This window comes from Esox lucius, chromosome 22 (assembly GCF_011004845.1).
Source record: "Esox lucius isolate fEsoLuc1 chromosome 22, fEsoLuc1.pri, whole genome shotgun sequence".
NCBI lineage: Eukaryota > Metazoa > Chordata > Actinopteri > Esociformes > Esocidae > Esox > Esox lucius.
The window spans coordinates 4,770,160-4,914,338 of NC_047590.1; the positions used below are offsets into that span (position 1 = coordinate 4,770,160).

Genomic DNA, 144,179 nt, shown 5'->3' on the forward strand with positions numbered 1-144,179 from the left:
ACTGGCTTCTTATCTTACCATCTAAGACTCCTCAACACTCTTCAATGCCACTGATGAGCAGGAATAGATTATCTTCCGTGTTGCCGACACTCGCCGAGCTACGGGAACTTTTTTCGTGTACCACGCGAGTGGGTTCGTGTGTGCGGGCGTCAAGCACATACAGCGTGTATTGGCATGCACTTGTATGTGTGTGTGTGTGAAGGTTGTCTTTAGGTGGGAAATGTCTCTCCATGTGAGAGTGGGGGAGGTTCCCTGATTAAGCTGCTTATGAAACTGCACTGCATGACAGTGATAACGGCTCAGTCAGATTTGAGCCGCCTAAAAAAGAGAACTGAGTGAAGTAAAGGAAAAGGATGACCTTTCTATGCCCCTAAGCTTTTCGGAAGATACCCAATACATGTCCATTCTAAACACGTTCAGTGTCAGATTCGATGGGAGGTGTCTCAGTAGCTTATTTCACGTCACACGTATGTCTATAGATAAATATAAATCAATGTTGTCTTTGACACACTTTTGAGAGACATGTGCTGCAAAAATGCAGATTGCAAGAGAGTCAGGGCATTTATTCCATTTATCGTGAATGAAGAAACCAAATATGGGCAATGCAACAATTCAGTTAAGCAAGTGGATTAGAAAGAAAGGCAAAACTAGGAGTAACATTTACGTATGTCATAATTACCTATAGCCTTTCCACGAAAGATGAACGTAAAGACCCGAAAGATGCCTTTACGCACTGATTTTGCGCGTGATGCCTCATGAGCGCATAGTCAAAACAGCAGGAGCGGTTTGGAAGGATATCAACGGAGCGCGAAGAGGAGAGTTATCAGTTGGTAAACTTCTCTCATCCGCCCGTCCGCTTAAATTCTGGAATAAGCTGGAGCTGCGTGCAGAAGAGCATGGCTCAGACAATCCGAAACTGTAGCTTCTGCGCTCACTCGCTTCATTTGAACCAAGGCATTTAGACGACAACCAAGAGTGGGACCAAGGGTTCAAAGGAGCATATTAATGGGAATTCTGTCATGGTATATTTTTCCAGTCACTCAAACTAAACTGAAAAGCACCGCTCAGTTTGTGAAAAATAGAAATGGCTGGTCATGGGATACTCAGTAACGTTTTCTCCTGCTCCTCGCCAACATCCAAAACCATCTCAAAAAGGAAATTGCGACAAACTCGGAGCCTCGACCCTGCCATTATAAGGAACTGTGGCACCGAAACGGGTGGAACCTTTGGGGGTCGCTTGAGGTCTCAATCACCGGGATTGCGCGTAGAGGACCCGGGTGCGTTTTTATCCTCGCCAACTTCTCCTGAGCAGCTGGTTGCGTTCCAACCGGATTCCCCGTCCAGAAACCTGAGAGTAAAACCACCGCTTCCGTCTTGCTCTGGTCCCTCCACACCTTTGGACCTCTCCCCAACATCGGACGTATGCTTTGATTATGATGTGACCGTGAGGGGCGCAAAGCGTTATACCGCCTGGGATTTACCGTTTCTGGTGAGGAGCACTAGCGTTACTACAGCTGGTAGTGCGAACACACTATTCTCGCCTCGGAGGTGGCTTCAGAAGAAGTTGCAGCAGACCAGTTCTCGCGCCTACATCGTTTGGAAGTCTGAGGTATCTGACCGTGTGACGAAAACAAGCATTCACTCTGTAACAGTCTGGTGTTCATGTTTACATGCATCTTTTAATTGTTTGAATTGTGACAGCGAGGCTAGGCTATTTGTGGTGTATTCAACCAATAGACTAATAAGGGGAGAAAGCGCCTGTAAATTTAGGCCTTCCAAATTTAGCACACAAGCAACATTGCCTGGGGTGTGAAATCCCTACGAAAACACTTGAGTTATTTTTAGCTGGGGCTTTGTTGGCCGCTGCTAACCAGTTCAAATATGTGGGCCTATGATTAGGTTTTACTCCCTTTCATTTGCGTACTGTAGGCCTATTAAGATAATTTATTTAGCGATGCTTTGGCTGCAAGGGAGGACGCGATTTGATCGTTTGCTGATTTCGATTCTAACTAGTGGGAACGGAACTGTAAAGAGGTAAAAAAATAAGTTCTCACTCACGATACCAGTCCATCTCCAAGATCATGTTGTTGTTCTCCAAACAGGGCAAAGTGATTAGGTCTATCCCAGAAAGCATATTTTGTCTTTAGGACGTCCCAATGACGAATTATGTTTTATCATGATCCTCTGTACCTTCTGTGAACTCTAGTGCAGGTTTTCGGTATGTTTTTATGGTTCCGCAGAGGTTCTGTCTAGTTAGATTTTATTTTATAATTATTTGTTCCGTTATTTTACCTTGTAAGGATGCTAAAACAGATATATATTTTTTATAGTATTGACCTGTGAGCAATTAGAGTTAGGGTAAGATAGGGTACGATGGGGTAACTTGTCCAAAAAGTTGTGACCAAATTTATGCCCAATACTTTCCCTGGCTGCCACTGATCCTGCTTAAATAAAAATGTTCTCTGTGTCATCACAACTTTTGGACAAATTTCCACAAAACGATTCTGACATAAGTTGATAAAAAAAATTGGAATGTTTAAAGATTTCCAGATATGTTTCAGTTAAGTTATATACATATACAGGTGCTGGTCATGAAATTAGAATATCATCAAAAAGTTGAATTATTTCAGTAATTCCATTCAAAAAGTGAAACTTGTATATTATATTCATTCATTACACACAGACTGATATATTTATTTATTTATGTTTATTTTTAATTGTGATGATTATAACTGTCAACTAATGAAAATCCCAAATTCAGTATCTCAGAAAATTAGAATATTACTTAAGACCAATACAAAAAAAGGATTTTTAGAAATGTTGGCCAACTGAAAAGTATGAACATGAAAAGTATGAGCATGTACAGCACTCAATACTTAGTTGTGGCTCCTTTTGCCTGAATTACTGCAGCAATGCGGCATGGCATTGGACATGGCATGGAGTCGATCAGTCTGTGGCACTGCTCAGGTGTCATGAGAGCCCAGGTTCCTCTGATAGTGGCCTTCAGCTCTTCTGCATTGTTGGGTCTGGCGTATCGCATCTTCCTCTTCACAATACTCCATATATTTTCTATAGGGTTAAGGTCAGGCGTTTGCTGGCCAATTAAGGACAGGGATACCATGGTCCTTAAACCAGGTACTGGTAGCTTTGGCACTGAGTGCAGGTGCCAAGTCCTGTTGGAAAATGAAATCTGCATCTCCATAAAGTTGGTCAGCAGCAGGAAGCATGAAGTGCTCTAAAACCTCCTGGTAGACGGCTGTGTTGACCTTGGACCTCAGACAACACAGAGGACCAACACCAGCAGATGACATGGCACCCCAAACCATCACTGACTGTGGAAACTTTACACTGAACTTCAAGCAACGTTGATTCTGGGCCTCTCCTCTCTTCCTCCAGACTCTGGGACCTTGATTTCCAAAGGAAATGCAAAATGTACTTTCATCAGAGAACATAACTCAGCAGCAGTCCAGTCCTTTTTGTCTTTAGCCCAGGTGAGACGCTTCTGACGCTGTGTCTTGTTCAAGAGTTCACTTTTGAAAGGAATTACTGAAATAAATCAACCTTTTGATGATATTCTAATTGTATGACCAGTACCTGCATATATATATATATATATATATATATATATATATATATATATATATAATATGTAGGCTACAACCTGTGAAACCTTCAGGTAAATTATCCACTTCTTTAGATAGAAAATGCTGAATGCTTTTTAAATGAAGTAGTAATATGTTGTATGAGTGTGTTGGGGGTAACTGGCCCCCGTTCTACAAGGGGTAACTGACCCCCAGAGGCTAATTACCCCATGGTTATGCATGTCCTTTGTACCATTACAAGCCCAGTTTGTGCTTGCTAACAATAAGTATTTTTATAAGTAATTAGTATTACTAAAAAAAATGTATATGCATACAACAGTTTTTAATGGGTAAAACCCTATTGAGGTAACTAGCCCTCCTGGGTTACCCCAATGTTGTTTTCTAATGAAGTATAAATTGCATCCATTTGGTTCCCTTATAGTTCATTCTCCTAAGCCTAATCATCAAGAAAACTGTTCAGGGAGGCTTCCAAGAGGCCTACAGGAACATTAAAGGAACTGCAGGAACTTCTGGCAAGTACTGGCTGTGTGCTACATTTGACAACAATATCCCGTATTCTTCATATGAATGGGCTATGGGGTAGGGTGGCAAGAAGGAAGCCTTTTCTTACAAAGAAAAACATCCAAGCCTGGCTGAAGTTTGCAAAAACAAACAAAGTCCCCCAAAGCACATGGGGAAATGTGTTATGGTCTGATGAAACCAAGGTGGAACTTTTTGGCCTTATTCCAAAAAGTATTTTTGGTGCAAAAACAACACTGCACATCACCCAAAGAACACCATACCGACAGTGAAGCATGGCAGAGGCTGCATCATGCTTTGGGGCTATTTTTCAGGGTGGAGGGAATTCTGAACAGTTCCAAATACCAGGCCATTTTGGCACAAAACCTTCAGGCGTCCGTTAGAAAGCTGAAGATGAAGAGGAAGTTCACCTTTCAGCACAACAACGACCCAAAGCACACATCCAAATCCACAAAAGCATGGCTTCACCAGAAGAAGATGAACATTTTGGAATGACCCAGCCAGAGGCCAGACCTGAATCCAATTGAACATCTGTGGGGTGATCTGACGAGGGCTGTGCGCAGGAGATGTCCTCGTAATCTGACAGATTTGGAGCACTTTTGCAAAGAAGAGTGGGCAAATATTGCCACGTCAAGATGTGCCATGCTAATAGACTCCTACCCAAAAAGACTGAGTGCTGTAATAAAATCAAAAGGTGCTTCAACAAAGTATTAGTTTAAGGGTGTGCACACTTATGCAAACAGTTTATTGTGGTGTTTTTTATTTTCCCATTCAAAGATTTCAGTTTTTCAATTGAATTGTTCACGTTTTATATATTGTTTACATTTAGTTTGTTTGAGGAAAAGTGTTTTTGGTCTCCTATCTAATATGTCCAAACTTTTTTCAATCTTCCTTCATGATCCTAAATCAATTATCTACCTGTAACGGGATGTTCTGTTCAGTTGCTTGCCTGGCTGTGCAGTTTCCATCCCAAATTCCTATGGGAGTGCAGGGAACATTGATTGCAACCTGAAACTGGCAAAGAAAGTTCATGATTTATGGTTGTCGGATGGCTTCCAAGTTCCATCACGTTATCATATTCTACGCAGACAACAAGGTTTTTACCACTTCTGACTACACTAGGTGCCATTGAGAGAAAGCAGCTCAGTGTCTTCATCTTCCCAGGATTCAGATTCATTAGTCTCTGGAAACAGCAGGCCTCTGTCAAATGAGACCAGTGGATTTATTCTGCAGTAGTCTATGCAGTGTAACTCTATTCTGTCCGGTCATCCTGTGTTCCGTAGCCTGCCAATTCAGACATAAAAGGCACTTTCACATTACTCACAGCGGATTAGCTTTTTGGGTGTCAGGTAGGCCAAATGAAAGATGTCAGGTAGGCCTAATGAAACATGTCAGGTAGGCCTAATCAAAGATGTCAGGTAGGCCTAATCAAAGATGTCAGGTAGGCCTAATCAAAGATGTCAGGTAGGCCTAATTAAATTCACATTTTCGGTGGACTACTCTCCCTGCTAAGAGATTCACAGGGCAGAGCATTTATTTTGTCATTCCATGAACAGGAAGTGATGATGTCTAATCAAACCCATTTGTTGACGTTTGTGAGGAACTAGAACGTTTACATTTGGAACTATTTTTGGACACACTTACATATATGGAGTGGATGGGGGTGAAGAAGACAAGCAGGGAGACAAACTGAAGAGCAATAGCTTGGGTGTGCTAGTTTATGTTATTGAGCACTGCTCCTTCCACTGAAGAGGCCATGTTGAAGCTTCAGTCAAGCTCCGACGAGGAGTGGCCATTAACGGGCATGCATAGCGTATGCTAATGTCTACTGTTTATGCTTCAATGCTGTAGCCAAGCAACGTAAATACCACTGCAACGTTGTTGCAAGGGTTCACAGAGACTCATCCATGTTCACTTTGCTGATTTATTACTCATACAGTGTTGCCTAGCTCTGCATCTCATGAAATGTAACCGCTTTCCTTCGATCATGTGGGAACGCGTTAATTCAATGTGCTGGATTCATTGACTTGATCTCATAGAGGCAGTGGCTGCATTTAAAAGCTGGTTCCATTAGTCAGTCCTTTCCTCTTTTGATTTATACTGGCATGCAGGGACCAAGGCCTCTCCTATACTGGGAGGCCTTGGTCCATTTAGCTTCAGTTAACAAATGTTCCCATTCCTATGATATTTCTTGCATGAGATCAGTGGATTACTGAGCTAGATAGAGGCTGGCACATTGCACTTTTCCCTATTCTGTGGTTCTTATTGTCATCGTTACATTTAGGAGGGAATAGGGATGGAATGTGTTATGTACCGTACCCCTAAATGTTTAAGGTCAGGTTTAGAGGTGAGGTTAAATTCTTATTGTACGCTGAATAAGGAAATTCCACTGAGCCCCACATCGATGGATTGCTCAGTGGTTCTCTAGACACGTCCTGCTGTACTAGTATGTTTATGCCCGGACAGAGATTCTCAGGTCCAGTGACCTAGAGAAGACTTCTGCAAGAGCACCAGTCAAAACAGTCAGGGGCATGTGTTCAAAGACCGTTGATAAACCCCTGCACCTGTTCAGAGACTGCAGAGTCCATACGCGCCAAGCTGGACACGTCCAAGGAAAGTTACGTAGCTCGACATACGTTACTGCACGCGTCGCTGTGTCACCCGAGCATAATGGGTGTGTGGTACGGCTGTATATGGGAGTCCAGCTTAATTGACAACGTACAACGTGACACTCCGCAGAATGCATGGATCTTGTAGACAGGTACATTTCGGTTGTACATTTAGCAGACGCTCTCATCCGGAGCGACAGTCCTCCCACCTCAGTCTGGGCCAAAACAGAGTGCGTGCGCCCGCATGCATAAACACTTTTTCAGGATGCGTCGGAGGGTGACAACCTTGACAGATGACATCTCCGGAATGTTCTGGAGTGTGTGTAGCATTGTCTGGATTGGTTCAAGCTGCCAGTCTTTTTCTTTCCCACTTCACTTCTCAGGCAGTGCTAACCTGCAGCTCGGGCTCAGCTTAGCATATATAAGTCTTTTGATGAATGTGGTCTGAAAATAATTTTCTTCTGGCGGGACTTTTAGCCAAAGCTGTCTATTAGTCAAGGGTGTTTTTAGATGTCAAAAATGGGTGGGGCACAAACCATTTCAACATATAGGATACATACCAGTAAAGCTACAAAACTCCCTCTTGCTACTGATTTGTTTATTTAAAACACCAACAAACAGCGTGGCTCCACAAAACACTTTTAAACAACAGAGCGGCTTGCTTCTACCAGGTGTTGTAGTACACATACTGGGGAGAGAGAGACCTTCTTGTGCCTTCTTGCTCAATGTGGCAGTACAGGGTGGTCAGCTCTGACTTCAACTTTTTCTCATTTCCTAGAGGCCATAGTTTTACCGCACAGTCAAGCTCAGAGTGTGAGCTGTCAACCAGCTTGGTAGCGATCAGGTGGTCACTTTGTGAAAACCTCTGCTCCACCTGGGAGGTGACTGTGTCACATGACTCCTTCATCACCGGCGCTGTGTTGGTTACTCATCGGCCTGGCTCATCTGTTCCATTGTGAACAGTGGCAGCCCATTCCTCAGTTTGCTTTCGCATATTCTGGACATTCTCCTTGAAACGGGTGAGCGCACTGCTAATACCAGATGCATCAATGCTCTGTTTTTGCAGAGCATAAAACATCAACCTCTGGCATAAGGAAGAAAAAAAAATCACAGGAGCAGTTCAGCTCGGTTTTCCCAAACTGCATTGACAGATCTACTTTTAAAGTTCCATCGTACAGCGGGTGGCCTTGGAATGCGTCTCTGTGTTGCCTTAGCAAGTGCCACAACACGTTTTGGAGCGCCAAAGAAAAAGGTGGCAAAAGCAGTTAAATCAGCAAAAAACACCTTCAGGATACTCATCCTTGCTGAACAAAGTTGCTGCAAGGTCAGGTTCAGTTGGTGAGCATAGGAGTGAACAAACTGGGCATGTGGGTTTGTCTCTTTCATTAGCGTCTGTACACCTCTGACGTTTCCACTCATTACAGCCGCACCATCATAAGTCTGAGTGATCAGCTTTTCTCCCAGCTTCAGTGGATCCAGCACACCCTTGATGCTATTAGAGAGGCCGAGCCCAGTTTTAACTTTGACTTCCACAAACTCCAAAAACCTCTCTGTCACTGTATTGTCAGGCAACATGTATCGCAACACAACCACCATTTGTGATTTTCAGGAGACATCAGTTGTCTCATCTGCCTGTATGACAACAAATGATGTCTCGTCCACTAGCTTGGCTATCTCCTCCCTGTACACTTCATACATACAGTCTAACAGTTCCTTTTGTACAGTGCTGGATTTCCCTTTGAAGATGGGCTGAGCGTCATAGTGCCTCTGAAGTCTCGAATCATCCTCACACATAGTCTCGAAAATGCATCTGAATATTCCAGGATTCAGGGAGTCCACCGACTCGTCGTGCCCCTGCAGTGCGGTTTCACATTTTCCACACAGTTTAATACAAGTTATGATCCGACTGAGAACGTACCTGTTTTCCTTTGCCTGTTTGTTATGCTGCTCAATGGAGCGCCTGTATGCACTGTCAACTTGAACTGCGACATTTACCCTTCCAAGTAAGCCCAATTTCACAGCATTGTCCAGATGACCGCTGCTCTCATGTTTTGCAATCCTCTCAGAAAGATGTTTCAAATCTTTGTAAACCATCCTCGACCAAGTACAATCTCCACCAAATAGCAGACATGGAAAACAGAGGAGTGCCTTCTTTTGTATGCTAACCGTTAGCCACTTTTTCCTCAAAAACCACTCCATGTTAAACCCGCGGTTACTTTTGCCAGCAGTTTGAGTGCTGACAATATGTCATGGCTGATGGTCACCAAGTCGCTTTACTTCATGTTTCTCCTCCAAATTAAGAGTTTCAAACTTTTAATTTCCTCGAGTATGAAATCCACTTTATTCATTTTTTCAAGTTGTCTGACGTTTGAAGCTAACAAGCTTGCTAAGACAATCTACCCTCCTCGCTCTTCTTGCCGACTAATGTTGGCGACAGACAACAGTTCTTTCTGTTGATAACCCCTAATGACCAGTCGCCCCTGCTGTTAGTCAATATGCCACAATATTGTTACCATATGATAGCTTATCACCTTAGCTAAATATCATACCATTTAGCTAAGGTGCTAAGCTATCATGTTTTTTTTTGCACCTGTGAGCAGCGTTTGGCTTATGTAGCGGTGAATGCGGCTGAATCTAGTTGCCTCCTCCGGTTCAACGCAAGACAGCACAAACAGATCTGATGCAAGGCGCAGCATGTAAAAATCTGACCTGACTTAATTTTTTGGTTTCTACATGTTCTCAAGCTGACCCCATCAGGATGTACACAGAAAGAACCACTTCTGCTGTCTGAGATTGAACTGTGGAATATATTATAATATAATACTACACATGTCAAATTAAGCATTTGAGCTGAGAGAAATTTAAAATAACCACAATCTGGCTGGCATTTCGTCAAACATATTGAATCGTTTCTTTGCACTGGATTGTATTTTTTCTGTATAGGAGTGTTCTCTTCTATGAAAAAAGGGACATCTACTGAAATAGAACTGCCTGTAAAGTAAACATTAATTTCCGCTGCCAAATCTCTGTCTGTTGCCTATTAAGTCTCTCTTGCAATCTAGAAGTGGCCTGGTATAGATCTGTGTTTAGAAACACTCTTTAGGACTCACACATAATGTGATCAAGCATGGGGATAGTATGGATATGATTTAAGCAATTTCTCGGGTGTGAGTGTTAATACATTATTATTATTTATTATATTATAATATATTATTATTTTGTATCTAACATGAACTTTGTGAAATCCAAAAACCAAAGGCAAAATGTCCATGTGAGATAAAACTCTACCCCCCCCCCCATGTCAAACATCAGGGATTGTTTGTTTTTGGTTCTGCAGAACACTTGCATAGCGTCCCTACACACTCGCTGAAGATCTCCTATCTGAGATGTCAACTGCAACCTTCATTCTCTACATACAGCGCCCACTCTGCCACTGAGCACTATGAAGCCATTTTTACACTAGCAGATGTCTCTGTTTGCATTGAAACCCAAACGGTCATCTGTAGTAGAGCTCCGTAGACCCTGACGTTCTGCCAGCAGGACCTGTGGACTTCATCAGGGGCCAAGGAAGTAATTTTCATTTCCTCTCAGTGCCAGAGAATGAGCCTCAAGGAAAGGAGCGCTTCGTAGGTCACCACATCTCATTGGTCAGGAAGAGTTCAACTGGGGACGCTATGTCTGAAATCCCACAGGGTTAGAGTCACACATCGAGTCAAGTTATTCTGAGGCAGAAAATAATTATGTAATATTTCACATTACGTGTTTATGGTACGTTTGAGGATGAGACACTCGTCCGCAGAGTCGTCCTAGTTCCCGCCTCACAGGAGGGGCCGTTTAAAGAGTTGTTTGGAATTCCAGCTCACTGATGCCTGTGGCTCAGTCCGAAAATGCTGACGGCCCCCCAGTTCCCACTCCCCTCCACTGGCTTCACAGTCAGCTGAATTCCTGCTATTTCTGCTCTATTTTCTCACCCTGTTTTCCCAGGGCTGTTTTCACGTAGAATAACAGAGGCAGCGGTGTCGCACACACAAGGTGGTCGTGTCCTTGGGTGGAAATGCAAGCAACGCACAGCCCTCAGTGGCTGCGTGGCTCCGCGTGAGGACGGCCACGTTGCGGATTCCAGTTTCCAGCATCTCTTGTTTTGGGGCAGCTAATGACCGGAGCGACCACACAGACGATCTGGGACGTGGCTGTGTGAACATAACATCCCGTTCTGTCAGAACGGTTCTGTCCGCCTTGGCTCGCTCAAAACGGGGCCAAGTCAGTACGTGCAAGTGTGAGGACCCCCCCCCCCCCCCCCCCCCGGGAACCCTCACTCTCTTCTCGTCTTTTCTCTAGTTCTCCGTTCTCCCTGTGGAGTGCTGTGACCTGACCTCTGCTGGCAGCCTGCACAGCCCTCCTCCTCCACACTGCGGCATTCTTCGCTGCACTCGTTCACACCAGCAAAGCTCACAGACACTCCTCCATCGTGGGCTGAGATATATCGGCGTCCGCCTCACCGTCAACCATAATAACTCTGGTGCCAGTCAAGGAATGAGTGATAAGCCTGTAATGCCTCTCTGGCGCAATCCCGACCAACCAACGTCAGTCCTGTCTAACAAGCTATAACCCCAGCCATCGCTGGCCTACGTTGCCAGTCACGGCCTGAATGACTTGTCGTTCCGGTTGGCCCATCATTTCTGTAGCGCCGAAACGATTGTGATAGCAGGGAAACACTGAGAACCTCTGATGTTGGGGCAGACAGCCGCGAAGCTTCACAAATGAACACAAGGGCATTGCCTGGCTGGTGGACTAACGAAACGTCACCCCGCTCGTCTGGCTAGAACTATGGGAGAGCGAACCTTATCTGTGTCCCCCTCCCCTTGGCTTAGCTGACCAGGAGGAGACCGGCCTATCTGCTGCGGGGCAGCCTCTGTGTTTTGGCAGTGCGGGGAACCGGTTTAAAAATAACTCATTCGGATTGTGATTGTTGGATGGACGTGTGGCAGACCACGGCGGAGTCTATGAACGAAGCCAGAGCGCTCTGCGATTGTTACTCCAAGTGAGGCGCGTGCAGCGTGGAGCTCTGAAAGTGCTTCAAAGTGTTTGCCGTTAAAAATAACAAGGCTCGTTTTTTGCTCAAGTTTTCTATCTTGAGTACGTGCCAGAATGGAATGCCTGCCGTCTATATTCTTAGTAGCCCCGGTTGTGTTAATATGGGGCCCTAGATTTAGGCCAAACCGACCCCCCCCCCCCCCGATGACCTCTCACCCGAACTCTGTCAGACAACAAGTGAGGATGATGGAAAAACCCCAGAACGATCAGCAGACCGGGCTGCTACAACTAATAATAGAAGGTAGATTTAGACTCTATGTTGCTCTCTAGACGGCCGACGCTTGAACATTGAGGGCAATGGGTTTATTGTGTGTGTGTCTGTGTGTGGTGTGCGTTAAAATTGTGAATGTGAATTCACATAATGAAGTGGTGCCATTGGTGTTGATGTGGTGTATTTCTCTGTCGTCGTGTGTGTCACGCTGGCCAGTCCATACTGGAGGCTTACATCCAACTTGTGCAACGTAACGTATTATACGCTGGCTAATTTGGCTCCTGGTTGCTGTTTGGATGCCGGCTTTTCTGTGTCAGACCGTATGCCACGGTCACGACAAAAACCGCTTTTCACTCCCCGGGCGTGTGCTCAGGGCATGTGCTGGGCACTGGCCCAGGCGGTTGTCCCAACGTGCTCCAAGACCGCAACCATTGTGCCAGTCCCAAAGCAGTCCACTGCGTCTAGCCTGAATGACTTCCGACCAGTCGCAATCACCCCGACAATCATGAAGTGCTTCGAAAGACAAGTCCTGCCTCCCCCCAACACTGGATCCCTACCAGTTTGCCTACCGGTCGAACAGGTCTACAGAGGACGCCATCTCCACGGCTTTACACTCTGCCCCACCTGGACAAAACCAACACCTATGTGAGAATGATGTTCATAGACTTCAGTTCAGCATTCAACACGGTCATCCCTCTAGGCTGGCCAACAAACTCCACGACCTGGGGATCAGCCCCTCTCTCTGCAACTGGACTCTGGACTTCCTAACCAACATACCCCAGTCTGTCAGGTAAGACAACTTCACCTCCTCCACCCGGATCCTGAACGCTGGTGTTCCACAAGGATGTGTGCTGAGCCCCCTCTGTAATCCCTCTTCACCCACGACTGCGTTCCTGTACACAGTTCCAATACCATTGTCAAGTGCACAGATGACACCTACGGTGGTAGGCCTGATCAGTGATGATGACGTGTCAGCCTAAGGGGAGGAGGTCAAGCGCCTGGCAGCATGGTGCGCTGATAACAACCTGGCCCTCAATGCAAAGAAAACCAAGGAGCTCATTGTGGGTTACAGGAAGTCTAAAGGCTAAAGTCAAACCCCAGTTCTCCTTGAGGCACTGAGGTGGAGTGTGTGTCCAGCTTCAAATTCCTGGGTTTCCACGTCTTTGAGGACCTCTCCTGGTCCCTCAACACCTCAGCCCTGGTCAAAAAGTCACAGCAGCGTCTGTACTTTTTGAGGAGGCTGAAGAAAACCAGCCTGTCCTCCAAGATCCTAGTGATCTTTCACCGCTGCACAATCAAGAGCATTCTGACAAACTGCGCCATCGTGTGGTTCAGCGGCAGGCTCAGGAACAGTTTCTTCTCATCTACTGTAACCCTGCTGAACTCTGTGACCCAAAGAACTCTGTGAACTCTGTGACCCATCACTTACCATACCATTTGGCTTAATTGCACATTTAGTATTGCCATTTGTACTGCATTGGCCTTCATTGCACGTTTATATATTCCACTTGTAACATACTTGTAAATACTTGTAATTAAAAATGTTCTGCCCTCTTCTATTTACACTTCTTGTTAGATGCTAAGTGCATTTCGTTGTACTGTACTTTTACTGTTCAGTGACAATAAAGTTGAATCTAATCTAATCTAATCTAATATTGTCAATATACCACGCCCCCTCAAGCTCCACTGTGTACCATGTTAGCATGCTCGTGAGTTAGCATGTTACTCAGCAGGAATGTCCGTTTCACGGGGAGCAGGGGGTTAATAATCCAGCCTGTATCAGTTGGTGGATTGAACTGACACACGCCCCGCTGCAGGTCAGATCACCTTCAGGAAGTGTTTGTGGGTCCGTGATTATGGGTCCCAAATATAAAGCAGTGCTAGAGTCTTGATATTCTTGGTTGTCCAAGGTAAAGCAAAAAAGTCATATTAGCTTTGTTAAAGGGTAAATTGTGATGTCGCTTTGGTGTGCAACATCCAATTCTAGATTTATATATAGTCACTACCACTACCTCTATATAGGCACTGGGGATGCATTGAATTAGCCTCTTCTCTAGTTTGCCAATTTAACTTTTTATCTCCACCTAGTGGTATTAATGTGTATGTGATTCCGGAGTGCAGTAGAAACAGAATGGAATGTTGAGATAAGGCTTCTGTGGTAACCAGTAGGGGGTGCTGTTGACTTACCCAGTCGCATTTCACCGCCACGCGCCCAAGCTCGCTGATCTGAATACAGAGTCCTTGCAGCAGCAGCAATGGTATTTTGGTAAGACTGCCGAAACAATTCAGTGTGTGAAAGAGCCGAGCTCCCCGGAGGTCTGTGGTTAGAGTTGACCAGCTGTCCAGGCCCGGACCCCCACTCTGCCGGCTGGTGAGTCAACACGGTCATAAGCCCCGCGGACGATCAGACTGTTCAACCTGAACAGATTGTTTATGAAAGCCATCGCGCCATACTACGGCCGAGGAAGAATGTTCTGATGAGTTGCCAGGAGCGTCATGGCTATTTGTCTGTGTATTAGAGATCTGTGAGGTGGTGAGCAGTTTGTCTCAGTCTGAGTAGACAACAGAAACATAGTACTGACTCCCATCCCGTGTGTGTGTGTGTGTGTGTGTGTGTGTGTGTGTGCGTGCCTGCGCGTGTCCGTGTGAGAGCGATAGAGGACGAGACGGAAAGCTTGCGCGCACGTGCGTAAAGCCTGCGTGAAACGTCCCGGGGCCTGCAGATGTGTGAGCGGCGACGGGGGGGTTTTCACTCGGGGTGGATGGGAGTTAACGGCCAGGGGGGAACCGGTAAGAGCGGGGACGGTTATCGTTACGCCGACACGGTGGTCCGGGGACGTCGGCGTAGACAGAACGAGTGACCAACTGGCAAACCTCAGTTCATTCCACTTAGCGACACAGAGAAATGACCGGGTGCTTACATCGACATGGGGATGAAGCCATGAGGGCGAACTCAGCGCAGTCTGGCCTGTATGTGCTTTAAGTATGGGCTTGACGGATTAGGTTTTGGGTCCTGGAGTGACAGGGCGGTTTACACTGCCGCCTCACATCTCAGCTGCATCCTTTCCGTTAGGTCTTTTTAATCGCGATCGCGGCGTACAGGTAAGGCCCAGGGGTCCGGCGGAGGTGTAGATTGGCTCTGCGCTGCCCAGGGGTGGAGGGGTGGATATTGGGCGTGGACACCCTCCCGTGGTCCCCCCCTTTCACCTGTCGTCCTCTCCTTTTCAGACCTCCCGATCTTCGCTCAGACGCTGTGTTCTCTGGTTTCACAGCCTGAAATTCCCAATAGTTTGTTCACTGCTTTTGACTAGAAGCCTAAGGGCACACCCTGTGGGGCGTGGTCTCAATGAATCTGCTGTAAAGGGAATAGGCTCCCATTTGGAACCCAAACACCCGCAGTGTGTTAGTAGCTAATTAAATAGATGGAAAATAAGCTGTCCTTTTGTTATCTTGGTTACGGAGGAAAACACCCTCGCTCTTTTCCTCCCTCCCTCTCTTTTCCTCCCTCCCTCCCTCCTTTCGTCTCTCTCCATCCAACTGATTCTGAAGGGTTTCGAGACACTTGTTATATCAATGCCGAGTCTGAAGAGCACTGATGCACTTCGTTGCTCAGCGTGTGTGTGTGTGTTTGTGTGTTTGTTTGTGTGTGCATGCGTATGCAGGTGTGTGTGGGTTTTGGGAGGCAGGGAGCAGGAATAAATGAATAAAGGGAACAGAGGAGTGACTAGCAACTTGTGATTTCTGTTTAAGCAGTCAGATATGCTTGATGATGTCGTCGCCAAGTGTTTGACAAACATGGTTGTCCTTGTTATGGTTAAGAGCAGAACCATAGATTGGTCGGGAGTGTAAAATGTTACTGTAACCAGAGGCCGGTGCATTGTGGGAATGAGTGCAGAGTAAACACACTGAAAAGGTCCCCTAAATGGCCACTTTACCATACCAGCCTGTCTAATTTTGTCCACACTGCACACTGGGTCTCTGTTTTCACATCCTTTTGTAATGTATTACAACACACAATTTCTGTCTCTCACTCACACACACACAGACACATGCTCCCCCAGACAGAGAAAGAGAGAGAAACAGACATATGTTCCCCCCAGACACAGAGAGACAGACAGACACATGCTCCCCCTAGACACAGAGAGACAGACAGACCCATGCTCCCCCCCAGACACAGAGAGACAGACAGACAGACACAGAGAGACAGACAGACCCATGCTCCCCCCCAGACACAGAGAGACAGACAGACAGACCCATGCCCCCCCAGACACCGAGAGACAGACAGACCCATGCTCCCCCCAGACACAGAGAGACAGACAGATCCATGCTCCCCCCAGACACAGAGAGACAGACAGACCCATGCTCCTCCCAGACACAGAGAGACAGACAGACACATGCTCCCCCCAGACACATACAGGGTACCACTGGAACTGGCAGACATTAGGAGTTTGCTTCTTTTTTGGGATCCATTGTGGACTTTGGAGGGTGATGGGCAGACGACTGGGGGGTAGCGAGCAGGGAGGGGGGACCACTGGAGGCTCAGTTCTCAGCGTTTGAAATCAGAGTGATTTGAATGAAAAGCTACGTTTTTCTCTCCGTCGTTTTTGTTCCTGGAGGAAGCAATGTTTGCGAGCCTCGCTTCAGAGAGGGCGGGTTCTTGTGCCAAATCAAGTCCATATTATTGTATGAGCCTGGGCTTTAATACGATTGTTATAAAAAGGAACACCTACCTAATTTGCAGCAGGAGGCAGACTTTTGTCATAATTTGACTCAAATTCAGACCGAGACTGCTAATAAGCTTCAGAGCCCAGGGGCATGTTGGGAAACGGAGTCCCGGGTAGAGACCACTGAGAGCCGCCACACCTGTGTGGGATTAGCTGAGCCAGCTGGGAGGTCTCTCCTCTAATGGAGACTTAACAGGCTCTGAAATGGCTTGGTGTTGCCGCCGCCCCCCCCCCCCCCCCCGCTGCATTCACAGAGAGGCAGGCAGGAAGACGGATGGGCAGATAGACAAATACAGACGTACATGCACGCACACACACGCTCTCCCTCGACTCTTTCCTCCCGCTGTCCTTTGCTTATGTTTCCTGACAGACACGACGTATTTGGGTCCAGCTCTGAAGATTGGCTCCATTTGTCAGTGTCAGTGATGCCCGTTGCTGCTCCTTCGCCGTGCGTCAGCAGCGCGGCAAAATGCCCTCGTGACCCAGCTACCGGCCGGCAGACTGGCATTCTTACCTCAGGTGGCCGTCCATCCACGTCTCAGTAACTTAATAAACTCGGCAGCCTTCCGCTGCTCAAATCTGGCCCCCTCTGCCCTGTTGAAATGGCTGATATTAGCTGGCTGACGCTTTCGCGCAAAGACGACTGGCAGTGGGTTCTGTTGCCGCTCCTTTGTGATTGGATCGTCACGTGTCCGTACCGTATCCACCCACGGCCTCTTACCCCACTTGCCTGTTACCCCCCCGTATCTTTTACCTCCCCTTGCCTCTAAACCCGGAGGCTCTGCCTTACACACACACACACACACACACACTCAAACACACACTGGTAACCTCTCACCAGTAGCCAGGGCTTGCGGTGGCGTTAGTGTCAGGGTGTGGTTGACCACACTCTCTGATCCCGTAAGGAAGTGCCCTTTTGACACCGTGCCGTCTCAGACCCACACCTTTTGCTTTTCTCCGTTGTGCAACTTCAGTACATATACGATGTGACACTGCCCACACTTCCCTTAGCTTCCCCTGCGTGTTTCAGGTCTGCTGCCATGGCAACCATGGAGCGTTGTAAACTCTCTGCTCTTGGGCTTAAGGCTCTGAGACGTCACTAATGTGCGTAGCCTCACAGAGGCCGCGGTATGTTTATGTGTTCTGTAAACCGAGTCTTGGGTCTACTGGACCCGTGGAATATTACCGACTCAAACACACGGATTGGGAGTGCGGTTTTGTAGAGGGCACTGAACAGGGTTTGAGAGTGGGAAGGTTCTCAAAAACTCGAAATGAGAAAACATTTTGGGCGGGGGGGGGGGGGGGGTTGTTCCTGTATGTGCATTCATGCTTGTGCTAGGTAAAGTGTTTTGCGTGCCACAGGGATACATGCTATTTATGTGTCTCAAATAGTTAATATTTAATTGGTGGTATATTTGAAAGCGGTCTACGAGTGTTTTTGCAGCCTTAATGCACAGAAGAGAATATTCACTAACACTTCCTTGATGTCTCTACAAGCTGCCTTTGTGTCATGAAATTCATTGGCAGAGCTGGAACGATACATTTATAATGAAATTCGACTTGTCAGACAAACTCTGTTCTGGTTGTGCAGTGTGCAAACCCTAAGGATACCCAGAAGAATCGAATAGTTTTGAATCTCCTTGTGAAATCTAACAATAAGAAAGACATGTGTTTCCACAAATACTGCCTTAGGAAATGTCTGTGTGTCTGCTGTTGGAGTTAAAACAAAGTTAAGGCAAAATAAGCAAGCAGTGTTATTAAGGTCTTAGTGAAACATTCTTTGTAAGTTTTAAAGAAGTTAGGAAAAAAAAGTCCAAATAACCTATAATTTCCGTTCTTACAGTCTTACTAAAACCTCTCAGGAAAACTTTTAAAGAACCCAAGTAAAATGTTCCCTTAATCTCCCTGTAACCTAAAAATAAACTTTCCCAGAGCCGGAAAAAATTTCATTTCTGTTCTCAGAATGTGAAAAGAAAATGGCCAGGATGCTAATAACGTCGTTGGCACAAACAAGGTGACACCAAAAGCATATGCCCTCACAACCTCCGAAGAACCAGCTGTGCTAGCTGCGCCCATACCACTCTGGGTAATCTTCACAACCATTTCAACCGACGTCTTGTGCTGTAGTACGCTGAGGATCCCATCTCTGAGATGAAGGGAGGCTAGGAGCTGAAGGAGGGGCCACGCGGGGGAGTCTAGAATTCCAGACGCATTCCGGAGCTCCCCGGGAGGGTGGATCTTTCAACCCCCATTCTCCTCCCCTGATCCTTCACTCCCTCATCCCTTCCTCCCTCTTTCTCCCACAGGCGTGGAAGCGTGTACCTGAGCAGACTGAAGCTCACATGGCCCAGGGCCCGTCGCTGAATTGCAAAGCCAGGAGGAAACGACGTTGGGTCACCCCCGCCCGTTCAAGTGAATGGGTTAGCGTGTCCAAACGTTTGACTGGTGCTGTATGGTGTGTGAGCACCGGGAGCTTTTGCGGAGTTGTGGAAGATGCCGTGGCCCTGACGTGGGAGAGGTGATACCGATTGTCGCGGTCCAGCCTACATTCGGTGTGACATTGCGGGGACTCGGTCACAAAGAAGACAGTGTGAAACACCTCAGCGCTGTGCTGCTCGCATCGACTCCTTCAACACATATAAACCGGCATGTTTTTACAGCTTGCAGACTGCATTCTCTGTACCCTTTGTTTATAGTCTAATATAAATATTTAGGACGACAGCGCGAAAGAATCAGAGCTTCTTGGATGTGCAGCTGATAAGGGTTTAGTGTGTCCCACATAACGTCGTTGATTTGGACGTTCGGATATTAGGTCAACTCTGATTACATATGAAAGTATATGTCCTGTGTGTTGTTGTGGAGAGTGGATGCTCTAGGAATGATCTACTGAGTTGAGTTGGGCTTCCTGTAGATGGAACAGTCGCGCAGGAATAGCCTTCCCAAAGCCGTCCCTCTGCCAGTTCTGTTATGTCTACTGTGGTTTGGCTTGGTCAGACATCAGAGGCACTATGGCCTTATCGAGGCCAGCCGAAAGAGGGGTGAGACGGGGAGAGGGGTGAGACGGGGAGAGGGGTGAGATGGGGAGAGGTCTGCCGGATTAGAGCCAAGATTGAGGACATGAGGAGTATGTCGAAGTGTCTGTGTTTGCTTGTGTGTGTGTCTAGATGGGGTTGACCTTATCTGGCTTGGCCTCCGAGTGGAATTAATAAGACCACACACTGTGTTCAAGCTGCAGTTGTTCCTTAATTGACCAGAATAACCATAATCGCATAATGCAGTGATACTTCAGGAAAAACAGTGATCTAATTTCCCAACAGGCAGGCCAATATAATCAGCTAATTTCAAGTAGCCATTTCTCTTCTCACTGTGTGCCCATTCAGCCAACTCGTTTTTTCAGTTTCAGGAAAGGCAATGAAGGTATATTTAGCTGTGCAGAATTGGAGTCACTTGAAAGACATCAGCAGTGTTTTCGCGGGCTTCTCTTGTTGTAGTTACCCCCGGAAACATACTGATACCGTCTGTCCGACATCAGAGCTAGCGCAACGCGCCATGTGACCGAAAGGACACGCGGTGTGCGACTGCCATTGTGTGGATCCGTGCCGTTGGCAAGGCCCGGCTCCATGGTAACTGTTGTCAACGGTCGCCAGTGGAACTGCGTAGGTGTGCGGGCGGTCTTGGTCGCCACGTAACCAGTCAGCTCCGCTACACGCGTTGCTCTGCCGTCATCGGCATCGGGCATTGTACCGACAAGGAGAGGAGCACAGGGGACGAGCGTCTTTTTAATATTCCTTCCCTACTGTAGTGTTTGCGTCTCATATTCATGGTAGGATTTATGAACGGGCACAAAGGCAGGAATTGATATTATGTTAAGCTCTTAAGGAGGCCAGGCTTGTGTGATGAGTTAAAAGTTGTAGTCCCACATGGGGTACAGAAGTTTGCTTTTCTAAATACAGTATGTTGTTGTTTTCCCAAGTGTGTGTTTTTCTGTGTTACCACATGTAAACAGCAGAAATTTGCATGACGAGATCTAATCAGGATATATGACTCAAAAGACAAGCAGACATCAGCACTAACATAATCTGGTTATCGAACAGTTCAGAAACGACTACCTGAGTGTGACAAACAAATGTGTTTTGATGTATCCAAGCTGTAAACCCCAGATGTGAAAAAGGATTGCAGCATCATCCTAAAAAAACATATTAGATATCCTCAGCACCAAACTGAGTAACTAATGAATGCTTCAGCGAAAATATGGAAAGAACAGAGGAGAAAGTGCCTGGTGTCAACAGTACAGTGCAGGATGTCTATCCCACTCTATCTGGAGGACATTTTAAGAAATGTCTGCTAAATGGCAACTATTCATGACTGAAGGAAAAGATTACAAAAATAATACTTAGCAAAGGGTAAAGAGGTCAGTTGTAGAGACACAAAAGAGAACATTGCTTTCCACTGAAGCATATATGGCAGTTAAACTCTGAAGGCTGTATGCCTTTTTTTTTTTTTTTTACCCTTAAATGCTTAATATACACCAATCTAATGCAGCTCCGGAAAAGATTCAGAGACCACTGCACCTTTTTTTCCTTTCCAAAAAAGTTGAGTAGGAAAGTTTTGAGTGAGGAACAGAAGCGTTCAATTTGCAGTGGTCTCTTAATTTTAATCCTTCTGTTCCTCACTCAAAACCTTCCTTTTCGACTTTTTGCAAAGGAAAGAAAAAGGCGCAGTGGTCTCTTAATTTTTTCCGGAGCTGTATATGGCATTGTTTTTAGATGGACATACTACGGATCGTTTAGCTTTTCCATTTTTAGTTTCAGGACATTTGTAGGTATAATGAGTGTGAAATGCGTGTTAATTTAAGACCTGAACAACTGAGGGATCAATTACATAAAGAAAACAGTGCGGTTGTGACAAAACTACCACTAACAGGGCCCAGTCATCAAACATTACAAATACCGGAACAATGCTGTAAAGCTATTTGGAGAAAAAAAAGATCGGTTTTCAGCAGCTACTTAATCAACTGCAGTTGTAACCCGTCAGCTTAAGCAGACCATTGGAGGTGGAATGGCATGGTGTGTGTCTGAGAGATGATGGGAGCTGGAAACCGTGGAGAGAATGGCAATCGAGATGACTCACACATTCCAGTTCAAGTAAAATATTGCTTGCTAATTGTCATGTTTTCTGATTACTTGAGAGCCGTCCTGACTGCATCAAACCAGGAGAATCTAATTAAGCTCGCTAGATAAAGTTGGCTACGCTTTTTGAGAAAACACCTTCTAACCGTATGCTTTTCCTCATCAAACCTTATTCAGATTTCTGCCAACCTGTTTGGTACTGTGGGTTGCTCTTCTTAGTTTTTCTTTTATTTCTGTCATGTTTAATGGAGGCATGGTGCCTTGAGATTGGAAAATACATTCCAACAAGGTATAAGCCCCACTGTCATGAAAAGCAGAAGCTGTATCAACAGTACAGTGTTACTAATTTGTACCATAAATGCAGGTATTTCAAATTACATTAAAATCGAAGACATGGCGTGTCCTCCAAGACAATCGTTTTCCCTAGACACTTTCCTTTGAGAATATATATCTTACTTGATTTAACTTAATTGGTTGGGATACCACAGACATTTTGTGTTTTCCAAGACCTTCTAGGCTACAGGGGAATAATAAGAGGCATGTCTACAAAATCACAAACAAACTCCCAAGAGACACTAAGGCTAGCCAAGATGTTACACTGAAAGATGGCAAGCCGATTATAGAGGAAAAATGAAAAATATTATGGTGCGATAACTATTTTCTAAAGTATTCTAAAAATACTCCCGACAACCACAGCTGATATCTTTTCATCTGAAATAGATAAGACACCATCTCCCTCAGTTGCAGAAGAACTGTTCTATCCGGCATAAGGTTGGTTTAGTTTTGTAATATACATGTACACTACACATTTATAATAATATACCTGTTCGCTCTTCCATTGTATGCATATCCAGTGCCCTTCGCAAGTATTGAGACTGTAAAGCATTTTTGCAAAAGTTAGGATTTTAAATAAAATGACTGTGTAGTATTTGTTCAATTTCCGGTCTGGTCTCCCACCTCATTAAACATTATAAAGGATGACTTAGAGCAGTTACACTATCTCACGAAAGTGAGTACACCCCTCACATTTTGGAAATATTTGATTATATCTTTTCATGTGACAACACTGAGAAAATGACACTTTGCTACAATGTAAAGTAGTGAGTGTACAGCTTATATAACAGTGTACATTTGCTGTCCCCTCAAAATAACTCAACACAAGTGAAAATGTCCAAATTGGGCCCAATTAGCCATTTTCCCTCCCCAGTGTCATGTGACTTGTGTTACAAGGTCTCAGGTGTGAATGGGGAGCAGTTTTGTTAAATTTGGTGTTATCGCTCTCACACTCCCTCATACTGGTCACTGGAAGTTCAACATGGCACCTCATTGCAAAGAACGCTCTGAGGATCTGAAAAAAAGAATTGTTGCCCTACATAAAGATATAATCAAATATTTACAAAAATGTGAGGGGTGTACTCACTTTTGTGAGATACTGTATCTTGGCAAAGGGTGCAAAAAAAGTATGAATGTAGGGTCGTACGCATGTAAAATCCCATTGTCATCCATCACCATGGATAAAAACCAAAGAGCTGTTAGCTGAAAGGAGACAGATGGTTGTGGACCTACACAGGTCCGATAAAGTACATAAAAGTACATTAACCACTGTACATACCATCCAGCAGACTCAGGGCAATAATCAAGAAGTTTCAGAAGTCTGGAACAGTCACACGTTTGCCAAGACGAGTACATATGGGCATATTGCTCTCAAGATCAGCTGAGACCCCACCTACAGGTCAACAAGCTCTTGGGTTGCAAGAAAGAAGCCCTTACTGAAACCAACCCAGAAATTGCAATATGTCAACTTTGCCAAGTGTATTGGAACTGCAATAGGTATTGTGTGTTGTGGTCAGATGAGACAAAAAAAGTACTTTCTGATCCTGCACACCATTGGCATGTTTGGCAACAAAGTGGACTCCTGTTTGCCTCTGCCTGGAGATTGAGACTCGAGCGTAGACCTTTCAAGAAAACAGTGTCCCCAAAAATACATAAAAATCAACAGGGTTGCAAGACCACAAAATCAATCTTTTACACTGGCCATCTCAGTCTCCGGACTTGAACTCAATTGAAAACCTGTGGTCTAAATTGAAGAAGCCAGTCTAGAAACGCAAACATACAAATATCAAAGACCATGAAATGTGTTGCATGGAGGAGCGGTCCAAAATCCTCCCACAAGTATGTGCCTACCTAGTCAGACTTTACAGGAAGAGGCTCAGAGCTGTTATCCACTGCAGGGGAAGTTTCACAAAATACTGATTGTAGGAGTGCCAATACTTTAGAAACCTACATTTTGCTGAAGAAATCGTGCTAATCAATAATATGTTTGGTGTTTGAGAAACTGTTATGTTGTAAACATTTTCTTTAAAAAATAAAGATGTTCTTCTCCCCTTTAAGTTGGAGACCAAAATAAGACTCATTGTTTGTGTTTGTTTGTTGCAGAGAATTTGAGCTGTTATATTCTAACGTGAGAGCTCATGGCTGTTTGGTCTCTCTGCGTGTGTGAACACCTACTGAATGGGGTTCATGGCTTTTTCCAGCTATCCTCCCACTAGTTGTCATTTTCCAGGAGTGGGTGACGAAAAACGAATTTGCCAGATGGTCAGAGAAACCAATTGAAGATTTATGTTGTAGCATCTAACTACCCTCCCACTAGTTGGTATTATTCAGGTTATTTGATTTTCATGTGTTCCCCAAAGCACAAAGCCGCCCTAAAATGTGAGATGGATTCCATAAAGAACTTTGTGAAATGCTTGGAGGATTGATTGGTGTATGCCTGGCTTCCTCAATTTCCATAGAAATAACAGGCGACAAAATTGTGATTGTGTTCAGTGTTTCTTTGGAATGAGATCCTGTATGTAGGCTTGTATGTCAAAATATTATGGGCCTATCTGTTTTTCTTTCAGTTTATGACTATGACTATGATTGCACTAGTCCGGACGTCATTGATTTCAAAGGAAGCATTCTTCCAATGGCTAATTTCTAATGGTCATGAAAGCCAAGTAAACAGGAAATCTCATTCCTCTATGCCTGCGTTGGTTTGATCGTAGGACAGAATGACAGGCAAGCAGTGAAGGCATGTGGACTCTAAGGGGTTGAAAGCATCTCAAACATCTTTAAGGTTCTAACAATTAATAGTTCATATGAATGCCATTCGAAATACATAATTCGCCATGGTTTTAAAAGGCCTCACAAAGCAAAGCCACAACAAAGCTGTTACGTCAGGCACATGTCTTGTGCATCAAACAGGAAATAGATTACTCAATGATTTAAGTGAGCTAAACAGGGAATAGATGGCATGAGTGCTGGCTGTCGACATGTAAAACATAAAGGAGAAAATGGAACGCAGTGGTATGCCTGTACCCTAATAAACTTCGCTACCAATCTGTCACGGCCCAACTTAATCCAAATTTGTGTCATACCAGCGCGCGGGAGAGTACAAGCTGCGCAGCTCCGCTGTTGAAGTTAAACTTCAGGATGACATCCCCGTGAGGCATGCGATGAAGTATAGTCAGCTGAAGCTGCCAGATAGGCAAGAGGGTGTAACTAGAACACACTGACCCCCAAAAAAATCGTACAGGCCCTGGATTCCATCTCACTGACATAGCCCTTTGTCTTCTTAAACATTTGAATTGTTTCTCTAGTTTCACTTGGGAGTTTTTGAGAAAAAAAACATTCGGCCCATTCACGCTTCAGAATAAGTCTCGGACAGCTCATGGATTCACAAGGGAGTCAACTGGTACAGTCGGATTGGATTAAATATACAAAAACAGAATTAAAATGAACCACCTGATATGGAACAGCTTTATATTCATGCTATTTCTACACGCGCTTTCCCTGTCCGGCAGGCGTAATCCAGGTGGATAGCTGAAAAAAAAAAAGCAGCTTTTTTTTGGTGATCAAATCCAGACGTGGGGATGCACTGGGTTGGGGACAACGGATGTTTGGGGGGGGGGGGGCTTAACCCTAACCCTTTTCCTCTGCAAAGCACTCGTGTTCATACAGGGATGTTGTCCGAGGTCCTTGAAGATGTCAGTGAGAGACGCAGTGGTAATAAACTGCTGGTTTTCCTTTTTTCCCTCCTCCAGAGAAGGGATGAAACCACATTCCCCAGCTCTTAGGTCATTACTCCCCGGCTGCTTTGAGCCGTTCCCGCAGTACAGTCGTCGGCGTTCCCGACTTCTAGACTTATACCTTCCCACTTCTCCTCTTTTTTATTCCCGGATCCCATTCTTGTGCTTATCTCGCAAGACAGCGTCACACAGAAAACACGAGAGATTGACCTTACACAGAATAAATAAAATGGACAAAGCAAGTGCTTTGAATCTGCTTAGAATTTTCTGGGCCTTTCCTTTTCACAGCATTTAATTGGCCCTATCATGTGTCGGGGGAAATGCCCAGATTGGGAATGGGTGACAAAAACCTAATTTGCCAGATGGTCAGGGCCAGTTGAAGATTTATGTTGCGGCATCTATTTCTGTGCATTTTGTCTATTTTGTCATTCACTGTACTGCCAAAAAGTATTTTATGAGATATTATAATACGTACATCCCCTGGAAAGTTGTCTCTTTTGGTACACATTTAGGCAAATGGATATTTGAGGTTAATTTCAACCAAATTTATATGTAAATGTAAAAGATTTAACAAATTACACACAAAAAATTTAACTTTGAAACCATTTACACTAATCAAAATAACCAGCAATGCAATTTCCTTATGCAAAAAAAAATGCACCCATACATTTACCATCACATAAAATGGATGAAATTAGAATCAGTTAAACCAAAACAGGTGTAAATTATTAGAAAGCCATTAGAAAGTTCCAAGCCTTTTGTGAAGTTAGAAACTTGGTCTGTTTGGGTCTTAATCATATGGGGTTGAAGTAAAACATACCAACATCAAAAGACGATAGGTGGACGTCAGAAGAAATATTTTTGATTTTGGTAAGTCTGGGAGGGGTTACATATCTATTTTCAAGCAATTTGAGGTACATTGTCTGACAGATAATCTACAAATGGAGAAAAGTCCAGACCACTTGCAATCTGCTGTGTATAGGACAGGTCCTGCCACCAAATTCTGCCCAAGAGCTGACTGAGAGCTGTCCAGGGAAACATCAAGGGAGATACAAGCCAAGGCATCTTATCAGAAGGAAACTGGAAAACTTTGCCTGTCAGGAAAGAATAATGCTCTGCTCTTAATAAAGAACATCAAGACACAACTGATATTTGCTAGACAACCCCTAGGTAAAGACCAAAACTACTAGATCAGTGTCTTCTGACACGGATCCAGGGTCACACAACCAAGCACAGCAAACACATGGTTAGGGTTATTTCCACAACTGAAAGGCTTGTTCAATTCTCAACGGAGAGGTTTGGGAGCTAAAATGTGTCTCATCTTTTGCTTGATACACAACTGTTGCTGTAACTCGTTGGTTTCGTTTAAATTCTTAAAACGTCCATTGTTGAGTCGAGCTCTCTCATTGCCAGGGTGAGAACAGCTCGGTCAGGACAAAGTGCTCCGTCTTGTGGGATCCAACCCATCTGGAGTTTTGGGATGTTCTGTCGCGTTCCTCCCTCCCTCCTCCGCCTCTTCTTCCTCCCCCCTCCTTCTCCCTGTACTCTCCCTCTTCCTAAACTTAAGCCTCCCCTTTCCCCCCACAGCACAGCCAGCTATGTCAGCGTTTCAGCTACAATCACAGTGGGGCTATCAAGATACCATTTTAGGATTCAATATACTAGTCCAATGCGATCGCAAAGTGACAATTCTGTGTGTGAGCGCAGGCTTACCAGTCTGCTGAGCTTCATGAGTGGCATTGCAAAACCCTGTGTATTAGCCAACTATTAGATGTGAATGCTGTGGTACTGTGACTCCATATTTGTTTCAAGAGGACCGCTGAAAACTCTGCCTTAATATCAGGTAGCAGGTTGACCGATTTAACACATCTCTCAGGCTCCACGCTCTGATTGTGACAAGAATCACACCAACTGATTTTGGCTGTGCACAGTGCTACATCTCATCTCTCGTGAAGGCCCTCTTTTCCTATTAGTTGGCAGATTTAATTGTAAAAGAATGTGCCGTGCCTCAGAAATTCTTCTGATGTTTACAGCTCTGTCTAAAAACCCCCAAAAATGTCTAATAGTCCCCAGAGGTTTCACCGTGCCTCTGCAGTGTCACAGTATTAATGTCCATTATTGAAGCTGTGTGTATAGGATACGAACGGGGAGGAAAGCTTTCCAATAGACCCCGGGCCACTCTGGCCAATAGCGAGCAAGGCAAATGGTTTTCATTAACTCAAGTAAATATGAGTCTAGAGAGGTCACTGTGAACTCCTCACAGGAGGCCAGTGTTATTCCCCATGCACTGTAACCGCTCTGTATTTCATATTCATGTGTTCGGTAGATAAATGACAAGGGAACCATTGGCCAGGATTGCTCAACATAGTCTTGCAAGAAGCATTGCACAAACTGAGCCCCCCAACAGCTTATAACAGTTGATTACTTGTTTCAGCTGTCACGCCTGGTACACAGTAAGAAGAAAGGGATATAATTAGGTATGCACTGCAAAATGCGCGCATAAACCTGTGTGTGCTGTGGATTTACACTATTGTACAAAATGAAATCAAGGTGGCAATTTGGTTGCTGCATTGTTCGTTGATCTCCACTTTCTCGATCGCTCTCCGTGTGCCTCCTTGAGGAGCCCCGCCTTTAGTCTCTGTGCCCGAGTGATTTCCACTATGCTCCTCCGCTTCGCAGCATCGCAACTTCAGTTGTCCGTGCGTCCGTAACCGAGCGAGGTCTGTTTGGCGTGGGTGCTGTTGCGCGCTGACCATTTAGTACGTTATCATTAGTACGTTATCCGTAACCATCAACCACAAAAGTGTTGTTGTATTCGGAGAATATTCGGGGTGAACTTTTAAGTTTTTTATTGCTTTTGTTGACTTTTTTTTAAAATTAATTTATTTTTAATCGAGATTAATGACAGCCAGTGTTGACGACATTTCAAGTCCACGCTCGTTCCGTTACGTTTCTGGAATTACACGAGTAACATACATTTTCTTTCCCCCTTCACTTTTGGATACTTAATACATGTGGATACCTGTTTTCAACCATGGGCGACTCCGTGTTCTTGGAGAGACACAATTCTTATCTTGTAAGTAGTATGCGCAAAACAATTTTTCACAGCCTGCGATGTAGAAGTATATTGAGACTCGCTGTATTTGTTTATGTGTCGGAGGATAGAGAACTGGCGCGATGCTGAATTCCTGAACGGAAATTGCACTGACACATTATGCAGCATCAATACGGTGTTTAGATTTTTCACAGTCCTGAGTTTTTTTGTATTTATTTTTCTTCCACACGACAATATTTCCGTCTCAACTCTAATTTCGTCCGCTACTGAAATGTAATCAGTAACCATGCATTCACATACTATAGGCAATCAAACCAGTCTCCTCTTCCAACCGCCAGTTACATTTAACGAGGGAGAGAGCCATCGGTAGCAAAGGTCACTGGGACCTTATGACTGTGAAGTTATGTGCCTGGCTGAGAGGATGTTACCACAGAGATGAGGTAAACACTAATACAGTGTGTGCCCTCGCGGAGAGGGAGAGAGGGAGAAAAAAGGAAGGTGGTCTAATGAAACATCCTGTGATGTAATGGTCGTTTGGTTAACCATTAAACCCATAGTTTAATCCCATCACAGAGTAGGGCTCATTCCACAGTAATGTACGATTGGGAGATAACCCTTCAGAAACAGGTTTATTTACACATTTCTGGGGTGTTGAAGGGGGTTAGGTAAGATGACGTTGTTGGACCTGTGTGGCCCATTGAACCTTTCTTGTCACACATGCTTAAGTTTAACACAGATATGCACCACAGATGGAGTCAGACAAGAAAAAAATTGAAGCTATGCTGTCTGAAAGATGAAAGATAAAAACGCTATTGCCACTATTTCCTCAATATGTTGTGTAATCTCAAAATCAAGTGTTAAGTTGTAACCAAATCCTCAATCCACTGGCCATAGGCCATTCAGTGGTTCAACTTCAGTTTTTTATCAGGTTTTCTGTGGTACAGACTCATTAACACACAACGAAATATCTGAAAAACAGTAATGTTTCCTTTGGCTTGGCGCACCACACTGTGGTGTCCCAGTGGCCATTTGAGTATGAATTGTGGTGTGAACAGCAAAGCCTTTTGAGTCCATAGCCTTTTCTATGTGGTGTGTCACTCCCCCAGTTTGGTTAGATTAACATGTCCCCATGTTTTGGCACCTTAACTGTCCCTGGAATTATGGATGTCATGTGGATTGTAAGCAAATCATTGCACATAATGTATGTGCAATGCCTTGTGCGGAGTGACTTGGTCTTTAATGTAATTGTTACCCAGAATCCCGCTGGCCTTAGATAGCGCACCTTGAGGGCTTCTGCCTGAAGTGTGTTGGAGTGGTCCATAGTCTGATCTTTCTAGTGAACTCTCTGGCATTCTCACTATGCAGCCAGAGGGTAATATCGCCACAGAAGGATCCCAAAGTTGGACAGTGTGAAGGGAGCATTCGCTTTCCTCATCGGCCTTCCAACAAACAAATTCCTTGTTCTGTCATTCTGTCCATTGTGTATAAATAATCCAGATTCCAATGTTGTGCCGGTCTGAAGATACTGTGGAGAGGACAGGGAGCAGAGCCTCGTAGGGTGCCAGAGGATAAACTGTTACTCTGTCTTGTAAAAAAACATGTGTCAAGTGTCGGTCTTCCAGGTGTATTAGCCAGCAGATAAGAGGACATGTTACCAGCACTAGTGTACTACCGAAGTCGAAAATGTTGTGACTAAAGACGTGAGAGACTAAACTCTGGAGTTTAGATTTCTCCATTCCAAAAGGACATACAGCTTTTCCGCCCGTCCTCTCATCTCTCATGCAGTTGCAACATGTCCTAATATTAGCCAACCCATGGGGCCTTTCGACATGCATCCAGTTGACTCAGGGTGGTGTGGAACAGCGTGCAACTCTGATTGGACATTTCGACAAGCGCCAGTTTTGCCAAGTCAACGAGATGTCGAATCTGGCGTGATGGCTTCATCTAGATCGTTCCCAAATGCGGTCGCATTTTGGGTTCAAAGGCTGCGTGGCGAAGGCGAATGGTTTTAATGTCCTGTACACTCATTTGTTTTTTTTGCCCACACGAGAATTCTCCCGGCCCCCAGCATCAAAAGCCGCCTTGGACTGTCCATGGATCGCTACCCCTTTATGACTGTAATCAGAAGTTACTGGCCGACAGGAACGTGTATCTGCCCTCTTCCTGATCCTGGAGACACTCAGCTGGAGACCCATGTCAGTCTGAGGGTGAAATACTTGCCCAAACAGGCTCAGAATCCCTCCCCTTTTCTAAGGGGACCACAAGGGCTTGCAAACATATGTCATTCACTGAGTACTGTCATTGGTGCACCGACCTCAGTAGACGTATCTTAACCTGATCCAGTCTGGCCGCCGGTTTCAGCGTTCTCCTTGTCCTTGTTGTTGCCTGGAGGCTGTTTGCATTTCCCCATAAGCCACTCCTTCGGCAAATACGGCTCAGGTGATCGACCACACAAAGAAGGGCTGTTTCCAGGCCCGTGGAAAAATATGCTGAATGCAGTGTGATCCTATTGCGTCCAGGGTGTTGCCCCTACATTTTCCAGCTCTGAGTTGATTTAGTTACTGTTGAATTTCTATTATGTGTTCTATTTCTAATATCTTTCAATTGCAAGGGAATTGAGTGATTTCGTCTTGCTTGCTGAGACTAATGATGCAGTACGTTTGCGGATGTATTGGACTCCAAGGAAAACCAAATGTTGGATTATATCAGCACGTAACTGGCGTGATATTTAAACCTCACTCAACACGCTGTGCCGTTTAACAGAATATTCCATAGCATTTTTTCATGTAATCAGTACTGTCAGTTTTAAAAAGCCCAATGTCCAGGGAGATCCCTGGAGAATGATAAAGGTTTCCTATGTAGAGTCAATTATGGCTTCTCAGAGGACACAGCAGCGCCGGCGTGCTTCATCTTCACAATTGATGGTTCCTCCCGATAAGCATGACTCCGGCCTGTGGGATCAGCCAATGAAGCTGGTCTTTCCAGCCCGTTGACTACATTGCCACGGCCCACTATTACATTAGATGGCGCTGACCATGCTAAAACCACCTTCTGGCCGGCAGAGGCCTCCATCAGTCCCCATAGAAAACCCTGAGGTGTTAGAGGTCACAAGATCAAAAGGTGGGACAGTGGTCAGCAGATCTCTTCCATCTTATTAACTCCTGGGTGAAAGGTCACTGAGCTCACAGAACTGCAGCTGTGTTCTGGATCGGGGGAGTGTGGGTAGGCTAAAATCAACCAGTCAGGAGAGAACTCATGCTGATAATGATAAACTACATTTGAAAGCAATTTTTCCCAAACTTACACCACTGTAATTAAGCACTAATATGTACTGCTTAATTAGAGTGGGATCACTATTAGCTAACACTACAAGCAGTAGCTTCCCTTCCTGGGATCCACACAAAGCATGTGACATGATGCAAGACATCAACAAGCAAGCGCATTGCTACCACAGAACTACATATATTCAAAGTGACAATACATGAATGAAGTATGTTCTCAGGGGTCTGAGAGCATTTTCGTCTTTGTCCAGTTGGGTGCCCTATGGTTTGAAAACCAAAAACTAGGTTCATATTCAGCATCATTAGCCAAGAACCAGTTTTATATCAGGATAACGAATCCCTGTGGTCCAGACCATGACATGTTAACAGCAGAACGGATTGGTTTGTAGGAAACCACACTCAAATACAATGTAGTATAGTACAGTACATTACAGGACAGTAGAGCACCATACTTTATAGTGTGGTACAGTACAGCGGAGTAAAGAAGAATACAGTTGAATACATTACAGTAGAGTACAGTAGATTACATTAGAGTAGAGTACAGTGGAGTTAAGTAGAATACAGTAACATAGAGTAAGGGCATATGGTAGATGTCTGTGTTTTGGTGAAATGGATTAAATGTTTGGGCTCTTAGGTGTATTGGAGGCCACCTGCTGGCTATGCGTCTCAAAAGTTGACCCTTTCTCTTTAGACCTCTGTATCTCACCTGGTAGAGCATGACGCTTCAGGATGGAGCTGCCTTTGTTGTCAGCAACATCATAAAGGCACAGATATGTAGATAAGGCTTCTATTCCACTTTCCTTTCAATTGTTTTGCTTGTGACTCCGTCCTGTCTGACATTCTTTACATATTTGGTGGATTAAACACATCCCGTATCTGGCATATGGGTGGTGATAATTTTTTTTGGAACAGGTCTACAGACCTTTGGGTATATTTAGTTACCCTTACTAATAACGACATCACAATATTTCAATTTAATAACAGCACAACTCAAGATGGACACCTGACTACATTTTATTGTTGCATATAGAGAGGTACAATGCTTTAGACCAGTGTCTCCCAACCTTTTTCAGTTACTGTACCCCCAAATTTTTTTTGCACTGCTTTCAGTACCCCTGAAGTACCCCCTCATGTTCATTTCACTAGTAAGAGGCCAAGTACCCCCAGGGGTCCTAGTACCCCTGGTTGGGAACCACTGCTTTAGACAACCCACAAGCACATTTTATCTTAAGACCTCTCCACTGTGAAGACATATTTCAGTAGTAGATCCTGCTACCATCAGGAATGTGGAGATAAGCACCTTTACCCATGTGACACACTGTCGACAGTATGTAGACAGCTGAGTCAAACACATACCACACATGCAATGCCGCGGAAGGTTAAGATTCTCTGATTAACGCATTTTGGACAGCGCCGACATTCCCCTGGCCCTGCTACATCCATCGACGCCCCATTGGGTTTGAGATGTGCCTCATCGAAGCCAAATTTCAGAACCTGCCATTTCGGCTTGTTTGTGGGCCAAAAGGCTGAACAGGCGGTGACATGCTTTCCTGGCGTGTTCCGTGTCGCCGCCTGTTCACGGCTGTGGTCTGGTAGCGGCGCCCTCTACATCGGAGCATTCCAACAAGACGGGTCCAGGAGTGCACGTCAGGACGGGTCCAGGAGTGCACGTTAGGATGGGTAAAGGAGTGCACGTTAGGATGGGTAAAGGAGTGCAAGTCAAAAAGCCAAGGAAAGATGAACCGGGTGAATGGGAGACGTATCGACTATCCAGAATAAGCACAGGTCTCGTCTGTTGTCAGTCTGGCTTATTTCCATTTTTCCTGTATACGTGTGAGATGAGATGAGATTGTGCACGAGTGCACGTGTGTTTATGGTTAGATCCAGTTGCTCTTCCATCTCTCAGTGGACTGACAGGGCGGGTTTCTTTAGTCGGAGTGGTGATTGTTGTTGGTTTTTATTGTAGGTTTAACATTTTTGTCTTTATCTCAACATGGCAAGTTAGAGGAAACGTTAGGGGTTTGCGGTCCAAGACACGATTGACTAACTGATGAACTGTACTACCGGTGATGCCAGTATGGCCCTTATCTCTCTTGACAATAGTATATATCCCAGTTAGTATATATCCCTGTTCTAGAGAAAGCACACCACCTGACTTAGTGTAGAAATATCGAATTGCATCCTGTTTCTTTGCAGGGTGTAGCGATGTCAGAGAAATAAGAAGATGTGTGTTTCTTCTCATTGAGCCTTACATGGGAACCAGGTCTGTGAAAGGACAGCCACCTCCTTCCTGTCTCTCATGTGCTGAGTCAGAGAGTCCATTTTGACCTGGAGGGACCTTGTCCAAGAAAACATTCAGAGGAGGCCATTAAGACCCAGCACTTTATCTCTTCCCCTGCCAAGTCCAACATAGGATTAAAGGCCTGATGGTTCTGGTGACAGACAGTGGATAGTAAAAAAAGTGCCCAATTTCTGTTGCTTTCTGGAAGGAATTCCTTTTGACCCTACTAAAGAAGTAAAAAAAGACTAAATCATAAACATTTTATAGAACTGCAAATAATGTTTGGATTAATTGTGTGCTTAAGAAACTCAGAAATGCTAAACACTATTTTTGGAAAGGTCAAACCCAATGCATCCATGATTCAGTAATTTCTGACATTTTGATTGTAGGGCATGCCATTGATGTCATAGAACAGAAATGCCTGTTTCTAACCAATTGTGAGAGACATGCTATGAATTCACAATAGAATGGGTCTAAGATTTGTGTACATTTGTGACATTTTCATTGGAAGAGACATGCTTTAATTTACTAATTTATGAGCCATTAATCACATAATATGATACACTATTGAAAATATTAACATTGTCTGTTCCATTTAGATAGTGTTAACTATTCCAGCTTTTAATTTTTTCTTGGGAAACTGAAATTGTCTTGTCACGACCCAAAATGCCTGGGTCTTAGAATTCTGGACTGTTGGCTTTCATACTTTTTGGAATTCCCATCGAAAATCAAGCTGTACAACTAATTGAAAAGTAAAGAGGACGCATACCAACATTGTTTTTCGGAAATTTGAAGTCCACGTTGTAACTGTAGTCCCCTGCAGGTGGTTTTAGACTGTGCACCTAGGTCATGGTGGGATGTCGAACTACAACATTGAACATTTTCAAATGTAATGACAATACCACGCCACAGATTTAGATGAATTGAATTTATGCCAATGGAAGGCCCGAATGAGCAATCTGAAAGCCGTGCCCCAGCCAAGCCACAGCTCCAACCCTGCCACTGTTGCCGAGAGGCTTTTGTGTGTCAGAGGATGTTTATGACCCGAGGAGTCAGACACACACCAAACCACCAGCCACCCACAGACCCAGAGACACACGTACACAAGGCTTTGAAATGATGCTGGTAGAGTAACTTCCTGAACTAACAACTGACAGATATTAGCAGCGAGGGGCGGAGGGTTGGAGCATATGACGACGTGTTTCATTTTGTTTAGTGTTGTTGTGCACACTTCATCTCAGCCATGGTGAAGATATGGAAATAGTTACGCTTCAGGAAAGTCAACTAGGATGTACATGTGCCAAGATGCGCACGCCCAAACACACAAATATGTACACACACACACATCTGATTTGAAGGGCATTTCTCCAAAGTAGACAAAATTGTTCAACCACCAACCATCAAGTGGGGCCCTTTGTGCCACAAGCAGATGTCAGCCGAGTCATGAGACCAGACATTCAGTCGTGGAGTCATCTTTGTCCAAGGCAAAGTCCAGTAAAAAAAATTACATTTAAATAAACGATCTGCTCCATTGGTGAGACCACTGATTGACACTCCTAGGATTGGTCGTACTTTCGGACTAATTGTGTGTTTTCACGGCGCGTATTGGTGATGGGAAACCGTTGCGCTACGGGACCACAGTGTGCTGCGATACGGTCACTCTGACTGAGGAGGATGGCCGAAGGGCAGACCGGGCGTTGGGGAAGGGATTATGTAACGATGTTCTCATGCTGTGGGAGTGTTTTGACTGGGTTGGTTGTGCGTCAAACCGGTGCACAGTGGCCACGGACGGTCTGGCTTCAGCCCAAAGCTCTGAGATGAATTGGTGGTTTTTTGCAAGAGCAAGGACACCTGCCTGTTGTTATTGCCATCCTGAATACTGGTGTGGGGAGGTGTAGGGAGGATCCAGGTGTACGAAGGATCCAGGAGTACGAAGGATCCAGGTGTAGGGAGGATCCAGGAGTACGAAGGATCCAGGAGTACGGAGGATCCAGGAGTACAGAGGATCCAGGTGTAGGGAGGATCCAGGTGTAGGGAGGATCCAGGAGTACGGAAGATCCAGGCTTAGGGAGGATCCAGGATTAGGGAGGATCCAGGAGTACGGAGGATCCAGGAGTACAGAGGATCCATGATTAGGGAGGATCCAGGAGTACGGAGGATCCAGGAGTATGGAGGATCCAGGAGTACAGAGGATCCAGGATTAGGGAGGATCCAGGAGTACAGAGGATCCAGGAATACAGAGGATCCAGGATTAGGGAGGATCCAGGAGTACAGAGGATCCAGGTGTAGGGAGGAGAAGGGTGGAGGTGAAGGGCATTCTGCCCCAGCTGCTTCTGCGGGAAGACTCCAGCAACCGGTTTCTTTGGTTTCATGGGGTGCCCACGGCTTGTGCCCGCTTTACGCCAAGACGGCTCTACATTACCTGTGAAGCCCGGGAGGTTTGGACTGAGTTTCCGGGATTGGTGACTGCGTAAGGAGGGCTGGGCCGATGAAGCTGCCCTTTAATGAGGGCTGAGTCAATGAAGCTCCCCTTTATGGAGGGCTGGGTCGATGAAGCTGCCCTGCTGGCTTTTAGCTGTGCCTGATTAAAAAACAACGATTAAAGGGAGATCCTTTCTCTTCCAGCAGCTGTGGAGCCTTTGAGAAAGTAAATTTTACGAATAATGGCTAAACAGTGTGCGGCTCCCAGGGTAGAGGTCAGAAATACATGTCCCTTTTGAGAACTCAGTAAGCTGGCAAGTGTTCTACAGATGGGACGTGTGTCAGAGAAAAAGAGAGAGAGGGAGAGGAACAGTGTGTGTGTGTCTGTTTGTGTGTTTGTTATGCTTGTTATTGTTTGGATTTCTCTGTGATTACAACTGAGTTTTTTTATTATTTGAACGTAGGTGTTTTTTGTGATTCTGGACCAAATCCCAACTCGCGAAATGCTCCGATGTTTGTGTGAATCATGCACGCGCTGGGTTGCGAAGCTCTGTGTATAGGATCCTTTACCAAAGTTGCCGGGATCTTCACTCTTCAGGTTTGTGATTTAACAAATTAAAAATGATGTGGTATATGTGGTATACTGCTCACATTTTATACCAGTATCCGTATTGTGTCAATTCAATCAAGATAAAAAAATTATAATTATGTGTGGCATATACACTCACCTAAAGGATTATTAGGAACACCTGTTCAATTTCTCATTAATGCAATTATCTAATCATCCAATCACATGGCAGTTGCTTCAATGCATTTAGGGGTGTGGTCCTGGTCAAGACAATCTCCTGAACTCCAAACTGAATGTCGGAATGGGAAAGAAAGGTGATTTAAGCAATTTTGAACGTGGCATGGTTGTTGGTGCCAGACGGGCCGGTCTGAGTATTTCACAATCTGCTCAGTTACTGGGATTTTCACGCACAACCATTTCTAGGGTGTACAAAGAATGGTGTGAAAAGGGAAAAACATCCAGTATGCGGCAGTCCTGTGGGCGCAAATGCCTTGTTGATGCTAGAGGTCAGAGGAGAATGGGCCGACTGATTCAAGCTGATAGAAGAGCAACTTTGACTGAAATAACCACTCGTTACATCCGAGGTATGCAGCATTTGTGAAGCCACAACACGCACAATCTTGAGGCGGATGGGCTACAACAGCAGAAGACCCCACCGGGTACCACTCATCTCCACTACAAATAGGAAAAAGTGGCTACAATTTGCACGAGCTCACCAAAATTGGACAGTTGAAGACTGAAAGAATGTTGCCTGGTCTGATGAGTCTCGATTTCTGTTGAGACATTCAGATGGTAGAGTCAGAATTTGGCGTAAACAGAATGAGAACATGGATCCATCATGCCTTGTTACCACTGTGCAGGCTGCTGGTGGTGGTGTAATGGTGTGGGAGATGTTTTCTTGGCACACTTTAGGCCCCTTAGTGCCAATTGAGCATTGTTTAAATGCCACGGCCTACCTGAGCATTGTTTCTGACCATGTCCATCCCTTTATGACCACCATGTACCCATCCTCTGATGGGTACTTCCAGCAGGATAATGCACCATGTTACAAAGCTCGAATCATTTCAAATTGGTTTCTTGAACATGACAATGAGTTCACTGTACTGAAATGGCCCCCACAGTCACCAGATCTCAACCCAATAGAGCATCTTTGGGATGTGGTGGAATGGGAGCTTCGTGCCCTGGATGTGCATCCCACAAATCTCCATCAACTGCAAGATGCCATCCTATCAATATGGGCCAACATTTCTAAAGAATGCTTTCAGCACCATGTTGAATCAATGCCACGTAGAATTAAGACAGTTCTGAAGGCGAAAGGGGGTCAAACACAGTATTAGTATGGTGTTCCTAATAATCCTTTAGGTGAGTGTATGTGATATGCTAACATTTTATTATTACCATTGTTTCACCCGGTAAGTGACTCCCATTGAATGCTATGGTTGAGCCCACCCAGTCCTAGTTTGAGATGTTAATAATCCCAGCCTTATTTGTGCAGTGCGCATTGGCCCTGGGACGAGGTTACTCAAGCACTAATCAGGCCTGGTTAGAATCATGCAGCGACACTCCAGGAAAGGACTGTGGCAGTCGTGGAATTTTGGATGAATGCTCTGTGAATTGGTCAATGTCAGCCAAACGGTCAATGTAAAAACTGTTTGAATAGCAAAGAAAAATACAAATAAAAAATAGGACTTGTTCCTGACTGGATTTCTAGGACAAGGTTAAGACAGGGTTGTAACTGGATGTGCAAGCATCAGAAAATAAACACTTTCATTGGACTGGTACTGTTCCAAACTGATCAAACAGGTCCCGTCATTTAGAGTAGCTAAACATTGATGCAAAGAGTGATTGTTTGTAAGAGTCCTGTTGTCTTAACTGTTGTATCTTCAGCCTAGATGAAGTTCCCTGCTTGAGTTGGGAGGTAACCTAGGCAACAGAAGACTGTTACAACACCTTGCTTGTTTCAGGATAGTTTCAAAAATACAAGGTCAGGGCTACTTGAGATTCCACACTAAAGTTTTAGAAGATTCATGGGACCAGGTAGAAATGTAACCAGCCATCGGGATATCACATCAAAGCGGTTGGTAATGTTTTAAGTATGTTTTCTTGGAGTAGTTTGCTGAAATCCATTACGATTGTGTGTGTATTTCACTACAATGGCAACATGTTTGTGCTTCTGCCGTTCACAACATTGTATTTTTTAATCCAGGTTTCATCCATGGAGATCCATTTTGATTCCTACTTCTATTGCATATGCATACATCATCAAAGACTGATCATGTTTTACAGTCCCTGGTCGTCCAGTCTGAAGCCCAGCTCTGTGTTCCATACGCACACAAAACATTTTAAATGCTTTTGGCAGTTCTTTTATTTTCACCCTTAATCGTTGTTTGCAAGTGAAAGCAGCGAGTTCTGACTTCTACAAGGTCTCAAGGGGCTGTAATGAAATTTGATTATGTTTCCTCGCTGTTATTTGAAGAAAAACATAGTTCTCCATCCATTGTTTTCGGAAATGTCGATGCTCCTTGACTATCTGGACTTCATTTAGAGGATTTTTTGCGAGATGGACCAAGTGAAGACACTGGGTCCATTATCACTTCTGCAAAGTTCCTGTTTAAACATTTTCTTTTACTATATTTTCTCCTATGATTGTTATTATATCAATCATCAACAGTGATCATGTGATTGATGTTATCTTTGATACCACATATAATATTATTACATTGATCGCTGGCCGTGTTTATTTGCTCATGGGACTGAAGATCTCCAACGCTAGGGGTTTGGCCAGCTGGCATGGATGGGGAGATTACACGCATTCTTTGGATGTGGTGGTCTTGCCGGCAGGAGAAGAAAGAGTATGGAGAGCATTACCCTGAGTATGGTCTATAGCGTTACCCCGAAGGAGTTCAATTTGCTGTGTGTACAAAGGATTTTTAGTAATTTTAAGTTTGTTAAAATGACAGGATTTTGTTAGGATTCAAGACATTGTTATCGTCTCACAAAGTATGCCTATGATGAATGAACTTGCTCATTAGCCTCCAGTTGTCTTTTGTTAACTCATCACTCCTGCGAGTTGACATAACAGGATATTTCCCAGACTATTTTCACTCAGGCAGAGAGAGGGACTCCCCACAGCAGGTGGAAGGTCCATCAATCCTTTGACTCTGACAGGCCAAACAGTCAGGCTAACCCACCGGTACTGTAATTACAAGCAGATGTTAGCATCTGTGGTTCCAATGCTAAACAAGTACTCCATTACTAGACAAGTACTCTATTACCACACAAGTGCTCCATTTCTACACAACTCCTCCATTACTACACAGTTACACTGTCAGAGTCAACACCACCTGTAAAACGGACAGAGAGGGTAAAAACAACATGGACATTCCTTCAGTGCGGTCTCTTAGCACAGCCCCCTTTTCAGGACCTGGCCAGTATCGGGGTGTCTTTTGGGATTAGGGGTTTTGTTCCATAGATTTCCACAACAGCGGTGTTGTTCTCTGACCGGGTTGGAATCTGACGTGTTTCTTTGCAGGGACTAGTTGTTGTTGTTTGGGCAGACAGAGTGCTCCGCAGAGGAGAAGACTATTTTTGTAGTGATGAAAGTAGGTTTTGAATGAGAGGGGGTCCAAAGGATTGTCCTCTGTTTCTGTGGTGGAAATGTTTGTTTTGTTCATTAGTGGGTTTTGTATTTCATGCCACCAACATAGAATGGATTTAGCCCTGTTGGGGAACAATATTTGATGGCAAGGCCACCAGCTGACCCTGATGTTATCTGTACACACGTTCCTAATCGCAAACATACATTCCTGTTTCAATAAGCGTGGTATATACAGCTCCAGAAAAAATTAAGAGACCACGGAGCTGTAGTCTGTTGTGTGTGGAATATCAACCTTTGGGGGAAGGTTGAGAAAAAGTTCCCTCGACAATATATGGTTTTGTGCAGTGTCATCAATACACAGCACAATGGGGTAATCCTCTGTAATGCTTAGATTTTTGTGGATGCATCAAACTGGCTTGAGTTTTGGAAACTCAACTTAGCTATAGCTGCATGTATAAGCACATGGAAGCATCTGGCTTAGTGGTTGACCTATTGGTTAGATTGACAACTCTCTTCATTATCTGTTTGCTGTGGTTCACTGGGCGAGATGCCTGATCTGTTGCCATGCTGTCAATACTGGCATATCAGAGGACACAGAGCACAGCGCTCCCAATCTGCTGACTGTCCATAAAAACGTCAATGCTGCAGTGGCCATTGAGTGCTTCTGTTTTCTGCTCTACATCCTCATGTCTGGGTCCAGGTTCTTGTAGTCTTCTGGATCTGACGAATGTGTTCTCAGTTAAAGCAGTACGGTCGTATACCCGCCAGGTTATTTGTATAATGAATCCAATAGAAAGAGGGACGCGTTGTGTTTGGCAGAGTGCCAAAAGAGGCCATTGTTCCTTCCTTCAGCTTTAAAATCACCGTTTCCCCCCCCCTCCGTAGAGACAACGTGTTGAGAAAATAATTGTGACATGTTAGAGCGAAGATAGAGATCTTACATTAACAGATGAGGTTTTGTTATGTTTTAGATGCTTCTTTGCATTTCGGTAACGCTGACGGTAAAGCATTTCGTTGATAATTATTTTGATGAATGTGCATAGTGACAATAATCATAAAAAATTCAAGAGATTTTCTTTAATATGACAATGCGTTTCGGTGACAGACCTCATGCTCTGTGCTTGCTGTGTGTCCGTCGTCGATCTTAACACCTTCTCCAAGTTCAGCGATTGAGCATGATTTTGGGGGTTGCCATGGTGATATTTTCTGCGAGAAACTTGTGGGGCTCTGTGTACGTAACCATGGAAACATACATTTTGTTTTGCTTCAAATTGTGCAAAAAAACACATGCTGCGAGCCCAATGTGTCAGAAAGTCCTCTCAAAGTTATTGAGAATAAGCCCCATCAAGCACACGTACTGTATCAGAGGAACACAGTAAATTGGATAGGACATAACCCTAGGTTTTGAATAAAAAAAAAATTTCAGCATTGATTTAAGAGCTTCCAAAATAAATACTGTACATGAAGTGAATAGTTTGGGGATGTTCAATAAACGTTTGGTACAGAGATATTATTAACTTAGTTTATTATTAAGCTTAGACTCGTTCTGTAAAGCAAACAACATAACAGTCATTAGTATGTTACACTAAACATTTCTTGCAAAACCTTCACGCTTAAGAAAATATATGATGTTGAAATTGAATTACATAGCCATATTGGCACGCAATATGATTAGTCACAGCATCGTGACAACCTAAATTAGACTGCTGTAAGATAACAGGAAGTGTTTTCAAGCACATAATCTGTTTATAGGCGGGCAAATGCTGTTCACCGCGAATGGAATAACTTGATTACAGTTGACAACAATGTGAATACATTTAAAAATGTGTGAGTCATAGGATAAACAAAAACAATGAGGCCATTGTATCCTTTTGGGTTGGTACTCAAAAAGTTTGATTTAAAAATCAGACAATTACTATGAGGTTAAATAACAGGTTTCCAGCTTTTATTTGATATCACTGAAGTGCTTTTAGAGCCAATAGAAGGAACACTGTGTTTCTTGAGGACAAAAAATCATGGTTTCCCTGGTGCTATTAAAGTAAACATGATTGATTTTGTGACAATTCAGTGGTCAAAGGCATTGTTAGGATCAACTTACATACATTAAACACATCATTTAAGCTCATCCACGCAATTGGCAAGGACAAGTCGTTCTGACTGATGATCTGTTCTCTGTAGCAGTCCTATTTGCGGTAGCTGCAGCTGAGAGGACTGCAGGCCTTCAGTCCCACTTCCTATATTTGAAAAGTTTAGTGATGAAACTCAGGCTGACCAATACATTTTACTACTGTGGCTGGCATAGAGCATGACACTGGACCCTGCGTTGGACTTACCGAGCATTTTGGATTGTTAAAATAACACATTGGTTGTGCAGACTTATCACGGTCAGAGTCAAACGGCTGCCACATTTAGTGTCTAGTACGTTTACTCATGGAGACCAGCTGGTTGGTGGAACATAACTCCCAAGTGGTGGGGGGAGACGACAGCGATTCTGAGATAAAGCGCAGTCGTTCCATGAACATTCCATTCATGTTCCACGTGGGACTCGGAGGAATTGAAACTCATCCATCCCAATCCGTCCCCTTGCCCAGCTTTTCCAGCTGTGTTCCTGTTCTTTCCTGGTCACCTCCTGCGCCCCCCCTTTCTCTCCTATCTCTAAACTGCTGCAGACTGATAGCATCAGCTACAGGCTCTCCCTACCCACCAGCAACCGGGTCTCCCTACACATCAGCCACTGGGTCCCCCTTTCCCATCAGCCACTGGGTCCCCCTTTCCCATCAGCCACTGGGTCCCCCTTTCCCATCAGCCACTGGGTCCCCCTTACCCATCCAGCCTCTGGGTCCCCCTTACCCATCCAGCCACTGGATCCCCCTTACCCATCCCGCCACTGGGTCCCCCTTTCCCATCAGCCACTGGGTCCCCCTTACCCATCCAGCCACTGGGTCCCCCTACCCATCGGCCACAGGGTCCCCCTACCCATCGGCAACTGGGGCCCCCTACCCATCGGCCACAGGGTCCCCTTACCCATTAGCCACTGGGTCCCCCTACCCATCATCCACTGGGCCCCCAGTGGAGTGGACTGGAAAACAAGCTCCCTAACATCATCAGTGTTGTGGGAAACGTGCAACGACAGTGCTGTGCTTTCATAATCGCGGGGCTGTAAGCTAATGACTAACTAACTAAGCTAGTGGATTACACATTTATTCGTTAAATAGGTACCACCTATTAATAGCCATGCCTTTTGCTTGACAAAGATGTAATATTGTAAAAACAAAAGAGATAAAGCAGTTAAGAAGCTGAGATTCAATGTAGGCATCTTTTTTTATATAGAGTATATCATGCCTCTGCCTAAACAGCAGGAAGCAGATTGTACATTCAACTTCCTGCCTTTATTCAAATATGGTTACACCATCTATCAGAATGCGCCAGCCTCTACCCTGAAACCCTTAAACGAGGTTTACCACAGTACTCTACAGTACATGGCATTACAGGTTTAATTCTTACCACTGCAACAGGAACATGGCCGACTGGACCTCATTAAAGTCCTGCAGATCTATTCATTACTCTGTTTTGATTTACCAAGCTCGTTTTCACAAGCTCCCAACATACGGCACAACGCTGTTAATGTGGTGTAATGACACCCATACGCCAAAGCTCTGGAATAACTTGCAGAAGTCTTTCCATCCCGACTCCCCAGGAGTGTGTTCTATGAGATGGAGATTACACTGTTAAAACCTGTAATCAGTGTTTCTGTGCATTTCGTTTTTGTTGAAGTAATCAGTTAGATTGTTTTTTTGTTGTTGTATTAATGCCCTCACTGTTTTGCTTAAGGCGCCCTTGTATTTCACACCCTGTCATGTACTTAATATAGACATTGCAAAATGTTGTCCTAGCATGGTCCGGCACTCTAAGATGCTACCCCTTTCGCGTTGGTAGGTGATGGAGTTAAGGCTTGAATCTGGCTCACTGCCCTTTCAGCAAAAACTCTCTCCTCCATCTTCCCCCACTCCCTCTGCCCAATACAGACAGAGTAGGGACGCCTGGGAGTATATCTGCTCGCGTAAAACATAAAGACATATCTTACAACTTAGGGGAGGAAGTGGCAGTAAGTGGATAAATGGTCCCCTTCGCCTTCTCATCTCTCTTCACCAGCTTTTAGTGTTGATGGAGGAGAACACAGATCCATATATCTAGGGATTAAGTTCTTTTTTTGGGCTGAGTGCCAGACCCGCCACCCGTTCCCCCTTATCTCGCTTCCCTTCCCCGCGGGACTGTTCAGTTTGTTAACGGCTGAGCCCAAACCACTTCCAGCTTCACTGCTCTCTCCGTCGTCCTGACTTTGAAATCACAGGGTGCGTCTTAAAGACATCTGAAGTTTTGGGTTGAGTTGAAGAGTCTTAGAACACCCTTGATCACCCCTTGATCTCGTGAAAATCTCTTGGCGATGATCGATCGCAGAGGCGTTGTAACTTCACGAGCCTTCATTTGTAGTGACCGCAGATCCATCGTCCAAGTCAAACGTCCGGCAGCAAAGTCAGGTAACGGCGATAGTAGCATTGGGATTGGTAGCGTTACCAGCTCTCCGCCTAGCCATTTCCTATGAGAATGGCTGCGACGAGTAGCGCTGGCCATTGTATCCGGTAGCTAACGCATTTCCTCCTCTCTATTCCCAGGGCGACTTCACCTGGAACAGCCAGTCAGGGCGGAGTGTGCGCCTGACCCCGACGGCCATCCAGAGCCTGTCAGAGTTAGAGCGGGTCCGACTACAGGAGGTCGCGTTCAACAGGCTTCATCAGGACTACGACCTGGGCTGCCAGATCACCATCCCAAAAGGTGAAGGTGTGCGTGCAGGCGTGTGTGTGTGTGTGTGTGTGTGTGTGTGAGTATGTGAGATTATCCTCTAGCAGTGAATCAAGGCTGGTTAAGGTCTAGCTCCCCGTCTCAAGCGGTGTCAGTAATACACTTTGCATGCCGCCTCCTCAGTTCATCCAGACTACTTCTGGGCTGTAAGTGGTGCTCTGTGGAGGGCTGTGTGTCGGCCAGGCTCTGGATTCCAGTGGAAGGTTCTGCCTTTCCGCCAAATGATTTACAGCGTTTGTGTTCCTTATAAAACCCTCAATCCCTCCTCCATGTATTACTGAGATATTTCAACAACACAACTGTGGCTTTTTGCACTCGGCCTGCTCTTGTGTTTATCCTGCGCCCGGAGTTGGGTTGGCCCGTGTTTTGCGGAGGCCCCTGACAGTAGTAGAGAAATGGGAAGCAAATGGGCGGTGGAGTCGTTTCATGACTCGTCGGGTTGAGGAAGAGAGACAGGACTGGAGGTTCCTGGGATTTCCGTCAAGCTGTGCCGAGCCATCTGACAAGAATCCAAACCATTTCCTCTTTTCTCTCTTTTGACCAACACCTCCCCCTGTTCGCCCTACCTCCATTTACATTCTCTCATACCCCTTCCTCTCTTTTTCACATTCTCTGGCGTACAGAATGTTTCGAAGCATGTGCCCAACTCAAAGTATGCGAAGCGGTGCACTAAGGACAGTTCTAAGATGCATACTGTTTTTTGTGCATTTTGAAGCTAACAGCCAACCATTATATTGCATGTTGAACTTCTTTTGTCATACCGTGTCATACCGTGTGCAGTGGGATTAATCACAGCTTTCACCCATTCAGTACTTCATAATATCACATAATGGTTGATTTCTGATGCATCATGTGACATTATGCAACATATATTATGCCACAGATGTTATAAGTTATACGGTCATGTCAAAAAAATAAGTACACACAAATTCGACAAAGTACCTGTTTTTGGTCAACATCATTCTGTCTGTAGCCGAAATATTTCCATGTTATTGACGATGCATTTCTTTTTTAAACCAAATTCTCAATATCGGTCTTTTTTGCCTGTTCCTTGCTCATCATTTCGTCACGTGCAAGCAGAGCCTGCATGTCAACTAAGTGCAGCAACAAACCGTGTTTAAAATAATAATAATAAACTGTGTATCCAATAACCCATAAATCTGAGTAAGTTACCTTATATCAAACAGATATAATGCTGGTTTTCCATTTGAAAAAAATATTTATTGTAGACTGATATATGTTTACCTTACTCAATCGCACGTTCTGCGATGTGACTATTGCGGGTGCGTACATCGCAATGTCGACGCTGAAACGATATATCGTGCAGCCCCCGACTCATACCATTCGACATTGTTTATGGCAAGAGAGCCCTGTAGACGCCTTGATGTGACCCTGGGGTTCTTTGAGACCTATGAGCATTGTTTGGTCTACTCTTGCCCTGAATATGCTGGGATGACCTGTGTAGGTTGCCAGTAGTCTGGAATCTTCTCCATTTGTAGATGATACGTTGTACAGTGGAATGATGCTTGGGCGGCTTGGAAAAGCCTGAGATACCCCTCCCAGACTCAAGGTTATCAATAATCTCTCTTCTGGGGGCCTCAGATAGGTCTTTTGATGTTGACATGATCTGTTACCACTCACCTGCATGATTAAGACCAAACCAGACCAAGATTTTAATCTTTATGGAATGCTGGACACTCCCAAGTTACTCTCTTATTATTTTATAATCTTTATCACTCATTCTAGTGCACCCGATTGAATATCTTCCCATGTTATGTGACAGTAAAGCTAAGGGTATACTAACTTCTCCTGCATAAGGAAATTGCATTTCTGTTTATTTGAATTGGATAAATAGTTTAAAATGTACTGTTTATTTTCTGTGATTTATGAATTTGTGATACCTTTTCACACAGGCACCCATGTGTTCAAATATGTAACAAAAAAGACAGCTTTCCATGGGTTGTAGATTACCTGAAATCTATCAAAATTACCGACGTTGATGACAGGTTACAAGATATTTAGCTCCCCCTATTCAGATAGTTTTGAAGCCAGTCAGAGTGACTGATTAAAGACATGGTTGTGAGGTATTTGCCCGATAACGGTTCTGAGCCCAGGTCCAAGTTGCCATTGGTTTCCTGAACATTAATCAAATAACCAGGAGTCATAGATCTTGTTGACAGCTGTCGAAAACTTATTTCCCTTCCTCATAACACTTCTTCTAATTAAACCCATATTTGGATTCACGTAGTGTGCTGTTATTTTTTCTAGATATTCTGGTGCTGATATTCAATCTTGAAAACCAATGAGCTGTAAACTTTATAGAAGAATAGGGCAGTCCTTTTAAACAGCGGTTAAATATACTTTTGAGCTGTTGCTCCATTTTGACCCTTATTCCCTTTTTTTGTGCTGTCCAGATGTGGCCTTGCCTTGTTGCACCATTTCCACAGCGTGTGTGGGAGAGAAAACGTTTGATTCGAAACGGATTCAAAAGGAATCACGCTCCCGTTTGCACCGTTTCACTCAACCCGTGAGGTCTGCCGTTGCGCTCTAGCATCCTCCTGCGTGTGGCTTGGACACCTGCAATGCTAACTGAGGTTGTCAGGTTTCTCGGCCACCTGAGATTCATGAACGCCCGTGACTTGCGAGTTGGAAGAGCGGCGTGTGCTTGGCAGCGATGCCTATGAGGAAAGCTTGCTGCGACAATTTACTCCCCGGCATTCGTTTCTTTTACATATACTGTATATTACGTATATTAGCTAGTACATATTGTTTTGGTCATTTGTATGTTATGCGGAAAACCCGATTCATATCATACTTCAAGTTTCAGGAATAAATTCAGGTTGACCTGGCAATGCCTGAATCATTAAATAAGTCCTATTCGAGGAATGAGTGTATGCAGTCCTCTGTCCCTCCCCTCTTTATCCTCTATTGATATAACCACTCAACCTGAGCCAAGAGATCTGTCATTTTTATTGCTGCAGTGTCCTGATAATTTTCTAAGTTACTGGTTTGATAATCTCAGAAATGCTCAAGTAGGTAGATAATGATAGATTAATTCCCTTCGTTGTGAATTATAGGTGCGTATAGAAAAATAATAGTTTAGTGTTTTTTCTTTCTCAGATGGACAAAAAAGGAAGAAGTCATTACGGAGGAAGCTGGATTCCTTGGCAAAAGAGAAGAATAAAGATAAAGGTATGTTGAAGTGAACTTTGTCTTTCATGGTAAGACCGCCTGCTCTCTACCGTTGAACAGGGACAGTAGTGTCCATTAGTCAGCACCACTGTGATCCTTGTGAGGCTCACCATGGCAACGGGAAGATTTGAGGGAGCTGAAATTCCGACTGACCCTAGTCCCCCATCACATAAAGAAATGGAACGTGCAACATTGGCGCTGAGACAGCACACACTCTCCCGAGACCCCCGGCACACACTATTGCAGCTTTAACCTGAGGATGGAGACGCGCGAGGTCCGGAGACACTGTGGCCCTGTCTGAAAAGAACCCCAGGCTGGACCAAACAGGCGGGTTATAGCGGACCGCCTACCGGGACGCCGACTCACGACAACCCCCCCTGAGGGAGGGCAGAGTATAGCCCACGTAGTTCACTCATCTCACGAGTGTCAGGGGGTGGCATGGGGAACGCCCCCCTCCCCCGCACATGGCATCGGAGAGAGGATGTCCCGGTGAAAAGTGGAGCCTGCCAAGCCAAGACAGCACGGATGGATGGGAAATCCCGTTCTTAGCCGGTCACCTTCACCCCCATGGGCCAGACTACACTTAATAATTGACCCTTCAGATGAAATGAATCTTCAGTAAACATTTGAAGGTTCTCCAAAGTACTAAAGCTCGTCGTCGGCCCCAAACCCTAGTCCCTGCCTCAGGTAAATAGCACAGTTGCTATGAAAACCGACATGTACTAGAGATACAATGGATATGAAAAGTCTACACACCCCTGTTAAAATGCCAGGTTTCTGTGATGTAAAATAATGAGACAAAGATAAACCTTGTCAGAACCTTTTCCCCTTTTAATGTGACCTATAATGTGAACAATTCAATTGAAAAACAATCTGAAATCATCAAGGGGGAAAAATAAAAACCTTACAATAACCTGGTTGCAAAAGTGTGCACACCCTCTTACAACTGGGGATGTGGTCAGAATTAACCAATCACATTCAAACTCATGTTAAATAGAAGTCATTACACACCTGCCATCATTTAAAGTGACTTCTCATTAATCAAAATAAAGTTCAGCTGTTCTAGTAGGAGTTCCCTGACATTTTCTTAGATGCATCTCAAAGCAAAAACCATGGTGTGCAGACAGCTTCCAAAGCATAAGAGGAATCTCATTGTTGAAAGATATCAGTCAGGAGAAGGGTACAAAATGATTTCCAAAGCATTAGATATATACCAAGAACTGTGTTATGGTCTGATGAAACCAAGGTTTATCTTTTTGGCCATAATTCCAAAAGGTATGTTTGGCACAAAAACAACACCTCATCCAAAGAACACCATACCCACAGTGAAGCATGGTGGTGGAATTATCATTCTTTGGGGCTGTTTTTTTCAGCTGGAACAGTGGCCTTAGTGAGGGTGGAGGGAATTATGAACAGTTCCAAATAGCAGGCAATTTTTGCACAAAACTTTCAGGCGTGCATGGGAGATGCAATCTGACAGATTTGGAGCGGTTTTGCAAAGAAGAGTGGGCAAATATTGTCATGTCAAGATGTGGCATGCTAATAGACTCCTGCCCAAAAAGACTGAGTGCTGTAATAAAATCAAAAGGTGCTTCAACAAAGTATTAGTTCAAGGGTGTGCACACTAATGCAACCAGGTTATTATTATTTATTTTTTCTCAAAGATTTCAGTTTGTTTTTCAATTGAATTGTTCACGTTATAGGTCACTTTTAAGGTGGAAAAACTTCTGACATGATTTATCTTTGTTTTACATCACAAGAGCCTGGCATTTTCACAGGGGTGTGTAGACTTTTTATATCCACTGTATACTGTATTTAGCGGAGTGGAGCAACTCCTTGTAAGGGGATGGGGCTGAAGTACAGCTACTCTGCCTGCCTCACAAACAGCATATTTGGCAAAGTGCTACCTCCTGATCTGATTAAAAAAAGTGACTATTCGACAAAGACAGAGATTTAGGTTTCCCCACACATGCTCCCAAGCTGTGTGGACTCTCCCGTGCAACACTTTCATTTGACACGAGTAAGCTCTCCCTCAGCCCCATTTTTCCCGCCCTTTTTTCCCTGCACATTGCAGTAGCAGTCCGACACTGGCAGGTCTCAACGTCGTATGTCGTATGCCGTAGCAGAGGGCTACTGTCAATATCAAAAAGCATCTCCTGTGGTAGTGGGCTGGAAATGTGTTGTAGGCTATGGACACGCGTGTTTCTCTAAAAAGTGCCGAGCCTGCCAAACACTTTGTCATAAGAATGTGTTTGTGTGTGTGTGCATGCGTATAAAGCTCGTAGAGTGACCTAGTGTGATTATGCAGCCTCGTCTTTCTCCCTCGCTCTTTCCTTTTCTCCGTAACACCTTTCCTCCGTCCCTCCTGCTGTCTTTTCTCAAAGCTCCGTCTTTGTCGGGCGGAGTGGAACATGTGGGGTGACATGGCCAGCACTTCGCTCCCCTGGGGCTGAACCGATGCCATACTAGTCTCTGGAGCGGACCCTCTCTCGGCTGTTTATACAGCCCTAGTAAATAAACTTGCATTAGTGTACACAGCAGACGCGGAGGGTGTTTGGGAACTGAAGCAGAAACCTGTCAGCCCCTGTGCCTTTCGCGTTGTGAAAGTGTGGACACTGGATCCCTGTGTGGACTGGAAGACGGACTACCATCTCATGTCTGCGGAGGATTCTAGTAGATCTAATCCGTCACTGGATCGCCTTCACTGGATCGCCTTCACTGGATCGCCTTCACTGGATCGCCGTCACTGGATCGTCGTCACTGGATCGCCGTCACTGGATCGCCGTCACTGGATCGCCGTCACTGGATCGCTCTCACCGTATCGCTCTCACTGGATCGCTATTGGTTCTCTTCTAAAGAGTTTTTACAGTTGTGGCTTGATTTTACTGTATTCAATGTGCGTGACACACTATGTACCATCCAAGACAGAGCATGGGGACAGGCCTGGAGTCAGATTACAAAGAAATCTCTTCACTGAATTTACGAAACTGATATGTGCCCGTTCTAATAATGTCTAGCTGCACATGTGGGACTTTGTTGTTGACTGAAATTCAGTCGTGTCTGGCTAACGTGTCTGGTGTCTGGCTAACGTGGCGGTCTTATGTGCGGAAACGTGCTTACTGTTCAGAAATGGTTCTCTGCTGACATGATACGGGAATTTAGGTTGAATAAGATGTTTTATCAGACTTTATTGGGTCTCTCTGTTAGCGTGTGTAATCTATTTTTGGCGTGTTCGCCAAAACACAGATGGCGATGGCGTCATTAAATGTTTAATTAGAGATTCGTTTTATGTTGATAATCTTGACCTATAACATTTTACCAAGTCCGTAAACAGCTATTTTTAGCTTTCCCCCTTCCTTCCATTCCTTCTTGGCTTTCCTTCTCTTAACTGCCTCTTTTTCAGACTACCCAGTGTACCGGATCACATCTTTCGTTTGCATTTTCTTCTGGTCAGTATCAGTCCATACTGCATGGACGTCCTGTGCGTATGTATATCTATATGTTTGGTTGTATTCATCTGTCTCGCCCACCTTCCTCCAGAATGCGCCCCCCAGGCCTTTGGCATGGCCCTGTCCCAGGTGATCGCCAACGACCGGACCCAAAGGCAGCGACAGGACAGCTTGCGCCAGGACCCGCCCCCCAGGGACGAGCATAAAGACCCGTCGGACCTGGTGTCATCCATACTGCAGTTTGCCACCAAGAGACCGTCCAACAAGGAGCTGTCCAGTAGTAACTCCTCCCTCAGCTCCACCTCCGAGACGGCGAACGAATCCACGTCGCCCAACACGCCCGAGCCCGCTCCGCGAACCCGCAGGAGGGTGAGGCTTCCTCCCCCCACTCATCTACTGTACCGCCCCCCACACCCCCCCATACACCCACTTTACTATCACGGTGTGTGTGTGTGTGTATGTGCCAGATTTAACGCAAGTTAGCGTGATTTTCGATAACGCTCCGGTTGTGGGTCCGCAGGGAGCGATGTCAGTGGACTCCATCACAGACTTGGACGATAATCAGTCCCGCCTCTTGGAGGCGCTGCAGCTGTCTCTGCCCTCCGAGGTGCCCAGCAAGAAGGAGAAGCACCGGGACAAGAAGCTGAGCCTCAACCCCATCTACAGGCAGGTGCCTCGCCTTGTGGACAGCTGCTGCCGACACCTGGAGAAGTATGGTACGGATGACTGCTGTCCGCCTCGTGGATCACACTTGGGTGATGTCCGGTACCGGGCTCACCAGCAGAATGGGTTGCAGCAAGGGGAAACTCATTGTACTTTTAAAATAGCAATTGCAGGTTGGGAGGTTATGTTCCTGTGGTCAGAATCCTGTTTTTGTCATTTTTGTTTATAGATTTGAATCAGTCCCACAATTGGAAAAAATACGTAACAAAATACGACTTAAAATGATGTCGTTTTATCTTGTTTCTGCAAGCGGGTTGCAGAAATAACATTTAGCTGTTTGCTTATGTAACTGAAGACGTTTGGAAACCAGGGATCTCTGTCTGACCCCAACAGTGTCCGTTGGTTGTTTGATTCACGTGTTTAGCCTGCGTTACCCCACCGCGAGGATGGAAGTGTCTGGTGTCTGACCGTTCATTCCTGACACTAAGTGAACCCACTTTGTAATCCTTCCCAAAGTCAACCTCTTTTTTACGCTCCAGCGCCCTGCCTGGTGGTCTTGAAATCCAGACTCGCTGTGTCAGGGGCTGAAGTCCTCTTAGTCGTGAATGAGCCATGGTAGCATGGGTTTAGGGTTGAGGGTTTAGAGGTCATGGGTCATGGGATTAGAGCTTGATTTCTGGCGGGGGACGATTGTCTGTGTTGAAAGGGGGCTTATTGTGGCTAAACCGTTAGGTGTCTGTTCCATTCATGACTACTCTGCTCGAGTGTTTATTTTCCCCTCTTATTCTTTTTTCAGGTCTTCAGACAGTGGGCATATTCAGAGTCGGGAGCTCTAAGAAGAGAGTGAGACAGGTACGAAAGTGGAAGAGGCACTTCTGCACATGTTTTTTCAGCAAACTATGATTGGTGACAGAGTAAAAATGTGATCTTAATTAATAGGTGTTATGGAGTCAGTCTTTCTTAGGCTTATTTTGCAATAAATTAAACAAATGTTTTAATTGACGGTTCTCACTGATTAAATGGTTTCGTAATGGATTTTATTTCAAGAAGGGCCCATGTTAATTCCTGTTTCTATACCTAAATGTTCGTATTAGCTTTGGCCCAGCTAATGGAATACCCCATGTCTTTGAATTCCCTGCTGCTTCAGACACAGACACGCTAAGCATTGATTCAGGGTACAGTATGTTATTTAAGTAAGCAGTTCAAATGGGCGTGGCCCCGGGCTTGCAGAGCCAATCTCCCTTGTAGATGTGGCCCTGTCCTACAAAGAGACTTTCCGGAGGTCGGCCGTTCCTTTGCACCCCAGGGCCTGTGTTCATAAAATGCCTCAGAGTGGGACTGCTGATTCAGGATCGGTTTTGCCTTTTTTGATCGTAATGAATAAGATTACATGGGCGAGGTGAACATGATCCAAGATTAGAACTCTTTCAATATGTGGGAATGTGATTCAGCTTTCCAGTGCGTGCATGTAATGTAGGCCATTGTGTTGTGTTTGTGTGGTTGTATGGTTAAGCTCAACTTCTTTTGCGTTTTGCCCTTTATTTGAGTCAGTGGAAACGGATTGTTGTTGTGACAGGAAACTTGATCCGTTTTGGTATTGTTTTTTTCAACAATGTCCCTGTTTTGAGGAGATTTGAAGTTTTTTGATTTTGGGTTCTTTGAGTGAACTTCTCGTTTGCTTGGTTCGAATGGCTCGTATGCAACACTTACAATGACAGACCCCAGTCTGACTTGTTTTCTTTCTCTGAATGTGAATTACTCTTTATATCTTCAGTATTACTTACAGATACTTGTAGTCCATTCGTATTTACTTAAATCTCAACACTCTCTCACTACAGCAGCTACATTTGTAGGCCATATCCTGCTAATCTTTAATCTGTGGCAAACAGTTTTTTTTAATCTAAAACTATAATTAACTACACAACTCGACTGTTATGCATATCTGACTGGACAGTAATCAACCAGTTTTAATTCTGCGTAATTGCTTGGGATCAGATTGCAGTGCAAAGCGGTTTGACTGAACCTGTTGGACCCGAGACAATGTTTTCACCACCATGGCCTCACAAAGGTCCAGTGTGCTTGTGCGCGCGCGTGTGTTCCCTTTCTAACCGACGTCTCCATAAGCACCGCGGTACGTGTCAGAATGTGTGGTCTGTCTAACAGTGCGTGTGTGTTCTCTGCCTCCCAGCTGAGGGAGGAGTTCGACCGGGGAGTGGACGTCCGGTTGGACAAGGAGCACAGCGTCCACGACGTGGCGGCGCTCCTGAAGGAGTTCCTCAGAGACATGCCCGACCCTCTCCTCACCAAGGAGCTCTACACCGCCTTCATAAACACCATGCGTAAGGGAACACCACCTGTCCTGCCTATTCAATACAGCCTTACGTGTGCAGGAGTAGTGCATACACCCCCCCCCCCCCAGTACCTCAGAGCGTGTAGTCTGGACACAGGCCCGAGGAACCTACGTGGCACCAGGTGTACCGAATGTGAATGTCTATATGTGTACGCTGACATGACATGGTGTACGCTGCCTTCGGATAGGACTCAGACCCGCTTCACTTTCTCCGCTCTCTTGGTTGTGGGGGGGAATTGGCAACGATACACTGTAATGAAGGGTTCGGCGTGGCACCTGAATCCATACACTTAACCTCCGAACCCTGACCCGTGACCTCCCCCTCTGTAGTGCTAGATTGCGAGGAGCAGCCGAGTGCCACCCAGCTCCTGATTTACCTGCTCCCTGCCTGTAACTGTGACACGCTCCACCGCCTCCTCCAGTTCCTCGCCACCGTGGCCAGCCACGCCCACGACAGCCTGGACAAGGATGGACGTCAGGTAAGGCCGCCCACCGCCTACCCGGTACCGCCCCTGGATACCGTGGCAACCACAAGCCCCCTGTTCCATTGTCTTACCGAAAGAGTTGTGTAGGTCTTAGATGGTTGGACGGGCAACTGTAAGATTGGATGGGAGAGTATACGATTGGATGGGTGGGCGTGGAATAGGATTGGTGACATCTTAACTTCTCTCAGGTTATCTGAGAGAACCAGCTTGGCCAGCTGCACTACAGAAAAAAAAGCTAGCTTTTGAACTGCGTGGGTGGAGCTATTTGAACGTGGTGTATTTCAACATCCGTCTTCATTGGCCGAAAGGGAGGAAGTGAAAGGTGCTTACCAAGGTGAGTAAGCAGATTATTAGTGATGTATTTATCTTGACTTAGCGCCTCATTACAGGGTTGGGGTCAATTCCTTTTAAATTCCAATAAATTCCAGTTAGAAAGAAAACACCACGTTTTAGTTTAACCGCTTAGTTGGAGAACTATGCTCACTGACATCACATTATCATTTATACGATACTACCAACAATAACATCACTGTAATATCATTTACAATAACATGACTGTAATATTATTAACAATAACATGACTGTAATATTATTAACAATAACATCACAATAATATTGTTAATAGCAATCCCTGAAACTCCCTGGAAAAGATTAGTATCTCTGCCTTAGTACATTTGTATTACATTTTGTATACATTTGCTAATGCTACATTTCAAGCTAGCTACATTCCACCACTATCTTGAAATGTTGCATGGTGTCTTTTGCATAGCTCAAACTAATGAATTTTTGTCAAAAATACAGGTCACATTTTGGAAAGCAGAGGATTGCTGTGTGGGGCAGGCAAGGCAAACTGTTTGTGGAGGAAGCTCGACTGTTAACTGTAGCACACCAACGTCTGTTTTACTGGATGTGTTGAATTGCTGAAATGCAATTAACTTTACAGCTTACGTTTTTTTATGTCACATCGTTTTTTTACCAAAAAGGCTAGAGCCAGCCCTGCTTTTTAATTAGGATTTTGTGTGACTTTAGGACTGAAAGGCAGTTCGCCCCAAAACCTGTCTGATTATGTGGATGTTTGCCTACAGTGGGCAGGGGCCATTGAAATGTGCAGTTTTTAACCTTAGCCTGACCCAGTTTTTTTTTTAAAACGTTTTGTAAAAAGTTAACAAAACATGTGCTATCCCTCCTTTAGCTCGTAAGGCCGCTGAAAACCCAGCAGCATCTATCTGGGTTGGGTAGCATCTTTATCAGTGATCTGGCCTGCCACGGTCATCCAATCGGGTCGTGCTACGCTGTGGTGTTTTCCTCGGTTTCCTAGTGTTCCCTCTCCCTCCCACTGCACCACTCTGCTTAATGGGTCCGTGTTCTCTCCCAGGTTACCCTTCTTCTCCATTTCCTCATTTGCCCCCTTATCTGCCATCTGAAACAGGAAGTTGGCTCATTTCACGCTCGGGGGGGAGTGGCGGATCAACAGTGTTATTCACGCTCGTGTTTTCCTCGCTCTCTCCGGGGGATTGACGGGAAATGCAAAAGGGGGCGGAGCGCAACCCCAAACACAGCGATGTCATCGTGTCACTCTGACTCCGCGCAGTGACTGGTCTTGGGATGTACTCGAAAGGGCCTGTGCTGGGGTTTTGCCACGGTTGCAGTGCCCCCTTGTGGTGGTTGTCAGTTCCGTACAGCTAGTTATTTACCTGAAGCAGTCAGTACAAATAAAACTGCGGCGCAATGTAGTAGCCAGTTAAATACAACACGTACATATTGCAAAATGTATTTTCTGGTAGTGCAACAAATCAAGGACCGCTTTGGGTACGAGTGTTGGTCTAAGTGGCCACCTTTGGTTTAATCCCTGTGTTACCTGTGTGTCCCTCAGGTGACCGGGAACAAGATGACAGCCCTGAACCTGGCCACCATCTTTGGTCCCAACCTGCTGCACAAGCAGAAGAGTTCGGACAAGGAGTTCAGCGTGCAGAGTTCCGCCCGCGCCGAGGAGAGCACCGCCGTCATCGCTGTCCTCCAGAGGATGATTGCTGCTTTCCACTCCCTTTTTATGGTAGTTAGTGTTTTTTGTAGCAGGCTGTGTGTGTGCGTGCCTGTGTGGGTGTGTGTGTGTGTGTGCATGTGTGTTTATATCCAACTCACCATACAATCTCGTTGTTTAGAAACTATTTTACCAGACAAATCAGAACACTTATGCACAGTGGTCCTGATTGTTGCGGGTTGCGAGCGTTAGAACATTGGAAAGGCCCTCAGGAAGACTCGAGAACACGTACGACTAATATTATAGTCAGTTTTATAACGTTTCTATCACGTTACCGACCCTACTCTCTTGTAATCACGCCTTCATTCTTGCAGGTTGTTAATGTTTATTATATAAACAAGCCATCCTCTGCGTTATGCCATGGCAGATGCACTGCAGACATGCAGTGTTTGCTGGCGCTCCCTGAATGGAACAAAACGCTTTGCGATTGTGACATCATGGTGATTTGTTCAGCACTGTATGGTAATTGGTTAGACAGGTACTGTGTAATTACAGTTATACATCCGTGATATAGCCAGGAAACCAGCTTCAACTGAACAGCAGACTGGAGGATTGGCGACTAAGTCCATGTGATGTCATTCCACAAATTGTACACAGGTGAATTGACGCAGCTGAAACAGGCTCTCAAACCACCCAGTGTGAACACTACGCATTTACGTAGTCGCCAGGTACAAGTACATGCGTTCAGCTCTGTCACATTTAATAGAATGGATGTAGAACGCAGAGTTCACATCCTTTACCTCTGCCCCTTCTCCCTTTCTCCTTCACACAGTCCTCCCTCCCTCTTTGATTCCTCACCCGGGCTTTTGTCCGTGCTGTTCTGTAACACACTCCTGCTCTGTGGCTTGGTCCTGAATGGCGTCCTGTCCCATGCATTAGGCGAAATGCAGGGCAGTGTATAGGAAGTGAGTCGCCAGTTGGGATGTAACTCCGTGTTTAGGTTAGAGAATCCCCAGGCTTCACCAGACAATGGCTGTGTCTTATGGAATGGAAACAGAGTTCTGAGGGCATGTGTTAGTGCTGTTAGAACTGATCTTGGACCAGATTAAAGGCCTTAGGGCTCAGTCCCAGACTTCAGCAGAGCACAGGCATTGTAGAAAGTGTCGGAGGGAGTTACAGGCCAATCCTTCACTCTGTTGTACCACAACCATCATTTCACTGAACAATAATCATACCGGACTCATTTATGCAGAGGTCATTTTTAACTCCTCTCTGAGCACATGCTTTTTGGTCATGAGAGAAGCTGGGTGGAGGTCTTAATAGGTCCTGGAATGCTGTATTTTTTGTTCTGGGTCAGGTTTGTTTCCTGGAGTAATCTAATAAATGTGGAATCTTTCATCAGATTTCGTCAAGAGCATCAACGCTAAACCACTTTTATCCAACACTCATTTATATTTGATTTCCAAATGCCCAGGCAGTATACTTCAGGGCTTTGGAACCAATCAACCGGTACCTTGCAGCCTAACAATGAGTAACCTTCCGAAGAATTCTGAATGAACATGCAATTTTCCCATCTTCTGCTTTAAACCTTTATAAACAAACAAACAATGTATCTCCCAGCTGCTATCTAATAAACGCTTAGCCGTTATTTTCTTATAATGCCGAACCTAACACCTAATCTGTCTGTGTGTCTGACTGTCTGTGTGTCTGACTGTCTGTGTGTCTGTCTGTCTGTTTGTGTATCTGTCTGTATGTGTGTGTGTCTGTATGTCTGTCTGTCTGTCTGTATGTGTGTGTGTGTCAGTATGTCTGCCCACCTCGTTTCCAAATGATCTGTGTGTAGCCTGTTTAATGATAACAGTCTTCTTGGTCAACACAAAACTTGGAAGTACCCTTACCTGGCTGATATATACAACAAGCAATTATTTTATTTCTATCTATGGTTCGTAATAATTGCAGAATTTGCCAATAATTAGTAACACTTGTACTGAACCACCTCTAGAATAGTTACTCTTGCTAGATGGTCGAATAAAGGACCAGATGCGTTATTAAAGGAGAATTACTCACTGAAGCACCATAATTGTTGAAATGACTCTGACTTTGAAAGGGCCCTTCTTAGTAGATTTACATTCATTATTTTGGCCAGTTTCCACAACTCTCATACATGGCCCATCGCTAGCACCTGAGATGCCTTTCTTCTCTTATAAACCAGTGACCAATGCAATTATAATATGTCATACCTGTGGTAAATACATTCAGATACCAAACCTTTCAGCCAATCAGCATTCAGGAATCAAACCACCTGTTTGTAATATATTTTAAATGTAAAGATGGAGAACGTCAAACTTCTGTTCACGCGGTGTCTTTTGGTAAATGCCGCCCCCTAGTGCTCACCGGGAGACACTACACACTTGAACTGTGACAGTTCGTGGTACGTTTGACCGTGTCCGTCGCTGCTTTTGTGCAGGTGCCTCCGGACATACAGAACGAGGTCTTGATGAGTTTGCTGGAGACGGATCCGGATGTGGTCGACTATCTGCTCCGGAGGAAGGCCTCGCAGTGAGTACGGTTGCCCAGTGGGTCCTATAACAGCCCTGTATGGCCATTAATGAAGCCAAGCGTTTGCTCGGGCCTTGTGGTGAAGTCTGCGAGGTAGAGGACATCATTCATGGCAACCTCTCCTCCCCCCCCCGCAGGAGTCCCGACCTGTTGCGACCGGACGAGCCGTTCTCCCTGAGCGAGAGGCGGTCTTCCAGTGACTCGAACAAGGTCTCCAGCGGGGAGGTGTCGCCCTACGACAATAACTCCCCCGTCCTGTCGGAGCGCCGGAGCGAGGGCACTGGTCCGGAGAGGCTCTTCCGTGACCCGGGGCGGGGCGCCCTGGTGGGGCAGACGGCGGGGCGGACGCGGGACACCCACGAGTCCAACCCCTGGGTCTCAAAAGGTGGGAGCGCGGCTGTCCGGCTGTACTAGGCTGAGGCAGTGGATGAGGAGGAGACGATGACGGTCTTTATTCATTTTCTCTAAACAAGTTCATTTCTATTATTTCCTTGCGCATAAGAGGAGCATGCTGACATCTGGGGAGACTGGCATTCCACTTTGAAGCCAGGGCTGAAAGACCAACTTCGCGCAGGTGAGGCCGTCAAAATGGTGTGACGCTGAAAATGCCAACCTTGTTTTCAGGACGTGGCGGTGACGTTCTCGACATCTGTGTGTCCAGGTTCCCATGGCAACATGTCGGAAGGCAGCCCACGCGGCTCTCGGGAAGGAGTTGACAGTCTCCAGTGTGACGCCAAGCAGTCGGTTCGACGGATACAGACGTCGCCGGGTGCGTCCGAGTGCAGACCCCACCCCCCTGTGACACGGGTCCGCAGCAGCCCTCAGGGCAAGGTAGGACAGCCGCCCCTCCAGCTGAGGCTCGACCCTGTGACCCCGCCCCACCCCGACGTCGACGGCCAATCAGCAGCCAGCAGCACAGAGGACCTGCGTCTCCTCCAGCAGGGCACTGGACACCAGGCCAACCTTATCTCCGCCCACTCGGTTCCCAACCTCTCGGGGCGCCCTCCCCCTCCTCTGTACGGAGGCTCGTCATCCAGGCTCCCCGGTACCGCCCCCAAACCGGCCCGGCCTGCCACCTTCTCCGTCACGGCACCCCCCTACCGGGATCCCGCGCAGGGCGGTAAGCAGTCAGTTATGCAGAACTCGGTGACCCCGCCAGCAGACAGCATGGCGCCAATGAGTCCGGAGTGGCAGGACTGGCAGAGGGATCGTTGGCAGATCTGGCAACTTTTGTCCTCTGAAAATGTGGACACACTGCCGGAGACACTGGTGTGAGCCGGACCATGGTACTGGGGCTGGTACGGGGGATGAGGGTGGACGGTTTTAGAGATTGGTGCCGTGGATGAGTTTGGACGGTACCGTGGATGAGTGTGAGCTATCCTTCCCTTCTAAACGTGGAGGCTATGGTTTACACGTGCTGATGTCTTTACTGGGGCTGTGTTCAGACTGGACCACTGGCGTTTTCTATTTGCTATGTGTTGATCTGCGACTGATCCGCAACAGTGTTCTGTCCTGGTCACCCGCCAACTTGCCGTCAAAAGGCTCTCTGAGTTGTTTCAGAAAGGATCAAAATGAACTCTAACCAAGACGTACCTCAAACGTCAAGTTCAACTGTTGTATTTGACAAATGTTAATGGATTTTCACCCTTTCATGGAGCCCCTGTTTGGATATCATTTTATTTACTGCTGTGCAGTTTGAAGGTGTTAGCCCGCTTTATGATTTCCTAAAATAACTTGCACGTGTTGTCAAGAAATGTGGTCAGATATTTAAGCAAATCCTTACAATAAATAATAATAAACAAAGGGAACCTGCATTAAGAAACAACCATTTTTATAAGTATTCTATTTATTCAATTAATAAAGTTAAGTAACACCCAACTGCCTCCTGTAAAAACAGATTGCTTGCTTCCAGTCAATAACCAATGCAGTGTTGACTTGTTGATCAGGCAGAGATGCTTTATCTTTTAAGTACATTTGTCGGTTCTTGAGCATGAACTGATCTTTATGTTTCCTTCCACAACACCTTCATTGGGGAACATTCTGATGTAGGCTTGCTTCTCGGCCATTCTGATTTAGGCTTGCTTCTCGGCCATTCTGATGTAGGCTTGCTTCTCGGCCATTCTGATGTAGGCTTGCTTCTCGGCAATTCTGATGTAGGCTTTCTTCTCGGCCATTATGATATAGGCTTTCTTCTCGGCCATTCTGATGTAGGCTTGCTTCTCAGCCATTCTGATGTAGGCTTTCTTCTCGGCCATTCTGATGTAGGCTTGCTTCTCAGCCATTCTGATGTAGGCTTGCTTCTCAGCCATTCTGATGTAGGCTTGCTCGTGTGTTTTGGGTCGTTGTCTTGCCACATGACCCAGATGTGTGTCAGCTTCATCTCACGGACTGATGACCTGCCATTTGTCCTCCAGTATGTACTGATAGAGTGCAGAACCATGGTTCCTTCAGTGATGGCAAGTGATTTCCATTTCTTCTTGCAGACAGCAAAAGGCCTTCCCAAAACGCCCCACTCCCCCACCACCATACTTGACCTTTGATATGGGGTGAGTACTGGGAAATCCAGTGTTCGGTTAACTCAATTTGTGAAAACACATTGAAGAGATGGAAGTTTGTCAAAACCTGTCAGGACTTATCTCGACCGCTGAAAGAATGTTCTGTGAGTGAGTCAAAGAAGTGGAGCTTTTTAGAACACAGGTCACCTTTCTGGTGAAAACGGGTGTTGCATAACTTTCTTTGAGGAAATAAATTAAATTAGCATCCGAATGTAGTGTGTTTGTTCGCTCAGGTTCCTTTTATTTATTATAAGGTGTTGGCTGCTGATCTGAACACATTCAGTGAAAAGGTCCCACTGTGCGTGGATCAGTTGGTAGATTACGGTACTTGGGAGTGCCAGGGTGGCAGGTTTGATTCCCACAGGGGGACCTGTACAAAAATGTATGCACTCACTACTGTTAAGTCACTTTGTTAAATCAGACTTGTCTTTCTGTTTCAAACTAAAACATGCAAAATGATAGACAAATACCTGTCTGTGAAAAATTATGCGCAGTGGAGGTGACTTTTAACAAGAGGAAAGTTTAACGTTCAGGAAAGCAATTGATAAGACAGTATACTTGACCAAATCTGCCCAAATATATATATATATATATATATATATATTCATAGAGGTCATCATATGTTAGAGATTGCTGCTAATGAGCACAGTTCTACTTTGTAATTTACAACCCTCTAAGGACCATCCAACTTTATATGAACAGAGATATATTCAATGTCAGTAACCAAGAAACCCAGCAGGAACAACATGGAACACAGCAGCAGTATGTATAAGCGTTGGAATACAGTTGACCTTTATCTACCTAACACCACTTTACTGGCAGTCTAAATGTACTTTGTGTCCACTGTGGTCTAAGGAGAATACATTTTACTAAGGTTCTACCCTACCAACTTGTGTTAAAAACGGTTCTTTCCAACAGTACAGCATTTGTCATGTAACAAAGTTCTTGGATTCCTGTACACCTTCTCTACACATTATTTATGTGTGTGTTTAGTCTCACCAGCTTTATGTCATTCCATAGCATGCATGGTGTACAATGTCAGCCATTGGCTTTTGGATTTTACTTCTCTATGAGGAGCATGGCTTATCTTACAACACTTCTGAGAAAGATCAACATAAATTATTCCAAAGTTCTTACTCATTCCATTAGGAAGTTGATATCAAGGTTTTGGTTGCAAAGGAATGTTTTTTTTGGAATCAGTTCATTGCTTGATTGACAGGTATATTGCCCTGGCTGTATTAATCTGATGGATAGAGTATGTTTCCACCTATTTACTCCTATTGTTCTTGTGCCAAAGCTTTTAATATTTTCTACATTTCAACAACAAACCAAACATGTCTCTTGCTTTTATCATTTTACTCTCTCTAAAGCTTACCTGATGCTTGTTGCTTGCAAATACACTAATAAGCTACAATCCGTTCACACTTTTGTGGATATTTGCTGGCAAATATTACACACTTAAAAACTGCAGTTTGGTTGGTTATGTTTGTTTTAATCCATTTGTTGGCTTTAAAATGTTTGACATTTCACCCTGATGACAAAACATGGCGCAGGGTGACAAACATTATAGGTCGACTTCAAATTCCTGAATGTGTGACCAATTCCTACGTTGACGATTAACAGTGCTTTCAACAAGTTGTCTTTCTGCCATTCTCAGTGTCCAGGTGTGTGCAGACATTTGTGCCACAGAGAAATTCTCTTTAAAATTATTTGATAAACCACATTGCATTTGTCAAGTTTTTGTATATTGTCATCCAATGATTGTGCTTTTTGTAACTTTTACGTCTAATCAGTATTGTAATATATGGATATAACAGTTTGTTTTCTAAAGAATCCACAGACATAGTGTATGTATATGGCCCGAGTTCTGATCTGATGTCTGCTTTTGTATTGTGTATTGTCTTTAATATGGCATGGTGGAATTAAACTTACATGTTTTTTTTGTTGACCTTGTTGGGTTATAGCTTGTGTCGTCATACTCTATTTACCAGTGTTGTTATAACAGATCTGGATGATTATCACGGTGTGATAAGACCAAAGTGCCACAAGAGGGGACTATAGACCTTTTCTTTAGCTGTTTTGCCCAGAAGGTCCTTATAAAGGTGTGATAAATCTTGCTGTCACGCAGTGACCTTAAAACAACTTGATTTTTGGATAGTTTGAACCATTTTGATAATTTTTTACCTCAATACTTGAGGAATATATTAAGAGATAGGAGCAAAGACGTTAAGCGAGAGAGAGAGACCGTGCAAAGGAGGAGGTGTGAGTATTGGCCAAGACCTCCATGTTAGAAACATGAGATAAGAAGATTCCATGCTGGTGGATGTCATTTCCCAGGAGAAGTCCTAATTGTCTTCATGACAGAAAACAAAGGTGGGGATGAACTTCCAGGATATTATCATTGTCTTGATAATTGGTTGTTGGAACATCATTATGTGTGTGCTTCTTACGTATTCTGATGTTGTCCAGATGTTTTCTGTTTAAAATTATAAGATCTGATCACAATCAGATCACAATAGACAATTCATTTATCGCCTACACTTGTGGAAACAGTCAGAATGTGGTATGTGTAGGCATGGGGTAGAGTAATAAAAGTGTGAAACACCAAGATAGATATGGTCAGATGGGACGTTAACATCTTCCGCAGTCCTCGAAGCATTCCAGAAATATAAACTTGGTCAGCATTTTCATGTGATGATTGATATTTTGACACAGGATTTTGTTAATTTTTATTTATACATTTGAATTTGTTTTCCCACATGATAGAATTAGAAAGGTAAGGTTTGCAATGGGACTCTTGAGGTGTATACTTTTTCAAACGGTAGGTTATCTTAAATGCTAACTACTGTTTGAAAGGTAGGTTAAATGCTAACTACTGTCTGAAGGGTAGGTTAAATGCTAATTCCTGTTTGAAAGGGATGGCAAGCTTTCTCTGGAACATTTCTGACATGAAACAAAAACATTGTTATTTATAGAAATATTTTTTTAAAAATCTGAAATCTGACTTTCTCAAAGATAGACAACCCTGAATAACTTTCAAAGATTTTCCCACACATTGGTCAGATTCCCTCCCTAGCTCAGTATCCAAACCAGAAGTTGGAAGTACAGTATATGATTAAACTCCTTTGAAGTATGTGGTTCGACCAATCAATTCCCATCACCGCGTATATAAACCACCAAATATTTTCCTCTTTTCCAAATAGGTAGTGGTAGGTCAACCGTCCTATCGCAATGTGGGCTCAATTTGCCCACAGCATGGTGTATGCCCAGACACAATGAGAGAAAGAACAAAAGACGCAATGAAGCAATTCCCAATACTTTTAACCAGGGATCGTTGAATTTCTTCCCCAGCTTGTCCTTGACTACATACTGTCTCACTGACAACCACTGGAGAAGATATCGTTTCCAGTGAATATGTTACTCAAATGGCATGGCATGTCTAACATTAGCAGAGGCGTCACTAGGATCCCACTACATTCGGGGCTAATCTACCATATCTACCGTAATCTACCAACTGCCCCGCCCGAGACAGAAAGTACAGTGTTTTGAATGTACATGTGGAACATTTCGATGTGCACGCAAGTGGCCTACACGTCTACATTGTCATAATGCGCGATCGGAATTATAGATGAATAGATCAGGGGCGATTTTCTTTGTAATTATTATTTTTGCTCCATTTGAGATCCGGGGCTGTTCATAAAAGACCCGGGGCTACAGCCCCAGACACCTAGGGCTAACGACGCCGCGGGCCGTCAGGTACCTTGGAACTACAGGGTTCTGTCCCAGCAAATCATTGATATACTAAGGACCGTTTAATGTTTGAAGTTAGTCAACATAAACTGACATTGTTGCGTCGCTCATACCCAAAGTCAGTAAACTACTTACCTATGTGTTTCAATAAAATTGTATTCATTTTTATGTTTTATTACATACAGCAATGGATGTTTGTTTGTTTTTTGCAGAAACTGTAAATCTTTTTCCAGTCGGCCTCATTTTTCCACTCCTGCATTGTGTGGACGCATGTGAAGTATGACCTTCAAAAATCAACGTTACTCAAATAATACAAGTTTGACCAAAATGTCACAGAGAACCTTCTAGTTCCGAGGTGTTTCTGTATTGTGAAACTATCCGTCTTTCAGAACTGACAGACCCGGTGGAGGCACATGATGGCAGCCCTCCCACTGTAATTCCCTCTGTCTCCGGTTTGGCTCTGGCAGTGTGGAAACGTGGGGACCAGACAGTTCTGGGGATGGACCCATGGCTGACCTCAATCCCTAGTCCAGTGGAGGAGGTGCGGTTCTGCTTGTCAGAGAGAGAACACACCCGTCTGTGGTCCAGTCCTGTCCCTCAGGTCCACTCTGCTAGTCCGTATGTTTCTAGCTAACATTCCAGTCCTCGGCACACCCTGTCATTGGCTAATGTGTTGGTACATTTAGCACATGACATAAAGCATGGGGAGTACAGGAGAAGCTAAATAGTCTGATACCCAGGCTACCGCTCCATTACCACACTCGCGCAGCCACTAGAAAGGGGCAGGAAGACAGGAAGAGCAGAGTGTTCATACTGAATGATAATTCCACGTTTCATGTATGAGAAGAAAACCACTCACAAGTGAAATGCAGTTTCTGAAAAGAGGTTATAAAAAATGTGTGCAAATCTAATGAAACCAAAAACTACTTTAGGCCTATAAGCAAAAAAGTAAACAATATACAGCCAAACTACATAAATAAAAGAGTGGGTGCAACGCATTACACAGTTCCCCTCTGCTAGTAAGACAATGATTTTACTTTGTTTGCCAGACTCTTGTGAATCTGCCTATATAAGGCATGGTTGTATTGCATTGCAAGAAAGCCCCATTTTGTAATGTTTTGCCTGTGGTAAAAGTTCCGTAAGAGAGAGCAGTCACAAAAACATTTGTTATTATGCAACCGTTTCAGATACAAACAAGCGGTTTACTTCAGCAGCCTGAGACTTGTTCATTGTCATCAGTGGCAGTTTTGTGAAACAGGTCTTTCACATAAGCAAATATTTTCGTTTTTGTCTTTCTAACAAATGTTTACTTACGTAAAACCAATTTCAAGCATGGAACAGCATGTCTGTTTTTTATAATACATATTTTTAAACTAAATATTTCATTCGTATAACCAGGTCCAGAGTTGCTCACCACATGAGGTGTCATCTTTATAGTTGGGTAATGTGCAGGGATCTGATAGCCACTCAGTCAATTTGATTTTGAACATAAAAGGGGTATTGGAAGTGTCAAGTTGGAGAGTCTTTTGCAACTCATTCCAATCACTGGCAGCAGAGGACTCAAAAGAATGACTGCCGAAGGAGGGGTGACCAATGTAAGGCCAACAGAGCACAGCTTTCTGTTGATTAGGCTGACATTCAGGGGGGAGCAGAGGTAAAGTGGGGATTTTCCTAAGAGGGACTTGTCGATAAGCTGGTAGCAGTGAGACTGGTGACAATCAGGGCTTGTGGCGTAGAGGAAAACTAAATCGTATTCATCGAGGGGAATTTTTACAGCAGCATGTTTTGCAGCGTGGTGAAGGATGATTTGTTGGGAACCCTTGTTTGTTTGAATACTCAAAATTGTGAAAGACAGGGAGATATCTTTTTCATCTAATCATGACAGGCAAGTGAATAGAAACAGATGAACTTTTGAAATATAATGCAGGTTATTTTATTTTCTTACTTATTATTTATCTCATGATAGCTATGAGACGACCCAATCACAGTTAAAAAACACATTCCATTACTGTTAAGTAATGTATATGGTGTTTCATACACAGAAAAGGAGTTATTTATTTCATGAAAAAAAGAAATCTCATTTGGGAGTCAACCTTTTGGAAAAGTTTTGGCAAAACATCCAAAACCCAAGTAAGATTGAAGTTCAAACAAAACTCCATAAAATGTTCAAAAGATGACTTTTCTCCTTGGATACTTTTCACTGAATATCTGAATGAGTGCCATTGCATTGTTTCATTTAATTAAATCTTGTTGTTAAGCCTCAACACATGCATGCGCAACGCTTTGACCTCCTGTCCTCGAAGTAGTGTAACACAATTATAAGATCCGAACAAGGTTACGTGTACCAGCAATTAGAATTTGTACCCGATTACAACATTCCAGATTACTCTGACATATTGTAAAACCTTAAGAAACAAACATTCAGACGTGTTGCACCTCTGGCACCATCTTCATAAAGTTTGTGCTTGGTAATTCACCACTGAACGCCGTTGAGGCCAAGTAAGGCCAAACAGAACAGGGAGAAAAATGTTAAGGGGTCACATTGATTAACCTTGGACAAAGCAAGTATAAAGTGCTGTTCAGCTCCCCCATTCCCCCAGACAAACACCCATCTTGCCCTTAACACACACACACATTTTCCTGATGAGTAAGAGGCCCTCTCAACGCCGATAGCCTCGAAACAGCTGCTATCACTCCCCATCTGAACGCACATGTGTTCCATATCCTGCTTCGTCCAATCAAAGCCTGCCAGAGGCCCTTACGGTATTGAACAGCCCCATGTGAGCATGCTGAAGTCATTCAGGTATTTTTTCCCTGTCTCTTCTACCTAAAAAGAAGGTTCTGGAAGAGACCGTTTGACATTTTTAAGACAATCTCGCTGGCAAAACTGTGATTTTGATTCAAAATATTGTGATTGTGATGCTGCCGACTGCGCTGCCATACCTTGACAGATCTTTTTTATTATTTATGTCGATGTACCCTTTCCACAACATTTTAACTGTACCTGAGCATGCAGGCTGACAATATTGACAATATTCGGCCTCTGAAAAACAGGACAACAAACGACATGCTTCACCCAAACACTGAACAAGCTGTATGACTGATGAAACTGAACTCGAGATACAGATTGTTAGTTCCCCACAGCAGAAACACCATCATGTAGCCACAGGAAAACTAAATTATTACTTGGATTTGAAAGGAATGACACTTCTGAAGTGGCTGTGACATTTTTGGCAGGGGTGTATCATGCACAGGAGAAATTACAAACTTCAGAGGGCTTTTTCCAACTACAGTTTAAAATGTTCAACATAGCAGTGGAATGCCAAAATGAAGCGCTATCCCTGCTGTACAGTCTGAACGACAGACAATCTGTATATCTGAACGACAGACAATCTGTATATCTAAACGACAGACAATCTGTATATCTAAACGACAGACAATCTGTATATCTGAACGACAGACACTCTGTATATCTGAACGACAGACACTCTATATATCTGAACGACAGACACTCTGTATATCTGAACGACAGACACTCTGTATATCTGACGACAGACACTGTATATCTGAACGACAGACACTCTGTATATCTGAACGACAGACACTGTATATCTGAACGACAGACACTCTGTATATCTGAATGACAGACACTCTGTATATCTGAACGACAGACATTCTGTATATCTGAACGACAGACACTGTATATCTGAACGACAGACACTCTGTATATCTGAACGACAGACACGCTCTATATCTGAACGACAGACACTGTATATCTGAACGACAGACACTCTGTATATCTGAACGACAGACACTCTGTATATCTGACGACAGACACTGTATATCTGAACGACAGACACTCTGTATATCTGAACGACAGACACTCTGTATATCTGAATGACAGACACTCTGTATATCTGAACGACAGACACGCTGTATATCTGAACGACAGACACGCTGTATATCTGAATGACAGACACTGTATATCTGAACGACAGACACTCTGTATATCTGAACGACAGACACTCTGTATATCTGACGACAGACACTGTATATCTGAACGACAGACACTCTGTATATCTGAACGACAGACACTCTGTATATCTGAACGACAGACACTGTATATCTGAACGACAGACACTGTATATCTGAACGACAGACACTCTGTATATCTGAACGACAGACACTGTATATCTGAACGACAGACACTGTATATCTGAACGACAGACACTCTGTATATCTGAACGACAGACACGCTGTATATCTGAATGACAGACACTGTATATCTGAACGACAGACACTCTGTATATCTGAACGACAGACACTCTGTATATCTGAACGACAGACACTCTGTATATCTGACGACAGACACTGTATATCTGAACGACAGACACTCTGTATATCTGAATGACAGACACTCTGTATATCTGAACGACAGACACTGTATATCTGAACGACAGACACTGTATATCTGAACGACAGACACTCTGTATATCTGAACGACAGACACTCTGTATATCTGAACGACAGACACTCTGTATATCTGAATGACAGACACTCTGTATATCTGAAAGACAGCCATGATGCATATCTGAAATGTAGTGTGTGTAATGCACGAGGTGACGTTCATGCCATGCAAAGTTCTCTTGCTCCATATCTGAGTCATCGATCACCTCCTTTCATGAGCCTGGAAGCATGACTGTATAGTCACTTTATGCCTCGTTCATCATGGCCATGTTTTCCATGAAGCTGCTTTACAGAGAGCAGGGATGATGGATGTACATGGTAAGTGCTGAAATGAGGAAGTGGAGGTGTAACCCCCAAACATCCTTTAGCCTTTCAGAATAACTTACTGCACTGACCCAGTGAGAAGGAGAACAGCCACTTCCAAGGTGTAGTAATCTCTTGTAGCCATCACTGATGGCCAAAATGAGCACAAGTATTTGCATTCAGGTAGTTAAATGCTTAACTAGCTGAATGCAACTGAGCGATCCAAAATTGAACTTGAAAAACAGAAGTTATTCAGCTACGTATGCATTCTTCAACTACCAAGTCGATTCGCTGTCAAGCCCAAGCAGTGCTAGCGTGCTTTCCGGATATTGTACAAGAAACGGCTGACGGGAGATACTCCTCAATCATCACAAGTCCCCCAAGGGGGTCATTATGTATACTGAGGTCTAATTGAATAACTGTGTGTCACGTCACGGGCATGCAGTGTCTCACAGTGTCTCAATGCCCAGCAACATCTATCACATATCTGCTCTGGCCAGCTTCCTTTCCATAGCTGTATTCATATTATAATTATTTTTATTTTAGCCACACTGTGCCGCCTCAGGTTTCTAAAACGGCAGCCTTGCTGCTTCTCACTGGCTGAGTGAAACCTCCTGTTTTGATTGTGCCAATCAGGCTGAATTAGATCTCCAGTAGAGCAGCAGTGCGGTGGTGCCCAAATGAAGACTGTTTCTGCTGGCAGGAAAGATGGCGCCAACAAACATCCCCACTGATAATGCAAACATTGTGCCAACTGCCAGTGTGATGAGCAACAGCCGGGATCTGGTCTTTGTTAAGTGTTTTTGTTGTTTGCTAAGGTGGAATCTTCTGTAACCATTGTGTGTGTCTGTTTAGGTTATGATTTCGAGCCTGGGCTTGTTAAGCTGGTGCTATGTTTTGTTTTGTACAAACTGTCAGTTAAATAGTATGTTTAGATGTAAAAAAAAAAATAAAAAAAAACACGTCACATACAATATCTATTCATTTGTCGATGTCCACCATTAGAATTATACATTTGTTCAATATGGTACAAATTCAAATTAGTTGTGGCTCTACAAAAAAAAGATCTGCTAAATGGTAACGTGTCACGTGTGAGAATTCTATCATTTAAAATCTACATTAATTAAATGCTAAACCTTTAATTTCTCCCTCCTGGTATCCCCTTAATATGATCACTCGCAAAGGAGTTGGTCTTCAGTGTGTACCAGTTCTTCAGTGTGTACCAGTTCTTCAGTGTGTACCAGGTCTTCAGTGTGTACCAGTTCTTCAGTGTGTACCAGGTCTTCAGTGTGTACCAGTTCTTCAGTGTGTACCAGTTCTTCAGTGTTTTATCGGGTCTTCAGTGTTTTATCGGGTCTTCAGTGTGTACAGGATCTTCAGTGTGTACCAGGTCTTCAGTGTGTACCAGGTCTTCAGTGTGTACCAGTTCTTCAGTGTGTACCAGGTCTTCAGTGTGTACCAGGTCTTCAGTGTGTACCAGTTCTTCAGTGTGTACCAGGTCTTCAGTGTGTAACAGGTCTTCAGTGTGTACCAGGTCTTCAGTGTGTACCAGTTCTTCAGTGTGTACCAGTTCTTCAGTGTTTTATCGGGTCTTCAGTGTGTACCAGGTCTTCAGTGTGTACAGGATCTTCAGTGTGTACCAGGTCTTCAGTATGTACCAGTTCTTCAGTGTGTACAGGGTCTTCAGTGTGTACCAGGTCTTCAGTGTGTACCAGGTCTTCAGTGTGTACCAGGTCTTCAGTGTGTACCAGGTCTTCAATGTGTACCAGGTGATGCTTACATCAAACAATGTGCCAAAGACATGCGATCCTAAAGAATGAATGAGCCAACAGCATCTGTTTAACAAAGGGTTCAACTCAAAGACAACCCATTTGTCTAGATCAGACTGTTATGACTAAGCTGTCCTTTTTATTTTTTTTATTTGAGCTGTTCTGGCAGCAAATCAAATGAAGTCCATTTGGTGTGTGTTGCGAACAGATTTCAGAAAGACCTTCTTCCCTACATTGTTGCGTCCCAAATGGGAGCCTGTCCTATATAGTGCCCTACAGCACTTTTGGCCTGAGTGCCCTGTTTGGAAACAGTGCAGGGTATAGGGAATAGGCTGCGATTTTGCGGTGTAGCCCATATGTGGTGGTATGGTATATCCTGGGAAAGGTTTGTCATACCTATGTTGACAAAAGAGGGAATGGAAGCCTATGGGTACAGGAAGGTCAGGGTAACTAGAGACAGATACAGTCAGCTATCTGCTAACAAAATATCACAACATTCTCTAGCACGCAGCCTGGTCCCAATAAAGGAGTCAGCTGTCAGAAACCAATTCAGAAATCAAGAAATCCAGATTTTTATGCATCAGTAGTAAGCCAAGTAAGTTTTTGGTTAAGCGTGCAGCGATTCCGTTAGATTAGTCCACATCTCTCAACTTGGAATTGGCTTATATCGTACTCAGTGTCATTTAGGAAATCAAGGAGAAAATACTGTAGATTAAATACATCTAATATGTTAAGGAGTTTTAGGTCTTCCACATCCTCTCTCCATCTGAGAACCTTCTAAATGAATTCAGCTGAGGAACAGCTTTGCATTACATGTTCACCAAATAGGTACTTAATGTGCTAGGGCTGGTGTCAAAACACGTTTTAACACACATTTTATCTTGGTCTGCAAAAAGTATCAGAGAGATGGAAATGGAAAATTGAGCATGTTGTAGGGTACAAGGAGCTGGCCCACAACCTGAGGGCAGGATCTACACTTCACAGTACCTTTGTGTGATTTCAGGGGAGGTGAGTGGCGCTCTCTGATGATGGGACACCCACACAGGACGCAGAGGAAGAAGAAGGTTTTATCACAGACTGTGTCTCCATCGCTTTTCTTAGCCTCCGGGGTGACACATCCTGCCACGGGCACAACACCGTGATTCCCAGCATGCCACAGAGGAAGGAAAACCAGTTGTCTCAGGATGACATTTTTCTTTCGTAACTTTTATATCATTTCAGTGGAAAGAAAGTCCCAGACGGACAGAACACATGTTATATGTGACCGTCTTGCAAAGGAAAGTAATACAGGCTGGACTGGAATTGTGAATTCATCTGCCATCACTTGTATTGCAAATGCAGAATGGTTGGAAAAAATACTTTTGTGTAATCTCCGCATGGATTTAAGAAAGGGCTGGTGTAAATGCGTGAACCATGATCCTCTGACAAAGAAACTTGAAATTACAAAAGGGAAAACCGTCGAGAACTGGTGATGCCCCTGTTGATTTGGTAAAACCGGATTTCAGCTCAGTACGTGTCTGTGGGCCAAAGTCACATAAGTATAGGCTCTCAGAGCAGGTAGCAATTAAGTCAAAATAGTTTCAGGAGCGCTGAGAGTTTCTGGGAAGAAGAACCAGAGAAGGGGAGACCTACGCACCGGTCCAGATGTGTGCTTACACTGATCGGGACAGGCACTCGAGCAGAGACACTCCTATGTGCGCACAGGGACGGGCCACTCGTGAATGATCCCTGAACGATCTGAGCACGTGAGTGTCGGGGGCGGAGGGGTGTGCCAGTGGATTTCGGCCTCGGCGCCTCGAAAGCGCCAGAGAAAAGCAGAACCGCTGGCTCTCCTTCACATTCCTCTCTCACTCCCCCCACTTTCTCTCTCGCTGTCTTATTCTGACATCTCTCTCTCCCTCTCTCTCTCTCTCTCTATGCTGTACTTATTTTTCACCATGCCTTCCTGTAACAACTGTTGATATGCGCCACTTACTCAGATAACTGACTTGCTCCAGCAGCGAGATGCTGGGAAATCATTCAGGGATCAGCTACAGTACAGCATGCTGGGCTAACTGAACTGCACAATAGCCCTGTGTTTTCTTCACAAAATTCAGACCCATTTTAATCAGTCCTGTGGGTTGAAATGACGCTGCTGCTAAGAAGACAAATTAACATTTTTGTCTAAGTCCACAGATGATGTCAAGTCTCTTTTCTCTCTTTCCCTGTCAACTTACAAAGACTTGGACGTCGACGCTCGTCCCTTGCCGGGATTGACTGCCGTACGAGAACATATCTAGTCTGTGTCAAATGTAGGTAATCACAATGATTCTGCTGAGAATCTTTTGATTGATATGGAGGGATACAGATCTGCTTCCCCTCAGACCAGATTCATGGTAGCACATATTTTTAACATCATACCGAAATTGCCGATTTAAGCGGAATATTCTCTTAATCCCACTTGAAGAGTAGAGCAGAGTATTGAGGTGATAGTTCTCCATGGTTTTTCCCAGTGATGAACATTCTTTAGTACGCCACTCCGCGTCTATTGTTACAGTTAAATTATAATTTTCCAAGTAATTTTGTCGTTCAAAAGCCTCCTACTCTTTTAACCGCAGGGGTGGGTCTTCAACTGGGGGGGCGGTGTCACTTCCACTTCCTGAAATGACATTTTTGATTAAGAAATCATCGGCCCAGAGGCTTCTTTAAAAATGTTATACGCTCCCTGACGCCCACACATACTTTTTTTGTGTCAGCGCCTCAGTTTTATATGTTTAATTTAGGATTCTTTTTCTCACTTATTTGCACGCCATGCTCCACACTTGAGTGGATTTCTTTTTATTCTTGTGTAATGAAATTATCTATTAAAATTGCAAAACTGGAATTTAACAGTTGAATAAGTCTCCCTTGCCTTGTAAAACAAAACCAAAATCAGCTCAGGTAATAACCAGTCACCTCCAGAATCCCACACCAGGTTAACTGGCCTTAGCCTGTGTTATATTGTGGTGGTTCACATGATGGAGGATAATTTCTGTTAAGAAAGTGAAGAGACAAACTGAGTATTTGCGGCATGGCTTTCGCTGCCCATCGACGCTCCTGTATTTGAACAGTTCTTTAAAGAAGAATTGTCAAATATAACACAGGTTTGTGGAGACCTACCCCAACATATTCCTTTCCAATGTAAGTATTAGCACCCGAGGGACCAGATCCAATTATATTTTAGTTTTAAAACATTTTGAAATAAAATCTTTTTTTGGATCCCTGGGATTTCTTGAAACGTATGAACCCGATGCCCTGACACCACAACTTGAAAAAGACCCCGTATATGATGTCACATCCTGGGTCTTGGATGGTGGCCAACAAGGTCAGTCCACACACAAGAGTAACAAAAAAGCTGAATAAATAATTTACAAAATCGATGAAACGGCAAAGAAAATCGAACGTGTTGCGCGTGAAAGTGGGCATATGAGGGGTTTAATGGAGATGCATGGATGAACGTTAAATGTGTAGGTGTTGAAGTGTGCACCTAATCAATAAACATGATCAACCAAAGCACAAAACAAAAATGGTGCTTGTGGGGAGAGAGAGAGAGAGAGCCGGAGAGAAATGGGCCCCAGGAACTCTTATCTCCACGCTGGCTACAAACCCAGGTGCAACTGGTCACCTTAACACCCCTCTCCGCTCTGCCTGTCCCCAATCTGCAAATAAAAATGCAAACAAAGACAAGGAGACAGGGAGAGCGAGAGATGGGTAACAAAGGAAATACACCAAATCTACATTCACTTCCTTAATTCAAAGTTTACTTGCTGCTCATCTTTGAACCCCGCCTGCCTTTGCACTTCGGAAATAGGATGCACTGGTCCAAATTGGAAATCCTCTCAACACAGAGGGGTTGATGTGTTTTGTATAGTAGCCTAACAATGCAGTTGGTGCCTTGGTCAAGAGCAAAATGACAGGATTTTGGAGGTAGGACTATATGATCAGAGATTAGCAGCCTTCTACTTTGCATGGTCTTCAGAGACACTGCCACTTATTGTGGAAATTACTGGTGAATGAAAAGGGCTGAGACAACGCGGTTTCAAAGACAGGCTTGGAAATAAATAGGTCCTACACTTATTTCATTTCAAGCACTGGATTCAAGTCAAGCACTGGATTCAAGTCAAGCACTGGATATTGGATGAGGTTAGTGCTGTAATAAAACATTGGTGTATCTCACAACTGTTGTGTGTGTGTTTGCGTGTGTGTGCGTTTGTGTGTGTGTGTGTGTGTGGTGATGAGGATCGGTTTGCTGAATAGTTTTCCAGTTGCCAATGGTTTTACAGATGTAATGGCCATCAAATGTGTTGCACCTAATCATAGCTCAGGGCTACAGTACGCAATCAATACGTGCTCATTTTAGTAATTATGACAATTTTTCATTTGTTTCATGTTCTGTAACTGTTTTCAAAGTACATGGTAGGTTGAGTAGATCCATAGGAACAATTTTAATACTAAACAACTAGAAGGATCCCTACCAGAGTGTGTGCCCCCTTCTTCTAAAACAAATGTCCTGTTCTATTTCGTAATCAAGTTGTTGTAGCTGGCCTTCAAGTTGCTGAAATGCCACAGAGGATGTGTATATTGGAAAGATGGATGCTGAGATTCACTTGTAAAGTTGAGCATCTTCCCGTGTGATGTGCCTTTCTTGGAGCGGAGAGTCTGGATGAATAATGCACAATGGAGGCCTGAGGGGTGTCTATGTTCTATTCTATTGTTTAAAGAGTTCTTCTGCAGTCTCTGTAAAATATTGATTTCTGCAAAGATGCTGGACGTGAAGAATTACAGGCTACTGTGTGTGTGTGTGTGTGTGTGTGTGTTTGTGTGTGTGTGTGTGTTTGTGTGTGTGTGTATCTAACCTCTGTCGGCCACAAAGTGTGAAAGGTCAGGGAATATCCTGAGAAGGAGAGATGTATTTCTTCTTCTATTCTCATTCCCTTCTCCCCATCTTTTCTTTAGCCCTTCAACCCTAGGCCATTCAGGTCTGTCTGCCAAGAATCCAGATCATTATTTTAAGATGGTCAAATCATGGATCATTTAGCAGTTTGATTTTATGTTTTTGGACCCTTGTAGCCATATAAATACAAATAATATTTCTATTTCTCTTGTCTCATGTTCATGAGACTCTTCTGCATATGATAATGTTCAGCATTCGTTTGTAAGTCAAACAGGTCAGTGGTATCCAACGTTTTGTTGACAACAACATTTGAATTCAAGACTGGCAACATTTGAAAAGCGTGTTGGTGCCACAAAGCAACACGGACAACACAGGATGGTTCCCTTTCAAATACATTGTTGAATGACTTTCCAGACTTAATGCCTCAGATAGCACACATCATTATGTTTTGTATTTCCTTGTCTGCTTTTAAATGCCCAAAATGATTGTGCTCCAGCTATTCCAAAACTGCCTAAACAAATGGACCAATGCAACATTCACAAACACAGGCACGCATTCAATATTCCTGATGTGAGAACAGTGTGACGCGCGGTGCTGAAAAAGATCCACCTGGATCACTCTTCTTTAAATGTTTTCTTCCATTCACTATGAGCAGTCTCTCTGAGCAGAGCGGTATCATTAAACATGCAAATTACCTTAGCCGTTAAAAGGACGTCTTCATTATACGTTCCCTAAAACATCCTAATTAACAAAGAAATGTAACTACATTCTTCCAAATTCAACAGCACCGCTAATGGCTACCATCATATAGATATGTGCAGAGTCTGGATACTTTATGTATGTATTTATTTATTTATAGTTGGTGTATGTTTTATGCGTGTTGTACAGTGATTGGATCACACCTCACGTGGAATTACAAGATCACTAAAGTTAGTTCAAACCCAAACTGCCCCTCCATATCCCATGTGCTGACTTTTTAAGATGTAAAAACAATATTTAGACAGTAGTGTGATTCCCTTCGCTATTTACTTGGTGGCCTAGTTGGTGACCTGGGAAAGTGGCCCTGCAGTTTGAATGTTCGACTAGTGCACAAAATGTCAGTTTCTAATCCCCACAAGATGAATGACAGTAAACCCCACCTGTTACTGAGGGTTAACTCTGAGCCCCCCCATTGCGTTCACCCCAAATTGTTGCTGTGAATACCAATTTGTTCCTAATCAACTTACCTGGTTTAAATGACAGTAAAGAAAAAAAGTGAATAATTTCTCAAATGGCCACAAACTGAGTGAACTGAGTAGATTTTCTCTCCAGGAATGTAATATTCATCATGGCATAATGTATGGGTTAATATGCGGCGACACAATGGTCTGTTTTCTAATGCCACAGCATGTCCGGGGAAAATGAATACTATTTGAATCATGCGTCACTGCAGTCATGAAAGCACACTGGTTGTGTAATGATCGCATCCTCTTAAAATACATCCGCCAACAACAGGCTAGTCGTATCAATTAAACGCGAGACATTTGCTTTGAGTGTTTTGGTTTGGTCACCGCTTTTGGCCTAGATTTGCATTTAAATATAACAAACATTAAAATATAAAAATAAGTGCTTCAGACGAAGGAGCTCACATCAAGTTGAAAGGATGCGTCTGGGTTTCTCTCAGGAACGAGCGCACGGTGTATTTGTGCACACCAATTGACTGATTGTGGTAGATAAATGGTATTGGTTTGTATTTGTTTATTTTTCCCTCATGGCAATGAATGACAGGAGCGGAAAGTAGACTTAAGCATGCAGGCCAAAATTACATATAACGACAATCGTACGATTGCACAGTATGTTTTATCCAGTTTTCTGACAGAAATGGCGATACTTGAAAACACAATTAGCGAATCAGATGTCAGGAATGTCCAATTGCACTCTTATTCATTTGAAAAAGGTATTATACAACTGCCTTTTCAATTTGTGGGATATTTCACAGAAAAATTTACCAATCTGGAATAAGGCTTTGATTTTGGGATTTTGGTAGCTCTGCTTAAAACTGCATAATGGATCACAAAATAAGTTGTTTTCGGACATTCCCCTCAACTTGTATGAATTTCCACTGACATTTTGGGATCTTTTGGAGGAGAAATCGGTTGTTGTTTTTCCCATTATTCCAAGTCAAAAGGGAAACTCAAGTGTCCCCTTTTTTGCATCTGGCCTTGGCCAGAAATAATGAATGAACATGTGATCGTCTCCTTCGCAGCCCTTCCCACTCTTTTCCCTGGTTTATGTTCAGATGCATGTTCCACAGCGGGGTGGAGTCAGAAGCAGAGCTTCCTCCAATCCAATAGGACTTTTCTGTGTAGCCATGGCGCAAAGCCTGGACTTGGAAACTGTGACTCAACCAGTTCTGTGGGTGTGTTAGGCTTGCGATTTATAATCTGTGGTGATTTGTGTTGTTGACAGCTGATTCAAACCCTCTAAAACAGATCTGAGCATTACCCTTGTGTTAGTTCATAACTATCTTCAGTGCTCTGTCTACGGTGTAAGTCCCAAAATGCTACTCTGAGGTAATTTCCCACAAGACTGGAGTGTGGTATACCACACCCAGTTCTGTACGCCTTTAGCAACAAAGTGTAATATCTACCCATTAAAACTTTTTGATAGAACATATAACAGTCCCCCCACAATTTCAATGTGAAGAATCCTATTAAAACTTTTTCCTTAAAAGTTTACTTTTTACCGTAAATATTGTGATAATGAAAAAAATAAACAATGATGTGAATAAACACTGAAATTGCTAGCTAAGAGATGTGACTGAGGTATTCTCACCAACAAACAAATCAAACACAGAGCATTATGTGTCATTCAACATTAAAATCTCCGTAAACATCTGCTCAGTGAAAAGGACTTAACACCAGGAATAGCTATTTGCATCTGTATGCCACATAAGCAATCAGAGAGTAGCAACAAAGAGCTTAAAGGGGTAATCCACCAACCGAGACCCATTTATTAAGCTCCAATCAATTTGGTGAAAACATATGTTCTATCTATCATTGGGGAAAATAACTACACTTCTATGTTGTCCACCTGTGAAATAAAATCGTTGTACCAAAATATGTAAATGGGGGATATCACTTTCATAGAGCTTTTACAAACAATTACCTGCACTCTAGATGGCAAAATAAAGTTTTATGTTAGAAGATATTTGTAAGAAAAAATACATTAATGTGTTACTTGCATGAATATTCATCCCCTAAAACTTTAATGTATTTGTTATTCACTACAATAACAGCTCTAAGTCTTTAAGTGAGTATGTACCAGCTTTATCACTTAAGGAGCAAAACTCAAAACAAGTGATGAATTTGCAATTAGTGCAATGAAAAGCTAAGTTATTACAGGTGTCAGTAAAGGTGTCAAGGAAAATGTAAAAACTACATCAAATGCAAAACTACTTCAAACACAAAACTACATCAAACAAAAAACGACTTCAAGCACAAAACTACTTCAACAAAAAACTATTTCAAATACAAAACAACTTCAAATATAAAACTACTTCAAATACGAAACGACTTCAAATGAAAAACGACTTCAAATGAAAAACGACTTCAAATACAAAACGACTTCAAATAAAAAACGACTTCAAATAAAAAACGACTTCAAATAAAAAACGACTTCAAACACAAAGCATTGTACGTGTAAGCCTCCTCCGTCTTAGAGACGGCTTTTGTCACTGAACACAAATGTGCCAGCGATCTGTTTAAGTTTTCATGGGGCTCTGAAAGCCTTCCCTTCCCTTTAGTTCCTTCAAAGTGTGATTGTTCAGATTCGTCTGAGAGCGCAAAGCATCTCCTTAATGCCTCCTAAGAGCTAAAACCGCATTGTTCAGGGACGCACTTGCCCAAATAAGAATATATATATATATAAATATACTTATATATATATATATATATATACACACACACAAACACACACAAACACACACACACATATATAAAATGAGAGGGCATGAAATATGCATAGAGAAAAGTGGATGCTGCTGTTTCCCTTTTTTATTTAAAGAGGTCTCAACATGATTTCCTTTGGGAGAAACACATGCATTTGATATTGGAAATATAGAAATGCTCTTTCTGCTCATGTTAAGGTTCAGAGAACAAAATCTATCCAATTACACCTATGACTCTTTCTCAATGCAACAACTCCCAAAGCGTTTGTGAGAGTTTCCCATCACAAACTTTACTTATAGACATCCTTCTCAGGCCTGGCCATTCTGCTTTTATCACACACTGCTCTTCATATTATTTTTGTGTCTTTACAGGCATCAACTCTGTTGTTGCTTGCACTTTAGGGTTTCAGGCTGGCTATCTGTAAAAGCACTTTGTGGCGACTGCTGATGTAAAAATGGCTTTATAAAACAAATGTGATTGATTAACAAAAGCTACGGTATAATAAGTGCAACGGTATTTTATAACTTTTCTTTATTAAAATAGTATCAGACACAACACAAAATATTTGTCACAGCTTTATTTCATAGCCTTGCATATATACTTTTTTTGTTTACTAATCAGGATGCTTATAACATTATGATCCTTTCAGAGCCCTCAACCACCATGTGCTGAAAGGACCAAAACACAAAAGCAGTGTGCAATATGCCTCCAGCAAGCAAATGCCTTCAAAATGACATAGTGTGTTGTCAAGCCACAGTTGTTCAGTCTTTCTCTACAGTGTGTGGGTTTGATGTGTTCATTAATTCAAAAATGTTGTGTTCTCATACAGACACATGAAATAACAAAAATGTTTGAGTAGATGGACTTACATTTTTAAACATGTTCATACATTTCACATTCCACAGAGTAACATGAACTTGGTTGTGTGACTTTTTTTTAATTATCTTTCTATGTTGTCAGTGTCTAAGAGAACTCTATTCTATTCTTGATTCCAGGCCGACATTTGGGCCTGACAATATAAGAACCAAAGTATCAGTCTGGGTCAACTGGCCATCATGAGGCAAATAAAAGAGAATAAACCAATAATAGACACAGCCAACACATTTAGCATGCCAAAATCAACTGTTTGGCACATCAAAAGGAAGAAAACAAAATATCAGAATAGTATTTTTCTATACCTGGGTTCTGAAATTGTTTTCTCAAACAATAACTGGAATAACCATGACAGAATGAATCTAAGAAAATACAAAGATACATTTTCTTGAAAATATGAGCACCATGACAGTATGGGAGAAATATGGACCACAGCTTAGTTTCCAGCGTTCCTTTTTCTCTTTTCCTTCTCCATCTTCCATTACCAACTACACATTGTATTTCTTCTCTCTTCCATTAACCTCACATGGAAAGGTTCTGCTTGCCCACCAGCAAGCATGATAACTTTAAAGTTGACCTTCCGAGGCCGTAATCCCAGGACGTGGTTCGCCTCGGATGATTATTCAGCCGGTGACCTTTCAAAGATTAGGGACCCTGAGCCAGTAAACCACAAATCACTGTGGTTAAAGGGGAAGTTCGCCAAGGCTTCTCATGCGGCCGTACTTTCACTTTTTGTGTGCTTATGGGTTATCCTCCAAACTGTAAAATTATTTTAGCATTAGCTTTGTGCCTGCAATGGATGACTACACTATTGAACTAAAATCCCTGGGAGTCGCACGCTGCCCATTAATCAGTATCTGTGAGTTGTGAGGCAACATTTTAAGCGTGACCGCCGACAACGTGTTGTAGGCCGGGGGGGGGGGGGGCACCCCGCATGAATGAACGCAATTAGAAGGACAGTGTTGGGTCACCTACCTGGCCAGTCCCATGCGGTTGTGGTCCTAGCACACTGGAACATGGCGTGTAGCAGTTCGATGGTCGTGTGTGGCACACATGTTTCCAATGATGAGCAGGGATTGCAAATTAGAGAAATCCTCTCCGGGTTTGAAAAAAGAAGAACCGGGGGTTGGATGGCATGTCTCTTTAACGCACCGCTCCCCTTTAACTGCTCGCTGCCCTTTAATTGCTCACTCCCCTTTAACTGCTCACTTGTTCAACAGTGTTTCTGTGTGTTCAAGTGTGTTTGTGTTAAAGTGTGTATCTGTGTTGGTGTGTGCCTAAGTTTTGGGGATATATGATTTAACTGTAATCATTACCCCTGCAAAGTTATTCTGCAACAACACTGGTCAAATATAATATACTGTAAATACAAAATTACACGACTTGTCTCTGTGCTGGGTCTGTTCCTGAAAATGAAAGTCAGATAGGAACTTTGATGCAATTTAAATGGACACATAATATCCATGGTTGTGTAGGACACTACAATCTTTAACGTGTTATCTCTGAATAGCATTGCCTAGAATGCTAAAAACAACACAATCCTTTTGGAGTCCTCAACCACAATGCGCTGAAAGGACCAAAACCCAGAGCGTTGTGGGATATGCCTACAGGAAGCCAATGTCTTAAACATGACTTGTGATGTTAAGCCACAGGGGTTCAGACCTTCTCCACAGTAATTTAAAAAATGTGTGGGTTTGATGTGTTCATTAATTCAACAAAATGTTGTTCTCAGACAGATGTGTGAAATAATAAATGATAATAAATGATAAATGAACCACAATCTGGTTATGTGTCTCTTTGTATTGGTCCGAGGTAAACCTACAGGGTAATATTCATTAGGTACCAATCAGGAGAAAAAAGCACATGAAACAGGAAAGAACTAGTTGGCGTTCTCCCATCAGAAACACTTGGTTATGGTTTCATTTGAAAATATATTTTGCTTAGTGTGTTCCAATGAATGTGTCTCAATCCATTCACATGTCTAACAGTTTCTCTTTCAGATCATGGCACTAGCTTGCTAAATAACCGCAATATGCAAAGAAATGGCCCATGGGAGATGAATGCCATCTGTGGTCTACTCAGAAAATAATCCTGAAAAATCCAACTGCACACTGAACTTTCATGAAAATGATATCATCACCTACCAGTGTGACAGAACTTCAAAATGTCAAACAGAACTAAAAGCATTTAAGTTGTTTTACTGAATATTACATACACAATTATAAAAGGGAAACTCAAAGTTCCCAAAGCCTAAAAAAAAGTGCACACAATTTGTAATACTGGAAATGGCCCTGTGTGAAAGATACTCAGGAATGTGCCTTTGACCTTAAAAATTACCTGGGTGACTATACAGTACAATACTATAAGTAGGAGGAAATGTGGTCAAACATGCCAAAAACACAAAAAGTCCAAAACCACTTTGGTGTTCACACTCAACCTATTGCACACAAATTCCTTTTCGCACTGAGCTTAAACTTTAATCATAGCGAACTTCTCAAAGTACTTGCTTTATACTTGAAAATCACAGAAAGGCCCAATTTGAGCCAAAAAGCAAATCCTTTTGGGCTTGGGGGACTGCTAAGCCAACTGAACTGTGGAGGAACAAAGACCAAAAGGAATCACTCTTTAATTGTATTGGTTTTGTTGTTGGCCTTTTCAAACAGGGAACGTAATTAAATTAGCATGCCCCCCAATGACCGAACAGTGAGAAACAGCTGGTAGAAAACAATGAGCGGGTGCTGGCTCTGAGCTGAATTCAAATGAAGCGATGCTGTGAGGATGCTTCAGGCTTCTGCAGGGTCTCCTGGATGTGCTGATAACATTCAAATGTGTTTCCGTCGGGACAACACAGAGCAACCTACAGGCTTTGCTAAGTACATAATGTTACTGTCTCTTGAGAGTCACTGATTGGCATATTGGTTTCCAAATTCACCACACTTCTCTCCAGAGGTTGTGTAGCCTGATGGAGGCTATTATAGCTAACAAATCCCCGTCCGCCTACCTCCTGTGTCCGACCCGCGTGCCCACTATGACCGCTGAACCCCTATGTGGCAACTGAACAAAAGGAATCATCTTTCAGGGCCGCTTCCCAGTGGTTGCATATTGGCTTGCAGCGGACCTGGCCTAGCGTTAGCGCAAGCTGTCCGGGCTAATCTCAAAACCGACCAGTGGAATGGAAGGTTGCCGAGTGTTACAGTGAGTTGCGGGGGCACAGGGGTGTAATTGGCCGTGGCTTCTTCCCTGGTGTCCACCTCCGCTACAAAGCTCAGAGTTACCCACAACGGAAGCCTCAGAACTTATGGGGAGCCTGCATTAGGCCACGCTGCACTGAGTAGCCAAAGTAATTCGTTTCGCATGTCAAATTAAAATAAATAAAACATTTTAGGTCTTACACACGCGACGTGCAATCATTTGAGAAGTGAGCTATTGACTAGCTAGACAAAAGCAACCTGCTGGGTATAGCGTCATTGGACTCTACCCTTTTAACCAGTCATTGTGGGTAATCCCAAACTGCTAACATCCATTCTGACTGGCTTGCTTTCCATTTTCCCACACAAAACCTGAAAGGACTGAGAGAGCCCAGCTGGAGGGTTTTAAACCATAGATGCACATCCTGGGAACAACAGATTTTTGTGGTGAATATTTTCAGATACATTTTCAAACTGTCTATTTCCAAAAAGCTTCAGAGCACAAAAAAAAAGAAGAGAAAAAAAAGTTAATACTGTATATGTAGCCTCAGAATAAGACTCATGAATTCAGTAACTTGCTAATGTGTCAGATCTGACAGTTTGGACAGAATCACTGCGTTTGAAGCTGGACTAACGTCCATCACTAGGCGACTAGAAATGTCAATCAAATAACCTCAGCTTGTCTGCCTTGGAGCCGTCTGGGTGTGGATCCCTCTGTAGAAAAAGGCTTTTATGGTTAATTTATATGATTACATACCAAATGGTAGAAATAACACGTCGTGCTACTGTACCACAAAAAAACGGAAGAGAGGGTGCTGGTTTTGGCAGTAACTGATGGGCATCCTAATAATGTAAATCTAATGGAGTAACACTACTGAAATCCTCTCTTCGGGGAAATTGGGCTGTATAGTTGCAGCTTGACTTTGCTCCTGACGTTATAGGAGATTTTCACTGCAGGCGCCACCAAAAGGAAAACAAAATCCCCGGCCTGTGTCATCAGTAGGTACAAAATATTATTGCTCTTCCCGGTCGTTTCCAGCAGTCATTTTGTATGTCACTCTAGTACCGCAGGACATTATGTTGGAGCTCGGGCAGATAACGTTGAACCTCAATCTTCAGCTAAACCGCCGGCATGCTGGGTGGCGGGTATCTTGTACTTGTAATTTAAAAATCATGCACAACTCCCGCTGCTGCAAAAAAAGATGTAGTCCAACAGTTTCCCAAAGTGAAGAAGAGATATGCAAAGCAATGAGAAATGCTGAAAAACCTTGACTATCATCAGCAACAGCAAAGGATGTGTGTTAAATCAACAGACGCAGAGAAGTTGTGTCACATCAACAGACCCATATCAGTTGTGTGTCACATCAACAGACCCACATCAGTTGTGTGTCACATCAATAGACCCACAACAGCTGTGTGTCACATCAATAGACCCACAACAGCTGTGTGTCACATCAATAGACCCACATCAGTTGTGTGTCACATCAACAGACCACATCAGTTGTGTGTCACATCAACAGACCCACAACAGCTGTATGTCACATCAACAGACCCACAACAGCTGTGTGTCACATCAACAGACCCACAACTGCTGTGTGTCACATCAACAGACCCACATCAGTTGTGTGTCACATCAACAGACCCACATCAGTTGTGTGTCACATCAACAGACCACAACAGCTGTGTGTAACATCAACAGACCACAACAGCTGTGTGTAACATCAACAGACCCACAACAGCTGTGTGTCACATCAACAGACCCACAACAGCTGTGTGTCACATCAACAGACCCACATCAGTTGTGTGTCACATCAACAGGCCCACAACAGCTGTGTGTCACATCAACAGACCCACATCAGTTGTGTGTCACATCAACAGGCCCACATCAGCTGTGTGTCACATCAACAGGCCCGGCACAGCCAGACGAGGACTTGACCTCCCTGAGGGTCAGGCTCCTGCCTAGGTTTCCTCTTAGTTCCTGATCATGCTGTTAGGGAATTTTTCCTAGCCACTGTGTGTCAATTTATTGGCTTTTCTGGTAGTTCACACTCGACATTCAGGTTCATGGACACACACATTTCATAGTAGGTATACTCCTTCTACACATTACAAAGGAGTACATTTAAAAACGTTTATGGTTTGCTTTGACAATTCAGTAGTAAGATGTTTAAGGTTTATTTTAAAGAGCGGGTCCTTCCTGTGACCTCCTGTCAAGTGGTAACAGTAATAATCAGACGTGGAACACCGAGGGGTAGAGGGGAACCAAAGGGCCCAGGGCCTGTTTGAAACCCAAGCTGATTCCAGACATGTTAAAGCACCCTGAGGCCACGTGTAGATTTTAGTAGTCAGCTGTTTACATTGTCAATGTGTAGCGCTGATTTCACAGGCCCCCACCCATGTAGGATTGAGCTGGCCTACTGTCTGAAGCATGTCCGCGTGGGAGAGTGGCAGTGGGACAAACCCCAGTGGGACAAACAACCAGGGTTGGGGCTGCTTGTGTCAACACCACCTGGCCATCAGTGCCATTTCCCCTGGGTTCTCCCTCTCTTCTGTGTTTCCCGCCTGAAGTCCGGGGACGAGGCTGTGGGAAGAGGGGAGGTGGAGGGAGCAGCTCAGCGCTCCGCGTAATGGGAGGCGAGGTCCCAACCTCGGGACAAAGCACTCGGAGCGCCGGACTCTCCAGCCTGCTTCACGCTCGCCTGAGCAACTGGACGAGCAGGAGTCATGAGGGAAGGGGGTTGGAAATAGGAGAGGAGAGGGAGAAACAACAGAGGGAGGCATCGCCGCTGCTCCATCACTTATGTTGCGTCGAGTGCCCACTGGATACGTGGCTTCATCCGTCTCCGTCTCACTTCCCTCTCGTGCTCTCGGGTTTGCACGCTCGCCCTATTCTCGGGTCGGTCGTCGTGGGCTTCTCTCTTCCCCGGTCAGAGGATCACAAAAGAGTCTTGAACGTGAGTACCGCTTCATTTGTTCAAGGGCGTCCTTGTAGGGTTATTGGAGTTCATTTCATCGGTTTAGGACAAAGCTCGTCCACACATGGGGAGGTGTGTTTCGGGGGCTTGCCTTGTGCGCTTGGGGCAGATGTCTGCACGTGTCACTTGTTGTTATTCTGTCTTTGGCTTCCACTCGTCAGGATCTGACTCTGTCTGATACATAGTCCTTGAACATGTTAATGATATTTGCTTGAAATCTTTAATAGACTCCATAGGATACAGGAATTAAAAACATACATACTGTACTTTATGCAAATGTAAGTGCCAAAAAACTACTCTCTCTCTATCTTTAATAGATTAATCAGTCATCAAACCTGAGCCTATTACATAGCTGATGAATTTTGCATATCAATTATTGAGCGCAGTATAAGAGATTCATCTCAGTGATAAATTGGATGTCCCACGAATGAAACATTGAGTAATTGTTTGGAGGTTTAAAAAAAAAACATTCAAATTATATTAGCTTTCATGCAGATTACATTTCCGCATGAATTCTTCCTAAGACCATAATTCCAGTCTTGAGATACTGACGTCCAGTATATAAGGGGCCAAATAAGTCTTTGTTTTCGTTGAAATGAGGCTTTGGCCTAATTTGTATGCTCACTGGCAGCAGCCAGAAGCAGTCTGAAAAGGGCAAATACTCTCAGAGATGATGACCTGCGAAGAAAAATGATCACATTTAAAGCCTTTATTAAGAGAATCGCCTACTTGGGTTTGCTGGAATGAGAGTCATGTGAGTACCACTTGAATGAGTTACTCACTGCTGAATTGACACAATGCAATAAAAGATAGTCTGAAATAGCTGGTTAGACAATGTCTTCCATTAAATTGGAATACCCTTTTTTAACTGTGCTCATCGACCGGTAGTTTGAATTTCTTGCACTCACCAGCCTAACCACGCAGTTGTTACGTAACTATCTCACCTCACTCCCCAGCCTTTATTTAACACCTGCACCTGTCCTCATGCATTTCTCAGTCTGATAGATAACAATGGAGGGACGGCAATAAACACTTTTCTCATCTAACTTCTGGCATTTGCGTATTCAGTCGGTATGGTTACGGACTAAGCACTGCGAACCCCCCCCCCCCCCCACCCCCCCCCCAAGGATCCCGCACTCGTCCCCACCGCCATCTTTCACATTCAAGGTAGAAACAGGAATGAAGTGCGTGCGTCATGTGACTCTTCGCCCACAGCGCTGTCTCCGTTCGTAGGTCACACGGCGCGACTTCAACAATTCAAGGGGTTCCAATCTGTCGTGACGGGTGAATTATCCACACAGTGTACCCACACTTTTCTAATAAAAGCCTCTTACCTTTCTCAATGTTCTGCCATGTGTTCATTGTTACTGCAAATTGTGCCTCAACACTCTCATCGTTGAAGATTGCGTGAATTGTAGTGGTTCAGGCAGAAGGCATCTCAGAAGGCCTGAATGTGAGCAGTGCAGCGTGAAGTAATTCAATTGCTCCCCTTTCCAATCCCCTCATCTCCACATTTAACGCAGCTCTTTTTATTTGTTTCCCCCTCAGTCGACTTCAGTTACGGGTTACCGTCCTCTAAAAGAGAAACTGCGAAATCAGACTCCTCAGGCTCAGACTTCTTCAGAATATCGAGAAACGTCTCCAGTCCGACACTCATCAACATGGCAAATTCCTGATGCCAGTTGACATTGTGACAGAGTAAGGCACTCCTGGACCCGAGGGTCGCGACAGCTCCAGTTGGTCACACTTTCCTTTGTTTCGATATGCTTGTCAAAAAATTATTATAATCCACGTGGGCCTCGTTGGAACTGTCAAAGCAAAATTAAATGTTAATTATTATTCTTTGAATGTTCTAAATAAAAGAGTTGTATTTTATCATAGTATCCAAGGCCGAGCTGACACACAAGTTATATAAATATTCCCAACATTATTATATGCAGTATTATCTACATCATTAGATTATTATATACAGATTTATATACATTATTATATACAGTATAGGGACGTATGGTTTATCAAATCGTTTGAATCGTTACCGCATTTAGATTTTTCAGTTTTAATGATTGCTTTCAGAGAATTTTATGAATCACAATGCAAAAGTAAAATGACATTCAACTGGAGTCAGTGGATTCAATCTGACAGAACTAATAGACACAGCTTTTGCTCTTCAAAAATGTATTTGTCTGTTGGTCAAGCCTTTGATGGAAGACACATAACATGTGAAGCAGTTGATATGGTAAAACAGAGGTCATGACAGCAAGCCCCCTCTTTAGTCTAATCACAGCGGTTCAATTTTAATAAACAAACTCCCCCCGTAACCATGGCAGGAACGTGAACGTTTTGAACGGGGCCTTGGCATGGGCGACCAACAGCGTCTCAGATCTATTCATGCCCAGCCAGTCTTCCAAATTCAAATCTCTCCTCTCCCCTGCTGTGGCATCCAGTGTCTGGCAGACATTGCCTGGCTCCAGCACATCACACAGTTCCCCCACTTCAGTCAAGAATTCTGGGGTTTTCAATAGAACCCAGACTGGTTTGTTTGTCAGGGCCTTTTCCACTCTGCTGGGTTACAGGACTGCATGAAGGGGAGTTTGTGTTCTGTGTGACCAGACATGACACTGGAGCGCACCTCTTGGCACAGACGAGCTTGAGAACCAATTTACTGTGGTTGAGGGTAGATATTAAGGTCTGTCCTTCCGCCCCCACTTCCCCATTAACTTTGGTCGGCTTTGGGAAATATGCAGTGGCCTCCATTTTTCAGTTTCATTGTGTGGATCGTGGCTGAGGACATACGGTGGTCTGAAACCGGGATAGTGCCACACGAACAGGTCTTTAGTGTCAATTTCATGCTACAAAACCTGCGGTGACCTTGCCACAATGAACATAGTCAATAACTGCAGCCTACGGCCAGTTTTCCATCATTATCTACTGAAAGTGTTAGTGCCTTTAACCCCGTATGTGAGTACAGAGGGACACTAAAGCTTTACTAACTAAATAGACTGCAGAAATGAGAGAGAGAGATTTATAGCGGGACCAAAACCTGTCAACATATTATGTTAATCACGCGCTACTCGTTCCATTCTATCGACTACGGACACACTCTCTTAACTCCACAGTGTGATGCAACTACTCAATGTTGTTTACCGTCCTCAGAGTCCATTTGAACTAATTTGATCTTCAACCCACGCATGAGCACTCACTGTGAAAATGTGTCAGCAGGGGTCTGCAACCTATGGCTTCAGGGCCAAAACCCGCCCAGCAAGAGATTTTTTTGTTGACTAAAATCAGGAGAAAAACAGAAAAAACAATGTTTTAGTAAGAGATATCTCTTCCCAGGTGAGCCCACAAAAAATATTGTCTTCATGAGATAAGGTTCATGCCTGTTTTTCAACTGGTGATTCAGTGTTGCACTGTTACCTTGCAACTGAGTGTATCAGAACACAAACCCATGTAGACATTTACCATGGTGTGTCAAGGGGTCAAATGAATATGTGGACATGAATTCTGGGGTTTTAGAACAAGACATAACACATGAATGGATTGAGTCCTACAATGTCATTTTGGCCCGATGGAGGCTGAAGGCTGAGCGTTTTGTTGTTCGTGGATGTGCATGGCTTTCCCTCACGCTGGGTCAGAATAAGTTAAGAATTTTTACTCAACATCAACATCTTTAAAAGCTTTTTGTTATGTTTGGACCACATCCTGATCGTTTGGACGGTGACTAGAGGTTTATATAAGGGGAAAAGAGTGATTACAGATCTTGATAAGATCTCCAAATGAAGACCTGGCTCGAGGATTTGTCACTGGGTCGGACGACCTAATGTTCGGCCATCACTTACATATCATTTATTCATTCCTCTGTCATAGCAGCCCGTACCCACCCATGTTAAATTCATGACTCTGATGAAGGTTGCAGTGCCTTCGTTTTCTCGCCCCACTATGCTCTGTATCCCTGGACCATCTCTCCCCTACCTCTCTGATGACCAAAGAGGATACATCACTTTCATATTAGCACACAGGTGAAGTGAGATGTTTCTGCTCCGAGCTAGCGGAGTGCTCGGACCTCTTGCCCTCTATTTTGAGGGGGAGATAAATCACGTCGGCACATTATCCTCTGCTTTATTTCAAGCTCCACTCTGAGGTGGTTAAAGTGACTGACTTCCAGTCATGGGTAATTCATAAACACACATTTTTATACACCTGGATATTTTAGCTTGCCTGAGAACTGAGTCTGCACTGTGGATTCTACGTTTCCGTACCCTTTGATATCTTTTAAAACGTTTCCCGTTTTCCCTCCACTCACGTGGACCTTTACGAGGTGTGTCTTAAGTGTGTTTAAAACTGACACATTTTCAGGTTGGCTGAACACACCCCCAGTGCTCTCAATCCCCCCCACACTACGAGTGAGTAATTCTCTCATTAGACATAATTTGTCATTGCTCACAAGCCTTACTGCTCATATGTGCGCTCAGTGAACAAGGTGCACGTGCGTGTTGAAAACGGGAACAGTTGCAATGCATTTGCACATCACAGTCGCGCAGGGAATATTGCATGTAAAGAATATTAGCATGTCCCCAGATGTGCAGCACTTTCAAATATGCCGAGCTCTACTTCACTCAGTCTATACTCAGTCTATACTCAGTCTATACTCAGTCTATACTCAGTCTATACTCAGTCTATACTGGCCAACGTAGCTGTATGTGTGGTGGGGAATAGCGATGGCGGTGTACGACAGCTTTGAGGGCACCTTGAAAATGTTGTTCTCTGTGAGCAAATTGTATCGCCGGATGACACGTTAAGGTTGACTATGTGTGTGTGTGTGTGTGCACGCGTGTGTATGTGTCTGTGTGTGTGCCTCTGGCCCAGTGACCTGGAAACCCTCTGCACGATGGAGAATAACCTTCAAGTTTTGCTCCGAGTGAATTAGCTGAGTTCAGACGAGTCAGAGATTCTGCGCGTGTGCGTGTGTGTGTGTTTGTGTGTGTGTTGGATTCTTTTATGCAGCCTCAGCACATCCTTTGGATCAGAAATAATCATGATAATCAGAATAAAAACACAGGATTCATTCATCTTGATAAAGATAGTTCTTGTTCCAGTTGTTATTTTCTCGTGGGCTGCCCCATCATCTTGACCCCCTTGGTTTCAGCTCGTAGGACGTTCCCCATTAAACAATGACCTTTTCAACAACTAAATAGAGGAAGTCTCATCTGTTCCGCTTATGGCTGTGGTTTCTACTTTTATCACCATGAAGCTGGAAATACAACCCTGTTTCCAAAAAAGTTGGCACAGAATACAATGATGTGCATATCATTTAATCCCTATATTTAATGAAAGATAGTACAAAGACAACATATCAAATGTTGAAAGTGAGACATTTTATTGTTTTTGGAAAAATACATGCCCATTTTTGATTTGATGCCAGCAACAAGTTTTTTAAATAGTTGGGACAGGGGCGTGTTTACCACTGTGTTGCATCTCCTCTTCTTTTAACAACACTCTGTAAGCATTTGGGAACTGAGGAGACCAATTGCTGTAGTTTTGAAAGTGGAATGTGTTCTCATTATTGCTTGATATAGGATTTCAGCTGCTCAACAGTTCGGGGTCCTCCTTTGTCATATTTTTCATTTCATAATGTGCCAAATGTTTTCAATGGGTGACAGGTCTGGTCAGCAGGCAGGCCAGTTTAGCAGTTTAACACCCGGACTCTTTTACTATGGAACCATGCTGTTGTAATATGTGCAAGAATGTGGTTATTCTTAAATTATTGCACTATTTCACAGAGTGGTGAACCCCTGCCCATCATCAGTTCTGAAAGACTCATCCTCCCTGGGCTGCTCCTTTTATACCCAATCATGGTACTGACCTTTTGCCAATTGACCTACTTAGTTGTGAGATGTTCCACCAGGTTTTGTTTATAGGATTACACAACTATTCCTGTCTTTTGTTGCCCCTGTCCCAGCATTTTTTAAACATGTGGGTGGCATCAAATTTAAAGTGGGCATATATTTTTTTTTACATTAAAGTTTCTCAGTTTCAACATTATATGTTGTCTTTGTACTATGTTCTACTGAATATAGGGTTTAAATGTTTTGCACATTATCGCAATCAGTTTTTTTTTTACATTTTACACAGGCTCCTAACTTCTTTGGTTTGTACGTCACCTATAGACAATCTCAGTGATTAGACCAACCAATGTGGGGTCCCCCTGGAAACCCGGGCACGTCTTCTGTATTCAGATGCCCGCCTGCCAATTCAGTGTGTGTGTCTCTGCGAAGAGTAAAAACAGCTCTGAAGTGCACATCTGAACTCACTTTAAAGGGGTAAAGGTCGCGAAGTGAAGAAATGTGTTTGGGATTTGCCTGGAGGCTGTGGCACCTCAGATGCTCCTAAGGCAGATGTATGCTTTTATTAGAGGGTTTTAGATTGTGTCTGCGTTCTTGGTCAACAAACCGGCACTGAGATCTTTAGAGCGTGGCAGGAGGGGATGAGGATGGATGTAGCTCGTAAGGGTTCTTCTACTATGGATGAAGGTGGGAGATGTTGATTAGATGGGTGTGTGTGTGTGTGTGTGTGTGTGTGGCAGGCTACCCACAGTGTGCGTGTATTCTAGATGCTCTGGTAACAGCCCCCCTTCAGACTTAACCCTTTAACGGGCTCAGCTGGAGAACGGAGGAAATCTCCTGATAAATTCCAGGCATTCTGTAAAAAACCCTATGCTCGCAAACAAATCCCTGAAATACATCTGCGGGAGACCCAAAATAATCACTTGCGGTTATATTGTTTGTCAGTTTCAACAGAAATGGCACTGCAGAGTTGTGTAAACAATGTGGCCTTTTTTTCTCTGAACCCTATAATTTTGTTTGAATGATTCAACAGGCACTGTTGTGATTCAGCAATCATGTAAGAAGATGATGCTCTCTTTCTGTACAACATGGGTTCCCAGAGCGCTTTGGCCCAGGACCCATTTAGACAATGAAAATGTGTCACAACCCCACTATGAAATAAAAGGGACATATGCCTGATAAATTATCTTTAATAAGGAAGTACAGTATATGGTCGGAAATCCATCAAAAAGTACAAAAAGTTAAAAAAAAAGAAGAAAAAAGAAAAATCATGCTAAAATTGCATTTGATTGTTTATGTAGAAAAGAAAATATGCACTGATGTTTTTTCCCCTCAGTGTGATTTACTGGTCCTGCCCACTCAGAGGTTTTGTGGGAAATTAAGCTTACGTGTTCTTCATGGTCTAATCTTTCAGGAATGGGGTAGCTGAAACCATTAGAGACAGATTTGTTGTAAGAAAACACAAACTGCTCTGTTTATTACAACTGAATTTCGCCTTTATTACAGAAGCTTATTATAGTATCCCTGGGTTTTTGAACCAAGCCCACTTTTTTCCAGATTTTCGCCTGATTATTTTTTTTTTTGCAGAAAGTTCTAATGTGCTTTGCTCACACCACCAAAAAGGGACAGCAGCATCAATGAATAATCCTTTACATTACAGAACACACGGAGCGACTTAAAGCAACCTTTTGTTTTTACACATATAAGAGTCTCTTGAACTTTGCGGAGTGTGGAGAGCGCTGAACTGTGTCCAGGTGCTGAGTGGCAGGCTCTGTGTTATTACAGCGAGCTTAGAGCTTTGCCGCCTGGCTCTGTGACTGGAGGTCTACTGGGGGCTAAATTAATGATGCAGTCTGTTCTGGGGGTATTCATGTCCTTTCTAAAGAGGCATCTCCTCCAAACAGCATGTCCCAAAAGAGGGGCATCTCTCAAAAGGTTGCAAAGATAGTGGGGCTTTTCTTTGCCCTTTCCTTTACTGATGCCCCCCTGGGGGATATGGAGGATTTTGACTGTATTCTCACTCCGCAGGTGGTAGTATTTACCAACCTGTTCAAAAGCCATTTTCTTAAGACAACATACATTTCCTTCAATTGTGCTGATCATTGTATACATTACCATTCATCACATACGCTTAGTTAACACTGATTCATTGATTCATATTGATTGCCTTTTTCTAACGTACAATCACTCTGCATTATTGGATGAAAGCTCAACATTTGCCCAGAACTGACATCTGAAACGTAATTACTTGTCTTTGGTGTTCACCACCTATGTACTGATCTGTGCCAAACAGAACCGGTTTACATTTTACTGGTTTGGTTGCAATTCGACTCACTTGAGTCTTCAGTTTGAACATAGGACAATGGGTAGGTTTGACAAACCGAGTGTTACTGCAGCTGACCAATGAGGAAGCATAAGGATACTTTTTAGACCAAAGTGAACAGACAGAATAGCTAGCTAAAATAATACTGTCACCCAGCAGTCCCACGCGTCTCACATTACAATAAGCTCTCAAAGTGATTTAATAATAGGCGTTGTGGTAGAGACGGCTAGGCAAACATGCATGTCATATTGGTAACCTGGCAGGCGCAGCGCCGCAAGAACTTGAAACTAAGTTCGACGTTGTAGAAATCATGCCCATGTCCTACCCAGAGGTCTCGTATTTTATGTGCATGATTTCCTCAACGTAAGAGGGACAGAACTCTGGGTAGGATCCCGGGATAGGTCAGCGTGTCTCTGTGATGTGACTTTGGGTCAACGGTGGGTCACTGTCAGAGGCTGATGTTGCTACACTGCCTCACAGCAACATTTTATTTCTCGAAAACTCACAATGACACTATATAGGTATTTTTAAAAGTCATTTTTGGGGATAACAGGTACAAACGTGCTAGGATTCCTTCTTTGTTTCATCTAATGTAATATGGTGTGATCAATATGGTTTGAATTAGGGAGAACAAACAGCCTTGTGTCCGTAAGCAAATGGTGGGGGGGATGAATCAAAGCTGGATGATTCAAAGCTGAGGAAAATAATATTTTCAGGGAATTTGGGCCAAAACATTGTTTAGGTTTCCCAAGGTTTTGTGTGTTAGAGAGATATCAAGAGAGACTGCGACCTTTTGCATAACTGCAGCAACTGTGGAACAAAATGGAACTGTAACTGGAATGATAAAACATTTCAAATCTGAAGTGGCGAAAGACATTTTAATTTTGGTTGCCGTTTTCACACGACAGACACACTGTACTCAACCAACTGACTGCAAGGTGTGGGCGGTCCCCTTTTCAGCTACTCCCCTATTGGCTCATCTAGAAGAGGGCCGCCTACTGAGCCATTTGAATACAGAGTGGAGTGGGGAGGAGAAGGGGAGGGGGAAGACAGAGCTCTTTTCCCGCCCCCCTCCTGCCCGGGCATTCTCACTGGGCTAGGGGGAGGGACGGCTCTAGGGTGCGAGAGAAATAAGCCACGAGAGGCGACGTGACAGCCAGAAACGGACACACACCGATACAAAGTTCCCCCAGTCGAACTACAGTGCAGAAGGGCTACGGCTGTTCACGGAGGAGAAAGGGGGTCTACTGACCTCAGCGTCCTGCAGCTCAGTTCCGCTCTCTGTTTTCTTCTTCCTCTCCTATTTCACTCTGTTTGTGGACGATGGGATTTTAACCATGTGGCAGGTAAGGACTGGGAGTGACTGTGTGGAGATGGCCTGCCGCTGTGTGGTCCTCGTCGGGCTGGGGAGGGGGGGGGGGGTGTGGGGGGGTGTGGGTGGGGGGGGGGGGTTGGGCCCTAGTTACCTAAAGCAGGGGTCACCAGGAGTCTTCTCCAAAGCTCTAGGCATGTACAGCGATGACGACACCACAGCGGGATTGGTCTTCATCATCATTACAGCGACAGTTATGGGAGCTGATAATAGCCCAAACATACAATTCCAGATGTCATTGATGCTGTACTCTAAGGAGAAGCAGTTACTTTGAGAACACATGTTCAACCGAATCCGTATAACCTATGGGTCATTAGTTGAATTTGAGGACGATACACTTTGCTTAAGCAACTTTGTTATTGATGCTAATGAGACTAGAATGCTCGCCAGGCATAGGCTGTTTGTTTTATACCGCTTTGCATATTTTTATGAGGGGATTGTGGGTGCCTGAGGGGTGTGTGTCTTGATGGTATAATTGGGGAGTGAGAACTGATGCCTCTGTCAGTTTCCACAATCGTTTTCAAGTGACCTAATTTTGTGATGCCGATGAGTGAGCTTATGCCCGCTTACCTCAGTGAATGAGAAATACTTGTGGGGTCTTCACAAAACTAATACAGTGAAACCAGAACTTGTGCGCTTATTTAAAAGATGGATAGTCAAAGACAGTTTAACACACTGAATATACAGACGAGCGGACATCATAGGGGAGTGAAGAGGCATTAGGGGAAAACAACATGTGCTTCCAAGTCTGAAATAGAGGAGAGAGTAACGCGTGTTGCTGCATGTAGATGTTAGCTTCTCTGACTTTCTCTGATACCTCTCAGCACATTACTGTCAACAAGACACTGACAACACGTTATCTCCGGGTGTTGTCTGTCTCTGTGTGTTTACTGTCTCCGGGTGTTGTCTGTCTCTGTGTGTTTACTGTCTCCGGGTGTTGTCTGTCTCTATGTGTTTACTGTGTCTGTGTGTTTACTGTCTCCGGGTGTTGTCTGTCTCCGGGTGTTGTCTGTCTCCGGGTGTTGTCTGTCTCCGGGTGTTGTCTGTCTCTGTGTGTTTACTGTCTCCAGGTGTTGTCTGTCTCTGTGTGTTTACTGTCTCTGGGTGTTTACTGTCTCTGGGTGTTTACTGTCTCTGGGTGTTTACTGTCTCTGGGTGTTGTCTGTCCCTGTGTGTTCACTGTCTCCGGGTGTTGTCTGTCTCTGTGTGTTGTCTGTCTCTGTGTGTTTACTGTCTCCGGGTGTTGTCTGTCTCTGTGGGTTTACTGTCTCTGTGTGTTTACTGTCTCCGGGTGTTTACTGTCTCCGGGTGTTTACTGTCTCCGGGTGTTGTCTGTCTCTGTGGGTTTACTGTCTCTGGGTGTTGTCTGTCTCCGTGTGTTTACTGTCTCCGGGTATACCTGCCTATTCAGTGGTTTCCTCTAGAGCCAGGCAAGCATTTGGCTGGTGACTGCTTGTGGGTGAAAGGAACAAATGTGTTCCTCCAGCCTTCATTTCCCAGGTCCTGGATCTGTTTGTCCATGTTTGGCCTGACAATGGCAACATTAGCTGTCAGACAGTACCAGACAAAAGTTTGGACACACCCACTTCAATGGGTAAGTTTGTCTAAACTGTTGACTGGTACTTTATATATCTTTGAAATATGTACGTGTTAGGCATTTTATGTTTTATTCATGGAAGTGAGACGCAGACTGAACGGTGTGCTGTAAGCCCGGGTTATAAACCCCTCCACACCAGAGGCTGAGGCTTAGACTGAAAGACCTCTCTAGGCCAGGAGATCTGTGATTTCAGGATGTGGTTATAGATTTGCTACCCCGTTAATAAGAAGCTTTCCGAAGTCAACTTGTTCACTACAGGAGAGACCTTGAGGGCAGACGGTCTGACAACGTCTCGTGGGGCCGCTCTGACCTGTACGTGACAAACTGTGGGAAAGGGTCACTGTGCCTCGCTCTGTTTGTCACTGGGTGTAAATATAGAAACAACAGCATTGTCTGCCTGTTTGTCTGCTTTCCTGAGTCTCATTGCCATCTGGCCACGGTTTGTGTGCTGTCAATATACGCTAATAAGACGGGGTGTGTGTGTGTGTGGGGGGGGGGTGACTTAGCTGTTATCTTTGTGTTAGTAGTGGCTCACTTAACAGTGAACACCCACCCAGCCTTCCGAGCTGATCAGGTGTCAGTGAAGTTGTCGTGTTGTTTGCTAGTTCCAAGCCAGTCAGCTCTGAGCAGGAGTTTGGCCACAGCCTGTTTTTCTCTTTTCCACTTCAGTACTTGGAATGGATGCACGCGCAATATTTACATGGTAACTGCACTGGCATGAGCCCCTTGACAATGATGCGCTTGTTTTGGGGTTTTGGCTCTGGCTTTTTGATCAGGCAAGTTGTGCCGAGCTGAATGCAGTTTTTCCACTTCCATGACATTTTTAAACGATCAGCCATAGCTCATGGGCAGCAGAGCGAGGGTAATTGAAATAGGAAAAGTATGACTTTAGTTTTGGTAGTTGACATTTTGGGGCGGACGTTATGGAATGTGGGATAATTAGAGCCTCCTGTGGAAGCAGATGCTCAAAAGCACCAATTGTCTCCGCGGGTCTGCATTGGCTGCCACCAGAGAGAGAGTTCTTTCTCGCAAAAGTGACTTTCAGTAAACACTGAAGACTAAAAATGTATTCATGCGTTCATCAAAGGAGTCCCTATAGAAATCATATGCAAACGACATTCCATATCGTAGGCAGGCTGGTGCAGTGGTTGGAATAACGTTAAAACGTGGAGCATTCTAAGCCCGATATATGAACAGATATCACTTCCGCACGGGGCATTCTCGAACACCTCCCAACGTGGTCTCACATATCGCCTAATGTGACCCATATGTAGAAGCTTATGTGTGGCTGCGTGAACTTACACGTCCGTATGCCAGGCATGCAATGGCTGATCCGGGATCAGTCACTGGTGGTGTTGGAGGTTTTAGTTGAGTGACCAATGAGCTGGGGTCTCACTGCCATGTCAGAGCGAGGGCACCCAATCCCATGTGCAGTCTCTAGCGACATCTTCTGCTGGTGGAAGAAAAGGGGTGTCTGTGTGAGCCGATGATCTTCACGAGAGATACACATATCAACACACACACACACACACACCTTGAAATTCACACCTCTGACCTCATGGAATAAACTCAGTAACGTGTGTTCCCTATCAGTGTATAACATTCCACAGGTGACCAGATATAGTTTTCCCCGCTTTCCAACCGGCACTGGGTCTTTCAGCCTGCCAGAAGCGGATGATAAGTGGAGAGGCATGTGACCCCTGACCTGTCTCTCCTACCCTGCATCCCTGATTGACACTTACACTGGAAACATTGGCTGGCCATGAACCGTATCACAGAATCAGATGAGCAGTCCCAGCTACTCTGAATGATACAGAGTCTCCAACACACACACACACACTCTTCAATCTTCTGTCAACGTAAACATTCGCACACAGACTGTGCCGACATGCTCCATGAGACCTCTCTCTCGTCAGCTGTCTGGTGATGTCAAGAAGTGATCCTATAAATGGTGCGCTATATGTGGTTTTCGTTGTGTTCGGGCCACACACGTCACGTCTTCACGTTTCATTCGTGTGCAGGATGCCTCTGTGACTGACACTGTGAACTGTATACGCTTTCACTTTCTACACCTGCCTATAACCTCACACACGTGCGGACATGCGTGCACACTCCCTGCAGGTAGGCGTGGACACACACACACACACACACACACGCGCACACGCACAGGCTATGGAAACTTCGAATCTGACCCTGTCAGCTTCATAAACACCGTTAAACAAAATAAGAGCGATTCATCTTAAACATAGTTTGTCATTATTGTTGTGATGACATGCGGCTGTGTCAGGGGTACGGGCCGAGGATCAAAGCCAGAAAGACGGGACCCCCCTGAGTCAGAAGTGCCAGATTAGTGCTCCGCGTCTCTCCCTAATCGCCCGGCTCGCACCCCAGCCTCAAACACAGCGTCCAATACCATTAGCCGTGACTGACCCGATCCCCAACATGAAAGACACCGATTGGTCACAGACACAGTGGTAGGAGAGGATTATGGAAAAAATGGACAGTGTGTCTGGGGGGGGGGGGGGGGGGGGGGGGGCTAAATGCTAACGGTAATGAGTAGAACATGTGGTCTGGGCGGTCATTAGAGGTGATTAGGGGGCACACAACAGTCATGGGGAGAATAGGGAGGGGGAAGTGAGAGAAAGGGGAGAAGGGATGGAGAGAGAAAGGGAGAGGGAGAGAGAGAAAGGAGAGAAGGCACAACAGGCACTTGGTAACAGTTCGGTTATATGTGAGAACTGGTCACAGAGCAGTACTGGTACTGTGTGACGCTAGCCCCAGATCAATCTGGTTTCATGTCCAGAGGGTCCCGTATCCTTTTAATATTGGATATTTTCACACTTCACGGTCAACAATCAGACATTATTATTACAATGGAATGTTACTCCGTTGTTCAAACGATGGTGTCAAGACCAACTACACACTCAGCTCCTGTCCAAAGAAGTTACTCAGTTACCAGTGCATCGATATGTTTCGCAAAATCAATAACTCAAGATGAGATGCTAAGGTCATAGGGGGGTGGTGGGTGTCAAATTCTACTGTAACATAACCCACAACCCAAACACTAAATGCTACCCTCCGAAAAAGAGATCGGCAAAGAGCATCACTTTAACGACCACGACAACCCTTCATCACACTGTCTAAACATGCTCTCGGGTCAGGGGTAAATCTCAGAGGCTATAATTATGCTTGACGGACAATCATCGAATCAAGGAAACGGCTCAAAGTTGTCCTGAACCAAATATACGTTTCGAGAAAGTCCAGATACGTAAACATAAGAGTGGAAAAATATATACAAAGATTTCACAAGAGATGATAAAACCTCAATTGTACATTTTCTACACGCCAGTCAGGTTTTATATTAGACTACTATTGTGAGACTGTGTCTCTTTGCCAACCGTTCTTACATCTTCCCTCTCTTTTTTTTTCCGCCCGTCTCAGTTCGTTTAGAAATGAACGTACAGATGCATACACACACTGATTATGTTAGCTAGGTCAATGCTTTTGACCTACTTTGAGTGTTGCGCTCCGCAGGATGCCAGAGTCACTTAACGTCAAGCAACTGGATGGACAATTTACCCTCCATTTTGTTACAGCAGCTTCGGCTGGTATATTTATTTATTTATTCTATTTTAAATGTTCTCTGTTTGGATTTAACAAGGGTGCCGTTATGCTAAATGGCATTGCGTTGTTTTCATTGTTCCACTGAAAATGTTGAAAGCAAATGTTTGAACAAATTGATAAGGGGTATTTTTTGAGGTACTCTGGGGTACTTACCTAAATTCAGTTTGAGACCTGAGTTTACAGGACTACCACGAAGGCTAGATATGTGGCCAAGTTCACTATCCTGTAGATTGAAGTAGTCAACTAATATCAATCAGTCAATCAAATCTAAAAAGTATGTGCGTTTACAATTTTATGGTTTCATCCTCTGTTCATGAAATGGCTGTTTTTAGAAACTGCAGAGAAAAGGGACTGATTAAATATTGAACATTTCCAACTAGACATTTTGTGAAACGCCACAACCTCTCGTGACTGCATTAAGCAACACACAAGACTTCCAGACACAATGGAATATTCAGAATAAATAGCACATATTTTGTTAATGGTGCTATATGTGATATTATTTCTGTTAGCATAAATCCAAGCATAAATGAACAGAAGATATGTGCAGTTAATGTTTTAATTCAATCGTTCACCTATTTCTGTCTATAAAATTGTTCTGTGTGCCTGAGATATTCCCATTTAACCTTCTCAACTGTCCTTCGATCAGTTTGCTTCAACTTGTAGTCTCCTCACACTTGCTTTAGAGACTTACACTAGCATACCTCCATCTTAAAACACCCTGGACTAGCTAATACTATTTTGGTCTCACTCGCTGAATGTACTGTGACCCTGTCTCCATTATCCATGCTTCAGCCTGGTTGTGGCTTGCCTGGATGACAGTCTCTTTGTCTGCTAAACTCATAGGCACCAAGCAAAACAGCCACATCTCATTTCCTCACCCCAACTTTACGTGCAACTATGACAAATGGGGTTCATGCCATAAATATGCAGAATGTGCCTTAACGTGCGGCTTTGTCGGGCAAACTGGGCATGCAAGCACACTGACCCCAGAGCCTTGGGTTTTATTGGTCCTGGAAGTCGGTCAGACCCAGTTCATATCACCCAGGGTCCTCACACAGCGATTAATGAGAAGGTAAAGGGAGCACAGCCCCTCCCCCTTCATCCTGCCCTCACCTCTGCTGTGATGCCCCGCGTTGCGGTGTCACCCGCGGTGTGTTCAGAGGTGTTTCACTTCGCACCGCTTGAGTGGGAGTGTGTGAGTGCGCGTGTGAAATGGGCTCGTCCTCAACCCCCATCCGACCCCCCGCCATCCTGGATGCCTCCGCGGAGCTGATCGCTCCAGTGGACCTCTAGCTCACTCCTCTACTATCCCCCGGAACGGTCGGGACAGCTTTGTCCTTTTCCCGTCGTGCCTCCTGAAACCCGTGTGAGACGCTGGTCCGGGTGGCTCCACTGTGGACGGCTCGTGAGGCGAAGAAGCGAGCGGCAGAGCGATGCCGGCTGTGAACCGGCGTTCCACCCCGCTGTGTCTGCCCGGTTGGAGCTCCCTCTCCTGAGCTCCCCAACGCCTGTGTCTAGGGCTTCAGACAAGTCAGCTCCCGTGCTCCTCAGCAGAGATGTCTGCCGGGCCGACCGGAATGGAGCGAGATCCATCGGTGGGTAGGATACCTTGGGGTCTGATCCGCAGTGTTCGTCCGGCGTCGTAGTGGCGAGGGAAAACACTTGGACGTGAAGTTGTATCCTTTTATGGAGTCAGGGGACAAGAGCGGGTCACTGTAACTGTGCCTGTGGTAGCCCAGTTACTGTGACTGTGGCGTAACTGTGCCTGTGGTAGCCCAGTTACTGTGACTGTGGCGTAACTGTGCCTGTGGAAGCCCAGTTACTGTGACTGTGGCGTAATTGTGCCTGTGGTAGCCCAGTTACTGTGACGTAACTGTGCCTGTGGTAGCCCAGTTACTGTGACTGTGGCGTAACTGTGCCTGTGGTAGCCCAGTTACTGTGACTGTGGCGTAACTGTGCCTGTGGTAGCCCAGTTACTGTGACTGTGGCGTGTGCTGCTTGGATTTATTCTGTGTCATATCAGGTCCACTAACGCAGGCATGTGTGTTGTCCATGACTCAACTTGTAACCTTTAAAGAACGTTTTGATCCTTTAAGATGTGTCAGGTCATTAGAGATCTTGTCTCATTTCTTGGCCGATTCTTGAGAATTCAGCGGTCGATGACTCAGTGTTCCTCGTGAGGGTGTTCAGGGGGACAATGCCAAGCAAAGGCACAGTGGTGTCCGTTACAGCTGTAGAGGGACAGGGTGTGGCCTGGAATCTAGTCCCACTGGGAACCAGTTCAGAGAGATGTGCAGCACACGCTGGTGGCAAAAGCACACAAAGCCTGGACATCTGCTGTAAATACTGAACCAAGGGACATCCCTGGATGACAACTGTATTAAAGAAAGGCTCATTATCATATGGGTGTGGACTCAGAGCTGCGATGCGCCTATTCACTTTAGACTTCCGATGTGTCAAGGGGTTTTCTATGGACTCACCATAGTGTCTGAAAATGATTCGCTCCTTCAACAACCCGGGGGTGTAAAATTAAACGTTGATGACACACTGCAGCCGGATGGCCAAATGGGCGTCAGGGGGTTATTGGCACTTACCTACCCCAGACAATGGCATCAGTGTTTAGCAGACGTGTCTAGACCGTGAGGCAGCAGGTTGCCCGGGGAGCGTCAGACCAGTGAGTGAAATGCCGCTGGTTAAAATCCCTAAGACGACCAGAAACCCCCAAAAAAATCTGTTGTCGTGCCCTTGATCGAGCCACAAATAGCCCTAATGGCTTATGTAAGTCACCCTCGAAAGTATGCTTGATGACTTTAAGAGCAAGGTTGACTTTTTCCGTGCTGTCATTATCTGCATGTGTTTCAGATTCTCTCCGTTAACCTTAAAGCAGATGAAATCAAATTTTATTGAAATGTATATTGCTACATATTTCAGCTGTGTACAAGGTTCTTCAGACAGTCCTGGAAGCACCAGTCAGCTTACATTTGTTTTGACCTAGAGCCCACTCAGTCTGTCACAGCTTGCCCTTACTGACACAATATTATCTTACTAGTGCAGACGTGTTTAATGTAAACTTTACTCCTTTCCGTTTAATTACTCGTAAACTACTCAGACAAACAAAGGAAACTGAAAACACTGAGGAGGCTAGCTGAAAAAAACACAACTGTTATAACCACAATATTCTTTCATCGAAATACTAAACACCGTACGATGACGGCAGTGGCTGTCAGGCATTTTTTTGGGGGGGAAAATCATTCGCTTGTGTATGTCTCTGCGCCATTAAATTGACCCCCCCCTCCCCATCTCCAGATAGCTGAGCAGCTGTCCTGGATTTCGCTGACGCCGCCGCGCCTGAGTTCCGCCTGAGAGGATGGACGCGCTGGAGTCTGAGCTGACTTGCCCAATCTGCCTCGAGCTCTTTGAGGACCCGCTGCTCTTGCCCTGCGCCCACAGCCTCTGCTTCGGCTGCGCCCATCGCATCCTGGTGTCCCACTGTGCCTCCAACGAGCCGGTGCAGTCCATTGCAGCCTTCCAGTGCCCCACCTGCCGCTATGTCATCTCCCTCAGTCCGCAGCGCGGCCTAGAGGGACTGAAACGCAACGTCACCCTACAGAACATCATCGACCGCGTCCAGAGGGCCGCCTCCTCCGGCCCCCTGCCCCCGTCGCCCCACAGCGGGCCCGACTCGCCCGGCGAGGACGTTGGGCGTTTCGCCCTGGCTCTGGTCCCAGCCCCCGCCGCCATGACCAGCCCCGGGACGCCGCCCAGCCCCGTGCAGTGCCAGTTCTGCGAGCAGGACCCGCCGCAGGACGCCGTGAAGACCTGCGTCACCTGCGAGGTCTCCTACTGCGACGGGTGCCTGCGCGCCACGCACCCCAACAAGAAGCCCTTCACGGGCCACCGCCTCATCGAGCCGCTGCCCGGCTGCCACCTGCGCGGCCTGCAGTGCCTGGAGCACGAGGAGGAGAAGGTGAACATGTACTGCGTCACCGACGAGCAGCTCATCTGCTCCCTCTGCAAGCTGGTGGGGAGACACAGGGACCACCAGGTGGCGGCGCTGAGCGAGCGCTATGAGAAATTCAAGGTAAGGGGGCAGGGTGGGCCATGGGGTGGGTTGGGGGGTGGGGGTTGTTTCTACGCTGCTGTCGCGGACGCGCGGATCGCAGCCTGAAGTGTGACGTCTGTGTGGTGATGTGCCGTGATGTGCCGTGTGTGACAAAATACCGCCAGTGATTTTTATTTTATGTTCCCTGTTACCGTTAACTACATAACCGAATAACTACTAGATACAAAAAAAATGAAAAAAAGTTGTCCTCATTATGTTTTATCATTATCTTTCTGTCATTGCCTGCAGTACACCAAAATGATAAACGAGTCTGTCTGCATGTGTCCTGTGCTAGCATTGTTAAAAATAGGGACTCAATTCCAATTGTCCAAATGACAGCAAATTCCATTCACTTGCAGAGTAAATTTACAGACTTTGATGTGATGGAAATTGAATGTCCTTAATAACTGATCAAGCGATCCGAACCAATGGAGCTGACAGGACGCTATTCCCTCAGTTTGTGATTCTCACTTAAGTGTGACCATGGAAAAGGCTACGATACTCGCGCTTTGTATTTGATCGGAGCTCAACGAGTGCATCGCCATATGGACTAGCTGCGAGGGTGTAAAAACAAGGCATAGCTTGGAAAGTTTCACTTGTGGTACACGACCATCGGAACAGATTTCTGGGTGTTACGGGGGTGCTGCTCTTCACAAGTGACGTTCACAGACTGGTAAATGAGCCAGAGACGTGTTAGCAAGGGGGAAGATGGCTGCCTCCAGAAGGCAGAGGGTTAATTGAACGTGACTGCTAAGCCGAGCTAGAGGCTGTAAGGGAGGACCCACTGGGATATGGCCTCCCCCTCTGGGGGTGGGTGAAGCCCCTTCGGGGGGATGTTGGAAGGGACTAGTGCCATGGGTCTCTGGTCAAATTCCGAATCAACTCCTAAACTCTGCACCCCATGCACTCGTAGAGACCTGAGAGGATTTGACAATTTGAATGGGGCTGGTAATACTGTAATAGCTGCACCTCACCCTCTGGCACGGTATACTCCCAGATCTTCTCAAGTGTATTTATTTGGGATTGGGTCTTTGCGTGTGTTTTCGGGGTCTCCTGAAGTGTGATGTTAAAATGATTGTTTTAGGTGTTATCGTTGGCTTTCTTCTGAACTGTTCGGGAAAAAAATCCTGGACACGTATTTTCACCGTCAGTTAACGAGAAGAAAAACAAAGTAGATCAGAGGGAAAAAAGCAAATAAACACATTTTTGAAAAGAGAGAAATTGTATTTTACTGCGAATAAATATTTAATGTTATTTAATTACATAAAATGCAAATCCATGGCATTAGAAGCATGACTGGACCACAGACAAGGTTTTGAGTGAAATCTGTACTTATTATCCTTCACTACTGGCCCTTTACCCATCTGGTAAACCCCATGTACTCTCATTTAGCACGCAACTCTCTTCTGACGAATCTTGCATGTTGGAGTTTCACTGACTCAGACGTGTCTTGGGGGCAGATCTGCCCTAATGGAAATTATTGTGATTGGTTGACGCTGCACAAGCAAATTGAGGCTGGAATGAATAAAGTAAGTAAAATTAAAAATATTGGACCATCAAAAAACCTGGCGTCAGACCGAATAGACTAGGGACTAAATAAAACTCTTAAAATACACAGCCTCCAACTTCACCTGTGACATATTAGCATTATTTGGAGTGTATGCATTCATTATTTTAATACATGATGAAGAACTGTACAAATATGTAGTTATTAGATGGCTATTGCTGTATGCGTTTTGGTGATGATGATTTGGGAACTTACAAGTGGTATAGCCCTTTTTTTTATGTGGATTTGAATAACCTCAGCTGAGCCAATCAGACAGTCGGTCCAGCTTATCTGGTTATGGGGTTAGGGTTAATGTTAGGGTTATGGGGTTAGGGTTAAGGTGTTGGGGTTATGGGGTTAGGGTTAAGGGGTTAATGTTATGAGGTTAGAGATAAGAGAGTTGGGGTTGGAGGGCCGTCCATTACCCACTGTTCAGTGAATTGCTTATTATTAATGAAAAAAACATGTGCCACCGGCCTGACAAAACCATTACATTGTGTAGAAATTCGATTTGAGATATATATATATATATATATACACATATATATCAAATCGAATATATATATATTTTTACCAGCCCACCTCAATAAAAGATTGTCTGGCCCTCCGGCATTTAGCCGAATTGCCAGATTTCCAATTCGCCCCTGGCAAATCTCCTCCACTGTAGGTCGGTAATGTCAGATAAACACTACCACAGGCCATGTCAAATGAATGCCCTTCCAGCCAGGAATGATTTCGGTCGTTAGCATTGTTCAAAACATTAAGGATCACAAAACGCATACACATGGAGCTCAAACGGATCTACCAAATTGTGCAGGGAAATTACTGCTCCGTACATCCAGGATTTTCAGTGGTGGAGTTGGCCCTTGGGAAGTGCCAAGGTTATTGTGGCTACACCCTTTCCTCCTGAGAGATAAAATTAGTGTTTTGCATAAACGGACACGGCGAGCAAATGCTTCAAAATAGCCTCCCAGGCCCGTCTGTCTAGATCTTGTGAAAAGCTTTGATCTAACTGTGCTTGAACAAACTTGTACTAGCTAAGCAAACACCCTACCCCACAATTACATAGCTCCCGCCTTGGCCACAACTCCTCACCTCAGTCAACCTCAGTCTCCTCTTTAACCGGCACGTCATCTAAGCAGTGTGTATGAAACCTGACAGTTGCATAAAGCCTTCTAAAGATTTCCATAATCAGAATGGATGATATACGCATCGGCGGCCACAGCAATCGAGTTATTCTGTTACAGAGTCTTGCCTGTTATGACCGTGCAGATGACATTATGGCCTTAGGCATTACAGAAAGGACAACATTATAATTGACTGTTTCTGCAGCAGTTTTTGTTTACAGCAGTGATTCCAAAGATCTGTGGAACATTAAAATGTCAGCTTGCGCTTACTGATTCTCAGTGAAATAGTGCGCGCGGTAAACCTGCAGGTCGTAATTTCTCTTGGTACCGCCGACAGAGCTTTCTAAACAGAAACAATAGGGATCGGGTATCACGTTCACTTTACTGGAATCCAGCCGTCACACTGGCTGGCTGGATGGCTTGCTAAAATGGCCGCATGCGACATTCATAAATCACACTATGGTCTGACCGCAACATGTTGGAATACCACACACGGCTGAGAACTGAATGGACCAACATGGTACGTACTGCAGACTGAACTAGAGCCCGGGATCCCAGTCACACCCAGTGTGTCCAGTCAGCAAGACACGCCTGTACTAGTACTGCCGTTTCCCCGCACGGGTCCGGTTATTTTTAGACCCCGGTGGATGAAGCCGCCGTCCCCCCATGGTCCTCACCATCGTCTTTGTATGTCATCATCGTATTAAGGCCATCCATTAGACTGGAAAGCAGTAGAGAGTGGGGGAGAGAGGCGGCGTGGGGGTGGGTTGGTCAAATCCAGAGGCATTTTTTGGTTCCTGTCCGTTCCTGCTGGTAAGAAGCCCCCCCACCCCCGGCCCTTATTCCCCTGACTGGCTCCTTTTTTTTTTTTTTGCCCAGGCTGTTTACCCATTGGGGAATTCCATGTAATCCTTGCTGAACATCACATCGTGATTTAATATGGTTGGCTGGACAATATCATGATGGAACGTTGAAATAAAAAAGACTGGCGGTTTTTAAATAGAAAGGGACGGGGGAGAAGTGTGTGTGTGTGTCTGTGTGTGTCTGTGTGTGTGTGTGAAGTGGGTAACCGGCAGGGAGAACAGCTTACGTAAAGACACTGTCGATAGGTAGACGGGTTGTCAGAGGAGCTTTTGATGCTTCATTTGCCGGTTGGGTGGGTTCACGCGTGGGTTAGTTCCTCTCGGAGTGGCTCAGACTCCGGCTCTCCCAGTCGCGTCTCTTTAGGCTGTGAGTTCTGGTCGGGGACCGAGTAGTCGGAATGAGGCGTTACCGGGATGAGAGGCAGGGGCAGCGCCCGGAGGTTAGTGTCCAAATCGCCCCAAAAACTGAATGTGACAACTGTGGGTGAGACTTTGGAAGGGAAAAGGCAGGAGGAGAAAGAGGAGTAAGCTTCTCTGTTTTGGCTTTGTCATTTCCCCCGTCTCCACAGCAGCAATGTAGGACCTCTGATATCCTTTTATGAGCTTGGTTTTGTGTTTATTTTCTCTCTAAAGTATGGTAAGTTGCATGTCAGCTTTGTGCAATTCAACCAACATCTTTTTCTGCATGATAAAGAAACACAATAACTGTTGCTTTCTCTTCGTCTCGTCTCGTTTGAGGCATCAGTTCTTCAAGTCTACGTTTTTTTCTTTCTTTTGCAGCAAGCGTTGGATTCCAACCTGAGTCATTTGGTCAAGAGGAACAATGAGTTGGAGAGCTTGATGGGAAAGTTGATCCAAACCTGCCAGCACGTAGAGGTGAGTACTCCATGTCACCGACTGTGCTGTGGGTTAAAAAGGGTGTGCGCTGGTATAGGAATTGCCATCAAAGCGCGGCCCCGTGGCTTATTTTACTTTGTGACTTGGTGTAAATGCATGTAATGAATCCCCAGTTCAATGCTGTGAGAGAACATACTCAAATGATGAAGTTTTTCTGATATGTGTTTTCAATTAAAATACAAAGAATTTGTTTCCTTTGATGTTACAGTTTGTCATGAAGTAATTTAAGATGAGTCTCAATATAAGTTTTGTAATTCTGAGAATTGAACTGAAATGCTACTTTTCAGCATGCTACTATTTTGTTAAACACAATTTTCCAGTGATATTTAGGCTACAGATCACAATATGTTATAAACGTGTCCAATTTAAATGTGTTCTTGTGCACAAAACCCTTATGATCCTCTTGATTGTTTTGTTATCTCTACCGTGACAAGAGGTTAACTATGTTATTGCTTTAATTGTTAAGGTTTTTCTGGATAAAGTATTTTATTCTACATTGACTTTTCCTTGCTCTGTGACAGTTTAAATGTTTAGGCACATGAGAGGAGTCACAACCCATTGATGGAAGCCTGGGCTAGCCGTTCTTCCTTCACCAACCACCTCACATATGAAGAAACATAAATGATTTCTATACTTGATTCCAATAAAATAGATTTCAGTATACTTATTGCCAGGCACCATGAGTACATCTCCACTTTTTATAATTTGATTTAGCCCTTTAAAAGCTATTATACCTTTCAGTTTCAAAATGGACAGGTTTAAATAATGCATCAGATATGGAGAGGAAATAGCTGACCCCCTTTCTGTGGTGGATTTAGGTCAGAAAGGATGTGTACATGGTTCTTAAACACAGTGCCTCCTATTAAATAATTAGCGTGGGCTAACGTTTGTGTGTTTCTTTGTTTGTGTATGTGGAATGTGTGTGTACTGTAGGTGTGTTTGTGTCTGTCTGTGTGTGTGCGGGTGGGTGGTTGTGTGGGTGGATATTCAGCTGCTGCTCAGCGAATCAGCGTAGCAATATCCGTCTGTGTAGAGTTACGTAATGTTGACTGAGCTGCCGAATTATGGTCCAACTGTGAAACAACTGAACTCGAGCTGTAGATTTGAATTTGATTTGCGTGCACGTTAATGTTGACTAAATCGGTGTTAAAGATTAGCGTTGCGGGTCTCTGAGCAGTACGGAGCGGCTAACCAGAGCATTCAGATCTCTTCACTTTCGCCAAATTGGTCAAAAGCGAAGGGTTCTACGCACGACTCCCCATCACGACCAAGCGAAAACACGTTTGAGCAATGTTTGCCGATTTATTGAAATAAAATATGGAAATGTCAGTGTAAGTATGTGAATGCGTCTGGGTAGTTTGCGAAGGCACTGTATGTACACATGCACACTCATAGAATTTAGAAAGACACCCCTTACTTTAATAAACAGGATAAACAGGACACAGGAAGTGCGAGTACTTCTCGAGATGTAACCGATTCTTTTTGTCTTCCGGAGCAAATCTCTTCTACCTTCCTTTAACAGTTTTGGAGCTTTTTTGACGGGCCCCTTCTCCAGAAACACATCTCCCTCGTGTTAAAGAAACGACATGTTCTAGCCAAAGCCTCAACTGTCATGTCTGGCCAGGGACTGAGGCTACAGCCCAAGGGTTGGGGTTAGTCATGTGTTGTCAAGGCCATTACCATGACAACTTGCCAACAGCATGTGTATGTGTGTGCGCGTGTGTATGCATGTGCGTGTGTGTATGCATGTGCGCGTGTGTGCTAGTTAGTAAGCTTGTTTCAGTAATAAGGACAACAGAGAGAGACTGATAAAGAAAGGAGGGAACATTATCTAATTCATTCCAGATTTCAAAATAATTGAAAACAGAGAAATGCAGTTTGCCCTCGCTGAGCATCTACACATCCGTGTTACAGTAGATGGTTCTTTAGACTCATAAAATCCTCTGTAATCAGACTGTAAGGGGAGAGATGGTAGCACTCACCCATAATCTCCTTTAAACCCTGGGAAACTACAGTAACCAAAAAAACAAAAAAAAACACTCACAGCTCAAAGCAGCCCAATTAGTGGCGTTGAAAAGAGGTTGGTGCTCGTTTCTCGAGTCCTTTTCATACAATAAGCAGACTGTTGACACCAGGGAGTGACTGTAGCACACCTCATCAGCCCAGCAGCGCTTAAACAATCCCCGTCTTCACAAGTCCCCTTGCCTGTGTTGGCCCACTGGCACCATGGAGGGATCTGTTTCAAAGGCCTATGGCTAAAGTAGACCTGGGTGCACTTGTATGCAACGATTGAGCGATGCCAATATTACCTCTCAACACCGTTAATCTCATTCTGTTAGATTAAGGCATTAATCCTGGCCTTTGTAAGCAAATAGCAGTACAGGGAGCCCGGCCCGCTGGTGCCAACTGTTGTTATCCCTGGCTTGTGCGCGGTACGCAATATGCTGTGGTCAGAGTTCAGACACAGCAACGCAGGCTCAGGAATTTCTCATCTTCCACAGCTGCTAAGGTTTAATATTGTTTTATTTGTGTTTGGGTTATCCAATGCAAAGGAAAACTGACAACCCCGATCAGCTTTAAAAGGTAGTGTGAGCTATTTAACGTGTGCAGATGCAGAGAGCAAACAGCATGGTTGGTCAATTTCCATAACAACCACAGGCCTTGACGATCTCCTCTGCTTTGGCCAACAATGTGTACAGAGAGGCTGTTTTCAGTGCTTAGCCAAGGTCTGAGTTTTAATAAGGTCCCCGGGTTGGGGTGTTCACGTGAAGATGGTAAACAAAAACCCTCCTCAGAGACGGTAAGTTGTTTGGAGACGCAGCTCAGCCCCGTCGTGATGATTTTCATGAATGGAAGGAAATTGTTGTCCTTTAGCTTTCCATTGGTAATGTGGCCTGACTCAGATGTCATTAAAAGTGAGTGGGCATTCACCTTGGATACGGGCGATGCTTTCTGCAATGCCAGGAGATTTAGACCTGGTGTGGTTTATCCTACTAATGAGAACAAACCACTTGAGACATCATGCTCAAATAATTTGAAAGTAGAACTTGATATATAAGTCAACTATGTTTGTGTGTATCCAATGAATCAATTGTTCATGTAAGGTGCTTCTCACTGAAGAGGCGCTGCCCAGTTTGCATACTGGCTGTGGCCTAAGTGCTGTTCTGGTGACTTATCATTTGATAGCATTCTAACCCATTAGATCCCGGGAACTTTCTAAAGCATTTGTTTTATTTCTTATTAGAGCGAAGACCATGTATCCGATGAACCAAATAATTCCACTACAACAAAAAGACAACAGAAAGCCTGTTTGTGTGGGTGCCCAGTGCCAAACAAACACATAAAAAAATCAAAAACATTGTGATTTAATTTGGAATTGAATTAGCTTAGCGCAATGTGTCCCAGTAAGTAAAAGTGATGTCTTAACGTCTCACATTAGGCCCGCCACTTCATCACTTCATCAGCGCGGTACACTTGAGGCTGAACTTTATCAGGAAGGAGCCCATGTAATTAAGGTGGGTTGTGTTCCGCAGGTCAATGCGTCTCGACAGGAGGGTAAACTGATGGAAGAATGTGACACCCTGATTGATATCATCCAACAAAGGAGACAGATCATTGGGACCAAGATCAAGGAGGGAAAGGTATAGCTCTGTTCACGCGTGCCTGAGAGATCTTTCAGAGTGATCTTGATATCCATCATGCCACACACACACACACACACACACACACACACCTAACAATTCTGCTCAACCTTTGCTGCTATCGAGGCAAATGGTAGCCTGACATACGTGCATCTCGTTAATCCCTGCTCGAGTTTAAGGGGATTTCAGGACCAAATCAAAAGGATAAAGCCGAGCACTCATGTCAACAATTAAGGCAACCCCTAAAATCGGAAGCTCTGGGTGAAAACGCCCTTTTCCTATGTAGAGCTTCTCATTGGTCAAATCAGAGCATATTTTTCTACAATGACGTTTTCCACGTTCAGAGGGGTTTTGAAAGCTGAACTACGCTGAGCTGAAGGCTCAGGCGACTCCACTTATGTTTGATGTCTGCTTTGGGGCTGTTGGAAAGTCTGCCGTCTGTTCACTCCCAGTCTTTTCATTTAAGCTGCAAAGCTAACATTTGAACAAGGTCACAAGGGAAAATGAACCACGCTTGATTAGCAAAATGTCCGACCTACAGGGAATGTCTTAATTATTTTTAACTCACTGACTGAGCTCAAACCGTACTATTCCCAGTCAGAGAGGAAATGGAAAACTTGATTTTCATACCCAATAACTTCACACTTTGTGCTACATTCACCTGCTTCAGTTCCCGGAACTGGAAGATTAATTCCAGCAGCTATCCAGGGTTTTCCAGAACTCATAGGCCAGGTTCTTGCAGTTTCTCTAAAGGGCAAGACTTCCTTCCTTTCGTCCTGAACTCGTGTCAGGATGTGACTCACGGGAAGTACTTTTATCAAGGGCCATGTAGTTTTAGCATTAGCCTTTCCACTGGAAATGAAAACATGCCAAATGGATATCCTTAATATTATTTGGGCCTTGCAGAGGCAATACAGATTTTTTTTTTTATTGAAGGTTGTATCTTTCACCTGAATAAATCATCCTAAATTATCCTTTTTCATTTTCCCAATCACTCTCTGACCCTCTTACAGGGTGAATGGAAAAGTGACAAGCTATAATGTCTAACATGCCGGTTTCAACTTTGACTAAGCTCAGATCCCAAATCTCTACCATCCCTGACGTGGGATTCCATGAATCACCCTTCCTCCTGTGTTTTCCTATGTCCTCGACAGGCTGTCAGGATTAGGAAGCTAGCCCAGCAGATCTCCAACTGTAAACAATGCATCGAAAGGTCCTCTGCCCTCATCACCCAGGCGGACCAGACACTGAAGGAGACCGACCACGCCCGCTTCCTCCAGACGGCCAAGAGCATCACAGAGAGGTGACTAAGGCCAGCATGCAGGGAGTGTTACGCAGGCAGCATAAACACTGGCCCCTCAGACTAGGGCGTGCGCCCTGGTATCCTGCAAAAGTGGAACTGGTGTCAACCAAACCCCCTCGGACGCTGTGTTTGTCTTAGGGTTTCCATGGCGACCGCCTCCTCCCAGGTGCTGATTCCAGAGATCAACCTGACTGACACGTTTGACACGTTTGCCCTGGACTTTACCAAGGAGAAGAAGCTGCTGGAGAGTCTGGACTACCTCACAGGTGTGTGTGGTCTTATCAGCCCTTGTTTCTAATTTCTTAAAGCCGTCACAAACACGCTAACGTCGCGCAAACAGTGCAACCCACCGTATGAATAGATTTTGAAGAGCCTGTGTGAGAGGCTGTTGTTCAGCGTTTGCGACGGCACGGAGCTCAGCTCACGGGTCAGTGTACTAAGTGAATCATCAATGTGTAGTCACCGAGGGAGAGGGAAAAGGGACAAGCAAGAGAGATCGTGATGGCATTCAAGAGGCTGCCGTATTCCGTCCGAGGCAACGCTGTACGCTCACACGGGCAGTCCGCTGTCACGCGAAGCGCGGCGTCACACTTCCCCCATCATTACCCCTTGGTTAATTCCTCGTCTGTTTCCAGCGCCCAGCCCTCCGGGTATCAGGGAGGAGCTCTGCACAGCGTCGTATGACACCATCACAGTGCACTGGACCTCGGACGACGAGTTCAGCGTGCTCTCCTACGAGCTGCAGTACGCCATCTTCACCGGGCAAGCGAACATTGTCAGTAAGTATCTGAGTGGATAGAGACATCCTCACGCACACCAGAAACACCCCCCCCCCCCCCCCCGAGCTCACCACTATGTCTTCATAGGTCAAGCCCGTGTTGCCGGCACGTGTGCGGCCGTTTTTCTGGAATCACCTCAGGTGCACCAGAAACACGTCCAAAGTATGATATCTGCACATGGCCGGACAAGGCTTGTAAGGGCACAGCCTAGCTGAGGCTCTCATTAGTCCCTCCATCTTTGAGGCCGGTGATAACGTCGTTTTTCTCCGCCAAAGCAATCCCCTGCGATAAATCCGGTGTAAAGCCAAAACCGAATCATGCGTTTCTTCACGATGAGCCTGTCGACTAGGGCTTACGGGGTGAGCTCAAATCTCGGGATCTCAGTTTGAGTTATCGCAGAGTCAACGGGGACAGGGCAGAAATGAAGAGAGGGAGTTCAAGAGGGAGGAAGGGAGACAAGCTGACTGGGAGCAGATTACAGTCATAACACGAATCAGTGCTCAGAGTCCTCCTCCCCCATGGATCAGAGTGCACTTTGTACATTACCCGCATACTTCACTGGGCAAGCCGTACGAAATGAGGTAAAGGCATGGGAAATATAGGCCCTCAGATACAGAGAACAGTGGGACAACTACGGTTTGATGAAAACCGATAACGAGCAAACACGGTTATAGTGTATTCAAATTAAATTCAAGTCACATCCGTTCAATTAAGAAACAGTGTATTTCCTAAGAGGGAAATCTTTGTGCATAAATGCCCAAGAAATGAGAATGCCGCTATCGCTATTGTGACCTACTCGCCACTTCAAAAACATCAAGCAGCATTTTAGCAAGAATAAAAGTGAACTGTTGCTTTTTAATTGAGATACTGTCATAGGTATGCAGATCATTTGGAAAACTTCTAGCAAAGTAGATCATTTTGAAAAAAAATGGTCTCCAATGGACCAATCTGAACTTTCAGGCGATTTTTAAGATCTAGAAATGTTGTTGCAGGTACTCAGACCCAGACACCTTACGGAGAAGAAACAAAACATCTGTGATTCATGCGTTGTGATTCTGTGATTGGCCGACAAAGTATTGCTCTCTAGTACCTGTGAAATGGATTGGCTATTCATTGATATGCTGGGGCTGAGTAAGTTGCCTCGCCTTGACGTAAAAGGACAAATGTAGTTTGATTTGACTTAGCCTGACCATAGGGATGCCTCTAGGCATCTTTACGCATATGTTCTCGGTTCTCCCCAATCAGAGGCAGCGGCACCTTGTCGTCTCTGATAGGGTATCCTATATAAGTTGCTCTTGTTTTTCTTTAGTTGTTCGGTCATTGTTTGCGCTGTTGCATCAGTTTATGGTGTGCCACGCCTTTTGTAGTTTTCTGTCTGTCTGTCTGTTTGTTTGTTTTTTAAAGAGGAACATTAAAAGGATGTACTTCAGCTCTGTGACTTGTGTCCTGCCTACCCAACACAGTGACACTTAGTCAAGACGTCAGGAATCCAGTGGGAAAAAATGCAAGCCTCTAGCACGTACAGTTCAAAAAACAAATACCCCAAAACGATTTTCTTTTTCGCACTTATGTATTTTTTAGAGCAAAAAGCTTTCATAATAAAAACTAATGTTAATGTTTATTTCTAACTAAACGATTTAACTGATTGACAGTTATCTAAGTTAACTTTATGGTGAACAGATTAGCGGTTAACAAAGTCAACAGTAAAGCCCCGTAAAATCCCCAGAGCCAGCACAGGAACGGGTCATGTGTTGGACTGAATGATGATGTCACAATGCTACCTTGCGTTCTGGGCAAATGTGCTCTTTGGAAAATCACTGAGACATTTTGGCGGGAATTTGCTGTGAATGACAAATCACCCCAAAGCCATAATGTTTGAACTATCAAATAGTGTATCCTCCCTCTCTTGGCTTAGATACGAGGTGATAGAATAGATTGAAGAAATGGCCGATAGTGGAATTTGGACTTCTCTTAATCTTCTAGCTCTGGTCTTCTAGGAGTACATTCCTTCCCTCACACAAAGACACTCAAATCCACGCCTCTTTCATCTAACTATTGATAAGACATTGCTAGATGAAGCCTGAGTAAAGTGAAATATGTTGCAAAAATATGGATACAATTACAGTATGGCATGTGTTGATATTCCAAATATCAACATGTCTCTCTGCTGTCTCTGCTGCCGGAAATGAAATGAAAAGATTATTTCCTCATTATCAGACAATTAACCTTGTTTATGTCAAGTGAATTAGCATGATTGCAGTTTACCGGTAACTCAACAGACAAGGCCAAAATGACGCATGCTGTGTACACGCTGTGGGTCGGTTACATTCATTTGTGTTGACCCATGGCGTGCCATTGCCCCGCTGATGCATTGTTCCTCGGCGGGTCTCTTCCCCAGGCCTGTGTAACTCCGCCGACAGCTGGATGATCGTGCCCAACATCAAGCAGAACCACTTCACCGTGCACGGCCTGCAGAGTGGCACCAAGTACATCTTCATTGTCAAAGCCATCAACCAGGCTGGAGCCCGGAGCAGTGAACCAGGGACCCTCAAAACCAACAGTAAGGACTCTGCATTATGACAGAATATGGTGCATTTGCAAGAAGATTTAGGAGATGCAGAGTACCTTTTTCGTCCTCTCCTAATACAGTATGAGTGATAAAACACTTTCAGTACTGGTAAGGGATCACAAGGAAATGCTGCCCAAATATGGATGGCGTATTCTGTATCAGCCGCAGTTTCCCTGTTGGGTCAGGATTTTATGGGAATGTATTCGTAATAGGGACACCATAACGTACGGTTGCTGCCTAACGAAGACGCGTTTGCCACAATGAACCAAGGTGTCTTTCTCCCTTCTCTGTGCCCAGGCCAACCCTTTAAGCTGGACCCCAAGTCCGCCCACAGGAAGCTGAAGGTCTCCCATGACAACCTGACGGTGGAGCGCGACGAGACCACGTCGAAGAAGGGACACGGCCAGGAGCGATTCGCTAGCCAGAGTAGCTACGGCGTTATCGGCAACGTTTACATTGATAGTGGACGGCACTACTGGGAGGCTTTGATTGGAGGAAGCACATGGTAGGTTTGCTTACCCAATGCCAGGAGAACGGCCACGCATTTCCACTATTAGGAGTGGTTTGGTCGGAAAGCTAGCTAACAAATGTCTTTTCTGTAACCAACACTTGGTACTTGTTCAAGCTAGGGCTGTCACGATATCATATTTTCACTACACAATTATTGTGGCCAAACTAATTCATGGTAATGGTATTATTAACGACATCTATAGAAACTTTGAAGAAGAAAAAAAAAAAAGCTATCAGTCAAACTCATCCTCAACATTATTTATTGTGTTTCTGTCTCTTTTTTTGGCAAATGAATTACACTCAAAATACGAGTATGGGGAGGTGGAGCGAGTCTGTAATCATAACTGTAAAACAATAAAAGCATGCAAAAACCATAATTACACTTAATCGATAGTGAAAAGGCAACCAGATAAACTGATGAACAAAAGATCCACCAGACCTAACAGTTTTTTCCCTAGCGATCTATTGATTTCAATGCCAGAGTATAGGCCCATACTCCTAGTTTAACCACATGTACCATTTGTCTATAGGTGACATGAGTAAGCTATCGAAAAACCGAGAGGTTTTGGAAAAACACAACGTCATATTCTCCTAGTGAATACGGTCTCATCATGTGTATTATTAACATGACGTCAGTATTTCATTTTATAATTACCATGGTTACCGTCAATACCGGTATATCGCGACACCCTTAGTTCAAGCGTTAAAGTGATTCACCGTCTCCCTTTCGCCTGTCCCTACAGGTACGCAGTGGGCATCGCTTACAAGTCGGCCCCCAAACACGAGTGGATCGGTAAAAACTCGGCCTCTTGGGTGTTGTGCCGCTGCAACAACTCCTGGGTGGTGCGTCACAACAGCAAAGAACTGGCCATCGAGCCGTCCCCCCACCTACGCCGCGTGGGAGTCCTGCTGGACTACGACGCCGGCTCGCTCACCTTCTACGACGCCGTGGGCTCTCAGCACCTGCACACTTTTCACGTTTCCTTCGCCCAGCCCGTGTGTCCCGTCTTCAACGTCTGGAACAAGTGTCTGACCGTCCTCACGGGCCTGCCGATCCCCGACCACCTGGAAGGGGCAGAAACCCAGGACTGAGGATCCCCGGAAGCTCTTCCCACCGAGGCAAACCCAAAGCTGGACGGGCCACCTCCATGGTACTTTGGGCCACCATGAACTTGCAATGGCCCGTCTTTAATCTCCCTAGGACACGTGACGCTGTCACCACACAGCTCTTCAGGCACTTTGGATCACCTGTAAATTGCACAGACCTTGATTCAACCACAGACCGCTAACGGATCAAACTACGTTGCTGTACATTTGTTAAGTAGCCTTGCCTAGCTACCACCTCCATGATAATGGAAGCCAATGTAGTCATGAATTGAAATTATTTTACTTTCTGGTGCTTATATCACGGACACAAATAACTTAAGTGTAAGAGACTGAAAAACAAAACAAAAAATTAATGGCAAATAGCTTTTAATAAGTACGTTTTTCCTTGTGTTTGTACACTGCTCATACTTTATTTATGATCTGTTTAGGAGACGTTTATGAATCTAGGGTCCTTATTTTGGTGCAATTCATTGATGTAACTTTTTAGTCTAGAAATATACAAAAAAAAAGTGTGAAAACATTCGTTTGTAAGTTCTACATGTTTTAGAAAAAAAACAACTTCCTGACAGTAACGGAAACCCTCGTGCGTAAGTGTAATGTTGCAATGCTGACATGCAGGGCCACCCATCAAATTGTACTAGTCTTTCATTATGGTCTTGTTTTGCCCGCTTTGTGACGCAATGGGGCATTTGTGGCTCAGCCATGCATGTTTGTTGAAACCTAACCCCTGCAGATCTATTCCAAATCCTGTTTTTATCTTTGAAAATATTTAAATCCTGAGTTAAGCAATTTGCGACACTCCTCAGTAGCCGTCCGGTAACAACCTGAACTTGAAGATAGGGATGACTTCCCCTTGGTTTTTAGGTACAGTGAAGTCACATTATTTAATGTTCAGGACCGGTGGCGGCGGTGTAAAACGCCGTGGTTTGGGGCATTTGACGTCCATAGTGTCACATGACGTGATGTCATCAGGAACGGCCACACAAGCTCAGGCATTCATCGCTAAAGCTAATGCCACCACAAGCCACAGTGGGACACCTTTATGACCTGACCGTGAACTCCCATGTGCTCATCTTCTCTTTGTCTTCTACTCTTTTTAACCCTAGGAAAAATGTACTGTCTTGATACTTTATAGCTCATTTACAGATTTGTTGTCAAAACTGATGGACCCGCTCATTAATAACATAAAGAAATGTTTAATTATTTTGTGTTTTGGGAACCTGTGGACACTTTTAGGGAAAAGGATTGGAATAATTGTGTAGCTTTTGTCAATAATGTCAAAAGTTTAATAAAGAGAGTATATCGTACTGTATCCTACTGTAGGTCTTCGCAGATAGATACCAGCACACAGTTAGTCAGAAACATTTTGTTTGACTTTGTTAGTTTCTGTCAACAGCTTTTATATATATATTTTTGTTTATTTCAAGTCCCTTAATTTCCCACCATAATCCCATGGCATCTGCAGTCTAATATTAGCCTACTAGCTGTTGAATTTATACTGAGGACTTCCTGTAGACAACAAGGCCTCTTCCTGGTCCCCTGGAAGCTTTTGTTTCTGGTTGACTGGGGCAATGGTGTGACCGGGCAATATGGGCCTTACCCATCATTGCCTCAGACAAAACATCAAATACCTGAATATATCTGACTGGAGTCTTTCCTCTCACAACTAACATACATTCAGAACCACAGTCTTGGTGAACCTTATCTGTCGCAGGCAGAACATTTTCAGACTCGGGATGAGGGCCTCAGTGTTTCTACACACGCTTTCCCTGCCCCCATATTCTGGCTCACAAACTTCCTTACCAGATTGTTTTCAGCACAACCAGGGCTACAAGTGGAATGTAACGTGTGTGAGAGTATTCCAGGATTATAAATCCTAAACTGTTGTCTACCGCCATGAACGCAACTGCAGTCAAAGGGGTGATCTATAAGATTTTGACTGTACTAAAATTATTAATGACTAAATGTTTTAAGATAATTTTTCAAATATATTTTTGCCTGAGATATTCTGTGATGCAACTTTCCTGACAGTCCATCCATCAGTTTGCTTTGACATGTAGTCTCCTCATATTCGCTTTAGCCACTCGATTCTGCCCCCCTACACTCTGAACGTGTTCATTTTCCATGTGGACTAGCTTATTCTATTCCATTTTCATTTGGCAATGGAAGTAAACGAGGAGTTAAAATGTGTCATTGTTTAAAATTCAGCCTGGTAAGGGCAGATGACAGGATTCTACACGGTGCCCCTTTAATCGTAAATAAAAATGTATCAACATTGTAAGCCAAACATTCTGAAATGATTGATATGGAGAATAGCTCCACTTATCTACTTTGATACATATCAATGAGTTTTTAAATGTGAAAGACACAATGCTTACTGTCCAGAAAGTGGTTATAGGTCATATTGATCTCTGACTACCGTGCCGACTGTTAGAAAACATATCAAACCTTAACTCGAACTGAACTCATTACAAGAATCCTAACGACTCTTCATGGAACTGCAAAAATTCTCAGACTACAGACACGGGTTGTGTCAGAGAGATCAACAAAATATTTACACTCGCTGAGGAGGAAATAACAAATATAAGCCACAAAATTTATATATCAGCTGAGTTCATATTAGTTTGATTTCTTGAGATGTTGTATATTTACTGACCTCTAAATGCAGTTCTCTTCTATAATAAGCCTATGCTCTTATTTATTTTTATGGGTAATCCACATTTCTGGTCAAGGTCTCCACTAAATTATACCTCAACGTTGTGGCACGGTAATCTTTCATTTTACATTTTTTTTCCAGAGGTGGGTGTCGAGTAAACCCCAGGAACGGCCACCAGAGGCCAGTGTAATGAAGACAATAAGTACCTCATCCATAACATACTTTTTCAACCCATCACCAGACATGTGTGTGACTGTTTAACAGTTCAGGTAGGGCATTATTGTACATTAAAATGATAAATTACAGTGGGGCCACACAGTTCAATCACTCTAGACAGGCTCTCAGTGTGGTCCTTAATAAATGTATATCTAAAATGGATGTCTAGGCATCCATAACAGTCTGGCATTTATAGACCGGTTTATCAAAACAACATCTGGACAAACGAGCCGCAATTCAGACAAATATCATGTTTATTAACGCTGACTCCAGCTGTTACCAAAATGCTAATGCCGTAATCCTTCAAGAGTTGGAAAGCCTGGTTAGCGCTAGCCGTCGCCGGCAACGTTTCAGAGGACTGCCTCCTAACACGTTGATCCATCTTGTTGCTGCTGATTGATCAGATGAAGGCTGTGAAGAAATGAAAAGTTGGCGACCCAAGTCCTGGATGGACAGGATCATCTGGACAGATAATTAAGGGGTTTTGGGTCGGTCTTGAATAGGAACGGGTTGTGAATGTTGTAAGCGTCTTCATTCTCCCTTCCTTGGTGGGATTCATGATACATGGAACATATGCACCGCGCATGGAAACCACAGTACACATAACTCACTGTGTAAAAGCACACAAAGACGGTTGATTGTGCTAATGTGGCTTACACACGGCCAGGCGGAGATACTGTGCCTTGCGTCCACTGATGCCTGGGTGATAACTAGCAAAAAGAAAGCAAATGCCAAAGAGGACAAAGGGTCAAAGCCCTTTCTGGGGGGATCATCGTGTCTTTAATCACGTTACAATGAGTCTGATATCCTCCTTTGTTCCCACCATCAAGTCTAATCAGGACAGGGAGGGCCAGGTAATCTACTGTATAATAGTTCAAATGTTCAATCAGACCTAATCATCACTGAGAATAGCAGTTCTCTGAGAGCTGGGTCAGAATGACAAATGATGTGCTCATTTCACCTTGAATGGTATTTTTACCCAGTTCTCTCTCTCCATTTGGTTGAGGCTCCCCTGACAGCTCCTGCATCTGTCTCGTCCGCTCTATTAGATCCCCACTGGGCAAGATAAATTAAGAGGAAGCTCACAAATACACTCAATGCAAAGCTGCAGTGTCTGTCCTGCCCCTCTCTCACTCTCTTTCTTCCCTTTGTCTGTCTCACTTTTTTTTTCTTCCTGTCTAATTCAAGTCTATCCTTCTCTTCTATTTCACACCCCCTCCCCCCACCCCACCCCACTCTTTTTAACTCACTGTTGTTTGTCCTTGCTTCTCTCTGTCCTTCTCAAACTGTCAGCCTGTGTGTGCCTCTTTTTTTTTTGTCCTTCTCTTTCTTTCCTTCCCACGTTCAGTCAGTCAGCCAGTCAGTCTGTCCGTCCCTCCTTAACAGTCATCCAGCTCTGTCCTGACAGCCAAGAGAATCCAATTAGTTTGCACCCCTCAATCATAAAATCTTCACTGTGGGTGAAACAAACTTGGACCGGCCCCCCTTTTTATCACTGCGCCAGCTAATTAAGGGATGATAATTTATTGCACCTCACATTTGTGAGGGCTTTAGTGCTTTAAAGTAATTGGGGAAAAAAGCAGATCGAGCAGCCCAGTGACTGAAAATGTTAAAGCCATTGAATTAAAAGGTAACTGCATCGGCGGCGGAGCATTACCTAGGTGTTTTAGTTCTTTCCCTCTCCTTTCCCTTCCAGCAATTTAAAAAAGTAAGAGCTGATCCTATTGGAATTGAGCTGGCGAGGGCAGCCAAGCAACAATGAACGGCTAGGCCACTTGAGGACGTATTATGCAGACAGATTTCGCCGGAGCGTTAACTCGGGAGCTGGCTTGAGCTCACACTGCCTCACAGACACAGGGCACGTACGGACGCCTCGCTGGGTGAAAGAGACACGGAGGCCCGAGCGCCTTAGTTTAAGTCACCCCGGGATGAAACCGCACTGGCTTTCATATTTTAAAAGGTAGCAGGGAGACGCTGCGAGACATTGTGACCCGGCGGGGTTGATCGAACACGCGGCGACGTTGTTTCACAGCGGGGTGGGATGAGATGGGCCTCTCCGTGGGGCTAATTGTTTATGGATTACCTCAGCCTCATCCCTGCGGAGAGAGAGTAGGACGGGGCGCTCTCCCAGGTAACAATTAAAAGGCATATGGCCGCCCTGTTGTGTCGAAGGACAGACAGTCTTGGATTAAAATCCTCTGTGCCTTCAGTTCTCCTTTTCTCTTTGTAAATCCTTTGTAAATCTAAGGAACGCGCTCTCTGGACTTTCCCTAGTGTCCTGCTCCGTTTAAATTTAGGAAGACATGAGTCCTTGGACCACACCTCAGGACTACCAGGCCCAAAAGACTCTGGCCCTGTCCGAAGTCCTACTGGTTGTGTTGCATTTCAAGTAGCTGACGATACCTGACGATTCCACCGACCACTGGTCCTTGTTGTTGTCCATCTGGTCATGCTTCTGACTTAAGTCTATTTTATAGACTCTGGACACAGTCCACACGCATTTATTAATTATTACCGTTTGTACTTTTAAAATGTTCACACGTCACAGCCAGAAGAGGATTGGCCCCCCCTCAGAGCCTGGTCCCTCTCTAGGTATCTTCCTAAGTTTCAACTCTTTTAGGGAGTTTTTCCTGGCTACTGTGAGTCAACCCTGTTGTTGCTTGCTACTTGGGGTTTCAGGCTGTGTTTTGTAAAAGGCCTTTGTGAAAACAGCTGATGTAAAAAAGACTTCATAACATAAATGTGATTGATTGTACAGAGAGTTGTGTGTGTGATTGGTGCGCCTCCACTGAAAAGTGAACGTGTTCACTCAATTGATATGCACACAAGCTTGGTGGGCCCATTATTTCAGGTTCAGTGATAAATAAAAGTAAAACTAGGGTAAATCACGCAATTCAGTGTTTCCTCCACTAAGGGTTATCATTTTGCAGCTGTGTGAGAAAGTGGGAAGAAATGTCTGCCTGTTGTTCACAGAATGCCATTTTCTTGTGGCTCCAAGTTTACGGTTTATAACTGAGGTCTAAGCCATTTGTTTTCTATGAAAACATTCAACGTGAATATACACAATTGTTTTATTAGTCTCATATTAGACATTCATTAGAGCGACTTGCAAGTCTGCCAGTCACACTTTAACATGATGTCTTCTGGCACTACATTTATTTACGTATTGGCACCTTCCCTTACACGTTAAGGTAGAACGCATTCAATAACTGGCAGCCTAGTCCGGATTAGTGTGTTGTGTGGCCGCAGCTTGCTGCTTCATGACTAGAGGATCTGCAGCTCTTGCCTAAACATCAGACTGTTACTATGGTTACTCAGTGGATAATCAGTCTGAAACATGGCATCTGACAAAAGAGGAGAAAAGCTAGAATGTTGATTATACACACATATACACATACATATTTATGCATGCACACACAGATAGAGAGGTATTCTTTATTTTACATGTTGTCCATTCTGTTTGTTCTTTGGCTTGTATGTAGTGGAGATTACATTCAAACCAAATCAAAGCAAAATTGGAGTAAAGTGAGTTTTCCGGATCACAGACCCGTATAGTTTTTCTGCTTCTTGTTTGCATTTTCAAGCCTCTTATGTGATGTACAAAATGTAAGCAATTAGCCCAACCAACAAATAAATTCCCTCCCAGTACCTTTGGGATTGCATATCATACAGGGTGATTCAACCCCTAAAATCTGTTTTTCTCTGTATTTCCGAAGTCAACATAACTAATAATGATGGATTTTTATTATGCTTGAGATCATTGTTTTTAATGATATGACAAACTTTCTTGTGGGGCCCCTCCTATTGGCTGCCGTGGGTGCCTGACAGCTGTCGAATGCATCGAATCTCCGCCTCTGCATGTGTCTAGTCATTATCTGTTAGCACAGTATTAACTCATCTCTGTTTAGGTTTAGCCATCAAGTCTTAATGACTAGTTCAACACAAATTCTATGCAGGAGCACTGTGGTGAATGCCAGTGGGTTAAAAACAACAAATCTTTAGCAAGCAAGCAGGTTTATTTATATAGCACAATTCATACATCGAAGCAATTCAATGTGCTTTACAAAGAAAAAGAGAAAAATATATAAAAATACAATAAGATAAAAACAAATACTCAAATGAAAACAGCAAAACAAATGAAAATTTAATAATTTAATAAGAATAAAAACTGGATAAAAACAAACTATAAAGCTAAACTGTGTGGTTAAGTTTAAGTGCTCAGGGTTTTTTTTTAACCTGGATTTAAACATGGATACGTTTGGGGCACGTCTAAGATCTTCTGGTAGTTTATTCCAATTGTGTACAGCATAACTGCTAAACGCAGCTTCTCCATCTTTAGTTTGGACTCTGGGCTCTACTAGCTGACCTGTGTTCATGGATCTAAGAGCCCTGCTTGGTTTATATTCTTCAAACATATCAGAAATGTATTCGGATCCTAAACCATTCAGAGATTTGTAAACTAAAAGTACCACTTTGAAATCTATTCTGTAACTGACTGGAAGCCAGTGCAAAGATTTAAGAACTGAAATGATGTGCTCTGTTCTCTTGGTCCTGGTTAACATTGTAGCAGCAGCATTCTGAATGAGCTGCAGCGGTTTGACAGTCTTTTTGGGGAGTTCAGTTAAGAGGCCATTACAGTGGTCAACCTTACTAGAGATAAAAGCATGGATGAGCTTCTCTTGGTCTTTTTGAGACACCAAGCCTTTGATTCTGGCTATATTTTTTAGATGATAGAATGCTGTTTTGGTGACCGCTTTGATATGACTGTTAAATGTGAGGTCTGAGTCTCAGAACAACAAGATCACTCACTTGATCCATGGTTTTAAGGGCCAGAGAATCCAGCTCTTTACTAATGCTTGTTCTTTAGTTTTTTTATTGCCAAACACAACAAAAATAAAGACACATGTTGTTCCTTTTACTATGTAGTACCCAGAGTCCAATACCTGTGAATAATGAACTGAACACTGCGAGACTCAAAGTTCTACAAGGACATTTCGTTCAGCGTTGGGGCTTTTTTGGCTCCTTGTTTGCTGAACAACCCTAATTGGATGCTGTGGGGTTGCTCAACACCCACACAGAGATCATATGTTGGCTCTTAAAGTGTTAATCAACCCTAATGGAAAAATAATTTTGTACTCTAACCTTTCACTGAAAAACAGATGTTTTAGGCTTTGGTGTAGTCAAACTATTCTGGTCTTCATTTTTTGACAGTACTTTGGAAAAGCAATAAATTGGTCTTCCAGTACTGAATCAAGTAGTATTTCTTTGCCCCTAGCGGTTCAACTTTGCAGTGGTAAACTGCAACATATTCTACATTCGGTTGCCACTATCCCTCCCCCCCTGAGATCCCATATGACTCCGGAGCCAGGAAGCATGAAGACAATATCACCGCAGACCCCTCCCACACAGGCAGACGTCAATCACCGCCAAGAAATCCCAGCACCTGAACGGTTTCTTTTCCTGTGCTGTGGCCTCCACAAACTGGCACAAGATGACACTCCGCACATCAAACCACCTCCAAGCTATTTACTGTTAATTGCTGCACTGTGCTGAATTCAAACGGTATCTCCCTGTATCTCTCTGGTTATTATTACATACACTGGAACTGTCCATCGGTGAATTATTAATGAGTATTAATGTATGCACTTACCGCTCATTTCCCATTATCGTATATGATCGCCACATGTTGTAAATGTACATTTTAGTGTATTTTATAAATTCGAGAATTTTATTTGTTTTGTGAATCTGTGGATTTTATGATTTATTTATTTTTTGGTTGTGCTTTTGTATATTTTGTAATTTTATTTATTTTGTGGAATTTTTTTCTGGGTGGATTTTGTGGATTTTGTGACTGCGTGTTTTGTCCCTACGTGTTTTCACTGCCAGCAGCGCAAGGGAGGGGTGTACTCCCTTCTCGATGTGCTGTGTGTTTTGTCCCTGCATGTTTTCACTGCCAGCAGCTCAAGGGAGGGGTGTACTTTCTTCTCGATGTGCTGTGTGTTGCTGTCTCAAGGCTCACGTTAAAAGCAGATGACAGCAAGCTGATCTGGCTGTGGGATAGGTACAGTCACAATCAATCAGGTTACTCGGCTAAGTTGGTTTTTATATTCCCTTGGACAGCACACACTAAAACGATGAACGCCTAGCGGGATCGATGCAAAAGAGCACGAGTGACACTCAGAAACAGAGAAGATTAGGCTGACTCCTCTTAACGAGACTCACAGTGTCTTTCCACTGGGAGATGAACCGCATTGAAACAGGGCCTATTCATGTAGCATTGAAAGTGTTTCACTTTGCCCAAACAATGAACAGTTCCCCCTCCCACAACTTTTCACCTTCATTATTATTTATTTTCATATGGAAGTGATGGGCAAACACTGAAATTGGACCCAGATTTCCCCCCTAAACGGTTTCAGACAATAATAACAGGCTTGTTTACATGTGTGTGGGATCTATTCTGTGATGCTTTCAGGTAATAGTCTTGTTCATATTTATTTATAGGCCCTGTAGGTTTTAAGTTAACATGTCACTCTAGCTGTTTAGTTGCTGTATTTTGGGCATTCTGATAGTATTGTGATGGTATAGTTTGGTTGCTGTTTTATGCTAGGCTATGTGATAAATCAGGGCTGACTCTGCATTGCAGCATCCCATTCTCATGGTTACAGAGAAGCGAACCAACAGGCATTTCAAAAGTGCCTCACCTCTCAGAAGCACGTCGAGATCAGTCTGAATACACTGAATGTGCCGTCCTTTTTATCCAATGAGATCTCCGTCTGATTGCATTATGGAAACTCACATGTTAATCACACTCTCGTTCACCCCGAGATGAAAGATTAGCAACAGATCATCAGTCATTATCACTAGATTAAACAGCGCTCGTTCATGTTATGCTACCTGCATGCTGAGCACGGCTGGAATCTCTGTTCAACGTTTACGCTGAGGACTAACGACAAGACCCTGGGATTCATCACTGCTCTCGTTCCTGCGTCGGCGCAGCCGCCCGGCTCCGAGCTATAGGCCACCTATTTCTGCATCCGCACGGCTACTGCTTGTCAATCTGACCGGCCTTCGCCCCCGAAAGAACACGTGCCCGCCGTCCTCTGGCGCAGAGAGCATAACTTCGATTCTGATTGTACAGCGATTTCATGCGACCATGGCCGTGTCAGCCCCAGGGTCCGGCGGCCATGTCGCGTGGAGTGTGTGAGCGGGGGTGAAAGCCCTCTCAAACTCGGGGAGGACACTATTCCTGGGATCTTGCTGGCCGGATTGATATCTAGAATATCTCCCGTCCCGAGACGACAGCCAAATCTGGCCTCGGCGAGGACTCACGGCGATGCCTTGCTTTACGTTAAGATGGGTTCGTACCTTTGACGGATGGATGGTGAGGTAGAACTTTTCCCCACGTACTAGGATGACAGCTCTGGGCTTGCCTCAGCGAACACCCGGCAGTGCATTAAGGAACAGACATCTGGCAGGGTTCGCTAATGGTATATGCAGTTAGAATTAACACGTGTAGTAGACGGACATGTTCTTGTAGAACAACCTTCAACTGTTCATACTCGTCAACAGACATGAGCAATTCTGCAGTGTCACGCCTTGACCGTTTCCCGTGTTAACGTTTGTCAACAGCTGAGGGTTGCTTACTAGATAGTAAATGTTGAATGGTCCACTAGAAGGTTTTACTGTTTATGTTTCAGCGAGAGCATCTTACGCCAAGTCTCCAGGGTGGCTGTGTGCCAGTCACAGGCTCTAGAATTTCCCCCCCATTCACCAAGATGACAGTTCATGTCGCCTCAAGCGAGGGTATCCTTGGACGCAACGTGACCTTAAATGGGACATTGATCATATCTTAAACAGGGCTTTCTACCGTTGCGTGGTGTAGTGTAGTTGTTCGGTTGTTTTCGTGCTGTTCTGGGGCGTGTCCTCAGTTGTAGGTTATTCTACAGGGCTGCCTTACGTTGACCTTGACCCACCTTGAACAGGCATCGCAGAGACTTGATTGTTAATCTAAGGGTTAACAATTGAATAGTTAACTAAAAGGTTAACCATTAATTTAACCTTAAGGTTAACCTTAAATGTGACATTTCCTTAGTTAAAGACACTAAGCGAAGCAAGTTCAGAACGGGAGCCCAATGTAATTGTCAGCTAAGGGAGCACCAATGAGGTGTTAGGACCAACAAAACAACCTCTGAGAGTCTGTGCAATAATAACCTTGAAATGTTTCAGTGTTTTACGTCCCTTACAAAGTCGTGCGATGTGGGGTTTCGAATAAAGCATTACAGATGTGTTTGTGTTGTGCCTGTACAATTCCACCTGACCCTGACTCGGAGGGGCCTCTAATGTCAAGTGTTGCTGAAGAAACTCAGCGGGTGACTTCCAGAGATGGGCAAGGGGATCGATAAAACCTACACCCTCGACGATATTCCTCGACTGTGAGACATGTGTATAATGGTGGAGGGCCGAGTGACGAACCAGATGGAGGGCAGTGGACAGAAGGGAAGGGGACCATTTAGGACATAGCCCCAGTTCTAAACCTACCCCATTGTGAATCTTGCCCTAAACTGAAGCCTTGAAAACAGATTTTGTTTTCTAAATGGGGACATTTTGGCTTTAGTGTTAGGCTTAAGGCAGTAGTCACAATTGGGTTTAGGTTCACAGTTGAGGTAAAACATTTTTTTAATATTTTTAAGGGGAAATCCACTTGTGTTTCTAATCCAGGTCAATGGTTACATATGGGGACTCAAGTTCCCAACCAAGACAGTAAAACCTGACAAATAGGTTCCCACAAGGGAAAATGTGTTTTTGGCCGGTCCCCACTAGGGGCAATGTGATACCCGATTTGGGGTTAAGAATCAGGATAACATTTAGGTTAACGTATTACTGGTTTGGTTTAGGTTACACTTATGGATTAAGTTATTATGGTTTAGGTTATTGAGGTTAGGATTTAGGGCTGGGCATCCGGGAAAGTGGATTTGTGTGTTGTGAATGTTTTTTAAGGGGAGAGTTTGTGTTTGTGTTTGTGTTGGAATTTCACCTATTAGAACAAGGCAGGTTATAATATTGTCCCAGAGTTGGTGGTCCATGGGTGTATATATTGTCTTGGGGGAATAAAGGTCAAATAAAATAGATAAAAACATATAAACAGAATGCTAAATAATCACAGAGGCTTTATTCCCATAGACATCACAGACTGAAGCCAGACTCTTACGCACTATACAAGCAGTCGCCCAGCCTTTTCAAGCGACCGCATCTTCTCAAGTGAGGATTAACGAAAGCAAAAGCTCTAAATACTCGAAACGGTGCAAATAACACCCTTTTTAGACGTACATGAAAAAGGTTGTCATCCTTGTCTTTGATTCCTACATCAATAAGATACTGTTCTTCAATCCACCTTTAGGAATAATGACTCGCATACAGATCACCCATCAGGGGTCCAAAACCAAATCAAGGACAGAAAATAAAATGCAGACTTCTCCTTTGAATGTAAATGTGTATCAGTTTGCCATGATACAAAATCTCTCAGTTGCTCTTGATGATAGGCGTTCCGGAATTACGTCCAGACGCTAACAGGATACAATTACTACATCTAAACACCAGGGGGTGCTGTAGTAACAATAATGAACCTGAGTGGCTGCTGGTAGCCTTGAAAAACTCAGAGCACTATTGAGCCTAATGCCTGCCTCTGCAGCAGCAGCAGAGACAAAGCTCACGCCAGACAATTCAAAGCAAGACACAGGGCCTCTTCCTCTTATTCGTTCGGTCACGCATGCTTTGCGTGGCTCCAGTTCTTACTCCAGCCAGGGATCTAGCCCCGCGGTGTGGATTTGTGTCACGAAACACATTTTCCCCACGTCTTTTCTCTAGGCCTCCCTCTGCCCATTCCATATTCACAACCCTGCATGTTTTTTCTAGTTCCGGGGGACACGGGGAAAAAGCATGGCTTTTAGGAGATGAATGTCAACACTCACTTCTGGCTGTGTAGACTACAAACAAACCAGGGATGTTGGTTAAGTCTAACATCTATTTGGTTATGGGATTTCATGGGTCAGCCTAGCTCCCCTGAGACGCGCGGAAGTGGGGAGGACTCTCCACTGCACTCCGTGAGGTACACGTCTAATGCCATGACACCACTGATACAACCCACTGTGTAAAACACGCATCATTTAGTATTAGCATTTACTGGATGCCCACTCGCGCTGGGGTCCAAACAAAGCAAAAGGTACAATACGGAGCGTAATGTCTGTAATGTCTGTTCGTCTGTCTGTTTTTTGTCTTTACACTTCCGTGGTCCCACACCGGTGTAAAACCTCTTTAAAAAAGCCCTGTGTCTTAATTTGGGTACTGTGAAGAGGCTGCTGGTGTTGTGTCTAGTTAAAAGGAACTATAGTCCTGAGCAGTGGACAGACAAAGACTACACCTCTGAACACCAATTAAAACCTTTGGAGTAATACCAGGTCAGTAATAGGTTTTCTGTGAAATAATAATAACGAACAAAGGAAATGTTCTTTCAACTGGTGTGGGACATGTGTGTGTGTGTACGTGTGTGTAGTCTGCAAGCAAACCAACAGGGAATTCAAGGCATCGGTCTTCTAATCAGACTGTGGAATCTCTGAGTGACCCGCTCCCACTGTAGAACAGACAGGGATTCAGAGGGGGATCCACCATCCCTTTGTAGACCTGCCAAATCTACAGAAAAAAGGTAGAAGAGGTGGAATGAAACAAGAATCTCTCCACTCCAAGCTCATCTCTCCGCCCCTCTGCCTCAAAGGGTTTGAAGACCTTTGACCTTTCTTTTTAGGCATGAGAATAATGCTTAGGAATCTAAAGCAAAGATCCTGTGAAGTGCAATTTGGATTTGGCTTCCCCTCTGACTACAGTTGCGCTACGGTATGGGAGTACAGTATAAGTAAGAGACCTCTGTGGCTACAGCGAGGTGGATCATATTTGTACTGTTTAAATAGTCATCAAAAACAGATGAAAGCCCTGATCAAATAGAACGGCATGACTCGACAGTTTGCAGGTAGGTATCAATGGTTTGTTGTTGTCCCCTGTTAGACATTCTGTCAAATGAGAGAGAATGTGCCCACCCCTTTGTAAAATGCAAACCTAATGGTTTTATGGAACAAGAGCCGAGCGGCAGAGACCAGCAGTTCAAAATCGATTTCTGGATTAATCCCGGTCCGCTGTGCAGCTATTACAGCCAGTGAGTGATCACTAGACCATTACAAAGGGTAGTATTCATCCTAGTAATGACTGAATGTCAGATGACAGAAAGTCTGCTTTTAGGAACCACTGTGATGAAGACATAGATACTTTACTTTTTCAGCTTTGACAAAGATAAAACAAATGAAACGCGAAACGCATTTAATGCGGTCACTAATGTAAATCGCTCTGGATCATAGCATCTGCTGAATGACAATAAATAACATAGCATGTGAAAACCTACTCAGCTTGAGACGACAATTAGAGGGTAATCATTTTTGGAAATAAAGGACATATGTCAAACACTTCCTGGAATCATTCTCTTTGACATACTACTCAGCGCCGTTCTGTCCAACACCTCATCTTCATCATTTGATGATGAGCATATTATTTTTCATTGACACCCCACCCTGACCCACAGCACCCCCACCCTCACCCACAGCACCCCCACCCTCACCCACAGCACACAGAGAGAAAGACGGGACGGTAGGACGCCACCGGTAATCTTAAACCGGTAAATCTGGAATTGCAAGCCCTGAACTGGCTATTTATAGTCCTCCATTCTCAACCCTAGTCCCCCAATAAAATGTCTCCCTCTCCTCCCTTTCCAGCATTTGTCTGTAAGAAGATTGGCTTGGGAGGAAGCAGGCTTGAGTGGAATCTATTCAGATTGAGACTTTGCTGCATTATTTCCTGTCAGAATCCCCTGACACCCGAGTTGGCCTTTCATATTAACCCCCTTACCCACACACCCACCCCCTCAACCCACCAACACCCAGCATCCATTGACCTCCAAGGGGTCCATTGAACTACAAATTCAATGAATTCTTTGGCAGCTCCTATATTTCCTTGGAGAAACCACTGCTATAGCTATCAGTCGAAGGTAAAGAAGAGATACAAAAAAAAAAAAAATAGGAGAAAAAGTGCCAGTTGGCCGAAGGATATTTAGCACAAGGCTCTGACTTGTCTTGGCAGAGTAGCTGCTGCATTCAGTCATAGCGAAGCTAAATGAAAAGCGGTAAGAGGAAATGAAAGGGGGGCAAGGATAAGATCAGGAAATACAATAAGGAGCTGTCTTGTAAACAACGCTTCAGTGGCAAAAACAGATAATAAAAACAATCATATTGAGCAGCCATTTTATTTTTCCTGACAGTGGGTTGCGTTAGCTTTTTAAAAGATGTTGCAGGGCGGGCGGTGGGGGGTGGGGGGGCTTTAAGGCTTTATGCTGACGCTAACATTAGCTGGACTTCAGAAGCGCTAAACACCAAAGTCCTTCCCAATTGAATTCATTACAAAGTCTTGATACAGGTGAATGCCATGGCGTGGTGCATACTGTACCATCCACTGTGATCGCACTGCCACCAGCCAGTGGCAATGTTATTTGTTCCGGTTTTACATAATGTACTTTCACAATAGTCCACACACTTACAAATAGCATACATAAGCAAAGATTTCGGCATTACTATTGATTCTATTCATACATTCTTTAAAAGGCCGCCCTTGAAGATAATTAACTTAGCTGGCGCATGCATTATTCACTCAATAAAACAAAGGAATAATACTAGATATTAATATTTATTTTGGGAGCACGGGTGATTAGCTGTGTCTGCTAACGTTTGAAATAACTTCTTTTGAAAATGGGATTAGGGCTAAGATCTCTGAAGGAGGCTAAGGTTCATAGGGCAGAAGAAGTGAACCATCCCATCCTCATTTCATACCCTGTGGGCCTAACCTCACCAAGGAGCGATGGCACATGAATGGGAAATAACTTTTAACAAAAAAACATATCCTTCGTCTTTAATAGGGGCAGCCTTTGGGCAAAGACTTGGGGGAAAAAAACCGATGTCTTTAAACAATATAAATTACAAACGGGCCATAGAACGTCACGGAACTCTGCGGAAATCCGAGGACGCATTTAAAAAGGGATTTTGGAGAATTACACACAGCCCTTACGAATCCCAACAGGGTTTCAGCAGATGCTCTGCAGATTATCTACTGACTATCAGTAACATTTTAATGAACTATCCACTAGCACCCAGGGGTTAAATTGGGATTTAGGGGAGCCCTACTTTCTACTTACAGTGTAAACTGTATACTGTAGTATCTAAAATGTTAAATAGCTGGTCATTGGAAGTATGGGAGCTCAGTTCCCCCTAGGCCTTATTTTGACTAAACCTTACCTTTACCGTAACCCTTATTCTAAACCTAACCCTAAAATTAGCAAGCAGTTGTCTACCAACAGATAGTTAGTTGAATGTTTGTTTATAGTATTATTATAGAACATGTAGAGATGGAAATTGGGGTTCTCAAAATAAAGTGTAACCCCTTGTTTTAATAATCACAAGTATCATGCAGTTATTTACTGTGGTTTTTTGCTGTAACAAAGATGATTGGTGACAATGACTTGAGCAAATATCTTGATAAATATCAATTATATCTATAGTCCATCGATCACTTTTCATCTATTTGCCAGCCACCTGTAAAACAAGGTCAAACTAGCTAGCTTGCTTGAGTTTACATTTTATTTTTTAGATTGTTCATTGCATTGTTAACCAGGTAGCTGGCTGCATGAATACCACATACACGTTCAATCTCAGAAAACATTGCTAAATCTAGTTATCCTGACGTTGTAAGGAGCAATACGTAATTTCTGCTTGTTTGTTCGCAGATACATTTCAGTACAAATGTAAACATGTAATAGCTGTCATATTGTGTACTCCTGAAGTGGAAAAAATGTTTCTCACCCTTGATTTTCCCACCCTCTGCTGGGGATGAGAGTGCCGTCCGACAGACAGCTCCGATTCTTCTGTACCACAATAGCTTCTTGGTCCATGTTGGCAGTTTATGTGGGAGCCTAAAGAAAGCTCGGAGTTGTGTTTACGTGGGTTCCCATTGGCTGACACCACGGCGACAGCGTGTCTCCCTAATGTTGGACGCCTAAAACGACCACAGGCCTCATGCTACAGGCAAGTGTGAAACGTAAAATTTTGCGTACACTTAACAAGAACAACATGCGGACATTTGAGGCGGGCGCTTAAACAGGGTGTGGCTCTCCAGTCCGAATGACGGGCTGCTCTGGGTTTCTGCCGATACTTTCAGCCTCTTCTCCGAGGTTAGAGGGAGACCGCGCCCGCGCAACCCTGTTGTCTGGAGGAGTTGTGCTGACGGACGTCTCACTGTTGTTTTTCTGCTAATGTTGAGTGACGCTTCGTTCAGCGGAAACGTTACCGCCGGCCAGGCCCCCGTAATTAAAACTCAGAGGGAGGGACTCAAGTAAACCCGAACCCACTCAGCTTGTGCCAGCCCTTAACGGATGTCTTGACTGGCGGGGAAGGCTGATGGAAGTCTCAGCGCGACGTGTTCAAAGCGAACGCGTTAACATTCGTTGACATTGAACCTGGCAGTATATCAGTGACTGTTATTCAACGTTGTGCGTTACTCCACATTGTAGCAACTTAATTTATACAGCATTTAGTCTGGTATTTCTTTATTTCCAATATAACTTCATATCACTTCAGAACACATGAGGACAAACCCCCTGAACGGGTCTCGTTTGATGAGAGGGGCATGGATGGCCTCCATTTTGTAATTTTTCACAGCCACAGTGACCTCGCACACACACACACACACACACACGTGTGCACACACCCTGAACTCAGAACGCCCAGATGTACGGAAGTCTCTATGAGTGAGAGGTGAAATCCCGATTAAATACTTCTTGCTGCCACATTCATCCCTCTTTCATCCTTGACATAAGCCCAGGCATTTAGATCACTTAACACTTCCCGAATCACCGCCTCTCTCTGGAGCCCACAATAGTCTACTCTCTCTGGCAGCCAAGCATGCGAGGGTGAGGAGAACAGTTCATCAGATGAGGAACATCCCGAACTGGATAAAAATGCATACGTCCCAACACTGCAACCCTCTTCAGTTATTTGTAAATGTCCAGTGCAGGGTCTTCATGAGACGCTCCGCTTTTTCTACCTGTCCCGGGTTTGTCATGTCCGATTGGATCCCTGTCCCTGGTTTGTCATGTCCAATTGGATCCCTGTCCCGGGTTTGTCATGTCCAATTGGATCCCTGTCCCGGGTTGGTCATGTCCGATTGGATCCCTGTCCCGGGTTTGTCATGTCCAATTGGATCCCTGTCCCGGGTTGGTCATGTCCGATTGGATCCATGTCTCTGGTTTCCACGCCAAGCCATTCTGCACACGGCTATCCAGGAAGTCAGTCGGGTTGAGCCGTATAAGGGGCTTCCAGCCACTTGTCAGCGGTGGTGATACGATCAAGGCTGAAACGTAGACCGTGTGAGGCCAAGGGAACCTATATATTTAAAGTCAAATGACAATATACTCTGGAGTCCTGATTACGCGTGGAATAACAGAATAAAGTCATTGTCAATGTTGTTGGTCCCGGTTTGACAATTTAAATAGTTTGACTCTCCTCAACCCTTTTCTGTGCGATTGTTAACTCCCCGAAGTCACTTCCACCGTCTGCATTTGCAGCTGAGTTTGTGGACAGATTGCTCCTGCGTCATTGCCTAGGCAACCTTCGAAACCGACTCCGGCGTCGGGGCAACCGGTGTTGACAGCCCCCTCCGCCGATGTAAAGAGTCTCTTGCAGAGTTACGCCGGTCACCGTGCCGCCGTTTTCCTGCCTCGGGATCCTCTTGGCCACGATAACGATTAACTTCGCTCTCTCGCTCAAAGCCCGCCAGCCCTCTGGGTCATCCCGCTCTAGTGGAAAAGAGATGGAAAACAGAGAAAGAACCCGGGGGGAACGAGTGGAAAAATGAAACACAGCCCACACTGGCTTTCACAGTGGGCCCGACGTTACAGCTCAATCACTGCAGACTGTGTAGCACGACAGTGAGTGTCCGCTCCCACTGTAATCCCGTCTACCTGTGGCATGGTGGCACTCACTGTTTTAATCTCTGCGTGTGCAGGCCGTGCACACACTCCAGAAAGCGCCAAGTATATGCTTAGGGGGAAAGTAAAAATCCTCAAACGGAAGTTTAACATGAAAGACAAAGCATCCGTTTTTGATCTGTGCCGATCTGTACAAGCGGTGTATTAAAAAAAAAAAAAAACTGAAATGTCCCTCGTGTCTCGAATGTAGAAATCCAAAGTTTTTCTGTCTGAAACACTGACGAAGTTTTTCTAACGAATTGCACTACACAGCCTTCCTACACTGGTAATATATTTCTGTTCTATTTTCCTCATGACTGTTTTTATGCGTCCTCGATGCAATTATAGGCTCAAATGGGTTTTAAAACAGACAACACTGGGACACTCTGATCAGCCTGTCTAGAAAATGTCTTCACTTGGAGTTGTGGCTAACCAGCACTACACAAATGGGTATTCATTAATAGCTAAACGTCACCAGAACTTGGCAATAATGAAACATCCTGCTCTTTTTTGTTAAACCATGGGAGAGCACGGGGAATGGGGCTGTTAATTGGGCTGCATACACTCTTTTGTCTTCTGTCTTTTGCTGTAGTACCTAAATATGAGTCTTCCCTAATTGTTAAGTTTTTCTGTCAGAATGTCACCTTGCAGCATACCTCTCAAGAGTTCAGAGCTTCCATTTGCTTGTACTTTCTCTTCAGACATTTTTATATGTAGCACACGCTAAAGAGTAAAATGGGGCTTCCCAGTTCAAAAGAAACCTTTTTGAAAGCAAAGTGGACAGTTTTAAATTGTATTTCTTTTTTTTTTTTTAAACATGACGTTCATTATTATTACAAAATGAACATTGTTGGAGAATAATCCTTGAAGCAGTGAATGTATTAATATTTCGAGCTTTAAGACGTCAAGCGTGACTAGAGGGAACTAGGAAGTAGGCCGCCCGCGAAGGGAAGACGGAGAGTGGAGTGATTGATGCAGGCGAGGGAGGCTGGGCTGTGTGTGTGTGTGTACTGTATGTCTAAACTGGCACAGGAAAAGACTCCACAATTTGTAAAATGCAAATATGCCCCAATCAAACAAGCAGGGGAAAGTGAAGACGGAGAAGCAGCGCAAGATGGAAATCTGATTGTACGATAGAAACAAAGGGAGAGAGTGGGTGAGAGAGAGAGAGAAAAATGACAGTGAAAGCAGAAATAAAGAAGGGCCCAAAATGAAGGTGCTGCTTTCAGATGAATTATGAAGAACCAAGGGAGTGAAACCCTCTGGGGATTGGAGACACTGTACCACCAATGTACCACTGTGGTGAAATAAAGAGACTTTTCACCTAACGACTCTTCACTACTTTCCAGAGACCGTAATGTTTCTGGGAGATGTAGCCACATACTGAACACCAGTCACAGTGGACCGACAGATTCTTTGCCTTGTGGGATAATCCAATTTAAACCTTAAGTGTAAAAATGAGACCTGGTTGATCAAGCTAATATTGCGGTCATGAAAGGGGAAAGAATGGGCATGAGTGTGGGCCTTTAATGAAATAAATGGGGCTCTGAGTTGGAAATAAGGTGGTCTACATGTCTTGGCTGTAGCCCTCAACACGTAAGCCTCTGTACCATGGGTTTGATTCTGGCCTACTGATCCCGCACACCCTCTCCTCTAATTTTCTACTGCCTGTCTTGTATCAGTAAATAATAATTGCTCTATTGGTTGATTGAGATGTAAGATACTAAGTATATAACTTAAGCTAAAATGCAATCAGTACTCATCAGTACATTACGTGATGAGACATCAGAAAAATCGTAGACTCCACTGACCTGCGACATGTGTCTTAGTATTCATGTGCAGTTGATTACTGGTGTGAAAATGTAGCAGAAATATTGAGGAACTCTGGACAGATCGCTGTTAACAAATTTGCAAGTGGATTTGCATGTTGGCTTCATGTAATGTGAACACGGTGCCCCGATAGCACAGGGACAAATCATGTCTGTTTACTCAGAGACTCAATATATTCCAAGAGCCCAGCCACAGCCCACTCTCCTTACCACTGGTTCCCATACCTCTCCTGGAGACCCCCAGTCGTTCCATGTATTCAATGTACTCCCCGCCCAGCACACCCGAACCAACTTAACGGCTCGATTCGGGTGAGCAGGTTCCAATTCCGGTCTACAAGCACATTCGGAGACATCTGTGTGTCCCCGGGGGGAGTTTTGGGGCCCACTGCGCCAATCGTTCACGCTCAACATGAACACACATCTACACTGATGCCACACACCCAGACAGAAACCAACACTGCTAGTCTTGTCCACCTCTACCTGGAGTGTATGTACATTTACGTGAATGACCAAAACCACACCCCATATCGGTGCTGGTATTCCCTGTAAAGGTACTGTTATTGACAAAAACACTGTGTACATTTTCACTGTGTATATACGTATCTTAAATGTTCTATTTTTCCGGAAATCGATTTCATTCCATTTACTTGGATTTCATTTCTTTGGGAAAGGGCCCGTGAAAACACACTTTGTTAACAGTGAATCGGGCGAATGCCACTTCATTTGATTTGAACGTCTCTCAGTG

At 44.3% G+C, this 144,179-nt stretch overlaps 2 protein-coding genes across 6 annotated transcripts; both read left to right on the forward strand.

Moving 5' to 3' along the window:
- Positions 1–673: 673 nt before the first annotated feature.
- LOC105020022 (rho GTPase-activating protein 6) lies at positions 674–65,201 on the forward strand. 3 transcript variants are annotated; one of them, XM_010886663.4, is made up of 13 exons: positions 680–1,609; positions 45,833–45,992; positions 49,140–49,211; positions 52,752–53,029; positions 53,181–53,376; positions 54,120–54,175; positions 55,512–55,662; positions 56,004–56,152; positions 58,032–58,211; positions 60,607–60,698; positions 60,836–61,083; positions 61,201–61,272; positions 61,360–65,201. In XM_010886663.4, exons 1-13 carry the CDS (start codon positions 1,085–1,087, stop codon positions 61,971–61,973), a joined length of 2,793 nt encoding a protein of 930 aa, XP_010884965.1. In that variant the 5' UTR covers positions 680–1,084; the 3' UTR covers positions 61,974–65,201. The 3 variants fall into 3 exon arrangements, with proteins under 3 accessions (XP_012995503.1, XP_010884965.1, XP_010884966.1); XM_010886664.3 differs by lacking the exon at positions 680–1,609 and adding an exon at positions 28,414–29,031; XM_013140049.3 differs by lacking the exon at positions 61,201–61,272 and having other exon boundaries at positions 674–1,609; positions 61,323–61,514.
- Positions 65,202–89,058: 23,857 nt separating this feature from the next.
- On the forward strand, positions 89,059–123,937 carry LOC105020024 (E3 ubiquitin-protein ligase Midline-1). Of its 3 annotated transcripts, none has more exons than XM_020042525.2 (10): positions 89,059–89,398; positions 107,488–108,262; positions 112,600–112,695; positions 116,250–116,357; positions 117,512–117,660; positions 117,799–117,926; positions 118,296–118,439; positions 120,838–120,999; positions 121,306–121,513; positions 122,262–123,937. In XM_020042525.2, exons 2-10 carry the CDS (start codon positions 107,549–107,551, stop codon positions 122,608–122,610), a joined length of 2,058 nt encoding a protein of 685 aa, XP_019898084.2. In that variant the 5' UTR covers positions 89,059–89,398; positions 107,488–107,548; the 3' UTR covers positions 122,611–123,937. The 3 variants fall into 3 exon arrangements, with proteins under 3 accessions (XP_019898084.2, XP_010884969.2, XP_010884971.2); XM_010886667.4 differs by lacking the exon at positions 89,059–89,398 and adding an exon at positions 98,652–98,931; XM_010886669.4 differs by lacking the exon at positions 89,059–89,398 and adding an exon at positions 105,320–105,776.
- The last annotated feature ends 20,242 nt before the right edge of the window (positions 123,938–144,179 follow it).

Bases quoted from the DNA above. Each gene is read 5' to 3' on its own strand.
- LOC105020024 (XM_020042525.2), top strand. From the start codon at position 107,549: ATGGACGCGCTGGAGTCTGAGCTGACTTGCCCAATCTGCCTCGAGCTC. The intron at 112,696-116,249 runs GTGAGTACTCCA...TGTGTTCCGCAG, and splicing joins AAACCTGCCAGCACGTAGAG to GTCAATGCGTCTCGACAGGA. The intron at 121,514-122,261 runs GTAGGTTTGCTT...CTGTCCCTACAG, and splicing joins TTGATTGGAGGAAGCACATG to GTACGCAGTGGGCATCGCTT.
- LOC105020022 (XM_010886663.4), top strand. From the start codon at position 1,085: ATGGCTGGTCATGGGATACTCAGTAACGTTTTCTCCTGCTCCTCGCCA. The intron at 45,993-49,139 runs GTGAAGGTGTGC...TTTCTTTCTCAG, and splicing joins CCAGATCACCATCCCAAAAG to ATGGACAAAAAAGGAAGAAG. The intron at 60,699-60,835 runs GTGAGTACGGTT...CCCCCCCCGCAG, and splicing joins CTCCGGAGGAAGGCCTCGCA to GAGTCCCGACCTGTTGCGAC.